General features: G+C 41.6%; 9 protein-coding genes across 15 annotated transcripts; 4 read left to right on the top strand and 5 right to left on the bottom strand.

Annotated features, from left to right (window-relative positions):
• Positions 1–6,205: 6,205 nt before the first annotated feature.
• On the bottom strand, positions 6,206–15,340 carry trim8a (tripartite motif containing 8a). Its single transcript, XM_034100979.2, has 7 exons — positions 14,871–15,340; positions 13,755–14,353; positions 8,722–8,817; positions 7,766–7,999; positions 7,513–7,544; positions 7,181–7,296; positions 6,206–7,059 (listed from the first exon to the last, which is right to left on the bottom strand). Exons 2-7 carry the CDS (start codon positions 14,322–14,324, stop codon positions 6,431–6,433), a joined length of 1,677 nt encoding a protein of 558 aa, XP_033956870.1. The 5' UTR covers positions 14,325–14,353; positions 14,871–15,340; the 3' UTR covers positions 6,206–6,430.
• A 1,463-nt stretch (positions 15,341–16,803) lies between these two features.
• Positions 16,804–27,394, bottom strand: sufu (suppressor of fused homolog (Drosophila)). Of its 3 annotated transcripts, none has more exons than XM_034100921.2 (13): positions 27,107–27,394; positions 24,379–24,555; positions 23,928–24,062; positions 23,520–23,656; positions 21,868–22,010; positions 21,315–21,400; positions 20,758–20,830; positions 20,098–20,254; positions 19,901–20,003; positions 19,474–19,608; positions 18,409–18,547; positions 18,233–18,301; positions 16,804–18,139 (listed from the first exon to the last, which is right to left on the bottom strand). In XM_034100921.2, the coding sequence occupies exons 2-13, from the start codon at positions 24,525–24,527 to the stop codon at positions 18,050–18,052; spliced, it is 1,416 nt and encodes a 471-aa protein (XP_033956812.1). In that variant the 5' UTR covers positions 24,528–24,555; positions 27,107–27,394; the 3' UTR covers positions 16,804–18,049. The 3 variants fall into 3 exon arrangements, with proteins under 3 accessions (XP_033956812.1, XP_033956811.1, XP_071061767.1); XM_034100920.2 differs by having other exon boundaries at positions 27,295–27,376; XM_071205666.1 differs by lacking the exon at positions 27,107–27,394 and adding an exon at positions 24,660–24,916.
• A 1,397-nt stretch (positions 27,395–28,791) lies between these two features.
• mettl18 (methyltransferase 18, RPL3 N3-histidine) lies at positions 28,792–32,298 on the bottom strand. Its single transcript, XM_034100466.1, has 2 exons — positions 31,950–32,298; positions 28,792–29,942 (listed from the first exon to the last, which is right to left on the bottom strand). Exons 1-2 carry the CDS (start codon positions 32,052–32,054, stop codon positions 28,971–28,973), a joined length of 1,077 nt encoding a protein of 358 aa, XP_033956357.1. The 5' UTR covers positions 32,055–32,298; the 3' UTR covers positions 28,792–28,970.
• Positions 32,299–32,424: 126 nt separating this feature from the next.
• zdhhc16a (zinc finger DHHC-type palmitoyltransferase 16a) lies at positions 32,425–39,081 on the top strand. 2 transcript variants are annotated; one of them, XM_034100463.2, is made up of 11 exons: positions 32,425–32,562; positions 33,623–33,880; positions 33,982–34,176; positions 34,274–34,362; positions 34,589–34,617; positions 34,704–34,837; positions 36,443–36,526; positions 36,624–36,709; positions 36,925–37,048; positions 37,175–37,245; positions 37,333–39,081. In XM_034100463.2, the coding sequence occupies exons 2-11, from the start codon at positions 33,647–33,649 to the stop codon at positions 37,433–37,435; spliced, it is 1,149 nt and encodes a 382-aa protein (XP_033956354.1). In that variant the 5' UTR covers positions 32,425–32,562; positions 33,623–33,646; the 3' UTR covers positions 37,436–39,081. The 2 variants fall into 2 exon arrangements, with proteins under 2 accessions (XP_033956354.1, XP_071061829.1); XM_071205728.1 differs by lacking the exon at positions 32,425–32,562 and adding an exon at positions 32,931–33,163.
• A 72-nt stretch (positions 39,082–39,153) lies between these two features.
• ubtd1a (ubiquitin domain containing 1a) lies at positions 39,154–49,710 on the top strand. Of its 3 annotated transcripts, none has more exons than XM_034100467.2 (5): positions 39,154–39,698; positions 40,135–40,221; positions 47,998–48,225; positions 48,717–48,902; positions 49,078–49,710. In XM_034100467.2, exons 1-5 carry the CDS (start codon positions 39,671–39,673, stop codon positions 49,290–49,292), a joined length of 744 nt encoding a protein of 247 aa, XP_033956358.1. In that variant the 5' UTR covers positions 39,154–39,670; the 3' UTR covers positions 49,293–49,710. The 3 variants fall into 3 exon arrangements, with proteins under 3 accessions (XP_033956358.1, XP_071061830.1, XP_033956359.1); XM_071205729.1 differs by lacking the exon at positions 39,154–39,698 and adding an exon at positions 39,942–40,017; XM_034100468.2 differs by lacking the exons at positions 39,154–39,698; positions 40,135–40,221 and adding an exon at positions 44,286–44,862.
• A 1,385-nt stretch (positions 49,711–51,095) lies between these two features.
• On the top strand, positions 51,096–64,076 carry rrp12 (ribosomal RNA processing 12 homolog). Its single transcript, XM_034100108.2, has 34 exons — positions 51,096–51,312; positions 52,141–52,364; positions 52,600–52,683; positions 52,802–52,878; positions 52,986–53,091; positions 53,181–53,297; positions 53,409–53,547; positions 53,657–53,784; positions 53,875–53,973; positions 54,053–54,144; positions 54,250–54,361; positions 54,476–54,576; positions 54,663–54,777; positions 54,857–54,999; positions 58,139–58,260; positions 58,341–58,405; positions 58,491–58,653; positions 58,754–58,908; positions 60,081–60,148; positions 60,252–60,345; positions 60,442–60,600; positions 60,712–60,792; positions 60,882–60,987; positions 61,089–61,196; positions 61,289–61,446; positions 61,533–61,624; positions 62,224–62,379; positions 62,480–62,652; positions 62,741–62,851; positions 62,937–62,983; positions 63,091–63,169; positions 63,297–63,364; positions 63,458–63,540; positions 63,633–64,076. Exons 1-34 carry the CDS (start codon positions 51,174–51,176, stop codon positions 63,733–63,735), a joined length of 3,867 nt encoding a protein of 1,288 aa, XP_033955999.1. The 5' UTR covers positions 51,096–51,173; the 3' UTR covers positions 63,736–64,076.
• Positions 64,077–64,901: 825 nt separating this feature from the next.
• On the bottom strand, positions 64,902–94,608 carry antxr1d (ANTXR cell adhesion molecule 1d). 2 transcript variants are annotated; one of them, XM_034100110.1, is made up of 18 exons: positions 94,543–94,608; positions 85,679–85,750; positions 85,524–85,595; positions 85,159–85,240; positions 84,047–84,077; positions 83,889–83,962; positions 83,492–83,560; positions 83,317–83,397; positions 83,144–83,204; positions 78,792–78,890; positions 78,584–78,653; positions 71,881–71,959; positions 71,513–71,608; positions 71,111–71,149; positions 70,879–70,977; positions 70,645–70,809; positions 70,463–70,543; positions 64,902–66,047 (listed from the first exon to the last, which is right to left on the bottom strand). In XM_034100110.1, exons 1-18 carry the CDS (start codon positions 94,581–94,583, stop codon positions 65,772–65,774), a joined length of 1,587 nt encoding a protein of 528 aa, XP_033956001.1. In that variant the 5' UTR covers positions 94,584–94,608; the 3' UTR covers positions 64,902–65,771. The 2 variants fall into 2 exon arrangements, with proteins under 2 accessions (XP_033956001.1, XP_033956000.1); XM_034100109.1 differs by lacking the exon at positions 94,543–94,608 and adding an exon at positions 89,688–90,017.
• Positions 91,941–95,243, top strand: znf488 (zinc finger protein 488). Its single transcript, XM_034100111.2, has 4 exons — positions 91,941–92,062; positions 92,811–93,024; positions 93,388–93,616; positions 93,820–95,243. The coding sequence occupies exons 1-4, from the start codon at positions 92,052–92,054 to the stop codon at positions 94,884–94,886; spliced, it is 1,521 nt and encodes a 506-aa protein (XP_033956002.1). The 5' UTR covers positions 91,941–92,051; the 3' UTR covers positions 94,887–95,243.
• A 1,982-nt stretch (positions 95,244–97,225) lies between these two features.
• On the bottom strand, positions 97,226–102,419 carry gdf10a (growth differentiation factor 10a). Its single transcript, XM_034100163.1, has 3 exons — positions 101,903–102,419; positions 99,457–100,598; positions 97,226–99,346 (listed from the first exon to the last, which is right to left on the bottom strand). The coding sequence occupies exons 1-3, from the start codon at positions 102,156–102,158 to the stop codon at positions 99,155–99,157; spliced, it is 1,590 nt and encodes a 529-aa protein (XP_033956054.1). The 5' UTR covers positions 102,159–102,419; the 3' UTR covers positions 97,226–99,154.
• Between the last annotated feature and the right edge of the window lie 245 nt (positions 102,420–102,664).

Genomic DNA, 102,664 nt, shown 5'->3' with positions numbered 1-102,664 from the left:
TGAGTATACTCCAGTTGAAAAATGTCTTGGCTTTACTTGACTCTGTAGTAAAGAATTGTTAAGGTAACTGTCAACTGTAAATGGCCAATAAACCAGTCCATTCAACAGTTTGGCCCATCTGTCAGCTGCGGTTATCTCTTAATTTCTGGGTAAACCGAAAGACGGCTGCAGTCACCATAAAGATAAGACTGGAGGAGATACAGGGAGAGAGGTGGGAAAAATAAGAAAATGGAGAAGTACTTCAACCTAGCCAGCCATTCCCAGCTGATAGAGGACAACGCATTTTGCTAGTTCACCAGAGCCTCTGTCCACCTTCATCACTGGGATAGCTGCATAACCCAACTCAATCATCTTCCGGGAACATAGGCCTACATTCAAATCCTCTTTAAAACTACCAGCCAGTATGAAGGAACCATTCAGATAATTATAATACAGTAAATAAAATGCAAAGGTGAAATTCTTCCATTCAAAACCTTAATTAAATTAGGTATGTAGGCTATATTCAGAAACGTTTACTTAAATGCAATTTATATACTATTTATATACTATCTGTCTCTGCTCCCATAGTATACATTTATATTTCTGTTGCTGGAGTTTTTTGGTCTTTTATAGAACATTTTAATTTATACAGAATTAGTATTGTGTAATATTTGTGATATTTGTCTTTTCTACTGTAGATTTGTTTATATTTGCTGTTTATTTATTTTGTATTTTGTTATGTTTATACTTTATTCCACCTTTTAAATATTTCAATGTCTGAAAACACTGATGCTGTAAAACAAGAATTTCCCAATTTAGGATCAATAGAGTATCAATCTATCTAAATGAATCATTTTGGAGAAAATTGTTCCCTGTCTGTTTTTTACTGTTATCTATGATGATTTTGATACATTACTGCAGCATTAATGTGTATGCTGCATTGTAATGCTGCAGATGTTTACGGTTGTGCTTTATTTAACTTTCCATACTGTTGGGTTATTATATCAACAGCAATGCTTCATATTCTATAAGATCTTTATATCTTTATATGTACACATGTAATAAGAGAACTGTGTATCTCTAAAAAGGCAAGGGTTTTTAATAGTTAATTTACCTGGGGAAGTTGTAATTGTATCCACAAATAAAGGTATAAAGTGAGTTGCATAAAAGGAAAATAATGAGTAAATGCATGAAATCCCAGCTCTCGTGTCTCTCCATGATGATGGACAGCATCACTGTGGGACAGAGGAGGGAGAGATTGAGGGAGAGGCAGTTAAACAAGCCGCACCACTGAGCACCAGATGTCCGTAAGCCAAGTTTTATCCCGACAACTGCCAGGTGCTGCCATGGTAACATGAGAAATGACCACCTGTGCGATGCCCTCGATGGAATCGTTCTGTTAACAAGGGAAAATGGGGTTGAGAGGGAGGCAAAAAAACAAGGGGACAGGGATGGTGTTTTAAGATGATTTAGCATTTTTACTCAGCTGGCTCTTACCCCTGATTGCCCCAGCGCTCTCTCTCTCTGGGAGGGGAGGGTAATGATTGGAAGCTGACGGATAGCAAATCAATGTGTAACAATCCTCTAACTAGTTAATGTCACCTTGACTTGGAGCAGGTGCTGCGGCTTCTTATGTTCTGACTCATAAACCACATCCACCTCGGTGTACGTTGAATCAGAGCCTTTTCACCACTTTTATTGGATATAGGGGTTTTATGGTCCAGCGTCTGTGTGGTGCATTGAGTCCTTAACCTTCGCTGTAGAGGTCAAAGCCTCCAGAGCAGGGCCTGTGTCTGCAGCCTAAGCAACAACGATCTGGCAGTAAACACGGTGATGCATGTTCAAATAAATGTCAATGAAATGAGGAATCACTCATTTTGATGACATTGTTTTTTGCCCAATAAGAATGTTTTGTCTATTCTTTGGGTAATATGTTCTGTCACATAATGTTCCTGTTAAACCAAAATAAATGAATTTCATGCTACCTCTTATTTGACTGTCATTTTGACAGTGAGGACATGACATTTTTACAGATAAATGACCATAACATTTCACACTTTTCCAAACATCTTGTAAAATATAATACATGTCTGTGGATCCACCATATCATGAACATTTCCTGTAATGTTTACCACTTCACTTTTGATTACAGACAAATAAAACATATATCTGGCCTCATTCATTTCAGTACACCAAGAGAGGGCTTAAAAGCATATCAGCATAGTCCATTGATTGATAATTTGAATGAAAATGACTAATTATTGGAAAGAACACACACACACACACACACACACACACACACACACACACACACACACACACACACACACACACACACACACACACACACACACACACACACACACACACTCATAAACACCATATCACAATTCAAAACGCTTCCTGGTCATTCGGACTGAAACCATCCAGATATGAGCCGTGGTTGTCCTCACCTCTGAGCATCAGTGTCAAAGCAGGTTCACCGTTAAGGCAAGGGAAACGAGTTGAATTATATGTACATAATCATCTCTAAAATCGAAATAATGTAGACTATTGTGCCCTTTACTGTGGGAAACATTAGCATTAGTCAAAGGCTAAATCTGCCTTAGTGAGATTTTGTTGTTCTCTTACATGATTTGAAAAGCTTTTGAAAAGATCCAGTGGTTTTAAATGAAAAAAAGGGCAGATGTTTTATCAAGGGATACAAAAGCAACAGAATAATCTAATTTAAAAAAGAGCTGTGACCTTACTTCGTAGTCACTGGGTCACACAAATTGGAAAACATTGAGCTGAATGTTGTTTATAATAATACTCAAAGATAGAAAAACCAACCCTCAAATCCAATAGGTCATAAATAATTTGTACTAGCCTACAGACTTTTCAAGAAAACATTTCCCTCTAAAATGTGTTGAAATCAAAGTATAAAAGTAATAGTACTGATATATGGAAAAACATACACTCAGACTATAATATCATTTACTTCTAAGAGTTGTACTTGAGTACACATATTTGTATACGTTTCCACCGCTGACACCTGCATGTGTCACTCCTGTGTGGTCCATAGTTACTATGGCAACAGCTGAAGCACGCCACTGTACTCATTAACTGCATACAGCATGTCCTCTACAGAGGGACTCTGCGAGGTTGGTACAGTTCACCTGCACACACACCCTTCACGTCTTTTGTTTATTTGACAAAATTCTTAATTTTCCACAGGCTAACATAGTCCTGCAGATCAATAAGCATTGGCCACGGATCTTTGTCTTTGATGTTTTCGCACTGTGTGTGTGTGTGTGTGTGTGTGTGTGTGTGTGTGTGTGTGTGTGTGTGTGTGTGTGTGTGTGTGTGTGTGTGTGTGTGTGTGTGTGTGTGTGTGTGTGTGTGTGTGTGTGTGTGTGTGTGTGTGTGTGTGTGTGTGTGTGTGTGTGTGTGTGTGTGTACACTTCTATCCTTGATTGGAGTTATGGCACTGATTTCAAAGGCTTTATCAGATGCACGTTAGCATTTTTGAATGGTTGATTAATAGCCGCTCTGTATGCATTATGCTGTATACGTCCGTGTTCCTGTCTGTGTAACCGTTTGTGTCCACACTAAAAGCACTAATGGCCACTCATTCCACATACTATAATATTTTTACTTCTCACATTCACCAAACACTGACAGGACAGTTATGCAAGCTGCCAGCTGTTCAAATGTATTGGGACTATGTCAATAATAGTCATCTAAAGCCAAGAGTTACAGAGGAGAGCTGCACCCTCCATGTCAGTGATGCTCAGTACATTCCAGGAGTTTTTGGGAGGAAATGTTTTCATACATCTCATTTCTCTGTGTGATTTGACAACTTTCTTTATTTTTAAATGATTACTTTCACCTCTACCATTTCTTAGGAACTACTTAGGTGTTTTTATGGGGGAAGACTTAACAGATGTGGGTATAATTTCCACTTATCCATCATCCACTGCCTCCAGCCAAAGTGGTTGTATAGCTGTGATGTGAATGTTTCCAAGTGTACATCTAAGGATGCCAAAGACTGTTGAACATTTCATCTAATGTAAATGTGTTCTGAGAGACATAATAAATTACACTGGGCCAGAAAATGTGTTTGAAATGAACAGATAGGTAGGTTGAGTGGCCTCTGTTATCCCAATAGCACATCTAAACACTGAGTAAAGTACACAAACAACAGCTGCACAACAGCTGACAGTTCCCTATGCATTGAACACACACACACGCGCACACACGCTCGCGCACACACACGCTACAGACTCACGTCCTCTGGCAGGCAGAGGCGTGTTGTACTCATACACATACAGCTCCAACACACCTGCCACAACAGAGCACAGCTGTCAAGTGCATCACACTTTACCCTATATGTAGCCTCCCTTCTGCACATATATGAGGAACCACAGTATCTGTGCTGATGGTCCCGTGACACCTCAGCACACAATGCTCGTACAACAGGATACGACTCGCACCAACGCTGCCTATAGAGCGGCACAAACCAAACACTCACAAAGCTAAATGCCTTTTTCAAGCTAGTGCTACCTCAAATGATGATAAATGACTTTAGGACTGTATAAAGATCTGTTGAGGGCATTCAAATTAATGCTAAAGATGTTTAGTATTCCAAATCAAAATAAGACTAAACTCAGCTGTCTTTGTCATTGAAATCCCTTACTTTGATGTTTTTACAGTTTAAAAAACAGATATTAACACGTAGCTATGAATGAAAATATCTCTATGTATTAAATGAGATATCTGTATGTTTTATTAATAACACACACAGAAGGAACGATGCTCAAGGGGAATGCTAATAGTCTTCCACACACACGCACACACACAATAAATGTCAGATTCACGGCACACTGTAACTAAACCTCAGCTCCTCCTACTCCTCTCTACCTCATGTTTTCACTGCCAGAGGGGGCCGGGCTCTTTAGAAAAGGGTATCAGCAATTTTACTATTCACGCTCTTGAATTTGAATGAAGAAAAACAGTCTGGACAAGAGAAAAAGGAGAACGAAACAGGCGGGCAGAACATTTTATAACCCATAAATAAGTGATGTGCCTCACTTGCTCTGTTCCCCCCTCTCTAATCATTCCTCCCTTTCTCCTCTCCTCCCTATAAGCCCTCCACCCCGCCCCTCAGCTCGCTCCCTCTATCACACCGTCTAGCTGAGGGGGAGGGGAATGATGAAAAGAGTATGAGTGACAGATAAGTAGATGACTATGCTGTCCCAACCCTCATTAAAACTCTGCGCCTATATCTTCCGCCGCTCAAACCCTCCTCCTCCTCCGTGCCGAGCCCCGGCAGATGATACCCTGGGAGAGGAAGAGAGTGAGGTGAGGGGAGTGAGGTGCTGCTGCTGCTCATCAGTTATTCCTGTTCTCTGACCTAACTTGACAATGAGCTCCAATAATGAGACAAAGGGATGAGACAGAGATTTTGCCAGAGACCAGGATGTTGACAAGGAAGTGAACTGTCCTAAATTGGCAGATAATGGGCCCTCTGTGGTCTGGTCTGTAACAAATCATCGCCCCAACCTCCTGCACCACGTTGCTCTGACTACAGAATATCCTAAACATGTGGTCATCCACCTCAACATTTACAAGAACCTATGAATAGACTGTGTGTAAAATGTAGGGTGGGATGCACTGTAATAATAGCTTTCCTTTCTTTTACAGGAAGCTCTGACTTTTCAACTGTAACCCACCGAGTAAAACTGTGCAACCTCTTAGCTTAAACAGATCGCACAACGTGCTGCTCAGTACAAACAGACCTCTGTGCCCCACTTTGAAGTTTAGAATATAAATATGGATAAAAGCCCACAGGATTACATTAAAATGTGTAAACCAATGCTTAAAATACAACAAAATGTCAATTTATATGCTTGTTTATTCAACATTTTCCACTTATTTTGGTTTATTCATAATCTTGTATAAAAAATGTATGAAAAACCTGACAAGCATTTGGAGTCCAGTGTTTCTAAAGCCACATGGACTTTGGAGTGCATGGAGAGGCTCCATGCTTGCTTTTAGCCGCAAACAGGAAATAATCAAGAGCTAGGAACTTGCAAGTACAATAAGAGCGTGTTAACAGTCTTTTTAGGCACTGAAGTCTCTGAAGTCCCATGTCAGGACTCATGATGAAGGATATGTTGTTTCTTTTGTTCACTGCCTGAATGGATTTAAGACTACATTATTCACATAAGCACTTCCAGTCAAATTGAAATAAATAAAAACCACAAACCGTTTTAATAAGAGCATTATTATGATTCAGGAAGTAAACAGGAGTACTAACGTTAACAGGGCATGGTTTCCCGAAAACGGGGTCAAGTAAAAGTCCAAATAACATTATCATGAACGTATGTTGGAGACACAAACTGATAACATATCTCTGATCCTAAAGGAAAAGGAACAAAGAACAAAAATAAACGCTGATTGTGGTTTATTACTTGGTCCCGTAATGCTTGTTTGAAGACTGGCCGTACAGCCCGTAGAAGTCAGGGTGCCTGGCTGTCATGGGGAAATGCTGCAGAGGCTGGCTTGAAGATAGCGGGGCGTGGGGGGGGAACTCCTGAGAGGTCATGGAGGGGAAGGAGTCCGAGGCTGGGTACGGGGGCCGGGCACGAGGGGCCGGGGCCCGGGAGCAGCAGCAGTTGTTCAGACTGCACATCAGTACTTTCCTCCCTTCGTACATGGCTTGTTGCGAGGCACCTCCACTGGGGAAATGAGAGGAGGGGAAAATGGTCCCTGAGTGGTGGCTAGAGCTGGACCCCAGACCCACCATGTGATGGGCGGCAGCGTCAAGCAGGCGGCTGTGGCCGGGACCACCGTGAGGATGCTGGGAGAGACCCTCAGAGGAATACAGGGCATGATGGCTCTGATCAGACAGGAAGGGCTTTTTGCTGCTGTAGAGCAAGGGTGGAGGTTCCTGGGAGGCGGAGTTTGGTGTGTTACTGTCCAGAAAAGCCATGCCATATTTCCTCTTCTGTGGTCCTGAACTAGTCCCCATGTGGGGGCCAGCGGGGGTGCTGTGAGACGGCAACATCTCAAGAAGGGGCGTGTCGTTGAACGGCTCTGAGAATGGAAAGTGAGGCAGAAAGTGTTAACAGTTAAATATGAACATACAACATCTTGGAGATCGTTGTTGAACATCGTAAACATATATTTTTATTTACACATCGTTATAGTAACTTACCTTCCAGCATTTTTCGCATGTTCTTTTCTCTTGTTGAAAGTTCTGATATCAGATGTTGAGAGTTGAGCTGGCCCACTCTGAGTGCAGGCAGAGAACCACTTAGGTGTGAGTTTGACCTAAACATAAAAGAGACACACATATAGTATTGTGTCAAGTACACACTTGCTTGAGATGCATTGTGCACCGTGACACTTTTTCATTAGACTGGATTACTGGAAGCATACTTCTGTATTGTATGTATGCTTCTGAGGTAACGTATACTCTTACACATGACAAACACTAAACAATCACATACCGGTAAAATGAAATAGAGTAGAAGAAGAAATCCTTACCTGTCCATTAGCAGCTGGTATGGTTTTGTGTTCTAAAAAAATCAATTAAGATGCACAAGTTAGTCAGACCCACAATCTAACAGCTTATGAAGAAATACATAGACAATAGACCTACTGACAATGTGAACAACATGTATCTTAATTTGTAATAAATGAGCTATGTGTGTGACAATACTATTACGTTCTTGAAAATCCACCATATATTCTGTTTTTGTTGTGTTTGCGTGGCTGAAAAGACATGAATGCCCTGTACCTTCATGAAGTTAATGCCCTCTGCCCTTTTGAAGAACGTTTGCACTGAGCTCAGGAGTTTTTCTGCTTCCTGGCGCCTTTCGTTGAGCTGCAAAACCTGCTGGGAGTTTTTCCTAACATACGCGGTGTAGGTGCTCTCCAGTAACTGCATGGTTTCACTCTGGTTGGCCTCGAGCAGCGCATGCATCCTCTGATACTGGGCTCTCGCTCGCTCCTTCAGTTCAGACACCGCATCCTGTGGAGGAAAGTTGATTTACAAACACATTCACTTGTACCAAACACACGCCACCTCTTTCATATGACAATATTAATTTACTAGCAATGGAGAGTATGACTGTGGAAATCACAGTAATGTCTTTAATGGCTGAGTAGTAGCTTTTGTTGTGCCTGTGAAATGTCATCACTTTTGACTTGACCATTCTGTCTTTAATCTATTTTGCAAGTTGCCTGAAGGTAGAATATAACATTCGTAAAGTGCTAAATGTAACAAACCCATTTACCCTTTATACCAATAACAGTATTGCTGCAGTATCTTAGCATTAGCATCTAAGCTAAGTTAGCACTAATTTAGAGTTGAGTCCCGGCATTTAAAATAAATGCTTCAAAAAACAGTAGTGAATCGATATGTTCAGTAACTATAAGTTAAAGTTGAATTTTCTGACTTCATTATGTGGAATCAGTGCTTTTAGAAGGTGAACATTTACGTGCAAAAAGCATTTCCACCTCAATGCACCAGCCATTAAAGCCTAGAAATAAATTACATTTTCTTTTCGTTTTACAACAGTGAACAAAGGTACATTGTCATCATTTCATTACAGCAGCGTGTGGAAGAAATTATAGCACAGGAACCCCCATGGTGATAAAGAGCCAAGGGACAAGTAATGATACTGTTCAGAATGGTGTCTCAGAAAGTACATGAAATATATATACATAGATTATATATAATAAGTATTGTACCTTCACCAGAGTCTTGTCTGACTCCAGCTTGGTGAGCTGCTCATCGATGTTCTGAACACGCCCGTCCAGCCTGCCCTGCTGCCTCATTAGCATGGCCTGTGGAGAGAGGACATACAATGGATGGATTACAGAGATACAACTACACATATGAACTCTTCTTGAAACTTGAATCCTGGCTGCTATTCATGAGTCACTAAAACGCCACATTTCTGATCAGACGGAGGAAACGGCAGCTGCCAGGAGCAACCACATGCATTTATCGATAAGAGCACACCAGCAAACACAATGGCACAAATCCATCTCTGATAGCTTTTAAGTTGATCACAGGCCGTGCTACATCAAGGACAGTCCATTGTTGGAGCCGACTTCCTCTGAGGGCTCGATGAGAGTGCAAAAAGAGCCGGTAAACATAATCCTTCTCCATTTACTGCAGGAGAGGGAAATCAATCTACAGTCACCGGCTGACAGCTAACTAGGAACAGTACGCTTTTTAATGAACTGTTTCTGCATCGGGAAAGGCACCATGCCCAAATAAGAGGAAACCCGCTGTCATGGCAACAAAGCCTTGTGTATGTATTTATATGTGGAAGCTAATGTGTATGTGAGGGAGCAGGAGGGAACAGAAAGCGGGGGCGTCTCACTACCCCTCTGCTTTCTAATTTTGCCACATGCATTGCTCCCATTGTTTGCATTGGCCTCTGTGTCAGTGACAGATTGTCATGTCTGTGTGCATAATGCCCGGCTCCGCTCTCTCCCTCCGCTCGAGTGTGCATGGGAGAATGGGAACGGGATGAAAAGTGCTTTTGGGCTCTGCTTGCACATGCCAAGAACGGACAGAAAGAAAGCGAGAAAGACGTACAAAAAGGAGAGTGAACCCAACAGAGGGAAAGTTTGAATTAAAAAAATCAAGATAGGGAGAAGGAGGACATTCCTGCGGTCTCTAGTGAGCATGTTTCAGGGAAGCTACGTTGTGGTATCACAGCAACAGGCCTCTTCAGCTGCTTATAACACTCGTGGAGTCTTATGTTCAACAACTGGCTGGCAAACTATACCAGAGTGAACCCTTCAAACAGTCCGCTTTCAAAAACAAAACCGAAAAAACTCTCTAAAGGACATAAGGCAATACATACACCCTGATTAGCTTGTTTGCATGTCCTCTAAAACCGTCCTTTGTAGTGAAGAAGTGCTCAAATGTTCACTTGGGAAAATATTTCTGTTTCCTCTGCTTCACATGGTCACAATCTAAGATAACTTGGATTATGAAATGGACTTTGGACTATTGACAAAGGACGCAGTAACATGAGAAATACCACATAAAAAACACTAGTCTATATGCTCATTCTGCTCCAAGCACAGTTTTGGTCTCCGCCAACTCCTAGCTGGCTTTTTAGCAGATAAACTAACTTGTAAAATGTTAGCTAGTAACTAGATGCGTCAGTCTGCTTTGCTGAGCAGGAAGTGTACACAGGTTTATTAAAGCTGTTTGCCTAGATCTTTTCCTAGCAGCTAGCTGCGGCTGGAAATGTTGCTGATGAGAGCAGTGAGGGTGAAACCAAGTTGATATACAGCCATATAACCAAAATAATGAATTGAAAGACACTAAAAAACCCTGTGGAGCTGAAGAGTTAGGCGATTCCTCTGTTGTTCGTTTAATATATTGTTCATGCAGAAGTATTGATCAGTGCAGCTTTAAGTGCTTAGAAGAAAACATTGAATTTCCAATAATATGACCATCGCCGCATCCCTAATGCAGTTCAGACAGTCAGCATTTAAGGGGGTCTCGCTAGAATAATCTAAAGTTCTTTTTATTTTATGGTGTAATACCGGGGCCTTTATAGAGAGCACAAGAGACTGGGACTAACCAGAGCTGTTGAAGCAAGCCCACCATCATAAAATTATAAATTAGATAGTTGGTGCGGCAACAAGACGGTTGTTATTTAGCCCTAAGGTAACTGTATGCCGTGAGATTTTATCTACATGAATAGCATTCTTTGTAATTCATGTTCGGAGAAATAAAAGCCCATAAGGCGTTCGATATCCCTGTAACATCAGCAAAGCTCCGCACATTGGACACTATTCTTTTACATTCCTTGTTTTTGAAGCCTATACATCCTATGGATAATATGACTCCTCACTGCACTGGAGAGCAGTTGCAGAGTGCTAACAACTGAATACCCCCTCTTCGTTCACCCCTCCCTTTACAAGGCCACAGTGACGAGACGCCGAGTGCAAAACCGTGGTAACGCCGTGGTACCTTCCAGGACCTTCCCCTCGCTCAGAGGACTCCTCACCATGCGCGGCTGGCGTAACCAAAGTTTTACAAGCGTGCCCGATAACAGTAAGGTTGTTTTTTTTTTTACTATCAACAATAACTTTGTTTATTGTCCAACAACACAAGCACTGGATTCAGGTGGACAATTGGTATATTATTTTTGTATTTAACCAATGAAATAGAAGCAGAAGATTGCAGAAGTGAAGAGTGTGAATGATGATTGAGGCAAAACCAGTTCAAATACATTCATTCATCAGGCCTTCAAAAGACATAAGAAGACGCCCAAAGAGCTTCTGTTGCAGGTAACGTTAACTTCTTTGTGCACCTAAAGAGGTGGAGACCTTCTCACATGAGACTGGCAGCATTCATGTTGGAAAGTGTGTGTGTGTGTGTGTGTTCCTTAATCATGTTTGACATACACATCACACACCTCTACTTCATACACTTATGATTATCTTCTTTAAACAACCCTGACTTTGTCGTGCGAACCCGCTCTGCTACCTACTTACTTGGCTGTGTTTCTTGTTTCATCCAGTTTTTCATGTACTGTTTTCACAATACTTTTTAGTCAGCACCCTTGCAATACTAACAACTGTCTGAACAAAACAGTGCATACAACTCAGTGATATCTTATGGGAGGAAACAGGATAGAACACTTTGCTGTGTGATCGCTATGGTGCATGACTTCTTTTTGGGCCTGGATGTTTCTGCTCAACAACAAAGTCTTCCTCATTTTGTCATGTTTCCTTCAATTCCCTTTTTTGTCTTGTGTGCTTGAAACAGCATAAGAGGATAGGAGGGAACTGTCTGGTTGCGGATCTCTCTGTAGCAGCGTGAAAGCCTACCTTTATCAAGATTACATCCACCAATGATCACTTTCCCCACTGTCCTATTTAGGCATCCAGACACCCGCGGGTTGCCAGGAAGCTCATGTTTAAATGAGGAGCCTCAGGCTCAATGAACAGAGAGCCTCTTTCACAATCAACTGACAACTATTCCCCACGTCTGATGTCAATGGACTGCCCTCAGCATTCTGGGGACCTGACTCACTCCAGCCCAAAGACAAGAATCTGCAAACGGCAGAGCCTCCATGAGCCACGGTTTCCTGCCTGAGAAAACCAAGGTGAGGCTGTGTGGGAGGGCTCCTCCTCCGCCGGTCCCAGGGACGACATAACTATTATATTACTCTGCCTTTCTCGTCATGAAATTACCAGCAAGCATGTGAAAGGTTACTGCAAGTGCCTCCTTTGAGAGCCAAAGACAACCAAAGATTTGATCATAGCTACATTGGTTTTTCCCTTTTTGTTTATCCCAAAAGTAACAGGAGGGCTGCCAGGGGAATTTCAAATCCTTTTACAGAAATAGACCACAGTTCTGTGAAGGAGAACGACCTCTTAGTAAGAAATGAAGAGAAGCCGCTCTGGCCTAAATTACTTTAAGAAATGAACCAGCATACAGGAAGCCTAACTTTATCAGTATGAGAGTGCACTTTGTGTCTGTAGGCCCAAGCATGGGCAGTGTTAATGTGAAAAGAGCCAGGAGCTCGGACTCCTGGATAACTCCACGTATCTGCGAACATACAGTTGTGAAAAAACAGAAAAGATGGGTGGGTGTGTGCATGTGTGTGTAGAGAGCAGCTGTGGAAAGGGCTGAACAGACATCTTTTGTCCCAATAATAGCTCTGAACCAGAGCAACAGTTTCTACCAAAGATTTCAACCATTTGTGATCCCCACACTGGAAAGAAATGTGCCTGTGACTTTCCCAACTGGAATAATAAGATCACCAAACGTGTCAACAAGACACGGCAGATGCTAAAAGTAAATCTGATTCTCACTTCCGCCCCTTCACTGATAGGGAAGAACAGGGAAGAAATGTGTATAAAGCAGCGTGGGTGGCTGTTTTTTTACACCTTGCCACTTACATTAGACTTGTGAGAGGAGAGTGGACTGAACAAATGTACAGAACTCAGGCTAAATATAACACTGGTTTATGCCAGACACACTCCTCTATGCATCCTGAGATCAACCCTGCCAAGGCAGTCCTTTGTTTACCTGCTTTCAGTTAGATGAACACACTGCAGAATGTATTCTCCTCACAGCTTTTCTACCTTTGTCTCATTTAAAAAGTTCCAACTCCTGGTGGCAAACGGTTGAAATTCAAAGTTGTATACTTTCTTGCTTGTGAACATTTTCACATATCACCACAATTCCTTCTCAAAATGAGTATATCAGTTGATTTAGATCAGCCTCTAAAGCCTTGCCAGTGTGCATTTCCTCCTGAACAAATCCTGAAACTGATCAGGGTAGCTTCCATCAACAAACTGTGGATCCACCCCCAGTGCACAGGGGTCATCATTTCCGGTGGATGCAGATTGCATCACAGCACTTACCCGAGGGCACAGGGCGGCTAATGTGAAGGCGTGGCGACGGTGTGGAATGGGTGTTTTGATCAAGGTTAAAAGCAGTGTGGGTTGTAGGCCTGCATGTGTGTGAATGTGTTTGCTATCATCTACTCTGAAGGGGGGGTTTTCACCTGTCCAGTCCTCTCACATCAGAGGAGACCAGAGGAAGTAGAAAATAAGACAATCTGAATGCCTCCTTGATATTTACAGGAGAATCCATGGAGGAAATCAAATAATCTGAATACTTCCTTGATATTTACAGGAGAATCCATGGAGGAAATCAAATATTTTGACAGTCACCTGCCAGTCAGCTGATGGTTTCAAGTGATTGGGTGAGTAGGAGAGAATTTGTGGGTTACCTGCATTTGTATGCGTTGCGTATCCACATCGCAGACTGTGTGTCTTTGGTTAGTGCAGTGGGAGATGCAGCAGAACGGACACAGAGCCACCTGCTCCTCCTCACAGTGGAGCAGCCTGTACTCCTCATGACTGGGACAGGTCCAAGCGCTCAGCTCCTCAGCGTCCACTAACAGGTGTCCAGGGGCCGCACAGGGCTGCTGAAGGTGAGTCTGGATATGAGTTTGGCAGCAGGGCTCCTTGCAGCGCAGACAGACCTTCCTCACAGGCAGCGGGGGGCCTCGTCTGCAGAGGACACAGTGCAGCACGGCAGGGACTTTCTCAGTGTTCAACGCATTAAACGTCTTCACTATGTTGGCCAGCTTAAAGTTCTTCTCCAGTGTGGGTTTCTGCTCGTAGTCATGGTTGCATTCGGGGCAGCGGACCGCAGAATTTTCCTTGGCCCAGGCCTCAGAGATGCAACTCTTGCAGAAGTTGTGCTTGCATGGGAGCTGGATGGGTTCTTCAAAAACATTCAGGCAGATGGGACAGAGAAGCTCCTCTTCGAAGCAGTTTTTCCAACTTTCATCCATGGCTTCAGCTGGATCCAAACTGATGTTGGCTAAAAATAGAAAAACTGAGAATTATTTTTTAATATTATCGATTATCTTTTGAAATATATAGGAATACCCTTGTGAGAACTAAGCGTACCAATGTCTTATTTATTCTTGATTAACATAGTATCCAAAATGGCACAAGGTAAATAAATTATTTTGAGGTAAATGCGTATTAAGAGTAGATCAGTGTCAAATGTCCAATTAAAGTGCAACCACCGTGAGACTTCGACAAAACATGCCAAACTATTATCACTATAAAAGTATTCACATAACATACAATGACAATATAACATTTGGTTTGTGAATTTTCGCTGGGGAATTCACGACAGGACGTTGCAAGCTGTGGCGTTTTAAAGCAAGTGACAACTTGCTACGGAATAACGCTGTAAAAGGGACTAATAGAATGTCACACTGGGCTACACTGAAAATATATTTCTACGCGAACACAGTGTTTATTCTGATATAAAACAGTATCTAATGAAACATATAAGACGTATTCTGTAAGAAGAAAAGGAACATTACCAACTATGTATTTTCCATGTCGTTAGAGGACTCCGGTGCACCTATAATGCCGAGCTTCGCATCCAGCAGCCCGCGGTGAGATCCGGCTCCGGCGGGGGGATTACGGCCGTGTGTCCGACGAACTGCTCCACACACCCCGGATTTTATTCGATCCCCGGCTGTTATTCCGATGGTTTCCCTTTCCCGTCAACTCTGAGTAATATTCTATGGTAAGTGTAGGCAGACGGTGACTCGTCGGCAGGGAGCTCAGTGCTTCCACACCGACTGCCCTCCTCCGATAACGTGACCCGTCACAGAGCCGATACAAGGCGGGGAGGAGCCGAGTGGAGGAAGGGAACAGCCACAGCAAACTCTACCGGAGAGACTGCTCATGGCCGGGAGACATTTGTGTGACCTGTCCCTCCTTTGCTCAACCCGTTTCTAAAATATACTGAAGTCGATGCTGGCAAGAACGCTGGCACGGACAGAGGCTCTCAGGGGCCCATAACAGGGAACAAGTGATGTGCATTAGGGGAATATTTAAACAAATAAAGGTTGAATGATGGTTAACGTCTTTGTTTTGAGTAGAATTATAAATTTGGTATATTTGGTTGTGTAAACAAAGTCTTAAATGGCTAATATATTTTTGTTAATAGTTAAAGGTGGGGTAGGTAAGTTTCAGAAACCGGCTCGAGATACACTTTTTGTTATATTCCATGGAATGCTCTTAACATCCCGATAGCAATGAATATCTTAAGTGCTTTGACAAAAAATCCATAAAACAATGTCATCTGTAGAAGCCGTAATACTGTAAAAAGTGCAACCAATCCGTTTAGCCGGGCCGGCTGAACGGATTGGATGCACTTTTTACAGTATTACGGCCTCCTGCCTGTCAGCCTTCCATCGGGGCACACATTTATCTCGTGCCCTCATTGGTCATGTGCGCGTTCGTGTGTGTTGGAGGAGGGGCTCTATAAGGAAGTGGCAGATTTTCTCCGGTTGTGTATTTTCAAATTCTAGCTATCTCGAGCCGGTTTCTCAAATGTACCTACCCCACCTTTAAATAATGCTTATAGATGGATTGTATATTGGGTTGCCAGGTTTTTAATGTTAACTGTTTGGGTTAACACCAGCCAAAGGGATTGTGACCAAACTTGCTCGTGTTATTGACTTTTAACTAGAAAGCAAAAGTAAATTTGTTTCAACATTACTAACGCTCAAGTAGGCCTACTTCTTAATTATTTTTAATGCGTCTCATTTTTTACAAGACAATACATAGGCTACATGATCATGTTTGTTTTTATTCAATAAATAATCACCATCATGAATTTGACAGTGGAAATTCAAGTTGTACTTTTAATGTAATTAAGAGTTAATTATAAAAAGCATAATTTTAAGCCGAATAGCTTTGAATGAAAACTGTTCCACGGCTGGTTCCCCCTGAAAGGTCTCACCTAAGCCCTAGATGTTATGAAAAGGCACCTGGCCTTCTTTCATTTGGCTAAAGTGGGCCCCTGGCAGAGTGAGTTGAGTATCCAGGCTACTCAACTCACTCTGTCAAAAAAAAATCAACTAAACATTTAATAATACAGCAGCTATCATATCTCAGTAGTACAATCATTTCCTTACATTTTTACTAATGTTTTAATAATTTAAGACTTGATCTCTATAGGCCTATGGCTATTGGTTTTACAATTTAAGAAGAAAAATGTATCAAATCATTTGGAATTTAACTTGCACACAACTATGAATAAACACAAACCATTGCAGAAAAAAAAACCTTAAAGTTGCTGTCTGTAGAGGGGCCGAATGTCAACCATCATCAGGACGTTGTGTGGTAGCATCAGTGTGTGAATGGGCAGATGAAAGTCAAATTGTCAAACATGTGAATACATGCATTTACCATTTACACACACACACACACAATCTTTAAATGAAATGCGCTCCTCTGTAATTCTGCATTAGTGTTCCAGCTTTATTTGTGTAAATACCTACACACTTTAATTCACTTGGGATTACAATCAGGCAGTTCAGTCATAGGACAGTAATTACAAAATACCATATCAAAGATGTCTAAACTTTACATTTATCACTCTGAATAAAAAAGGAAACAAAAATAAGATGCCATGGCATGTTGTATAATAGTACAGTTTTTCAGTAAAAGTAGTCCTTTCTCTGTTTTAGTGTTCAAATGGAATGCAATGACCCTCAGAAAGACTGAACGCAGCAGTCTTGATTAAAATGACTAGTGTTTAACAAATCTAGGACTGTAGGCAGCATTAAAGGTCAACAGAGAATATGTAGTCATTTTCAACACGAGGCACTGAGGAATTTTACTCCAACTACATTTTAAGCAGGTCCTACTGACAACAAAATATGTATGTGGCTACTGGCGACAACACTTGAGAAGCCAGTGACAATGGATTCCTGATATTCGAACATTTACAACAAACTTGATGTATTTGATTTTTTTTAAAAGCATCATGTGTGAGAGAAAAAGAGATCCCCTGTGCCAGGGAAGTCACACGCAGTGAATTTTAGTTAATCATAGTTCAGTCCATCATGTCATTATTACAAAATCATGACACATTTGACACAGACGGTATTGGCAGCAGACTGCCAACAGGTAAAACTTTGGTATGTCCACAAACACACAAGAGAAAAATGTCCAGCATTTGTAAATACTATACACATGAGCTCAATTGAAAGAAACACTGGTAAGAATGTTCAACATGTGCATTTTCCTTCCTTTCTAAAGGCAAGTGGAATAAATAGAACTGTAACAGTCATCTCCGGAGACACCATTTCTGGTGATCACAGGATGCGGTATCAACTGTATTTGTGACTTTTATTTTGGACCTCAGATGTGGCAGGCCTTACTGGAGGAATGACAACTTCCTGTTTTGCCCTACAGCTAGTGTGTCACATATAATGATTGTTAACCATCTGGACCGGCTGGTTTGACATTCTCAAAAGTATTCAAGCCTAAGAGAAATGCTGTGAACTGTAGGGCCAGTCTGAGAATGGAGGAAGTCAAAAGAGTTTAGACCTTCCCTCAGATCATTTTCAGTCTCTGGCCGTCCACAGGGGAACAACATTTCTGAAAGCTCAGGGTTGCTGCATGGTCGGCGGTCTCCTGCTCAAAATGGACACTCTGGAAGTGTGTGTCTGCTGGTGTTTCTAGAGAGGAAGTGTCCGTCTCATTGCAGTGGATTATCAAACACAGACTCTGGTAGGACAGAGATCTTCAGCTTCTTTTCTGGCCAATTGTACTCCTTTGGTAACTTTGTCTACACAAACAGAAAGAATATAAAGGGTTAAACAGGCCGTTTAATAAAACCAAACAGAAAATAAAAGTAAAATGCAGGGTATCGTTCACTTGCCTCCTCACGAGTGTTCAGTTCATGTAAATCCCCCAGCATCTGCTCCACAAACTCTTCAGTCAACAATATCTGTACAGGGAGAACAAAAGGTAAAATACATTAATTAAATATGAACTCACCACAAGGAATCCTTGAGTTTATGTGCGAGTGCAAGTGTGGTGTGTGTGCGTGTGTACCTGAAGCCAGGGGCCATGAGCGGCATAAGGATGCTCCTCTGTAGCAAAAGCTCCTTCAACTCCAGTAGACACAAATGTGATGGCTGTGTCTCCGTTGATGCTTTTGTAAGTGAAGTGTCTCCCATGGAGCAACCGGCCCCTGTAACAGAATACATTAAAAGCTTTAGAGAATACAAATGTAACGATAGGTCCCTGAGTGTTTTCCTTTATTTCAGCCATACACTACTTTTCTTTAAATGTGACGGTATCAAACTTCACTGGTAGAAACATGTACAGACATCCTAACTAATCTTGTCCCATGTCAGTATCAAACACATGGGTCCTTTTCACCGTGTTTTCGCTCCCTACATATCTCTCCCTGTCTCACACAAAAGTCTCTGTTTAACATCGGTATTGTTCTTTCCTCAGACAGAGATAACAGTAGGAAGGTTTGTCTGCTGTCTGTGTCGAAAAACAGTGCTCTGCAAAATATATTAGCCACTGGTGTGTACACATTAAAAAACGTAAATGAAAGTTGGCTGACATGGTGAAAATATATTGATTATGTGATACTAATGTACAATAAAAAGGCAACTTAACTATCGAATTTATGATCACTGAAATTAAAGTTTTAATCCAGCAAATCATGACCTTTGTTCTTATCAAATTTCTGCAATTTGACACACTTATTGTTGGGTAAGTGAGCAGAAAAGATAGTTATTATCTTCGTCATGAAGTTAATTTACAGTAATAATCTTCGCTAACGTCTCTAGTTAGCCAAGGGTCAGGAAAGACACATGTCTCAATATATTTATGTTCACTTCACTAGCTAGCTTTTATTGGAGACACTAAAGTGCCATCAAAGTGAAAGTAGGATGATGAGTTTCAAGCTGACTTGCAGAAAGCCCCTTTCTAACATCAGAGAAACTAGTGTCACCATAAATGTTCTGTGTTGTTGAATGCCACACCCATACAACAAGAATGGAAAGCCTATTTTTCATCAATCCCTCTTGGGGACATTCCGAGAGGATACATATAATGCGTTGGATGGAGAGAGAGAGAGAGAGAGAGAGAGAGATGCAGTACCGCAGGCAGAGCGGCAGCAGCGTGCCTGACTCCTGATTGAATTTCAGATGGACGCTCTCCAACTGTCGTGTTCGGACCAACTCATGAGGAACAATGGCTGCTGAGCTCTCGCTCTCCAAACTGTCCTTCCGACTCCTAAGAAACAAATAGGAAAGACAGCGAGACAAAAAAGGGGAAACATTAGTGAGGAAGTGTATCATGGTTCAATCCTCAATGAGAGAATGGCTCTGACAGCTTGTGTAAAGGAAATGGCAGCTCTTTGGTAATTGTCTGCAAAGGGAAATGGACAGACAGATATTTCACAACTCCTTTCATGGAGCGGTAACTTCCTCCGAAAAATAGCTACAAATTAGGGTATGCATATGTTGGCAGGAGTTGTCTTGAAGTCATGTCAGTGTGTGTTTGGGTGCGTGGGAGGATCACTCACTGAGGTCTGTCGTGGCTCGGTCTCTGGCTGCTGATAGGCGGTAGTGCTGCCTTGGTGTTAAACTCCAGGCCTTTTCTCAGGGTCTCCCTGATCTGCTCCGTGTCTGTCAACACACACAAAGAGCATGCCACCTGAACCCCTGTGCCAGATTGGTTGAGCATTCGTGGATCTGCTCAGTCCTAATTAGAGCATCTTACCTTTTTCTGAGAGCCTACGGGGCTGGGATCCGATGCAGATGGAGCGGCTGTCCTCCTCGTCCTCTGGCGGTCGGCTCAGATCGTCCCACACACACTTGGCGCTGACCCCACTCAGGTTAGAGCCCTCCGTTTCAATACCCTGATCCACCCTCTCCTGCTTGGATAAGCAAGATAGTACGCAATCATCAACACTAGCTCAAATAACACTCACCATTTTCACTTCAGACACTGTATAACATTTACTTGGCCAACAGGGGGCACTAAATACTGTCAAAGGAGAAAAATAATGTGAAAGTTATGTTAAAATAAAACTTCATTTTCTATTAAAGGGATGCCTTTAAAATGCTTTGTAGATGTCAGGGTCACTTTGAAGATGTTGGAGTCGCTTTGCCTCTTTGATTTCCAGGATCTTTGACAGTTAGCACTGTAATCTACAAAAGACTTGCTTTATCTATTTATATTACAGGGAAAATCAGTTTGATCAGATCCTTCTCATCTGAACTCCTGACCATCTTTCCCATAAACAATGTGCACCATAACAGCAGAGGGCAATGGTTTCACACTATAAGTTATTCATTTATAGCTTTTAGCAAGGAACATAAGATTGCCGTTTATCTTACACAATAATTCGGGGAGTGGCAGAGCTTAATAAAGCCTTACTTGTAGGTGTGGGTCAATGTCAAAAATGGTCTCCCCTCTCCTCATGTCTGTGATTAGCCAGGGGCCGCCAGCTCTGTACACAGCACAACCATCAACATTAGTCTCACACAGCATTAATCATTAATAAATGTTTAACACAGAGTTAATCAATGAACAAGTAGCTATGTGCTTCAATGGCTGATCACAATGCATTTCTAAAACTGGAAACTATACATTGTACTTGGATCTGGAGTGGCATGAACTTTATTCGTTTACAATAAATAATAATCTTTATCTCATTTATACTATACAACTAAAATAGTTGTAGTCTACATTGTTTCAAGGTTAAAGTTAAAAAATAAACTAAAGACTTGTGCCAGGTCAAGTTGTATTTACTGCAAATCTTTGTCACATATGATATTTTCTAAGACTGACATTAATATGAACCTGCGTTGCTCTGACTTCTGAACGATCACTTATGAACAAGGTAGCAACAAAATAGAAGCTTACCTAATAAACCAGAGCCCAATATGTGAAGTATCACTTACAAATCCTAAACATGACTTTGTTGTACTCACAGTCTGACTCCTCTCATCAGCTCCAGGATGCCTTGGCCGTTCCACTGCTGGGCCGCCTGTAGCTCCTCCGTACAAACACCCACAATCTGTAGGAGACAGGAGGCAACTCTCTGAGTACTGCTTACTACTGTGGCTGTACTACTGTACTCCCATACATTACAACAATAACCAAATCTGTAGGTTGTACAAATGTCATTGACAAATTATTCCTAGATAGGGTACTGTGGCTGTTTGAGCATCTCTATTGTTGTTTGGTTCCACTATTATGTAATATTAACTAAATGTCACAATGAGTTAAGTCTCCTTCATAATAATATATTAATTTAACAATTCAGCTGATATGACAACTTCACACAAAGAAGACCGACACTACAACAAGTTGAAGGCCCCTGCTGCTACACATATAATGAATTGACTAATTTCCATAAACCTACTTAAAGAACAAGATTAGTTTACACACATTTTTGGGTAAAAGATCTATAACTTTACTGGAACAAAACAGAATTTTATTATGGATACTTAAATTACGTGAATATCACATGTTTGAACTGACCTGGAGAAAGCTCACTGTGCCAAACGGAGTCAGAACGGGTTGCATCTGTGGATCCTCTGTCAGCAACATGTGCTGGATACGAGATTCACTGTTGTCTAGTGGACTGTGCCACGATATATGGTCGCCACTACAAAATGTGTTTTCTGTAGAAGAGAGGAGAATTATTTAAGTATGGCAAAACATGATTTAAATAGTTTTAAGATACACACTATTTCACAAGTCGTAGAAGTCCAACTTTCTTTCTTATCGTTAACTGGTGGTACAAAATCGCTGAAGACAAGTTGTTGCAGTAACAATGGCAGAGAGAGAATTCTAGAACCAAATGGGGCACAAAAAGAATAAACTACATTTCCATCTGCTTGGGAGGTAACCAGCACCCTGTCTAGATTCGCTGCAGGAGAAAAGCAAGGGGGAAGATGGCCAGGAATCAGCATTCAGTTAGCTCAGGAGAGCAGCCCACCCACGCGCAAATTGACCCCAGCTGGATAGCAGAGAAGGGCTGGGTGGAGAGGCGAGGGGAGCCTGGAGCCTTCTTCTCTTTCACAACCTTTAAACCCCCTTCCCCTCTCAACCAAACTTGTTTGTGTACATTATAATACACGACTTAGGGATTTAAAGAACTTGGCAGCACAGACTATACACAAAGAGTATACATTTACACACTACAACAGCAGTCTTTGCCATTGGCGAAAACAATCCTATTAAAATGGTGAAGGGAGAGAAAGGGGAAATTAGACTTCCTGTCAATACCCTGAGCTCCAGCAAACACAAATAATGTGCGCTAAACCTAAGCCGGCTGCCAGCAGCACACTCCTCTATTCTCGCGTGTTTGAATGTACAAGCGGCCTTTACAAAGAACACGTTCTTCGCATTCAGACGTGAGAAGGAAGCATGCCAACTGTAGCTGTAGAGAGTTGTTCTATCATATCCTGCGTAGATGAATCATTTACCAAACTATTAACAAAGGGTGACTAAAGATACAACTAAAACTTCACCTCTTTGTCACACAGCACTATCCAGGTAAAGGGTGAAAATGCAGGACTGGAACTAACCATGTTTTTATTATCTCTTAATAAATTAATTTATCTCCGCCTAGACAATGACATTTCCAGCGCCCAATTAACGTGTCAAATCAAGTTTGATTTCACTAATAGCTTTTAAATAAACTAAGAACATCATTTCATATTTTTAAAAGCCAGATATCATAATAATAATAATAATAATAATAATAATACAGAATCTGATGAGTATTTCATGAATTAAATCAAAATGGTTGCCTTTGATTTTGTCGTCAATCATTAATGCTGCAAAAATATTCATAATAAAAAAATTGTAAGAGATCACTTGTTATAATAGAGCATAGCATAGAGCATACATTAAATGGCTTGCCTTTAGGTGTTTAAAATGTGACACTTAATAGTAAGGCTGTAGTTTTTGCATATTTGCTTGGAAATAATCAACAGCAAAAGGTCAAAACTGCCTCTGATTTCTAAGTATTTGTCCATCTAAACAATTATCAAAGGAGGAAAACATTGTGTGATTATGTATGTAAAAACCCAAATTGTATACATGGGGTCAAAAATGTGCCCGTGAAAACAGTAATCAATGTTCTACACTGTGTTTTTCACCCCCCCTAACCTCTGTGCTCTTACCTGACTGGAATACATAGCGAGCCAACCCCTGCATGAGTTCAGCCGGCCAGGTTGGTGGTGCCGTCTCTCCCGTCTCTCTTTTGAGTCTAAAAGTGAGCTCAAAACCAAACCCACTGGGTCCGTCTGTCCCTGTGAATCTAACACACACAATAAGAAACTGGGTAAACAAAACAGCAGGAGCATCCCTTTCATTTCATGCATGAGGGTTGGGGAGATCACAATGCATGACTTAGTCAGTAGTTGGTATATTATTTAAGGGCTTCTGACAAGCAAATATTTGGCTTACTTTGATATACAAATGTCCCAGAGTGCTCACAATGTAAAATGAAACGGATCAAAATACATGTGTTAAAGTTACCCCAACTCCCATGTGCAACAGGAAGTAAAGTATTTACATTAGGTACTTACTCGTGAACCCGATTATCCCCGTACAGGTCACTCAGTCCAAAGCTGACATAGTGCCAATGCTCCTGGATGTCCTGAGCCGGAGAGCCCGCACTGCGATACATACTGATGTAGTCTAACGGGTCAGGACCACCTAACCTGTGGGGAAAAGTGTGATTGTTATTGTCACTGGACTGTCTTTTGCACACCTATGTAAAGACAAAAGGAGACAATTACTTGTGCAAAAGTAGTCAGTTACAGCTAGCTTAAGTTGTTTTTATTCAAGCTACTATAGGTGAATCATTTAACTCTCCAAAAACAAAGTAGCAGTTTACGGTACGGTTCCTGTGCATAGTTAGCTGAACGTTTAGCTTAGCAGCTAGGGTAACTACTGGCTAAATGTCCAGACATCACCACTAAAGTTGTCCCACAAACTTAGTGCATCCAGATTTGTCAGAACAGCAACAAAACCTACCAATATTTTACAATGGCGGTCACTTGAAGCGGGTTGGCCTGCTCGGGGTAAAGTCTCCGGCATTCCCCGTAGATAGCCTGCAGTCCAGGGGGAAACATCGGCACCAGTCCGTGGGCTGGAGCCCCACTGGTAGGCCGTACCTCATCCATGCCACGGCCTCGAACAAAACTGTGTTTTCTATACAAAACAACGAATGTGCAGTTATATTCTGCTATCTACGCCTAGTTCAACATAAACAACACCGCCCTAAATAATAAAGGCTTCACAAAACTAATGTTTACCGACGGAATAAAAGGATTTTTAGCCCCAACCGCTGAGCACACAGCAGGGAAACAGCCTGTTGCTCATCCTCTACACAAACCACCACCCCATTGGCTGTATGGTCATGACGTAGTTGATTGACAGCTACTTATAGCGAATACAAATGGGTTTTAAGGTTTGTGTGGATTTGTTGCTAATTTTGATTGGCTGATACACTATCAATCAAACAGTAGGCAGATGTGATTTTAGGGTTGGGCTTTAAAGTTTTTCAGTGGCCAAATGGGTATTTAAAGTGTTTGAAGACGTATTGATATTCTTTATTTATGTAAAATTATATATCTATACTTTATAACATACTTGAGAAAAGAGCAAAGAGGTTTTTTATCTCCAACACAAGTATTACATCTATTAAAATACAATTGTAAAAATATACTTGTAGACGTTTCTCATTTTCATTTTTGGCAGTATAACTATGTGTGACCTAAGTCAGTGTTACCTACATCAGTCTTAAAAGTCCTCACAACATCATCCTGTTTTGTATCTTATACGTCTAAAGTTGCATCTGGTAATTATCTAAGATTCCCATTATATTTTAATGGAAAAGTATGTTGACTGTTTATCTTATTGTTTATAGCTAATATTGCTGATTGCCATCACCATGGCTGCTTTAATGGAACTAGAGCTGAGATAAGCCCTGAAAAAACATGTGTGGCTTTGAAGTGACAAGGTCTGCTGAAAAAAACTGTCCTTAAATGCTCTATTGCTTGGTTTCGTCTTATTTAAATGTTGCAGGATTTAAAATTGAAACAAAACATTAATAAATAACAGAAGAGAGTCAATAAATTACAGAGGAAAATCATTTGACTTTAATTTACTTTATTAACAATAACATGATTGATAAACTGTGATCAGTAATTTACAAATGTGTTTGTTTTTATTTCTGGTGACGTATGCAATTAGAAAGGTAACAATGAATACAATCATACATACAAAAGTGATGCGTATTAAACCCAATACACACTGACTGTGTATTGTGTAATAACTTTAAACCACACATGAATGCTTTCTGATGATCATGATTTCTGCTCAAGGGTGCTGTGCAGTAAGGCTGAAAACTAGTACCATTCCAAAAGAACTAAGCCCATAGATGACACCTGAACACACCACCATCTATGGAATTCAGTTCTCATAGTACAGCACTTAAAAGGTTGGTCCTCAGGAGCCTCGAAAGATCTTTGAACACTTAATTATCTGTCATAACTCATGGTTCTTCATCAATACTCTTTTCAAGTACTGCCCGTTTTTTTATAAAATAAACCAAAAATATTCTTGTACATAATTAATAAAACCTCTGTGATTAACAATAGAAGTGGGCTTAAGATACATGCTATACAAGATGTGAAGTAGAACGTAGACGTTGAGTCACCTTCCCTTTTTCTCAAGAAAAGCAGTGATGATGGATGATAATGTCAGACCTGCTGTTTTCATTGGAATATTAAGCAAGAGGCAACTAATGTTGATCTTAAACAGTGATGAATCATAGTTGGCATTTTCATTAGTATTGCAATACATTTTAAACAGACACATTTTAACAAAATTGCATCAGATTATGTAAGGAAATAAAAACAAAGTGGAATACAAATCTCAACAATGTTGTTATAATTGAATGGATCGAATGCTGTGGTTGTAGAGTTTCAGGGTCTTTTGAGGAAATCCAACCATTTTAACCTAAGTATTCCTGTAAATGCTCTTCAGCCACTGAAATGAAAGTATGTCCACTAGGCTGATGCAAGCAATGAATCATATCACTGTAATAGTGCTCTGTTGAAACGAGAAATTAATCATCATTTTATGGCCGTACACTCCCAGGAAAAAAGAACTTTGGGACAATGGGATTACTGATATTCAGTTGTTCAATGTATCTTTGACCCCTCCAAAGTGAGTTTGATATTAACTATTGAGAATCTCTTCCTTCATCTTCAAAAACACCTCATTCAAGGCCAATTACGAGTCAATATTGACAGTGACAGTACCGTGAGATAATTCTACAATGTTATCTCAGTCACTGTGGTTTATTCAGTATGAGTGTACATTCTTTTAAGGTAGGCTACATGTAATACAGTGCAGTGAACTTTCTGAGGAAGGCCACACCTGTAAATGTTCAGGAAACTGCTATCTTTCCGGATAGTTGGACTGGGTAACCACCGGTTCTACAGCTTATTACTATAATATAATTCCTGTACGAGAGACTTAATTCAATCCTTAAAGCCTGCACTAGTTTAAACAGCTGCCAGCGCCCAAAATGTGGAAGTTGGTAAGTACTCTTTTCTACCAAATAAGACAGTTATAGTTTAAACATGTTGAAAAGTAGACTGTAAGCATTTCTGATATTCTTTAGATAAAATGTCCCTAGTATTATTTTTTTAGATTGACCATCATTTGACCAATTTTCTGCCTATATACTTACCCAAGTAAATCACTGAAACTTTTCTCTTCAATCTGGGGTGTATAAGAAAATACATCTCCTCATGAAGCCTTCCAGGACTGTGCTCTTGCAGGGTCGAGCTTTAAAAGATCTTCAGCAGTCCCATGTCAAAAAGAAGATGTGGAATCAGCAACACGTGTCTAAAAATGGAATGAACATAACCATCCCACCTGCTTGTAGGCCTACTGCTCACTCTCCCATGGCGTCCAAGTCCCCTGGAAGGATTCAGCATACTGTCTGGCATTCAGAGCAAAGCACTTTAAATACCACCATCATTCACATCACCCATCAGTCTCCCTCCCCTCTTATCTGTTTTTCATACGCTCCCTCTGTTCAGTAAGCCTAACAGTCACTTCCCAGTAAGAAGGAAACAGTGGGAGTGGTGAGCAGCACGCCCCCTCACAATGAATCAACACATAATAGTTTCTGAGGAAAACCATCTGAGTGGCCCTGCCCCCTGTTCCCATAAAGTAAGCAGGGGAAAGGCTGTGTCTACTCGAGGAACCAGGAATTCCCCCACAGGCCGTGAACAGCTGTCGAAATGAGAGTCGATGACGAAGCGGACTCACTGGAGGTTTGCTGGCCGGGCATATGCGAACAGAAACCATGATGGGTGTTTTGTATGTGTGTAAGAATGAAATAGTCTTTATAACACTACAGTGTACATAATAAGTAAGTGGAAATTCTATCCACGCACTGTGGTTGTTGAAATGATGTGTCATGTTTAAGCTGTTGTTTCCTAGAAGAAAAAAAACATGTTTGCTAAATATTATTTGTCAAAAGGGCAGTGTGGACTTGCGTCATAGCCTTGTTTATGCTGAGATCCATTTATTTGTGTAGCTGGAATCATTCATTCAGGTGAGTTCTAAAAGGTCTTCAATAACACAGCCTTCCTAAAATAACTTTGTTTGTTCTCTGGTCACAGTCGACATGACAGGGATGTGATACTGATTGTGTTCAATCAGCTGATAGCAATATTCACAGTTTGGTTTATCATTTACCCTGTAAAAACCTTCTGGCTTCCTCATCTTCTTTGATGAGTCACATCAGATACGAGAAACAAGTTTGAATTTCAGGCATGCTTCCTCAGAAAAAAAGCCCTGCCAAAAGTAATTCAACTGATTTCCTTGATCTGGACAAAAAGGGGAATCCACATGGTGTTGGGAAAATTACAACATAGTTCCCTTCCTGTACTTACATGAATCTGTAAATATATCCTGTGTATACATACTCATTGTAATGTGTCATGTCTTTCGGCTTAACAATTGAGCACACCCAAATTACGTGGTGACATTAACCGAAGGTAAAAAATAGACAGCAGCAAGAGGAGCTGTTACTTGAATTAGAGGTACAGAGACCCCATAGAGTCCCACCATTGATGTGCAGTGACTCTAGAATCCACTTTCAAACTACATCCTTGGGCCGGTGGGATAAGTTGCAATTGACATTTTGCGCCAGACTTCAGAAACAAGCCTGGCTTTCATGCTGCTGTTTGAACGCTGGGGAAATCACTCGCAAAAGGTCACTGAGCCCATTTCCTTTCTTTCCTCTTCATGCATCTAAAGACCTGTAATAGCCCCTTTCAACTGCACTTCACTTTCTGGCAGACATATTCAAATGTCTATATAGGAAGTGAAAGATAGGTAAACCAAAGAGTAAAAAGGGAATGAGATAGCAGATTTTATTACAGCTTTACATTGTTTTACCATGGTTTCTCTAACATACAACTTCCCATCTTGAAATAAAGGACTTCCCGTTTCTTTTGTGTACATTAAACAGTGCAGTATTCTCCTTTAACAGTTATTACATTAATAAAGCTGAATTTAAATCCTGAAGGCTGCTTTGCTTATTTAAGTGCCCTTTGCTTTTTGAAACGTAGGACTACTACATGTCTCTGAAGTCCTTCTTCTCCATCCCACAGGTGATCCAAAGAGAAAATGCCCCTCTGCTCCACAAATGTCTCAAACAGGTGCAGTCCACCGCCAACACCAAAGTAATGGGATTTGGTGGCGACGTATACCAGTCCATCTGGTGCCAGCAGCTTGTGGAGGGTCTTGTGTAGCGATGGGTAGTATGCAGTGTTGTAGATAGTCTCTGAGGTGAATATAAGGTCGTATTTGGGTTGTGGATTCTCCTGTTCAACCAAAGCAAGAAACGTGCACCAGTCACCGGAGAAAAAACGACACTTGGCTAGTAATGGTTGCTGGGATAGGTCTGTGGCTTTTTTCTTAAGTGGTGGGTTGCCATCTTTTTCATCTTCTTTGTCTTTCCCCTCCTTTTTGCAACCATCTTCCTCCTTCATTTTGCCCTTGCCCCTCCCATCTTTGTCATCGTCACTGTCTACTTCATTCTCCTCCTGGCAGTTTATTATCACATTTGGCACTGTAAGCTGCTCAATAACTGTACTGTTATAATCTTGGAAGTGGACCTGTCTGGCTCCTCTCTGCAGAGCCAATATCCCCAACAGCCCCGCACCGCAGCCCAAATCCAAAACCGCCTTCCCCCCGAAGGTCTCTCCGTCTTTCTCAATCAGCTCCAGAAGGTCGTAAGTGCACTCCCACACCTTCAGCCCTCCCTCGTACACGCCAGATATAAGATCAGACCTCTGCTCCGCGGTACGAGAGAGGATTCTCTCGTCGTCCTCTCTCTCTGAAGCAGTTTTTTCAAAAACAGTCTCATTGAGGAAGTGAAGAGGAGGGAGTGTTCCTATGGTAACTGATTCAGTGACAGCATCCCTAAGGATGAACTGTGGGTCAGACAGTGGAAGGTGCTCTTTGGCCTCTTTCAATGGCACGGCAGGTTTGATATCATCCTCCGTCTGAAAATACAAAGCAGTTTGCATGGGCAGGAAATAAATGTCTACAGCACACGTTATGTGGTTCAAGTTAAAAATATCATTTGGCAGTACGTACAGATATATAATTCCGCAATACAATGAGGCTGTGTGGGCTGGAGGAAGAAACTCAGAGGACAGGAATGTCCGGATTAAGATGACCATGATCCTCACAGAGATGTCCATTGAATTGTATTGCTCATAAATTGTTGATGTGTGTAAATGAAGTAACAACATGAACACTAGTTTTTTGAAAACAGTATTCTAAAACTAAATAAATTAAATATTAAAACAGTCATTTAACATACAGCAATTTCTCACTTACAATTCCTAAGAACCAATATTAGTAGTGGTGATGTTGAAACACTGCTTTTTGAGGCTTTGATAACTACTTTGAAAATAAGTCTAATCAACTCCAAGTTTCATTCAACTTGTCTTATGTGACATCTGCTGGTGAAATTAAGGTTGTCAGGCCAAATGTAGGAACTTGAATTTAAACAAATATAAAAGAGTGCCGTTTGATTAGATGATAATTGGTTTACAAGGATAGTACAGGCAATGTACCTTATTTATTTGAATTCTACATGTATATAAGTAACTTAAATATCTATATTTTATAAAAAATATGCTCCACTAATTAAGACTGATTGACTGGCTAATGATTTAGAGAATATTATGTGTGCAGTGGTCGGTCTAAATGTTAATGCAGTCCCATTCACCAGAGCACAACAGTTTCGATTTTTATTTTCCTCTGAACTTTGATTTTAGACACTACACTAACAACTCAGTAGTGACTCGGGTACTGATCATACAATCAGTATGAATGAGTTTTTATTGTCAGTCCTCTGCCCTGTGACCTCAAGGCTCGTGGCAAAGAGCATGTCAACCTACGCTCTCTAGTGGATGCACACCTAACACCATTTACATTTTCATTGTTGTCAAGTTGGAATCATACAGTTGAAATGACTTGATAAGTGAATATGCATGAATGACTTGGCTGATTTGGTCAATTTAGGAGAGGTTTAGGGGGTTATTGAGCTATCTCACATACTCAAAAAACAACTCTATGTAGGGGCGTGTGGCGCAGTGGATAGAGCATTGGTGTTCGGATCAAGGGAGCACAGGTTCAAACCCCACTGCATGTCGTTGTGTTCCTGGGCAATACACTTTACCCCAAATTGCTCCTGTGGGGATTGCCCACAGTATTGAGTATGTAAGTCGCTTTGGATAAAAGCGTCTAACAAGTGACATGTAATGTAATGTAGATAATCCAAAATGTCCAACCTTTCCTACCTACCTTATGCATATAGTTTGTGTCTGTTTGTGATATTTTCCTGTATCTATAATAATAAAAGAAAGGACGATCATCATATCTTCATAGTTGGATAAATCCCAAAATCAATACCATTTCATCCTTGGATTTAGTCTGACCCCTTATTTACAAAAACAATGATATAAGAATAAACTGAATTATTCATTATAATGTGTAAACACCACCTTAAGGAATGTAACATAAGAAACTGTAGAACTCTTCTAAATGTAAAATAAACATGTGCAACAGGCAATGAGCTAAACAAAACTGTAAGTAGACCTAGATTTTTTGTAGAATAAACTTTCACGAGCAATTATGAATGTCTAGTTTTGCTGTTTGCTTTGGTGCTGTTCTTGACCTTTTGTACCCCTTTAATCGTTGGAATTTCTATAGATGTGATTGTGAATGCAATGTGGATGTTGTACTGTAATACATGTGTAATTAAAATAGAAGAGAAGGGTCTATAAGCCTAGTACGAGGGTCCTGATTTCCCACAGTCCCAAGCGTTTACAAACGTATTCACGCCACTGCATGCACACATCATGGCGCGTATTGTATATTTCTTTAAATATTGACCAAATCCTTGCCATCGGGTCAGTTTGCTGAAGTCCATAAACCACTACCTGACAACTTTGAGTACTTAATCTCAAACACATTGTTTGTGAGGTAATGTTACTCACAGATTTAGCTGCAGTCTCTATTTTTTCTTTTTGCACTTTATATCCATCGTCTCCGTCCGGGTTGGTTGTTAGTGCTGGAAGGTCAAAGTTAAAGCAAAAGGACATTATGACAGTCAACACAGCACAGCTAGCTGTAGTTTAGAGGCTGGAAAGTTGGTATCCCCGCTCACTGCTGCTGGCTCCACATGGCAAGCAAGAGTATCTAAGCAGACAGCTGCGTGTAAGAACTACATATCCCAGAAGTCTGCCAATCAAAGTAACCGAAAACGTGTAACATTTCTGTTGTTATAGTGGATAAATGGTTTCAAGTTAGGTTTGTTCGGGTTTAGAGGCATATGGTTGTACGAAATGCAAAAACAGAACTATACATTGTTGAAGAAACTCTCCATATCTGAATGTCATTTCCTGACTCAGACTACCGTGCTGCCTTTCGATGTTATTCTTGCGCAGGCGCAGTTGCTCTGGATCAGGATTGAGATTTGTTAACTGTCACAGAAGGTACCTGGTCCTGCTCTTCTTAGCTAATATGTGCCAATAATACAATTGTTGCTTCCCTTTTGGAAAATGTCGACGGGTGGGACGGTTTCGGCAGGATTTTTGCCATCATAGAACAGTGAGTATTCTCTCTAAAAATATGCAATGTTATTAAATCTCAAAACGCAGCACACAGCGTCGGGCACGCAAAGGAAAACATTGAGACATCCAGACAAAAGGGATTTGGGAGGCTTAGGTTCGTGTTGACAGCTATGTTTATTATGGACACATCATATGTTATCGCTTTCCAGTGACGATAGTTTAGCTAGTAATCTTGCAATGGCATTATAATAAACATTGGCGCATAGCATTTCCTGATGGTGTGAAGCTGAATTTTTGCTGCTGAGTAAAGTCAACTGCACTTCAGCCCACTGCCCCTGTCACCCCACCTCAGGTGACTGCTGCACCTTCTCCACCAAACCCAGACTCCACCCCGGCTGGAATGCAGCAAAGCAACTAGGCTTTTCGCATTTTTAGCCGCCAGCCCTTTTCATTGTTTCTTTTATGGTTACCTCTATATTTCTATTTTATTCACAAGCGAATGCTCTGGCTTGTTCCTCCAGCAGCTTGACCGTTAATTTGATGAGTTTAAAGTGTCAGGGGTCAAAGACAGATGTGCTGAGTGTTGAAAACAACTTAAGTAAAGAAGGAAAGTTCTCTGGTCGAAGGTTCAGGCATTGGTAAGTTGGATACATTGAGGTGAAACTACTTCAATAATCTATTAACGTTTTGTGTTAATCACTTGTCAAACTTTTATTAGGATTTTTAAAGTTATATTACAGGTAATATCATGGTATGGTATTGTTTATCAAACAAATAAAAAAACTGTCACCTTGGCTCTAAGACATTGCAAGAGATAATTTTCACTTTTTACATAGTATAGATATAAGACCAAACCATTAAATGGATAACACGAGAAAATATAAAGCAGTTAATGCAATAGTAAATGCAACATTTCGTTCTTTATCTCCTTTAGTTATCTCCTTTAGTTTAGTTAGTTTTCCTTTCCATTTAGTTATTTCTTGATATATTATGCAATCAGTGTAACAATTTATTGAAATACATTTTATCATATTTGACTCATTTGAACTAAATCTGTTTATTTGATTGTTTATTTGTTTTCTTTATTTTATTTGCAGGTGCGTGCATATTGCAGATGCAGAATGCGGTGGTGTCCCAGCTCATCGTTCTACCTGCTGCGGTGTGTGCGGTTACGGACCTGTACCAAGAGAAGAAGAAACACACTGCCACTGTGGATTAGGGAAATATGGGCTTACATCAGACTGCTGGTGCAGTCATTTTACTTTAACTCCCTCACAGACTCAGATGTGGTTTTCGACTCAGTCTTTGAGCCAGTGTTTTGGACTGTGGATTATATTACACGCTGGTTTGGCACGGTGAGTGTGTGTTTGTCTGTGTGCTTTCATTAGTTTTGAGGAGTTTTGAAGTTTTTCTCTGAAGAAAGTTTCTGTGGGTGTCCCCTGTCTTTGTCCTACAGGTGTTTGTATTTCTCGTGGTGGTTCTGACCAGCTCCATCTTGGTGATAGCCTACCTGTTCGTCCTGCCTATGGTCTTCCGCACATACTCCACAGCATGGATTACCTGGCACGTTTGCTATGGACATTGGAACCTGGTCATGATTGTTTTTAATTACTACAAAGCCACCATGACTCACCCTGGGCACCCTCCCACAGTAAGATATTCACTTTTCTACATAACCACATGTAGCTCTACTAATCTGTGCTTGATGCTTAAATTAGTTATGCAACAACATGTCTTCTTTCAATTAGGTAAAAAATGACCGTCCATTTGTGTCAGTCTGCAAAAAATGCATCATTCCCAAACCAGCAAGAACCCATCACTGTGGTATCTGTAACCGGTGAGTCAATGTCTTTGTATTTCTCTTCTAGTATTTCCTTAATTAATGCATGGTTTGTATATCTCATTTGGATCATGTTTCTTTACCACCATAGCTGTATTAAGATATTTTCACATATTTAGCGATTTTGATAATATTTCAATAAATTGTTTATTGCCTCATGTTAAGCAAGGAAAACTATTGTCTATATACGTTTCAGACTGAATATCTTCTTATTCCTTTGCAGATGCATTCTGCGTATGGACCATCATTGTCGTATCCTTTGTGCTAACATTATCTCAAATGGTTTTTGTTATTTGATAACAAATAAATTGTGGTTTTCCTTAATGTCACCATGTCAGCCTGGTTGAATAACTGTGTGGGCCATTTAAACCACCGTTACTTCTTCAACTTCTGCCTCTTCATGACCATGGGCTGTGTTTTTTGTAGCATCAGTGGCAGAAACCTCTTCCTGGATGCATACAATGCTATTGAGGTAAGATGCCCACACTCACATTGTTGGCCTGATCAGGGTTTTGCCCTGGCAATCATTGTTAGCTACTCGGCAGTGACGTGCGGTGAGGTTCATGGCTGGTGAGGCACTGACTCTTTCAGAGTCAGATTTACAAATATTATATTTTGACCTTAAAGGTGGGGTAGGTAAGTTTGAGAAACCGGCTCGAGATCGCTAGAATTTGAAAATACACAACCGGAGAAAATCTGCCACTTCCTCACAGAGCCCCTCCTCCAACACACGAACGCGCACATGACCAATGAGGGCACGAGATAAGTTTGTGCCCCGATGGAAGGCTGACAGGCAGGTAGGCCATCCAGTTACTTTAGCCGGGCCGGCTAAACGGATTGGTTGTACTTTTTACAGTATTACGGCTTCTACAGATGACATTTTTTTTATGGATTTTTTGTCAAAGCACTTAAGATATTCATTGCTATCGGGATGTTAAGAGCATTCCATGGAATATAACAACAAGTGTATCTCGAGCCGGTTTCTGAAACTTACCTACCCCACCTTTAATTGAAATATTCGGTTATTTTCAAAAGCTTTTTTAGTCTGATGCTTCGATTCATTTTAAACAGACTGTTCAACAAAAGGATACCCAAAATCTAAATATTGGATTGTTCTTTCTTAGTAAGATCCCATGTTCATTACAATTGTGGTCTTACCTTGACTTGAAGATTAAGTCCATGCTATCCTTCTGGACAACAATCTCCATTACATTTTTGTGAAAGTCCTCCTTATCTCCCTCTAGTTTCAAAACAAAAGTCTAGTTTGTTGTTTGCGTCTACCGTCTCTACGAAGAATAACAGTAGCAACAAGAATATGTGGGCTCACGTGCACCCCCTTCAGTGCGGCAGAGGTTATGGCTGCCTCTCCAGGTACTTTTTTCATTGCCATTGTATGATGAGACCAGCGGGCCTAAATATCATATACGTGAAATAAGTTATTTAGAGACTATGGATGGCGAGGATAACTGTAATAAAGGGATCTACAAACATTACATTGGTGACATACAGTGAGATGGTAACAGGCATGCGCTTAGGGCCCGCTTTCCAGCCAGTTTCTGTGGGGTGACGCATTCTGAGGTGAGGCAGAGGCAGAGCTCATCTGTGCCTCACCTCACCCCCCACAGTAACTGGCTTGAGCGCGCTCACAAAATAAGTGCCCGCGCTACATTAGTGCCCGCGCTCCAGCCAGTTACTGTGGGCTTACGTGAGGCAGAGCTCGTCCCTGCCTCACTCCCATGTAGTTGTAGCGGAGCTCGGCCAATTTGCTGATTTTGACTATAAAAAGCGATTGGAATCATACAGAAATCACACTTACAACACAGATCAGTGGAGACATTTTATTATTATTACTATTTAGTTTTTCTTTAGTTGTTTTTCCGTTACATTGGAGTATGACAGGTGAGGCTCTGCTCCCCTGCCTCCCCTGACTGCACGTCGCTGCTACTCGGTATAGGTCTGGTACTTTTCCAACATGCCTGGTGCCTGGTTTCTATGCGGGGCTTTACTGTTCCTTACTGACACTGCCTTGTTTATGTCTTTAACACTTTGGGTTTGTGTATGTGGGCTGTTCCATTAGCGCTTTAAACATACGGATGTGGAAAAGCCGGGGGTACCAGTGACAGGGATGGGAGTTCTCATAGGGCTCCTCCCACCTGGCCAGGTAGAGTCTCAAAGTGCACATTGAACAATTATAAATAAACTTATGTATTATTATTTTTGAAATGATCTAATATGTCCCATTTTGCATTTTTCTCAAGACCAACTATCAGACAGCTGCACCTCCGTACACCTTTAAGGATAAGATGATTAATAAGAGCATCATCTATATGTGGGTGCTGACCAGGTAAAATATGCATTTCATTTTGCCACTTGCCATACAAAGGACAATGCTATCTAGTACACAAGTTCATAATACTAACAACTTCAAATCAAGCACTGTGTATGCAGTTCACACTGAAATAAATACAGTGTAAACAGTCAGTAGTTTATATTGTGACGTGGAAGTTGTCGAGTATTATCTTGGCAGAGGATCAAATTAAACGTTTCTTCTTATTTTAGCACTGTTGCCGTGGCACTGGGAGCTCTGACCTGTTGGCATGCAGTCCTCATATCCAGAGGAGAGACCAGCATCGAAAGACACCTTAATCACAGAGAAAAAGAACGGATGGAAAAACGAGGACGGGTCAGTATGTTAGATATCTTCTATATGAAAAACATTTAATTTGGGTAATCTTTTTTACATGATAGTCAAAAGTAAATTATTTGTCTTGTAAATGTTCTCTTTCTTTTTTCTAAACTGCTCTGCCAGGTTTACAAAAACCCTTTTGACTATGGAAGGCTAAATAACTGGAAAGTGTTCTTTGGCGTGCAGAAAAGAAGGTGCGAGATAATGAATCTCATGCTGCATCAATCATCAACGTTACGTTGCACTGCTTGTAAGCTGTTCTGCTTTATCTTTGTCTGCAGTCACTGGCTCACACGTGTTCTCCTTCCCTCTGGACACACCCCACCTGGGGATGGTCTGACATGGGAGGCCTTCCCAGTCAAAAAGGACGTAATACCTGTATGACAGACTCTAATCAGGAATCCATGGAGTCTATTTTCAGCAGTTTTTGCTGTGTACAACCCACTCTGGTTCTCTGGCTGGTTGGCTTAAAGGATCCTTGCAGTGTGGCTTCACACGATGAAGAAATTGGATAATGTTAACCTCCAATACCTCAAAACGTACAGTGGTATTGCTCATGGTTGGACGGTGTACATTTTTCTACAAGTAAAAGGGCAAGGTATCATGGATGGGTTATTCTCTACTGGGTTTTAAAAACGGGTCTTTCTTGACTCTAAGTGTTGTAAATACTGCAGAACCCAGAAAATGTATTATTTATCTGTATTTTGTACCTGTTTAGTTAATAAATCTTTATAAAGTGCTTTACTTAAACAATGTGTCACATTGAATATTCAGATATTACTTAAGATGGACATTGCATTTTATAACACATACATAAATTGCATGTAAAAAATAACTGGTAAATTACGGTAACATGTTTATTTAGCTAAAGAGCAAACAAGCTACAGCTCAGGAGTTATGTCACACTGTTGCTTACGCAGACAGACCCAGAAACATGCTGCTGGTAGAGAGGGATTTTTGAGATGCAGATTTGTTGTGCAGATTCATATGAATGTTAGATCAGAAAACAAGCAGTAAGGATGCACACAGATGAAACCAAAAGAATAGAGGAGACGTGAAAATGTTCCCCTCCTAATTGAGCAACATCTGGCTGGCATTAAAATGATTCCAAGGAAATATATTTTATATAATATTTATGCATTTGATAATAAAGCAATCAAGCAAATGAATTGTGAGCGTGTCAGCTACAGGGTGGTGCAGCAAATAGAGATGGCAGATAAAGGGAGAAAAGATTAAGGGAGGGTAACAGATTTGAGCCGGTTTGCAACCCTCTTCACGCTGCCACCACTCATCACATCCCCCACTCTGTCTGAAACAGACTTCACACACACACACACACGCACGCACACACAGCTGTCAGTATTCACTCCTCCAGCAGATGTCAGTGTTCATCATGTCAAGGTTGGACAAAGAGTGTAGAGTGTGTTTCCAGGATAAAGATAATTGACAGTAATAAAAAAAACATGTTTTTAGACGTTTTCTATAGTAAGGAAACATTAGCTTTTGTTTGTGATGATTAAACGGAATACTGTTCATTTATTTTGAACTGTACCTGCATGGAGTTACATGGTTGTGATTGCATGGACACTCAGTGTGACATGCTATTATGAATGCTTCGTATGGATTTATAATAGCCATCCCAAGGTTTGGCTAAGCATAATTGATATGGTGCAAAAACATCCATCAAATTCTTTATTATCATATGTACAAAATATACATTGCAGTCACAGGCTCCCCAACAGTGCAACATGCAATTAAGACATAGAAAGAAATATAGAATTCAAGTATTGTAACTAAACAGTTCAATTGACACGATGGTACCATTAAAGTTGCAGGAATATGTAAACTATTTGTAAGATAGACTAAGCTAACAGAATGTAGAATTAAAGACTGTACAGTCAGTAGTGCATTTTGTAATAGTATACACTGTTCTGGACTGTATACAGATATGTGCTGTGAACATAAGAAATTATTGCATATTCCTGATTTTATTTAATAAAAAAAAGGCAAAAGTGTATTCTGTCTGTAAATAAAAGTAGCTTAACATTGACAATCATACCAGGATAAATACTCCCACCTTGCATTTCAGAATAAAAGCCCTGACAATAGGTTTGTTTACAAACATGTATTGCTCAAAAACTCCTAACATTTAATTTAAAAAAATGTATTACCACCAAATGTATCGTAGTCACAGTTTTTATTTTTTCAAAACATTTTTTCCAATTATCTTCCTTTGTTATTCTGAAGGGGTAATCTCCCAGTTTCCGCTTTTATTTTGATGAGCTCGAAACTCAGAGCTAAAGAAGGATAACATAATTCGTTTAAACTGCGCATGCGTGTTGACTGAAGGATTTATTCTAGATCAGTGCCAACGGATTGTGCGGGTGATCTGCATTCATTTTTCCGGGGATAAAACGGAAATTGATGGCTGGTTTCGTTGTTTTTTATTGTTCAGGAAGCTGTTGATATTGTCCTGAGGCTCTGAAGGGCCTGACTGGTCCCCAGCCCGTCAGCTGCCTCAGTCTGCTGTCAAACTGCTGCATCCCCTGCTGATCGTCGCGTCAGGCTGATAACTTCACTTGGAAGCAAGTTTGGAGGTGGCAAGCAAACTGCAGACGAATGCATAATTTAGCAGACTGGATTTCCGGTAGGCAACATTATTCACATATTTATTAAAAAAATAACTGACATAGCAAAACGCATGGGTTTACGCAGCCTACAAAATAACTCCCATCGCAATAGCCTACATGCTAAATTACAAACAGTGTAAATCAATTCTAATAGAAGCCTACATAACACTATGTGAATGGAAATTGAGGGCAACAGCGACATTAGGTTCAGGCCGGTTCAGGCTCGTGCTCCCAGCTGGCAGTACACGTGACGTAAACATCGCAGGTTGTCTGACCTCGTAACAGGAACAAGGAGTGCTGAGCTGTCATTATTCCCCGATGAATGATGCTCTATAGGCACTTAATTCTAAATTATTATTATTATGAACTGCTTTTTATCGCCCTTAATCACATGTTCAAAGCATTTACAGGAAATGTTGATACTATGATATTTGTTCTTGCTGTTTATTGTAGGGACGGTGATGGGGGGCTGTGTGGGCAGGAGTAGGATGGATGGACAAGGGAGTGCCCGAAGCTCGACAAGAAGCAAAAAACGTGGAGGTAAGAAGCTGGAACACATTGGACTCCAGCCTGCCAGTTTCATAAACAGGCCTAACTTCATATTTGTGTGAATGCATAAGAAACACAAAGTTATTTTAGTAGATGATATTATTAAACCAGAAGCTGTGAATAAGAGTGTTGTTTCAAGTGAGATAAAAGGTTGTGATAATGTGAGTTTAAAATATTCTTATAAAGGACCAGCATGGTTAAATTAAATTAGATTATTTGTTTATTTAGGGGCATTGCTTCTTTGATGATGTATTGAAATGCAAGTTACACAGAATACTTTTTTGATACACCAGACACATAATAATATCAGTCACCTTGTCAGAAACAGCCAAATGCTGCAATTTTTATGAGAAGATGTATCATTAACAATTCATGTATTTGTGATAAAATGCAGGTTGGGGGTTGGATTCCCAACTACACCCATGTTGCATTGACGTCTTCATCAGTCTGAGAGCTTACTGTCTCAGGTGTTAAATGTTTCAGGCCTCATGGCGTAGTTATGTGTCTAGTCTGCCCTCTGCGCTGAAACGACAGTGTTTTATATAAACACTGGTCAATCCATTCCTTGTGGAAAAAACGTCTGTGCACTCAGCTGGATTGTTATGCATTATGTATGGAGCAACAGCAGCAGTGGCCTGCACACAGAGTTTTCAAAGTTTGACCTACTTAGTGTATGCTTTGCTTTATGACGACCTGCGGAAAAATATATTTACATGCCCTCTCAGATCATGTTCAAAGACTTATATATGTGTGAGATGCAACCACATAGGCTTCAGTAATGAACTGCCTGGCTTTTTGATAATGAAGATAAACCATCACATGTTGAGCCCACGACAGTATGCTAGGTTCACCTTCAGACTTTAACAGACTGACAGGGTTTATTGTTTTTTTAATAGGTTTAGCATGTTGCTTTGGGTATTTCTATCCTCTAAATAGAGCTGATAGGATTAGGCCTGTTGTATAAAGAAGCTACCTTCTGGCTATGACACTCAACTTTCCCTCTTTCCATGAACTGATCCTGGGATATTTTGAGGTTGCATGTTGTTGGGAGGGATATAAGTGAAAGGTAGTGTGGTCATTATGTAATTGGGCAGTTGTATCAACAGAAAGCGGAGCTCTTATTTAGAATTTGCTCATTGTGGCAAAGCAGGTTTTTGTTTCTTCAGTTGATCTGCAGTCAGCTGATAAGGTTGGCGTCTTTAAGGCATTAATGCAGACTTTTACCTGACTCACATCCAGGGCCGGACTGGGACAATAAGTCAGGCCGGGAATTATACACCCAGCCAAGCCACTACCAGTTTTTTGTGCCATTTTGCTGGATTTATTTGTCAATTTTTACAGCGTTGCTGCCCGTAGTGATAGCGCTCTAAATCTACTACCCAAAAATAAACTTATGGACATGGGTTACTATTTAAAAAAATGTGCAAATCTATTTAGGAACCTATGTGAACATATTTTAAGTGGGGGTGGACCTCAAATCCTATAGGGGGGTCCGGGGGCATGCTCCCCTGGTAAGATGTGTTTTTAAATGTTGGACTTAAATGCATCAATCTGGTGCATTTTGAGGGGGAAATAAAGAGACTACACCCATATGAAACATAACTGTATACATTTAAAAAATCATAAAATCATAAGAACATGGCCATATCCAATATGAAAAAACATTGAAACTTGTTTATTTATTTGTTTTTGGTTCATTTTGAACCAGCTTCTCCTGTCTCCCCCTGCTCCTCTTTGAGGCAGCAGCAAAGACTAGTTTTAGCTCTCAAGAAGTTAATAGTGTATCTTACCTTTTTTCACCTAGGTAACGTTTTTTTTTTTTTATTATTCATGCGTATTTTACTAATCACTCCCCCCTCAAATGGAAATATGTGTTTACATAAATGGTGACCAAACCGTTTGAGACCCACAGAGAACTTAGACTAAGTTAACTATCTAAACACTCAGAGTCCTTTACCTCACCTGAGCTGTAGTTATCTCTCAGTCTGACAGGAGAGGACTCTCCTCCACCTTGTTGTTGAAAAAGCTCCTTATATCCGTTAGCGCAGCTAGCTAGCACCAGATGCTAACAACAACAACAATACACGTAACCGGTGCGCGCGCTTTATCTCACTCGCTCGCGCCACACATAACACACACCCTCCCGAGCTTGAATGACACACAGAGACCAATCGAGTATGAGCTGTATGAAAGTGGCCATGTCGGCAGGCCACATCATGTAGACAGCCAGTCACCTTCTGTGAGGCAGAGTCAGACCCACATTTGCGCAGCGTTGCGTTCACAATACATAGGCTACGTATATACAACAAAATAATCCTCAGACCAGCAGGCCACTTAACAGGCCAGGCCATCGGGAAACCTCCCGGTCCTCCCGATGGCTAGTCCAGGGCTGCAGTCGGATAGTTTAAAAATCAGCTCCTAAGTTCTAACCCTATCGTCTATTCCTTGACCTCTGAGTGAAACGTCACGGGGTTAAGGGATAATGGATAGGAGAATTCAAAAGGACTTAGGAGAAGAGACTGCGGTACTTTAGAGAATCCGAATGCACTTTCACTATCCGACGTGTTTATGATGCGCCAGCGGACGTCATTGTGTGCGTCTGCTGCTGTGGGGAAACTATGGAAACCACAGTTTTCTATACAGCGGACTACAACATGGATGTTTAATAAGAACGAGGGACTGCTGTGAACTCATCTAGAGACTCTGCACCGTGCTCTGATGCTGCTGCTTTGCTTTATGAACGTGGACAACAGAGACACAGATTCTTCAGGACCAAAGTTGGAATTGAAATAAAAAAGGAAAGTGAAACTTATGCTCGTCACCCTCTCCCTCCGGTCCACATTAATACAAATTATCCCAATACGTATGATTGTATGAACTAAAGATCTTAAAATCAATACAGATGTATTTATTATAAACATTAGTGGTCCTTAACATCTATCACTGTGTATATCACCATTCAAACATCTTTTAAAAGTTGAACAAACCCCACACAGCTCAGTAAAGACTGAAATGTTGACTTTATTTGATAACTTCAGTGAAAACTAACGTTCATATTTCTCTTTTTGATTATAATACTGATGAACGTTCAAAACAAAGCACTTTGGCAACTTACCACCTATGTTTTAAAATGCTTAATAAGCACCGTAACTTTCATGATATCATTTCTCCGTCATAATCGGTTGTTTCCGTGAACGGCCGACTGTTGAGTGACGGCAAATGCTGCGGCTGCAAGGCATTGTGGGGCAGCATTTTCGCTTCTCCTGTCGGTTAGGGAGGTCCAGTGGTTCCTAAGCTAAAGGAGGTTATAAAGGAAGTTTGAAACCTCCTTTCCTATCATTCTCATCATTCTAGGCTGAAGTCGAATAGTCCATTTAGCTTAGGAACCTTCCTAAAGGAGTGAAATGACCCGGAAGTCCCTCAGTGGCAGCCATGATAAGTGCTGTTCGAATTCTCTAGAATGATGAGAATGATAGGAAAGGAGGTTTCAAACTTCCTTTATAACCTCCTTTAGCTTAGGAACCACTGGACCTCCCTAACCGACAGGAGAAGCGAAAATGCTGCCCCACAATGCCTTGCAGCCGCAGCATTTGCCGTCACTCAACAGTCGGCCGTTCACGGAAACAACCGATTATGACCGAGAAATGATATCATGAAAGTTACGGTGCGTATTAAGCATTTTAAAACGTAGGTGGTAAGTTGCCAAAGTGCTTTGTTTTGAACGTTCATCAGTATTATAATCAAAAAGAGAAATATGAACGTTAGTTTTCACTGAAGTTATCAAATAAAGTCAACATTTCAGTCTTTACTGAGCTGTGTGGGGTTTGTTCAACTTTTAAAAGATGTTTGAATGGTGATATACACAGTGATAGATGTTAAGGACTAACGTTTATAATAAATACATTGTATTGATTTTAAGATCTTTAGTTCATACAATCATACGTAGGCCTATTGGGATCATGTGTATTAATGTGGACCGGAGGGAGAGGGGGACGAGCAGAAGTTTCACTTTCCTTTTGTATTTCAATTCCAACTTTGGTCATGAAGAATATGTTTCTCTGTTGTCCCCGTTCATAAAGCAAAGCAGCAGCATCAGAGCACGGTGCAGAGTCTCTAGATGAGTTCACAGTAGTCCCTCGTTCTTATTAAACATCCATGTTGTAGTCCGCTGTATAGAAAACTGTGGTTTCCCCACAGCAGCAGACGCACACAATGACGTCCGCTGGCGCATCATAAACACGTCGGATAGTGAAAGTGCATTCGGATTTTCTAAAGTACCGCAGTCTCTTCTCCTAAGTCCTTTTGAATTCTCCTATCCACTATCCCTTAACCCCGTGACGTTTCACTCAGAGGTCAAGGAATAGACGATAGGGTTAGAATTTAGGAGCTGATTTTTAAACTATCCGACTGCAGCCCTCGAGAATTCGAACGGCACTTATCATGGCTGCCACTGAGGGACTTCCGGGTCATTTCACTCCTTTAGGAAGGTTCCTAAGCTAAATGGACTATTCGACTTCAGCCCGGGCCTGCTCACATCAAAGCTCAGAGTAAGATCAGCCATGGGAGTACCAAACTCCAGGGAATACAACTACTATCACGGTCCAAACACACCCTTTAGGATTATGCTGAAAAGTAAGTATCGACCTTTGTGTGGCCTGAAAGAAATGCCATCATGTTTTCATGTTAGCGCTGTGTTTGAAGATTCAATTTATTGTCATTACGTAGTATAGGTACTAGGGATGCACGATAATTATCGGTCCGATATTAGGAATTATGACGTCATCCCGATAAACCCGATACCAGTATTAATAGCCCCGATAATATACAATATATTTTTTGGGTAAAAAAAAAGAAAAAATACTGCGGTGTGGGTGGATTGGGATGAGGGGCGCTTGTTTTTCACTCGGCTCCTCCCGTTTTGCCAGTACTGTGGTATTAGTGGTTTAGGAAGAGGGGAGTTCTTCACAAATCCAGCGCTCCCTAATACTTCGAACCTGATGAGTGTGCTGACTTTTCGTACAATGTCCCACTGTCTGTCTTCCTGCATAAAGTCAAGTGCTCGGCGCAGTTGTGGCGAAATGTCGCTCCTCTGTTTTCATTTAAACAGCTCCTTATATCCGTTAGCGCAGCTAGCTAGCACCAGATGCTAACAACAACAATGCACGTAAGGTCTCTCTCTCGCTCGCTTGGGCCACACATACACACACCCTCCCGGTCCTCCAGATGGCCAGTCGGTGCCTGCCAGTGAGCGTGGAAGTGTGGTCTGCCACAAGCGGGCGGCAGGAGCGGGGCTGTCAGCATCCGCTTGTAGATGGTATTTTAAACTCGATGCGCTCTGAAACTACGGGGCGGCCAAGGTAAAAAAAATACACATGCGTTAATCGCGTTAAAATAATTAGTGGCGTAACATTTTTTTTATTATCGGTATCGGTCTTGAGAAGCAGGAAGTTATCGGTATCGGTTTCAAAAAACCAATATCGTGCATCCCTAATAGGTACTATGTAACAAAACGGTTTCTCTGAATTTGACCCATCCTAGTGTTAGGAGCAGTGGGCTGCCATTATATACGGCGCCCGGGGAGCAGTGTAGGGAATGGTGCCTTGCTCAGGGACACCTCGGTAGCACTTGTTCTTTCCGGGACTTGAACTGGTGACCTTCCAGTTGCCAAGCCAAGTCTCTATGGACTTTGCCACCAGTGTTTACACTGTACTTTTGCCATCATTTCTCCCAGAATGTTTTGTGTACTGTATGTTGAGGTCAAGATTGTACTGTACTGTCGATTCTTTTGTTTTTGCATTGATGTTTTTAGGGTAACAGGCAATGTTTGCAGTTGATGAAAAAAGAACATAAGGCAAAACAAATAAATAAAAAAAAAAGAGAAAGCGGTCATTACAATCTAATTGATAAACTCCAAATTGCTGCCTCTGACTGAAATACATGCTTTCACAAGAGGTACGCGGATGGCTTTGGGAAATGTGAGAATTTGTTTCACCTCGGGTTGCAGTGCTGATGTTTAGGAGAACACTTTGAAACTAGTCAATCAAAAGAAAACTTATTTAACCAACTATTTGGATTATCAATCCTTTGTTAAAGTACTATGTCTTGGTGTTTTATATTGAAATTGTAATTATTGCCGTTGGGTTTTTGACATTTAAAACCTCACCATGGCCTTTTTAAACTGGGATAAACATTTTTCACCTTTTTTCGACACATTTTTACTTGTTAAGGTTAAAAATATACCGACACATACATTTATTATAAAAATAATTCTACCTTTCATCACAACTTACAATATGAATATTATAACTAGTATTATTAGTAGTTATTAAAAAAGTTAACCAATGCCTGTTTTGGTATATTTTAGTTTAGTTTGTATATTTCCATCCGTCACAAATGTTTAAACTCGAAAGAAAACACACCCAGCTTAAATTCCAGGTAGCTAGGCTTACAGCTGTCAAAGCTTTCTGTCACTGTACCTAACAGTCATGTTTACTTACTTCCTTGCAAGGAGGGTGGCAAAACATTCTTCAAATAATGCAGGTTGTCATCCCTAATTACACATCCCTCTCATATGTCTTGTTTCGTGTGTGATGTGCTATGGGGTCATGACTTAAAAATATCCCAATAATAACCCTCTGAGCTAAAAGACTGTAGACCAAAACCCATGTTAATGCAATTATGTAATATTAATAACATGGGATCAGATGGATATAGAGTATAATCTCTACAGCAGTTTTCTTGTAATTATAGCTTTAAACTGAGAAAAAAGGTAATCTCTAAAGGTCATGGGGTCCCTTTTACCTTCATATGGTGGCCTGCATTGTTAATGACAGAAAATCATTTAAATCGGTGCATATTAGATGATGGGAATGGCCCCTCATGTCTAACTTAATTGACAAATGAAGACTTGTATTCTTGTTATGCAACATTTTGCATTAGAACATATATTTGGCCTACTGTCGTTTGCAGAAGTTATGAAATCATGATTGATTTGTAGAAGCTTTGTTTTTATCCGTGTGCTTGTTGTTTACGTCTTAGGTTTGAGTCTTTTTGCGTGCTTTCATTGGCCAGAGAGTGCTCATCTCTCCAACCAATGCCTTATGGGATGGGTACAGATAAATCCTGTTATGTAGAACCTGATTACTGCCTATAATCCACTGACGTGTGCTTGTCAATGTGAGTGCATGGCAGTGCACATGCACATTTTCGTTACCAGCCACTGCAGTAATCCACAACACTATAAATAATCCCTTTTTTCTTTGAATTAAATTGACTTTCTTGGTATGCTGGTACACTGGATGTAATGTATGCCAGCATGGACCAAACACTAAAGATCTGTCAATGAAGGATTCTTAGGAAGAGCTTTTTTGTCCTTATCTGACCTCAATGGTATGAAGATGACCAATAGTACATAACACACTAAAGTTATAGAACATTCAAAACATGTATCGATCATTTATCTTATTATATATTGAGAAATGTTTGTTCTTCTCATAATGACTAGTGTTTCTTTTTCAGTAATGATGCTCTTTAGATAGAGATAGATCATGTGAAATGTTTTTTGGTGATTTACATTTGTGCCGGAAGATATAGCTCATTTTAGTATTAAAAAAAAATTCAAACAATCTTCTTTACACTCACTCTTGCCTGAGGTGATGGTAAAGAGATCAGACATCCTGGCACCTTTTACAAACTAAAGTGTCCAGCAGAGCATGGCCTTGGTGATATTGGGGTGCTATCTCAAATCAGTCCTGTATTTTCTTTCAGGACGCAATGAGCCCCTTAAGAAGGAGCGTCCAAAGTGGAAGTGTGAGTACCCGATGACAGAGGGCCAGCTGAGGAGTAAGAGGGATGAGTTTTGGGACACGGCTCCTGCCTTTGATGGACGGAAAGAGATCTGGGACGCACTCAGAGCAGCAGCCCTGGCTGCAGAGGGCAATGACCTGGAGCTAGCACAGGCTATAGTAGATGGAGCCTGCATCACTCTGCCACACGGTATGAAACCACTCACACATACACACATGGCCTTTCAGATGTAGAAACGTTCTTTATCCAGCTATCAATTGTAATAAGCCGTACATGTCCTGGAACCTCCAGCGTGGATGCATAAACTTACTGTAATAATTCTCAAAATGTGAAATCCCATGCACCAGTTGTTCAGAGATTACTGCTGTAATAGTTACATAATGGTCCCAGTGCTGCGTGACCACTCTGCATGGATTGGTGCACAAAAAGCCATGGCTGAGAGTTAAATGGGAAAAAAACATTTATCTGCTAACACTCAAGAGTGTTTCTGCTTTTATGCTTTTAGTTCAAGGACATTTGTATTATTTATGTAGAAGTGATGTAAGTAAATATAATGTCAATGTCATCGCAACATACGCCATGTGCATTATTGAAGTAGAAAAGGGTATCAGTCTAAAATTAGTTGATGTTACTTGTAGAAATATTTTGGTGGTTTATGTTGTCCATTTATCCTTCAACAGGCTCTCTTACAGAAAGTTACGATGAACTAGGAAACCGCTACCAGCTCCCAGGCTACACCTTAGCCCCACCTGCCAACCTCATCTCTGAAACGTCCAGTGAGTGCCAGGTATCTGACTCCTCACAAAAACAAGCTCAACCCGCTCCTTGCAGAGAAGAGTTCCAGCTGCGGGTGCGATTGTCATCAGGTAAGACACCCTGAGTATGACCTATAATTAAAGATATATTATGACCTTTAAATATACAGAACTACATGCTATGCCGCTTGCATGCATGTGACATTTCATCACATCTTAGGCTAGAGACTGATTTATAATTCATAGCTTTGATGTCAACCCTGTTTATACCTTGTGGTATCCTTAGGACAGGATGTGCGTCTGACAGCCAGCTTGGCCGACTCCATCGCTGAGCTCAAGAAACAATTGGAAGTAGAGGAAGATATCGCCGTGACCCGCCAGAGGTGGTTCTTCTCTGGGAAGCTCCTGATTGACAAGACTCGCCTTCAAGACGCCAAGATCCAGAAGGACTTTGTGGTCCAAGTGATCGTCAATATGGACCCTCCAGCCATAGCTAACTGAGGACTCGGAGTGATTCAGTGGGCTACAATGAAAAGCAATTAATAAAGGAAGTGCCAGAGAGGGGGGCAGGAGTAGGAGTAGCGATTTGAATAATTTTCCGTTTGGCACTGCTGTGGAATTTTGTGTACATTTTTATACAAGAAATTATTGCTTTTATATTGCTCCTTTTTGTATTTTTTTTCCTTTTTCCAAATGAAGTAAGAATATTGAAAAGCGCTGAAACACTTTAGATTAAAAGTAGTGTCCTAGGATGCTCTGTCTGTCTCACTGTCTGTCTCTCTGTTCGTGTGGACATCAACTCAGTTCTATTGTTTACATGGTCCCCCCCTCTTGTCAGGTGTGTTTGTAATTTTGCTTAAAGTGGACCTATAATGCTATATGTGAATAATATTTTGTAGGGCCATACCTATATAAAACATGTCTGTGAAGTTTTTTTTTCAAAATACAAAACAGATCACGCATTTTAGCCATGCCTCATTTCGCTCTATTCCAGCCCTGTTTTTGCAAGGGCTGATTCTGTGGCAAATTAGCTGCAGCTGACCACGCCCCCTGCAAAGGATGGGGGCGAGACGCTTGCCACGGCAACCTCTCATTCCCCTGATAGTTGGAGAGTTGCCCACATAGGCGGAGCTCCCCGTTTCTGACGTCAGAACAATTTCAAATCTGTATCAGTCTGTATCAGATCCATTGCAGCCCCGTTTTTAGAGATTTGGGTATGGAGGAAAAGAGAGAGGGTTGTGTTTCCTGACACTTGGTGAGTTCCCTGACACACCGGGGACACATTCATGAATAAAATACGTATAAAAGTGCATTTTGCATGATAGGTCCCCTTTAAACTGAATACTGTTCAACTGGGGCCAGGGTCCACATGAGGGAAATACAATCCCCTTCTTCTTTTCTATATTTAAAGATTTCTGTCATGCCATTTGAGAAGTAGAGTAAGGGTGGCAGAACATTTTGGACAAACCGAAACATGTAAATATCAGTTTCCATATGTGCTGTTTGGTCATGTTACAATGTGCACACTTTATTTTCATACACAACTATATTTTTATTAAAGACACCGAATGTATGAAGGCACCTTTCTAAAAGGTAATACGAGGTTTGTTTTTTATTTCATCCCTCCAAACTAAATACGTTTTATGTAAAATAGGATGCTCACTGTACTTGAATAACTTATCAATAAATATTGTGAATTTAAAATCACTCTCTGCTTTCATGATTATTAAGGCATCACAAGTTGTAACTTATCCTAGAGCATTGGTTCCCAACTACACATGTAGATTTGGGGCATCACATAAATATTTTCCTTTTTCTATGCATGCTGGTTACTAACATCTGTAAATCCTTCAAATAACAATATAAGAAGAAAATCTGGTCAAACTGTGCAAATCATGATCACAACAAGGCCATACATTTTGATGTGAAGAAGTGTAGAAATTGATCTGTGTATGGGGTCACACGTTAAATTCACAAATTGTATATGTGGAAAGATAAACATAAGTCTTACTCTTATAGCGTTTTTGTGTTGGTGTCAATCGCTTTATTTGAATGACAAGGACATTATACAAAACGTGATGTGATGGGGAAAAGCAACAAAAAAGTCAGTCAGAGGAAGAGCAAAAAATAGGAAGACAAGAGACATTAAAAAAGGACTGAGATATGGATGTAAAAATATGGTGGCCTTTTTGTTTATTATAAATAATACATTTGACTTGAAACTGTTTATTATTGTGTGTGCTGTTTATGTAATGTATAACTGAACGGCGCCATCTATTGGCTAAACAACTGCATGTCCAGGCCAGACACGTGACGTCACTTGGTAAGCGACGGCGTCAGCTGCAGACAGTTGGGGTAACGTGATTATTTTCAACCCCGAAAATGGTCAAATCAGGGAAACTTCGATCTGGGACGGGGACTAAACTAAAACGATGGAAGAAGGGACACAGCAGCGACTCAAACCCGGAGACGAGTCGCTTCCGACAGGCTGCAAAAAGCCGCTTCTTCAGCCGACCCTCCGGTAAGCCTCCCGTTAACATTACACGTGGGTCCGTAGCTACTGCTAACTTTAGCTCGCGTCAGCCATTTAACTTGCAGCTAGCTTTACATAAAATGCCATTAAGTGTTCATCAACCTCAAAATAGTTGGCAATTGAGAACCTAAAATCTAAATATCTTTCTGTCTTTTTCCTTTGACTATTTTGTAATAACACAGTTAAGTGTTTGGTTATTCATGGTAACAACTGCTGTGTGTTTGAGAGACACACACATGGTTAACTGTCGATAGACAGATAACTATTAATATGTCTGATGTCATACAGGCAGCACCTACAAAATGACAGTATTGACAATAAAAGTGAAGATACTTTGTTAATAATTGGCCAGTGACGTACAGTTTTACCATGGGTTACTTTTTTGTATTTCTGCATTTATTTACGGTATACAACAACTATATATTTGTGTAGAAATTATAACATTTTATTATACATAATGCCTAGATTCCTTGGTACAAACATTTTTTACCATCATATTTAATACCAATTTTTACAATTAGCTGTTAATGACTGCCAGAAGTAAAAAAACAAGGTTTAAAGTACACTTTCTGTAAGTTTAGCTTCCACTGTGATTTAGGGGTTTATTGCCATCAGTCTAATCCTCAGCCAAATAATGCATGATTCTTTGAATCAATGTTATTTACAAACCTTAAAATGTCTTGTTAAATATCGCTGTATGTTTATCATCATTCATCCTCATTGTCCTAAAATGTGGGGGCAAAATATATAAAAGCGTTGTGTATGTGGAAGTTGGCTTAATGTAATGGTGTGTCTCTCCATCTTTTTACCCCACAGGAAGGAATGACCTAACAGTTGATGCTCTGAAGCTGCACAATGATCTGCAGGCTGGTCCGCTGGAGATTGGTAGCCGTAAGGATGCCCGCATGGAAGAGGAGCCAGACGAGGCGTTTTCAGATAGGACGTCAGGAACCTTCCTCAGCGGCCTGTCCGACTGCTCCAACCTGACCTTCAGGAAGGTGCAGCGCTACTGGGAGTCCAATTCAGCTGCTCACAAAGAGGTAGGTACTCCACTGATGGTACATTCACACACAACTCCATCAACAAATATCTTTATTAGGGTAACTTGTAATGAAAACTTGTTGTTTTGGTGCAGTGAAAAAGCCTTTTTCCATTAGGAGGAAAGGCTAAAACATTGAGGGTAGCTTTGAAAATGTATTGATGACATTTGTAAGAGTTGATTTAACGGTACAAACACAATATTTTCAAGTGTATACTTACATATTTTCTTTACAGATCTGTGCGGTACTGGCAGCTGTTACAGAGGTGATCCGTAGTCAAGGAGGAAAGGAGACTGAAACAGAGTACTTTGCTGCTTTGGTGAGTGCTGCTTTAAAAGGAACATTTACAAAGACATAACCACTAACTGTATGTGTTGAAGATTACAATAAACCTTGGTGTTGTATCTGAAAATGCAGCGTGTTTGTGCTTATGGTAGATGACCACTCTTGAGGTCGTGGATACGACAGAGTCTCAGGCCGCTGTGGCGTATCTCCTCAACCTCGTCATGAAACGGTAAAACTTTAACAACTTTTCTTGCCAAAACAAAACTCCCATTCACGTCAAGGCTAATGAGTTATGACTTGAAATGATTTTCATCCGATTGGTGTTTCGTTCTTCAGGGTTCCGGCTCCAGTGCTCATGTCTAAGTTCTCTGACACCACCAAGGCTCTGATGGACGTCATGTCCAAACAGGCAACGTCTGAGTCTGCCTCTGCGCTCAGATGGGTGAGTACATTTCTTTCTATTTATTTTTTTATATTGTTCGATGATGAAAACTGCAGCATAGATTGAGTTTGTCATTACTGCATTTCTAGATCCTGTCATGCCTGGCCACTTTGCTGAGGAAGCAGGATATATCTGTTTGGACTTACCCGTCTACTCTTCAGGCTTACCACGGACTGCTCAGCTTCACAGTGCACAGCAAGCCTAAGGTCTGTCTCACAAGCCTGCTACTAAACACCTCATAAGTATTGAAAAGTGAATAAGAAGCTACAAATGTACAATTATTTTACATTTCATTTTCTGTCAATTGTGGCTCCCAGGTCCGTAAAGCTGCACAGCAAGGAGTCTGCTCCATTCTCAGAGGTAGCGACTTCCTCTTTAGAGATAATGCCCCGACCCATCACCCTGCAGCAGGAACCACAGCCAAGTTCTGCATGAAAGAAATGGAACAGGCAGGAGGTAAGACAAACATAATTTGTTTTCTTATTGTGGGATATTAAATAGTTTAAAATATTCTTTTGAAATTGTCCTGTATATTGTAGTTTAAGTATGTTTCTTACCCCTCCAGGCAGCAAAGAGGACACCACCACTCTTCATGTGCTGGGTCTTCTGAAGGAGTTGATGGGGACGTTTCCTCTGGGAGCGGTCAAGTCCTGTTGTGAGACTCTGCTGCGAGTGATGACACTCAGCCATGTGGTGAGAGCTCAAAAACATGCATAGGTTGTTGTTCTTATCATGGATACAACAATGTAGTGTCTAACATGGCTGCTATTCTTCTGTCCATAGCTGGTGACAGCGAGTGCCATGCAGTCCTTTCATAGGCTATTCAGCGGGAAGCCGAATGCTGCAACCCTCTCACCAGAACTCAACGCACAGATCATCACGGTGAGAGAATAAAACAAACATGGAAAATGAATAACACAAAATGTGGTTTGAAAGCTAATATGCCATTTCCCATCGTCAGGCTCTGTACGACTACCTGCCCAGTGAGAACGACCTACAGCCGCTGCTGGCCTGGCTCGCTGTCATGGAGAAAGCACATGTTCACTTGGCAGGGTAATAGTGTTTTCTCATATTAGTAGCATCACGTTTTTGTTGTAATTGTGTGTTTTCCAGTCAGATTTAGAAAGGTAGATCAACAGTTTGTGTGTCTTTGTGTAGTTTGCAGAGCTCTTTGAGTTTGGGTCACCTCCCTCGCCTCTTCTCTGCTGCCATGTCCTGCCTGCTGTCGCCTCATACACAGGTGGCTTCTGCAGCAACCAATACACTGAAGGTAAAGACATCATCCATCTACATTGAGTAACTCAAGTTGACAAATCAGTTGTTTCTTTTCCTTTATTTAACAGTGTATGCAGGGGCCATATTTTACACATTTTATCTGTTTCAGACTTTGCTGACTGAATGTGTAGCCCCTCACATGGAGGAAATGGGCATGATCACTGCCACAGCCTCTGCAGGGAACCCCTCCTATGTCTGCAAAATGTTTCGGTAAGCACTCTGGTCTCAATCTTTCCACTTCTCTATTCAGAGACTTCATGTGAATGTTTACCATGATAATTGTATCTGTTTTTCAGCATCGTAGAGGAAGGCTTGTCCTATCGCTACCATGCCTCCTGGCCATTTGTGCTGCAGATCCTGGGTTGCTTCTATCGGTCTACAGGGAAACGTGCTCACCCCATCATGACCAAGGTAAAGCCACTTACATTTGTACATTACTGTGAGTTAGAGATAGAACTTTGCCTGAATGTTTGTGTTATGTGCCGGACAGTCCCTGCAGTCTCTAGCAGACCTGCGCTCCACTCCTCATTTCCCCTTCATCGGAGAGTTGGACCTGGCTGTAGGAGGCGCTGTAGTGAGCATGGGGCCTGAAGTGGTGCTGGGCGCTGTTCCTCTCAACATCACCGGCTTTGAGTAAGTGTGATTAATGATTTCTTTCTTTTATTTTTTCCAATGTTTTTTTTTTATTATTGAAGAACAGGCACAATCATACAGGGTCACAATTGAGACGATGATCTTCATCCATTTTTAGAACAAACCAACAAGAAAAGTCTTAACATATATATATATATCGGTTTTTTTATAAACATATGACAAATGTGTGAGGGTGATGACGTCAGAGCATCGTCTTATGTGCCGGGCTTAGCCCCGGACAGCCCCAGCTCAATTTAACCCCTGGGTATGTGTGAGGGAGCTCCTATATGGCATTACCCCGCTGAAGCTCACCAAAGTTTAATATATTTCATAGTTCAAAGTTTTGTCAATTGTTTTGTTTATTGGACAAATAGTGGTTTCTGAGGAGTTTTACTGGAATGAAAGAGCACAGAGTACAGAAGCAACAAAGCAGCATACTGCATTAAACCTTACCTTCACAGGTTGAAGTTCATGTGGAGAGGAGGCTTCAGGAGTCTGTCTGCACTCTGTTTAGCTGTGCTATCTTACAATCAATATAGTAAATGTGAGGTAAAGTGTCGCCAATGTAACCGGTTAAAACTCGAAGTTGCGATGAGGTCTTAAAATGTATGGAAAGGGTCTTAAAAAAGGTCTTAAAAGGTATTACATTTGACTTCAGGATTCCTGCATATACCCTGCATTAGAATTGACTATTCTTGTCTGTCACATACTCTTCTTGTCTGTCACATAAGTGGGGCAACTAAAGAGTATTGCGTACTCTGACGTCGCCATTTTGTGTGCTTCGCGGATGTGCTCGGCTCCTCTCGACTGCTGCTCGGTCAGCTTCCGGATGAGAAGGCATTCGTTCGACCAACTTACAGTAACATTACAAACATTTTTAACAGGGGCCATAATAGTGTAAATAATGTTTGTTTTGGCAGTTATAACTGAATGTAATGTTTTCTACTTTTTTACATCTGGGAAGGCATTTGCCTTCATCAGATGGAAAGTGTCTTGACCAATAACTGAAGTATTTCTTATAGCTATGCAGGGCATGCAAACAAGAACAAACAAACAAGTGAAATGAAGAATAAAATTGAAATTGTACAATATAATATTGTGGTGGTTCATCTTATAATTCAGTCTAGAGAATGCTTCCATTACAGTTTAGGAACTGGGGCAGTTACTATAGTAACGCAGTGTAGGCGGAGCCGTGACGTCATCTTCAATGAGAGCCCCAGAAAAACAACACAGCCGTTAGCACGCAGAGCTCACAGCTCCTCATATCTGTTCAGAAACTAGACAAAAGTTAAACAAGTACAAACCACAGAGTGCCTGTGTCATGGCGAATACAGTCGCTGGTTTAATTATGTCTGTATAGGCCGTTGTTGTGAGTGTGGACGGTCGGAGCATATATAACGTTAGCTTAGCCAAACTCCATTTAGAAAACACGCATTTTAAAAGGGTTTTTCGCCTGCCGTCTGTCTGCAGACTTGTCAAAGCATTAATTCATGGTTTTTACTAACCGGTATCAGTATGTTGTTACTTCGGCATCATTTTGAAACGTGTATTACAATTAAATCACGGTCAAATATGTTCATCTTGTTGTAGTTGTAGCCCCCTTGCCAGCGATTCTCTCTCTAGTTTAGCATACTCAGCCCGACTCAGCCTGGTTGTTCCTGGCCCTAGAACCACGATTTAGTCGGGCCAGAAAAAAGGTGAAAAAGTAGTCCCGGGCCAAAACTAGGCCAAGTAGAAACGCAACCAAAAACGGGCCCCGCACGGCTTGGCACTCTTAAAGCGATCTACCCGCTGCAGTGGAAACGCGCCATAAAGGCCCTGACACACCAACCCGATTTTGGGAGTCAGAGGCCGTCAGAGGCCGTCAGAGGCTGTCGGGCATTCGCGGCGCCGTAGTCAGGTTGGTGTGTCCCGCACCGTCGACCGTGACACGCCTTATTTGGACTGCCAGACCCGATGCATGGCCGATTCAACATGTTGAATCGGCAATGCATCGGGTCTGGCAGTCGGACCAAATAATCACTCTGATTGGCTGTTCAGCTAGCAAATCAGTGCAATGAGAAGCGAAGCGGAAGTGAGGGACATAAACAAACGATTTAAGAAGGCACACACAGACTGCTATTCATTTTCATCTCATCATGGCGATCTGGAATGATGCAAATGAAGACCTGCTCATCACCTTGATCCAGGAGAGGCCAGCTCTGTATGATATTACGGAGAAAAGATACTCTTCTTCTTCTCTGTCTTCCGGTTGTTGCCTCTTTTGAATGACGAATACACACTACCGCCACCTGCTGGTAAGGAGAGTTATTGCCACTCATGCACTGAAGTCGGTGCGGTGTGTTCCCGTGCGACACATGGCCAAAACGCAGGAGAACACGGCCAGGCAACAGCCGACTTCAGCGTCGGCTAGTCCTCTGGTGACTGCTTGGTGTGTCAGGGCCTTAAGACCTGCAAACATCAAAATGTTCTAGGGGGAGGCCCCCCAAACCCTTCCTGCGTCATTTCGTCCGCGCGCATTTTTCAGAGCAATCTCTATTGAGCTCAGGGCCATCTGCTATCAGGTCAGGAGTGTTTGGAGGTTGTTGAAATAATCTATCAAGCACTGCCATTTCTTATAAAAACTGTCTACAGAGCCTCTAAGAGTATATTTTACCTTCTCAAGTTTCAGAAGGAATACCAGGCCTTTAAGCCAAATGGAGTAAGACGGGGGCTTAGGGGATTTCCAATCTAATACAATTCTACAACGAGCTAACGGAGATGTATGGGAGGCGTGTGGATTAGTGCGCTGGTGTTCGGATCAGGGGGTCATAGGTTCAAACCCCACTGCAGTCAGCATGTCGTTGTATCCCTGGGCAAGACACTTCACCCCAAATTGCTCCTGTGGGGATTGCCCACAGTATTGAGTATGTAAGTCGCTTTGGATAAAAGCGTCTAACAAGTAACATGTAATGTAATGTATACGCCACCACATCACCTTGTTTGGCAGTCAAAGTGAAAATGTTTTCTGGAACCCCAAACAATATAATGTAAGGGCAGGGCTTCAACTCAAGATTAATGCATTTCTTTAAAGGAAACATTGTGGGGCAATGTTCCTGTCATTATTGTGGTTCAACGGACTGTTGCTTTTTGTCACCAGGGATGACTTGGAGTTCCCACGCAGTTGGCTGATCCCGGTCATACGGGATCACGTGAAGAACACTCACCTCGCTTTCTTCTCTTCTTATTTCCTCCCTCTGGCTTCCACACTCAAGCAGAGAGGTAAACACGTGTGTGAGGCTCAACTTTAGGCTAGAGGGAACATGATGGCTAGGTATTAACTTGATAACTTTGTTTTATAGCTGATGAATTGGAGCAACCAGGACATAAACTTGAGGCCAAAGTCTACGGGACATTACAGACGCAGGTAGCTCTACACGGACATAACCTTGATGGATTCACAGTCAAAAGTTTTATTTTTTTTAAGTCCATGTCTGTATGCTGTCTTTCAGATTTGGACCATGCTTCCTGGTTTCTGTACATGTCCTGTAGACCTGCTGGTTTCGTTCAAAGGCTTAGCCCGCACACTCGGTACGATTATTAACGAGCGACCGGACCTGAGGCTCACAGTGTGCCAGGCTCTACGCACTGTCGTCAACAAGAGCTGCTCCACCGGTAGGAAGACACTCGTGTTTCCAGATAGAGACAACGCATACAGGTGACTTTCTCTTGAATCAAATCATTCCAAAATCCTTTGTGTACTTTATTTCTGTAGAGGAAGAAAAGGCTGAAGTGGGCCGCTTCTCCAAGAACTTCCTGCCAATCCTTTTCAACGTGTATGGCCAGCAGCCGGCAGCTGGAGAGTCCTCCACCTACAGGATGGCCGTACTAGACACCATCAAGATCTATCTAACTGTCACTGAAACACAGGTCAGTTCACTTTGTTCACATGTGGTGCAGTGACAACGCACTTGATGTTTGTTAACTTAATTTATGTTTAACTATGAACTTACTAAACACAGCATTCCGAAAAAACATTGCTAGTTTTCTTTCATAAAGAACTGATGATTTGTATTGTCTGTCTTTACTGTGTAGGGCTGCAACAAACGACTAATTTGATAATCGATTAATCGACTTCGGACTATTACGCCTTGCACAATTTCTCAAACACTCTTATTTAGCCATCAATGTTTAGATTTAGCTTGAGGTTGTTTTAGGCATGTGGAAACTAACAATGAAGACAATAAAGATGAATACTTGATTCAAAAATACATATATTATTAAATTAACTAAACACATTTTGAACAAAATTAACATTGCTTTTTATTTAAATTAAATACATAATATTTCACATCAAAAGAAACAACAATGTTTTAACAAATCGTATTAAATAATGTGAAGACAGAACTGTAAACAGGATAGCTGAGATTTTAACAAAATAAATAACTCAGTTTCCTCTAATCATTAACCCATGTTTGTATAATGTAGTTAACTCGGTGTGTTGCTGCTAGCATACATAACACCTGATGTGGAAAAGTTACTCGTGGACGGGGCTACAGAGCTACTAGAAAGACGGTCGAACCCGGTGCATTCCTCCGTCTGGATGTGGAGCACTTTTGCTAAATGTTTAGACAAATTGCTCGTGTTACCGCTGTTACATGCTAAACTCTTATTGGACTTTTGGCAACGAGCATTGTCCACATCGAGATAGGTAAAGTTTAACCACACCTCGGAGCGCGTTCTCTCCGCAGTGTGTTGCATGCATGTAGCAGCTGCGTGTGTGTAAACTGCCCCGCCCCCTCGCACACAGACGGGAGAGAAAGATCTCTCTTCTGGATTGGAAAGATCGAAAATACATCATTTTTTATGTATGCAAAAAGACATATCTTTTTTAAATGTCTCCAATGCCGATAAAAAGACCAATAACGTTGGAGCTTAACCGCGCATAAAACACACGTGATGACGTCACCAACGAATCAACGACTGAATTGGTTGGCAACTAATTTGGTAATCGATTAAGTCGATTAGTTGTTGCACCCCTATTACTGTGATGGGCCATATTTATTGTGCTAGGGTATCACTAATCAAACGCTCATCCTCAGCTGGTCGGCACGTTCCTGCAAAAAGCCACAGACAAACTGAGCAGCTCGGACACCACAGAGTTCACACGGTAGGACATAAATACAGATATATTGCTGTAGAATTATGTTTGCCTCAGTTTATTATGTAATTGAATTATGAGTACAACTTTCTATTGAACCTCTCTCTCTCAGGCTGTCAATGATGGACCTTGTGGTGGCCATGGCTCCCGCTGTAGATGTGGCCACCATGACTAAAACCTTTGAGCTGATTAGGCCATATTTGGAGGTAAGGGTATACAGAGTGTGCTTAATCGCTTTCCAGTTTTTAATTAAAGCTAAATTGATTAATTTCTTTGTGTCTTTTGTTACGTTTGTTTTCTAGTCCAAAGAGGCAGGCATGCAGAAGAAGGCATACCGTGTGCTGGAGGAGATGTGTGGAGGAGAGAGAGAGGAGTGCAGATCCTTTGTCGTTGCCAATCTGGACACACTCAAAGTGGTCCTGCTCGACACTCTGAAGAAGGCCTCATCGCCGGCCAAAAGGGTGAGCCTGCTGTGTAGAGAGAAGTCAAATCAAACCAACTCTAGGTGTGATTGATTTTTTAAAAATGTTTTATTGTACTTTCTAATTGTATCTTTTATTTGTGTTGCTCAGCCACGACTCAAGTGTCTGATCCACATTGTGAAGGGGCTCACTGAAGAACACAAAGACTTTATCCCAGCCCTTCTGCCAGAGGTAAAAACACTAATGAAAACAAACACATTGATACTGATGTTATCTGACGTACTGTTATTTATGAATGGAATGTGTTTGCTCTCCGTCAGGTGATTATATGCACCAAGGAGGTGTCTGCTGGAGCGCGTAAGAATGCCTACACTCTGCTGGTGGAAATAGGAAAAGCATTTGTCCGCTTCTGTGGGAACACAAAAGGTAACACATCTGTCTTCCTTCAGTTTTGTATACGTGGACGCAAGTTACTCACAAAGACAATTTTGTTTAAAATACTAATGGAGTATGTGGCTCTTATCCAGATGCCTTGGAGGAGTATTTGATGCTGGTGTACGCAGGACTCACAGGCTCCGTCACCATGATCACCTGCACAGTGTTGGCTCTAACTCGACTGATGTTTGAATACAAAGGTAGGTCTGCAGATTTTCACTCATTTCCTGTTGGTGTTTTTGAATGCTGTGATTTGTGACCTGCATTCAGTCTGCTTTTCTTTCTTCCCCAGACGCTATAGACACGAACACCAGGGAGCAGCTGCTGCACAACATCTGTCTGCTGCTCACCTCTCGTACCAGGGAGATAGTCAAAGCCGCCTTAGGCTTCATCAAGGTCATCCTCTTCATCATGGACCCCAAGACGCTCGCATCCCATGCCTCTGTCATGGTAGGCATTGTCCCTGTTGATACTCATTTCTACTGTAAGGGACAGTTGCGCCCTGATTTAATACAGATGTCACTCTCTGTGTTCAGATGGAGGGAGTTGGGAACATCAAAGACGATGTGAGGAGGCACTTCAGAACCAAACTGAAGAACATCTTCACCAAGTTCATCAGGAAGTTTGGGTAAGTGCTTGTTTATCAGCCCCAGCTGGGCCCTTTCAATTGACTGAAGAAGAGGAGATGGTCTGTAATAATGCACGTCAAAAAATGTCCAATTCATCTTATATTTTCCTTTTGGTTTTTCCTCCATTGTTTAGAATGTCTGGTTTGCTAATTCCTACAGTTTAGTTGGCCCTCTTACAGCAGTGCCATTCATTACCATTACTTAAACAAAAAAAGAAGGGAAATGGTTGTATTTGTCCTTTTTTATAATGTGTTGTTTTTGATTGGGAACTGATGTTTGATCATCTGAGATGCATCTTTGTTTCTTTTTAGCTTTTAAAAATGTTTCTTTGTCTGCTAGCATCGTTGTTTGTTTTTTAAACACGACTGATTTAAAGCCATGGCCAGTCAAATGTTTAAGATGCAAGCATATTAATAATATGCACATATTCATAAAAGGGCATATCTTTTTTTTAATAATGGCACCAGTTATAACACGGTTGTCTTTACGGCACCAGACGTCTCCTCTGGGAAACACAACTACATCACTTCTTTGTGACACAGTATGATGTACTGTACGGATTGTTCTGCATGTGTCTGATTCTGGGCTGTTTCTCCAGTTTCGAGCTAGTGAAGAGCATGCTGCCTGTAGAACACCACAAGGTGCTTGCAAACATCCGCAAGGCTGAAGCTCGCACCAAGAGGCAGAAGCAGGTGGCGGAGCAGAACGATGATTCTGAGAGCGAACATGAGAACCCTAAAACAAAGAGCCAAAGGTACACTGCCGTTTTCCCAAACAAAGCCCTGGATAACCTCGTACATTTTCCCCTTTCCTCAAAAAAATAAATAAACAACCTTTTGCCCTCCACTCTCTAGTATTGAGGACATCCTTGCAGAGTCGGACAGTGATATGTCAGAAGATGAAGGAAAGGCTCGTAAAGCTCAGAAGAAAGGAGGCAAACCGCAGAAAGCACGGGCCTGGCTCAAAGAAGGAGAGGAAGATGACCCGCTTAACTTCCTGGATCCTACGGTTTCCCAGAGAGTGCTAGGTAACATACGGTGTTTGCATTTTGACTTTTCGAAGAAAGAAATATCCTGTCATGGTATTTCTTTTAACATGTTTTTGTATTATTTTAGCCACCAACCCAAAACTGAAAAAGAGTGCCAAGGTTGAGCATGGTTTCAAGGTGACATCAGACGGACGGCTGATCATCAGAGAGGATGAAGAGGACGATGGAAAGGATGACGGTAAGAGGAGTTCTTTAATTAATCTCATCATCTTGTACATTGCTTTTTGTCAGAGCAAATGACAATGATCAATCCATGTCTACAGATGAGGGAGAGATGAAGGATATCTTAGAAGAGGCTGGAGTCAAAAGTGTGAGTACTTTTGTATATATGTGACACAGACATGTTGTAGTGCTGTTGTTACTGTAGAGAAATTTGTACTGCCGTTTTAACCTTTTTTTGTTTTTAATCACCTTCAGAAAAAGATACAGAAAAGGAAGTTCAGAGATGACAACATGGACGAGGACATGGACATTGCGCCACAGCTTAAATACAAAGGTAGGACTGGTGCCGAACATCCTCAGAGATAAAACTGCTTAAGCATTAAGGGGGTTGCATTAAGCCTAGGTGCTGGATTGGCAGCATGTCATGAGACTAAGCAGCACATCTTTCTTCTTCTTCTCAGCTGGGGGTTCAGGTATCCACAGACCCCTGAGAGGAAGTGAAGACACTGGGGCAGAGTACAAGTCAAAGGTGAGTACGACAGCTTTCAGAAATGCACTGCAGGAGTTTCTGGTTTAGAAATGATCATTCTGAATGGCTCTTCTTTTCTTCTACATCTCTCAGAAAGGAAAAGGAGACGTAAAGAAAACAGGGAAGCATGACCCTTACGCTTACATCCCTCTGAAGAAGTCCCAGCTCAATCGCAGGTACCTAAATTCACTCATCTACATTCTCATAAGGAATTAATTTGTATAAAAATATCCGATGCTTACATATTTTATTCTTTGTGTATCCACAGGAAGCGTGCCAAACTACAGGGCCAGTTCAAGGGCATGGTGAGAGGAGCCCAGAAGGGGGCGACGTCTGGAAAGAAAATGCAGAAGAACAAGAGGAAAGCCTGAAGAGCATCCTTTTATTACTCAATGGACTTTTAATGTGTTGGGTGTGATGGTGTGTTCATAAACATACTAAAATGCAGATTTACACCATTATGTGCGTGTCTGTCGGTGTGCCATTCAGACAGACTCATTGAAGGTGAATTAGTTTGTTTTTAAACTGTTCCTTCTCTCAAAGCTCACAAAATGCTCTGACGTCCTTTAGCTTTAAGGGCTTTTGGCTTAAAATTACTCAACTGTAATCTGTTTTATGCATCAGTTATACTCCCTATTTCCTTAAAAATACATGTATTTATGTGAAAACATTAATATGGAGATAGACAATAAGACTGGTTTGTGAAGTTTAATATCTGTCTTGTGTTATTTTGTCACTTGAGGGCGCAGCAAAAGACTGTTAATGAATACATTTTAAGGTGATTTAAAATACAGGAAAAAAAATGTTATACTGAGAAGATGAGACAATATTTCCCTTTTTTATTTCTCCATATTATAAACCCAGTTATCTCCAGCCCATTCAGTGCAGCCCCTTAAAGACGGAGAGAGAAGCTGTAGGTTGTTGTGCAGGGTCAGTGAACATACCATTAGCCTCGTGTGTGCCCCAGATGGATTGCAGCAAAAATGATTCATAGCAACCTCCTAATCGCACTCTTTTGTGTCTGAGCTCAGTGTGTCAGTCGGCGTCTTGGAGGAGAGAAGCAGATTTCCACGACTCAGTCAGGACACTCAGAGCGGTGAAGTGTGTATTAAAGGGGCTTCAGAAAGTATTTCGGTAGACTTTTGATTGTCTTACTACACAGTAACCATTAATGACAAGATGAGAACCTGTTTTTAGAAATTTGGTATGAATAAGAATTATGTCAGTGCAGTGATGTTACAGAAATGACCTTCAATAAACCTAAAAGCAATGAAAAATATTAGTATTTAGTTTCAATTTTGAGGCCTAACAATATAAATGTCATTGATTGTTTATTAGTGCTTGAGTAATAGGTTTAATTTAATAATGTGCTTACATTACATCACCAAATATTGCATCTTGCAATATCCAATTAACTAATGAACATGTCATGTTTTTCACTTGCTGCGATCTGAACTGATTTACAGTATGACTGCAAACTCCTATTGAAATGGTACCACATTTTTGAAAAACGTAAATAAATCACTTCTAGACAGCATTTAAAAAAACATTGTTTAATGGAGACAAACACAAAAGGTTGTTATTTAAGAAATAATGCAAAAGATAATTTTAGTCACTTAATGCAGTACAATAAACATTTCCTGTGTACTCTTTGCTAGTAAGGCCACAAATACATCTGATGCCAAGCCAGAATGCTTCCTAATATCCATCTTAACATTCCCCTAACTCAGATGAAGAAAGCCAGAAACCGACCTGACACTAACTAGAAAACAGATGCAGACAGGGCTTGTGTTATAATAAATAAAATATGGAGTAACTGTCCTGCAGTTGCAATAGTATCACTGAACCGTTACCCTAAAATGTCCCCAAAATGCAAAAAATTGTGTTTAAAAAGATGAATTAGTCAGATTATTTTTTTAAAGAAAGTGTAAAGTAAAAAAAAACAAAGCCAACATAAATGAAATTCCAATAATCTTTCTCTACATGCTGTATTTTCCTCCACCTACTCATTAGACATTATTCTCTACCAACCCTAAGTAAACTATTTACCCTTATTAACACTAAAATAACTTTCAGCAACACTTAAGTTTCCAAAAATGTTTGCACATCCTCTAACCATCACATTTAATACTGTACACACAGGCTTAATCAAGTAACTACATGCTTGTTGTTTATATAATGTTTGCATTTTTGTTTTACAAAAGTTTTCTTTATGAAACTCAGTAGATTTTGATATTGAGATAAATACATTTCTGCTGTCCAGCAACAAAGCACAGAGCTCCAAATCAGAGGGTCTGGCTTTTTAAGATTGAATGTCTGCTGTCTTCAGGATGAAAGACTGACATGGGTGTTTTATGGAATTAATTGATGTATCACTTTGTTTAGTAGGAGGCCCCCGTGTTCATCATCAGATCCTGGGTGGGGGTCGAGATGGTGGGGGTGCACGGGCTGGGGGTGGACCTGGAGGGGGTTGGTGAGAAGGGGGGGGTGCGCGGGAGGGTGGCGTGGTGCGGGGCCCTCTCGACGGAGGCTTGGTACGAGGGACAGAGTTGGACACAAGAGGTCGCTCTTCGGCGGGCTGAGGAGGAGGAGGAGGGGAGGGGGAGTGATGAGTGCGAGGAGGGGGCCGGTTGCTCGGGGTGGACTCCCCATCTTTGACTCGCTGGAAATTAATACAGCGACCCTGGAAAACACACAGACGGACATCTTTTCAATGCAGAGTACAGATTTAAATGCAGTGCATCTCAATGAGCTTGTTAGATCCAAAGGCCATCAGGGTGTGTGTGTGTGTGTGTGAGAGTCTTTGCCAAGCTCTTATGACAGAGGCGTGTGTGTTCCTGTCTGTGGATGGCACACAGAGCTGCTTCTGTCCTCTGTCCACACCTGCACCACAATAGCTGTGATGCTAGCATAGACACTGACAACGTTATCTCACACACACACACACACACACACACACACACACACACACACACACACACACACACACACACACACACACACACACACACACACACACACACACACACACATACACACATGCTTTTGCAGTCTGCAGCTTTACCCATTTTCCCTCCTCTTCTGCAGGAGCCTCTGCTGTGACTTGGCCTCTCTTGATGCAGAACAGAAAGTGGTTTATGTCTCCTATGTGGTTGACTTGTTGGGATGTAAAGAGGGGATTTCAATATCCCCACAATAGTTAACAGAGGCCCCTTGGTGTTTTACATAATTTACAAGTCAGGGAGAATGGAACGCGTCTCTTATTGTTCTCATTGATGGTTTCCCTTGCGCGCGCACACACACACACACACACACACACACACACACACACACACACACACACACACACACACACACACACACACACACACACACACACACACACACACACACACACACACACACACACACACACACACACACACACACACACACACACACACACACACACACACACACACACACACGTCTTGCTCAGTCAGTGTGTGTGAAGGATGTAGAGTAGGTCCCGGTGTCACAGACCCTTGGTGGTCTGATTATAACACCTTATTAAACAGAGAGGCCCTAAAGTCACACAGGGGCCAATAAGAGGACCGCAGCATCAGTAGCTTTGAGGGGGCCTTTGTGCTTGTGTGTGAGTGTGTATGAGGGCTGTGTAATTGATTGGGGTCCGCCCGGTTGGGGGGGGGGTGACTGCTTCAGTCTTGTCGCCCCGCCGTGGTGAAAAGGCCAGTTTGTGAGCAGCAGAGCAGCAGCACTACACCAGTGAGAGCATATGGACACGATGAGAACACAAGCTCATGAATATGAGTGTGTGTGTGTGTGTGTGTGTGTGTGTGTGTGTGTGTGTGTGTGTGTGTGTGTGTGTGTGTGTGTGTGTGTGTGTGACTGTAAGCATGCCTCCACCAGAACATATGGCCTGAATGAAACCTCAGCCTCGTCATGAATAATGGAAAGAGAGGCAGGGAAAGGTTAGGGGGCTGGCTGCAAGAGAGCACCAAAAACACAACATTGTTGATGCTTTAGAATATTTGCAAAGAGAAGATTTGTTGCACTTCTCGATCGATAGATGAGGGGTCAGCAATGTGCCACTTGCGATGGTCAATCTCCCCTTGTACCCCTTTGGCTGTGATATCTGTCACTTTTCCCTGTTGGTGATTGTTTACTTCAAACCCTTGAGTTCTTTTCTAGGAGAAAAACAAAACCCATAAAACACCTCCAGCATCTTTCTTCAAAAACACTCCTCTGTCTAGCCTCCGTTTCTCCTTCTGAGCCCCAAGAGTTTGCCCTACCCTCCCAAACACACATGCACCCGCACACACAGCGGCACACTGACACACACACACAAAGCAGATACTTTGCGGCCGTTTACAGGGAACTGATGCGAGCACACATTTGACAACATTATAGTAAAGAAAATGTGAGGAAAACCAGGGTGGAGACGCACATCTGACCTGACAGCTCTGCCTGTCACTTCACATGACAATTCAGAAATCCTCTCACATAAGGAAAATGCTCCATGTGTGAGTTAAAACACTTCACAGGCTACATATGCTGCTCTGAAGCTTGGAATAAGGTGGGGGTATCCAAATATATTTAAGTGATCTGTTTCTGTTTCTTTGGCCATACCAACAGCGGTGAATACCATTTGTGGTGCTTAATCTATTAGACAAATTATATTTACACAATTAAACCGTTGATTGTTTTATCCGCCATTCCTTGATCAGTAGTTACCACACTTTTTTTATCTGATATAACTCCCTGACTCTCTCTCGTCTAGTTGGAAAACAATTACTGTGCAGTCATCCAACTGGTTGATACTCAATGCCAGATATAATAAAGTGAACTGTTTTCTGTGGAATAACTCTATGGAAGAAATATTCCCTATAAATATGTTGACAGCATTGTCTTTCCTTACGACTGAACGTCTTACTTGAAACAAGTGGTGCTGATTATTAATTGTTGAGACAATTAAACAATCTCTGTCAACTAATCAAAACTATAAAATAAGGTTAAATCTCCATTACAAGGGAGTAAGTGGATCATGAGTTTATGATGATTTGTCAACAAATTTGACACCACAAACATAAATTCCATTCACCTTGATTGAATTTGACACACAGCCTTAGTTAAACATGAACTGTCTGCATGCTCAGATAGTAGAGGCAAATGAGGAAATCTGTTTGTTTTTGTATTTTGAATTAAGTGATTCTCTAAGTGAAGTGATGGGTATTAGGGGAGGTTCTGCTGAGCTCGTTTGTGGCCCCTGTGTGTGAGGAGGACGCAGGGATGGTGGCGCCCCTGTGTTCGGCTCTGTGCTGTGCCAAGGGGCCATCAGAGCCATCAGAGCCATCAGCTCTGAGGACAAAAGAAGGGAATCTCTTCTGTCACAATATGGCTCATGGCCTTTCAACTCCCCATCTGTTTGTGTGACGCTCACTCCTCTGGAGAGCTGATGCAGAGCTGACACACACACACACACACACACACACACACACACACACACACACACACACACACACACACACACACACACACACACACACACACACACACACACACACACACACACACACACACACACACACACACACACACACACACACACACACACACACACACACACACACACACACACACACACACACACACACACACTAGAGAGCGATCAGATGCAAACTGGAGTGTGGCAGAAACTGGCAGCCCCGCTGATGGCCGTTTGCAGATGCAGTGATGTAGGAGTAATGTGGGGAGAAAGCAAGACAAGCTCCTCCTGAGCTGATGGACAACAATCTGCGTGGAGAGGTCTGATCCGCGCTAGTTATCGCTGTGCTTTTTGCCACCTTGTCGGACTCTTTGTATTCCTGCTCTGCTGTGTGTCATTCAGCTGCAGCATCTCGCTTTCATAGAGATGTTCGATACTACTGTGGGGACTTCAGATCTGAGCCTGGCTTTTGTCAAAGAGAAATCCTTAAATCATTTGTCGTCTTTCATGTCTGATATGGCTATTATCACCAGTTCTGAACAACTATCGGCTTTGCAACAAAAGTGCATCTTTTACCCCGCTCGGAGAAGTGTCATTTTTATTTTCCTCAGTTAATGACTCGTGAAGGGAATTGTGGGGGTCATTGTTGAAACACAGCCCGTCAGAAAGTGTCTGACAAAGACTCTGGAAACTCCTGCTCTGACAGAGATTAATTGTTCTGCGTAGAAAAAAAAAATCTAAGATGGAAAGAGAGGATCAAACCATTGAAGATGACCAGTTTTATAGACTCTAGATACAGTAGACACACACTCAATGCTACTGTTACATCGTTTGGATGAATCATGCCTTTCAAAGAGCAAATCAATACATTAAACAGCTATTTGGCCTCTGCTATGAGACGCGACAATGCAACCATTCACAGCGGAGCAGCTGTTTCACCATGACAACCAGTATAATCATGAAAACATGTCGGTGGGGTATGGGATGCCTTACACAGGGTCAAGGTTAGATAAGAGGAGCCGCTCTGCTCTCTGGTCCTGTCACACACAGTGATGTCATCATTTAGGACTTTTCAGAAGCAGCAGCAATGTAGCATTTTGATATTTTAAGCTAAAATAATACAAAGTTTGACACGTTTTTATTATTATCACTTGAAAGTCAAGAGTGATGTGTTATTTGGAAACAAAATAAAACCCAGTCAATTCTCATAGGCCAGTACAGAAGAGTACAGTGCTCCTTGTGCGTGAACAATGGCAGCTTTGTCTAAGAGAGCGATATCAGTGGCTCATTGACTCACTGTGTGTGTGTCAGTGTGTGTGTGGAGTATCCGCACTGAGCTGCTGTGTTGAAGATAGTGCATGTTGCTCAATGACACATGTTGTCTTTATGCAATGTGACAGACATGTAATGCGGATGCTCAATGGTCCACAAGATGGAAAACCCCACTTAAATCTGTACCAACCGGTTCATATTTAGGTGGTTGTTACCCACAGGGCAATCCGCAAAATGACACATAATTACCAAATTGGTTTTTAGTCATCATGCCTGTTTTTGGCACATTAGATTTTTCTTGTAGTGTTTCAGGTCAAAATGCAGTTGAGTGTGAGGCTCACCTCGTCTCCAGACTGTGGTCTCATCAGAGATACTTGGTTGTAACCTCTCCTGAACAGAGACCACACAGCATCTAGCTTTCCCTGAGAGGATCAAGAAAGAGGAAATAGGGTCATAGATTAATAATAAAAAACAAAACCTAAAAATACATGGTAATTGTAAAGATAATGCTTAACAGACTAACCTTAATGGGCGAGTACCACTTCCTCGGCTCTTGCGGTCCACGTCGTGCTTTTCGTGGTTTGGGCTCATACGGTTCAAATTCCTGATCTGGCATCTTTATAACTGCATTTTTAGGTTTGTCCAACTTTGCCCCTTCCTCAGTCGAGCCCTTCTCCCCCCATCGCACCTAAGAAAGACTCATTAGAAGGTATATCTTTTTGAGTGTATGTGTGTTTGTCTGTGTGAGAATACATACCTCCATGCGTTTGATGCCGCCCACTCCTCTTCCTCCATAGTAGGATGCATCCACTGTGGGCCACCTCTTTTTGGGCATCCCATCTTCATCGTCTGACTCCTGAGAGCGAGACGCAATTACATGAAACATCACCTTATCTCCCAAACATACTAATATTGATATTAACAACATCACTACCCTATCAATAATGTCACTAATAAGTGGTTATAATGAGTGAAAAAACAAGTCTTACTGGCTCTGGAGGAGGAGGTGGTGGAGGTTCTTTGATCACCTGAAGGGAAAGGAAGAAATGCCATGAGGGAGCCAGATATATAATCAACAGTGGTGGGTAGAGTAAACAAAAACGGTTAAAACACTCTTTAATTTATTATATCAACTGTCCTCAACAGTTAATAATAAATGTGAAGTGCAATTTTTATTTGCATTAAAGTGCCATATTAAGAAACAGTAAACCAAAAAAATACATGTTACTATCTATTAAAAAACAAAACACTTTCACTGTCATTACTGAATCCTGAGAGGAGAGGCTTGGATGCAGTCTGCAGTGTAAGCGTGTGTGTTCCCTTTCTACCCACCACTGGTAATTAAACAATGTTTTAAGTTTGCATACTGATATGTCTGAAGTTCTACTTACCAGAGTGCAGCAGAGAGGCCAGAACCACCACATCATCAGCAGCGCCAACAACAGGAACACCGCCGACAAGGACACCAGCACGATGGTGCCGTCAAACTGCACATAGAACAGAGTGACGGGAATTAGATTAAACTGGATTTACAGATGATGGACGAGAAAATGGTGAAAATTAAAAGCCAAAGTACTCACAGCCTCCTCTGATGACAGACACAACAGAGGAGAGCTCAGAGAGGAAGGAGAGAAGAAGAAGACTAAAGAACGAAGAGAAAATATAAGGGTGAAAGTTTTTCAAATAAGGCTGCATGCCAGAGGGAAATATCGTGTGTTTTTTTGTGATAGAAGTGAATCTGCACACAGGATGTACTCACACATTCAGTGGTAGTGATGTGGACAGAGCTGGTGATGTAGGAGAGGCCCTCATTCATGCTCACCTGCAGGTAGATCACCCTGGGAAAAAACAACAGCTTTTGACTGGTTGTATCATCGTACAAGTTGCCCGGGGTGTCAAACACATTCCTCCATCTACTGTGTCCATACTTGCAGCCTTTAAAGCAAAAATCCGCATGCTGACATAGACACAAAACCAGAGTCTTTAAAAAGGTCAGGGAATTCTCCACCCTCAGAAGGAATCTTCTGTTTGGATCAGACTCAGAACTCTAATGGGGAAACCACAGACAGCTAAATTACTTGTTATTCTCCAGAATCCCGGCTGATATCTGCAGGTAATTGCAGGAAGACAAGCAGGGCATAGACAGGACACAGGAGCAAAAGTTCAGTCTTAGTTGGGCGGAGAGTGAGGTAGATGGAAGCAAAGACTATACGGGATTGAGGTATGAGCGGAATATGAAGTTTAGTAATTCAGGTGAAGGGTTTAAATACAAAGATTATCACCATGAAACTTCCCGAGTAGATTATTTACATAAGGACAATATTTTTTGTATTACAACTTTTCTTAAATTTTATGTTTAAACATCCAAATAAGGTGTTTTTTATCCAACTCACTTTCTGCGATTTAAAGAAATCTATATCTCCAACTACATACCCAAATATACAAAGTGTAGTAAATGAATATCCAAATATGTTTTTAGATGTTGTCTTTTCACTAGTCACTAAGAGAAATCATGTGGTTGAAGCAAAAATAGCCAGAACGCCTGTAGTGAAGAAAAACAAGACAAGAGGGTGGATACGCAGGCAGCTGGATTGTTGTTCTAGGTTTGGGAAATAATTGAGAAAGGCTTCTTGTGCCGTTCTTATGGTTTTTAGGGGGGATAGACAAGGGGGGCATTGAGCTCTGGGTTTAGATTTGAGGAGGGGGGAGGTCACTGCAGGGGTGGGGAGGGAGAGCAGAGGGGAGGAAACAGAGTGGGGGATGGTAGGAGGAGGGCCTTTCCTGTTCTACATCCCTTCAGCACTGTCTCTCCCTTCTGAGACCCCTTCTTCCCTTCCTCAATCACTGACTCTGTTTTCGCCTCCTCACCCCTCCTGTATCCTCTCCATACCACTGTAGCTCGTCTCATAACTCATGTTGACACTGACTTCAGAGGGGGAAATTGGCGGTGCAGGTGCCACTCATCTTTTCTTCTACTTCTCCCCCCCCTTTCCCATTATATGGCCAGGCCTCCTTTCAGGCAGGCAGGGGACGCGGTGCTATCAGCTCCTCTCTGACAGATACATCTCAGCCCCTATCAATCATTAAACTGTTCACTATATATGTCTTTGCCCCTGTGTGTGTGTGTGTGTGTGTGTGTGTGTGTGTGTGTGTGTGTGTGTGTGTGTGTGTGTGTGTGTGTGTGTGTGTGTGTGTGTGTGTGTGTGTGTGTGTGTGTGTGTGTGTGTGTGTGTGTGTGTGTGTGTGTGTGGGTGGTGTGTGTGTGTGTGTAGGCGTGTAGGCGGGGGAGCTGCATCCGGAAGGTTCCCAGTCAACATACATTTGTGTGACAGCAACGTCAATGACTTCATTATATGCGACAAGGCTTGGGTGGAGCAGGAGGTGAGTGAGGGTCTCTTTGGGGTTTTGGTAAGAGGTGATGCTGGGAGCTGGAGTTCCTCCGACTTCATGCAAAGACTTCACAACCCCAAAACAGGAAGCAGTTCACCTATAATGTGATCTGACATTTCCGGGCAACAGCTTATGATTATTTTAGATCAAGTTTGTTCAATTACAATGGAAAATGTTGCTTTCTAATGTAAGAGTAGGCAATCTCTACACGTTTTTATCAACTTTGGTACTTAAAACAGATAAAGTAATTATCGTAGGTGACTTTAATACTCATGTTGACGATGATAAAAATAGCCTTACTGTTGCATTTAACTCTATATTAGATTCTGTTGGTTTCTGTCAGAGTGTAAATAAACCAATCCACTGCTATAATCACACTCTCCACCTTGTTCTGACTTATGGTATTGAAATTGAGCAACTATTAGTCGAACCGCATAATCCTGCTTTATCCGACCATTTCTTAGTAACTTTTGAAGTACTGTTACGAGACTACAAAGCATTAGTCAAAAGCTCCTGCAGCAGAAACCTATCTGTTAGTGCTATAGCCAAATTTAAGGAAGAGATTCCACCAATACTTAACTCGATAGTATGTCTGCATGTAGGGGAGGAAACTTATACAAAATGTACACCACCCCAAATTGATCATGTTGTTGATAGTGCTATAGATGCGCTGCGAATAAAATTAGACTCTGTTGCTCCTTTGAAAAAGAAGAAAATAAAACAACATAGATTAGCTCCATGGCATAATGCCGAAACCCGCAAAATAAAGCAAAAGTTGAGACAACTTGAAAGGATATGGCGTTCCACTAAACTTGAAGAATCTCGTTTAATTTGGCATATTACTCTCAATGAATATAAGAAAGCACTGCGTAAAGCGAGAGCAGCCTACTACTCTTCATTAATAGATGAGAATAAGAATAATGCAAGATTTCTTTTCAGCACTGTAGCCAGGCTGACAGAGAGCCATAGCTCGATTGAGCCTTCTATTCCCATAGCACTCAGTAGTAATGATTTTATGTGCTTTTTTAACGATAAAATTGTTACTCTTAGAAACAAAATGAATGACCTCTTGCCTTTGACCAGTATAGTGTTATCAACAGCTCCCGGAAACGTAAGTTCTAATATTACACTAGATAGTAAACTAGAATGCTTTTCAGCCATAAACCTTGAACAATTAAATTCAATGATTCTCTCTTCTAAACCATCAACGTGTATGTTAGACCCAATTCCAACTAAGCTGTTGAAGGAAGTTTTTCCATTAATTAGCACTTCTTTATTAAATATTATGAATATGTCTTTATTATCAGGCTATGTTCCACAATCATTCAAAGTAGCAGTGATAAAACCGCCTCTTAAAAAGCACAACCTCGATCCAGAGGTTTTAGCCAACTATAGACCTATTTCTAATCTTCCGTTCCTCTAAAAAATTCTTGAGAAAGCGGTCGCAAAACAGTTGTGTGATTACTTAAAAAACAATGATTTATTTGAAGATTTTCAGTCTGGCTTTAGAACACATCATAGCACAGAGACGGCTCTAGTTAAAGTCACAAATTACATTCTAATAGCCTCTGACAAGGGACTTGTCTCTATTCTTGTTTTGCTCGGTCTCAGTGCTGCATTTGATACTATCGACCATGATATCCTATTGCAAAGACTAGAGCACTTAGTTGGCATACAGGGAACTGCTTTAGGCTGGTTTAAGTCCTATCTATCTGAACGCTCTCAGTTTGTACGTGTCAACGATGAATCGCAAACCAAAGTTAGCCATGGAGTGCCACAGGGCTCAGTGCTCGGACCTATTTTGTTCACATTATATATGCTTCCGTTAGGCAATATTATAAGGAATCATTCTGTACATTTTCATTGTTATGCGGATGATACTCAACTATATTTATCAATCAAGCCTGATGAAATGAATCCTCTAAATAAAATTCAAGACTGCCTCAAGGACTTAAAAAGGTGGATGACCTTAAACTTTTTGATGTTAAACATGACCAAAACTGAAGTTCTTGTACTTGGCCCGAAGAATCTACGAAACAAATTATCTAAAGATATACTAACTATGGATGGCATTAATTTGGCCTCCAGTGAGACTGTAAGGAATCTTGGTGTTATATTTGATCAGGATGTATCCTTTAACGCCCACATAAAATCAATTTCAAGGACCGCCTACTTCCATCTACGTAACATCAGGCATATCTTGCCTCAAAACGATGCAGAGAAACTAGTCCATGCATTTGTTACTTCTAGGCTGGATTATTGTAACTCTTTATTATCAGGGAGTACCAAGAAGTCAGTCAAGTCGCTTCAGCTGATTCAAAATGCTGCGGCTCGTGTACTAACCAGAGATAGGAAAAGGGACCACATTACTCCTGTTCTGGCTGCCTTACACTGGCTCCCTATAGAACACAGGATAGAATTTAAAATTCTTCTTCTCGCCTACAAAGCCCTTAATGGGCAGGCGCCATCTTACCTTAAATAACTCATTATACCCTACTGTCCTACTAGAGCATTGCATTCCAATAATGCAGGGTTGTTGGTTGTTCCTAGAGTCTCTAAAAGTACAATGGGAGCCAGAGCCTTTTCTTATCAAGCTCCACATTTGTGGAATCAGCTTCCAGTTTGTGTTCGGGCGTCAGACACCATATCCGTTTTTAAGAGTGCGCTTAAGACCTTCCTTTTTGATAAAGCTTATAGTTAGGGCTGATTAGATTCAGCCCCTAGTTTTGCTGATATAGGCTTAGTTTGTCGGGGGACATCTTACTTCTTCCTTCTCTCTGTCTATACCTGTGTACTCTCATGTTCCGATTAACCCAGCTTCCCCAAATTTCTTTCTTTTTGGTGTCTATATACGCTGGGATCCGGAGTCATGGATGATCCTGCGGTCCTGTGTCCTGCATCGCGAGCCCTGGATCTTGAGTCGTGGCTGTGGTCCTGGATCATAAGTCCTGGATGGATATCCTCGTGGATTCATCTTCCTGTTATACACACATGCATTTCCAAACATTTGGACTACCTATGTTGCAAATGTATTATCTTTTCAATTTATACACGGCATCTATTGCACGTCTGTCCGTCCTGGGAGAGGGATCCCTCCTCTGTTGTCTCCCTGAGGTTTCTCCCATTTTTCCCTTTAAACTGTGAGTTTTCTCCGAAGGTTTTTCCTTGTACGATGTGAGGGTCTAAGGACAGAGGGTGTCGTATTGTCATACTGATATTCTGTACAAACTGTGAAGTCCACTGAGACAAATGTAACATTTGAGATATTGGGCTATATAAATAAACATTGATTGATTGATTGATTAGTTCCTTTCCTGATGTGTAGCACATTTCTAGGTACACACATCTAATTCGTTCCCCCTGTGTTTTATTAATGCCTTTCATTTACTACTAGTCACTTCATGATTCTGCCTCAGACAGATGCTGTGATGACTGGCTTCAGTAGTTAAGCTTTAAAGTGCATATTTTGCCTCAAAATTCAACTTATGAAAACACACTGTGTTTAATTCTGGGTAATTCTATTCACTGAGGAAGGCCATGAGACAATGATGAAGGCCTAAGACAAATCATGCAAATGGACCTTGTGCTCAAACCTAATTGTTTCTTTCTTTACATTGACAGATGTAAAAATAGTTAAAATATAAAATCTGATGATCTTGGGTGATGAGAAAGAGAATTTGGTTTAGCAGACTAAAACAGCGCTGTGTTGGCATACAGCAGTACACAAAGGGACTTGTTTATTATATCAAACACCAGTCCAGCCTGTACAGTGGCCCTCTCTCACTCACCTCACTTCACATTTCCATATCTATCTGTCAGTGTTGCACTGCAGCCCAGAACTCATGATCCGGCTGTTGGCCTCCTCTGGGCCCTTCAGCCATTCATAGCCGACTTCCTCTTTAGTGGCACTTAGGATGATAAGGCAGTGCTGACTCTGCTCTAATGGTTTTACATGGAAGGACGCCTCCTTCAGGCACCATTGCAGTGAGTAATGATGATTTTTGCTCCTCTCTCAGGAGGAGCAGCACCCCCTGCAAGAAAACCCTACCAGCTACAACTATTGTTGGATTGTAAATGAGGCAAATTGACTTTTTCCTTGAAGGAAAATCTCAGGAGTTAGCAATAACATTAACGCTCATAGCTACTTTGAGCACAGAGCCATCGTTACTGGCATTCATTTCACCGGTGCTTTTTCCACAAAGTAAAAACGTCTGCAGTAGAAACGGTCAATTGTTGCTGACTGTTTCTGATGCACTTATATCCTCTGATAGTTTCCCTTCCATTTCCATGCCACATCTGTGATAACATGCAGGTAAAAATAATACTGTATGTGATTCTTAAATATGGCTGCTGCCACAGTGTGAAAACATGTAGTTTCTTCCCCATCTCTGAACAGTACTTCCCCTTCGAAGCAGTACTTTTCACAAGCAGACAAGACAAACTCAAATCACGCTACAAATCTGAGTGACAGCAACAAGACAGATGATGACTGGGAGGTGTCTGAGGCCGCGGGCCGGAGTGTATAATTATGTACGGGACTGAAGGCATCGGGGCCGGGGAGGCTGCTGGGCCTCGGTCCATCGCTACCCCACAAGAAACTTCTGCTCTGAAAGACCAGGAGCCAAGCTGGAAGCCCTCAGAGGAAACTTTACACTGCCCTGCCGACTCCACTCACACTTTTGCTCTCCCAAAGTGTCAGACAGAGATTGGGATACATCACACAACACCCAAACACACACACACACAGTTGAGAAGGTCCTCTCCAGCAGGCTCTCATTAAGTCGTGTTCCTGGGCTCTACTCCTGTTGTCCCCTTGTGATTGGTGTCTGGCTTCGTTAGCTGTGACAAACACTGATTGATCACAGACACTCAATGACTTTGGCCCTAATTTGTTCAAGGACAGCATTCTTCTGTGTCCATACAAAACTTGGGTGCAGCTGGCAAATATCTGGGCTCAGAGCGTTACAGCTGAATGCGGAGAGCTTAGCAACTGGACTGATGGCTGATTATGAGTGTGGGGGGGGGGGGGGGGGTGAAAAGGCAGGGGCAGCCAAAAGACATGTGCAGCTTACCTCCCAACCTCATCCACGACAGGAGCAGGACAGAGCAGGAAGGTATCCTCTATGTCAGCTGGTCTCTCATCTGCACAGGGGGAGACAGGCACACTTTATATAGGAGAACATCTGCAGCCTAAACCTGGTTCTCACATTTTTCTTAAATGCACAAATCAAACCAGATGATGCATTAAAATGTAAGCTTGTGTACGGTTGCGTAACTTACCCACACTGTGTGTATCATTCAGTTTGAAGCTGCAGAGCACCTGGTCAGTGTTTCTGGCGTGGAGGAAGCCATTTCCTCTCACCACCACCTGGAAACGCTCTGAGGGACACCAAGAAAAGGTAAGCACCATTATTAGCAATATCCACATTTACACATAACCATAGTAAAACACATATTTTCAGCTGTATGTAAGAGAAGTTAAAGATACAAATCAGTTTCCTATTTTAGTTCAGTTAAGTAGAACAATATTGCTAGCAGGCATCTCCTTTCCCCAATGTGCTCAACTTCGGCAGGCGATACTTGTGCATGCCTCATTTCCGCTTGTTTATATTTGTGTGCTTGTGCGTGTATGTGTGGAAAGGCCATAATAAGCTCCAATGGTGCTAATGCTAAAAGTGCTGCAATTCACAAATGTGTGCCATGCAGTTGCCAGAAGGTGTGTGTGCATATGTGTGTGTGTTGTTGACCTTTAGCTTCCCCCAGGCACTGTTAAAGCGCACTGACAGTGGCTTGCCAGCATATGCTGGAGTGTCTATGTGGCTGCTACCCAGCATATGTTAGAGAGCGGGGAAAAAACACTTGCTTAAAAACATGCCTGCAGGGCCCAGAACAGCACAGCACTGTCAAAGTAGGTCTGACCTTACCTATGGCACCATTAACACATGTCTGTATGCATATGTATGCAATGTAGTGTACATACTGTATGCGTATAGTGCCTTTGTGTTTTTCAGAGGAATGTGTAAGCATGTGCATGTCTTCATTATGCGTTTGAACGTGCACATGTTGGTATTTGTGTGTGTGTGTGTGTGTGTGTGTGTGTGTGTGTGTGTGTGTGTGTGTGTGTGTGTGTGTGTGTGTGTGTGTGTGTGTGTGTGTGTGTGTGTGTGTGTGTGTGTGTGTGGTCTCTGGCTGTGCACTCAGCTTTCCTCTAGCATTATACTGGCTAATAGAATTGAGGGTTTGCCACACCTTTAACATTTAAAGCTCAAGCGTGAAGATCACTGGATAAAAACGTCATGTTGGTGTATATGTGACAGTATTTTCCTAAAGGTCACACTCACTGCTATGAAAAGTCATAAGTACAGACACACAAACTAGAGGTAGCGTTGAGTGGAGAAAATAAAATCACTTTACCGGTCATCTCTACATATTTACAGATGCTGTAAAAATGTTTAAGAGTGCAGATTGGCTATTGGATGAAATCCAGGAAGAAAAGTTTTGATGTGCACGACAGATGGAAATACAGCTCACAAAAGACTGGGATAAGTTGTATGTACTACATATACAATATGGTTATCAGATAATACATATTACTCAACTGAATGCATTAGTTTGTGCAGAAAGTGTAGTTATCCAAACTCAGAAAGATAAAACCTTCAATAAAAGTGTGTGCTTATTTACAGTTGTTCAATGACTTGCAATGTGTCAATACTGCTCATGTCATTTATTTAGCTAGACTCAGATAAGTATACACACAGGAACACACTAAGACCACCCAACTAACTACATTGCCCATGCCCACAGACAGCCAAATATATTTACTGTTAACCATGTTCCATGTCTCCTCCCTCCTCCTGCCCTACTTCTTCTAGAAAACACAACCACAACACTCATTAATTACAACAATAAAAATACATTATAATAAGTTTGATTGTATTTATTTCACATTAACTTATGGTTTATGTGGTTTGCAGCCACAACAATGTCCCACTTAATTGGAGGGTTTAACACAAATTATTATTATTGCTCAGTGCAGTGGCTGCTTCAGCTGTCACACTCCCCCCCTTTCACGCAATGTTACCATCAAAAAGCATAAGCTGCACTGAGACAGGGCGGATGTCCACACCAGTGGTCTTTTTTTCAGCTAATTTTAAATGTAATCTTAGTTATTATCACATTAAGTGAACGAAATTCAGTTTTCTGGACTAAAATCTTAGGCAATTTAGTCTCACCATAAGCAAAGAAAAAAGCAACTATGTTAGTACACTTTCAGCCAATGTTGAAATATTACACATTTTTAAATCATGAGCTTATATTTAACATTTAAGTCAATGTAGTCTAGCTAAAATGTCCCCTTGTTTCTTTAACCCAAGCCCGTTGTTATGTTTACTTTAAGTGTTGGAGAAATAAACAAATTTTACTCCAATGACAACTGTCTTATTGCAGACTGATAATGGTCCCACTATTTTAGAAAGTAAAATTTGATATATAAAATGGCTTTATTCACCAGGAACAGTGTGGTACATTGCACTTTGTTGACATGTAACAGTTTAACATCTACGATTAAATACTTATTTATCCTGAGTCATTGTGTGTTGTCATTGATGGGCACACAATGAAAATGTCTCAATCTGAACATCTTCTACACACACCCTGACACACCGAGGCTTGATGGGCTAAAAGGTCAGTGCTGTCAGACACATGGTGGGCAGGGACTGGTGGTGCGCTGCTGACATGTACAACACATGCTCTGCCCTCTCCTCTGTGGCCACATGTTCATTTACATCTACACCTGAGCGTCTGACAAGAATTACATTTGTATGAATGTGTGTCTGTGTGCAACTACGCACACGTTCATGCATGTGTGTTTCGTGTGCGTGGAGAATATGGGCTACGGCTTGTCCGAACGGCGGCTCTTCAATCACATTAGTGCGACGGGACAGTGAAGGGCAGGGAGGGGCGAAGGAGGGCAGAACAACAGGGAGGAAAGGGTCAGACGTTAATGAAAGCAGCAATCTCTGCTGTCATGTTAGATCTAAGGCCCAACTCTCAGTGTGTGTGTGTGTGTGTGTGTGTGTGTGTGTGTGTGTGTGTGTGTGTGTGTGTGTGTGTGTGTGTGTGTGTGTGTGTGTGTGTGTGTGTGTGTGTGTGTGTGTGTGTGTGTGTGTGTGTGTGTGTGTGTGAGTTGGGGGGGGGAGAATTATTGCTGTCATGTCTGATAGTGGGGCCCAACGTTCACTGTCCGGTCTGATGGCCTGTTTGCAGGCAGCTCGGTCTGGTCACTTCAAATCAATGTGAGGGACATGTATGTATGTGTGTGTGTGTGTGTGTGTGTGTGTGTGTGTGTGTGTGTGTGTGTGTGTGTGTGTGTGTGTGTGTGTGTGTGTGTGTGTGTGTGTGAGCTGACTAAAGAACATCTTAACGTGTGTGTGCGTTTGTGTAAAGCATGTCTGTTGTGTGAATATGCGAGGAGACGGAGAGAGAGACTGTCACAATACCTATGCAATACGTCAGTATGTAAGTACATGTAAATGCATCACTGTGGATGGATGAGGGAAGAAGGTTACATTCAAACCTCTTGGGAAATAATAGCAAACTCCTGCTAAATTGTGCTTGACAATAAGATTATATCACATTCTACTGCAAGAACAAGCTTTGAGCGAGGGACACAAGTTATTTTCTTTACAGAAACGTAAAGCACAAGATATAAGCATTGGAAGTCTAAAATAAGAGCTGTAAAATATTCAAACACATCATGTCACAACAAAGAGTTTGCCTTTTGCCAAGCACTATAAGCATCAGCACATTAACATCGTTGTCCTTCATTAATTAGTCCAGAATCAGGCCTTGGTTTAAGTGGGTCTTTGGTTTCTTAGTTCACTGACCATTAGACTGTTCATCAATCGAATAATAAATGAGGCTGTTGGAGGATATTTGGGCACATGTTGAGTGACACACTGAGGCTCTGGCAAAAGGCCAGTAATTATCACATGGGGGCAACTCTAATATACCTTCCTCATTTTTGTCCTTTCAAGGCAATATTTTCATTGCTCGAAAATCATTTCTCCTCCTATCTTCTCCCAATACTTTCCCTTCTTCATATCCCCTCTAATGGATGCTAATCTCCTTTGGTTGTCCTGATAGCACTGCCGCAAATGCACTCTCTTAAGTGAGTCCTAATAAGGCCATGTCAGAGCTCATTCATCCTGCTGGCTACACATAACAGCTCTCTCTCCCCGTCCCTCTCACTTCCTGAAAATGCAGTCCAGACGCATGAGAGCTGGACATGAAAGAAGAGTTAAGAAGCAGGACAGGGTTGAAACCGCCTTTTACATATACAATGTGGCAAACTAGGCCAGAGAAGCAGCCATGCTTAAAGATTCACGGCTAATTCCTCTGACCAACACCCCCCCCCCCCTCCTCTTTTTTGCACACACGCTGTGCTGAAGCGGCTATGCTAATTTCCCCCGGCCGTGAATGACAATACGCTCTCTGTCACTCCGCGGACACAAGCGTCCATGCGATAACTCAACCTCATGTTCCTCTCCAGAGGATGACTGTCACCTGACACAAAGACACACCGTGACCACCTTCTGTCTTGATAAGGAGGGAAAGCCCCCTGCCGCTCTTACCTCCTGCGCACACACTGGACGGCTCGGCCGCTAGAATCTCAATGCAGGACTTCTTAATGATCTGAGAGATAAGACAAAAAGAACAAACAAGTCACAAGACCATTTACTCACATAGATGTGTATGTCTCTGGATGTCAAAGAGTCTGTATGCTTGTGGTTATTATGTGTCATACCGAGTCAATAATTCCCCTCAGGGCTTGGAAGCCTCCCGTTACAGGAAACACATGTTCCACAGTGTCTGCAATAGTGGCAAGCTAGAAGAACATACAGACACAGAAAGAACAATTATTTTAAGTAATTTGTTTTTTCATGTATTTGCTAAATGTACTATCCTTCTGTGGATGCTACCTGAGTCTTGTTGAATTCTTTGACCCCTACACAGTAAACAATGGCTCCCATTGACCTGGCCCTCTGTGCCTGCAAACAAAGGACAAATAAACATAAAAAAGTGATTTTGAAGAGATTCTGGATTTTTTTTGGGGGGGACTTTCTCAGTCCCCACAGTAGTAAATTACACTATTGTATGTACAATTTACAATTACAAATAAGCACTGAATTCATAAATGATGTCCAAAAATGTGTTTGGGATTTCACATTGTTATGGACCTTTGATCACCAAATAAAAATTGGTGCCAGTAAACACAAAGTTGCCACCTTCAGTCACAAGAGCCTCAAGTGTGGAAACATTAGTTTTAAAGTCCCAACAAGTGACTTTAATCTAAAATATTTAAATAACACATCTTACCTCTCGCTGAGCTGTATCAAACTGCCAGTCATTTAGTTCTCCATCGGTCAGAGCGATAATCACGCTGGCTGTCCCTGCAAGACACAACATATTCATGTTCTCTGAAACAATGCACTTAATGTAATCTAATGCAAAAAGCATAATTATACAAGGCTTACCTTGCTTCTCTTGATGAATCTGTGCATTAGCCTGCAATTGCAAAGAAGGCGTTTGTTAAGTGAGTTCAGTTAAATTGACTAAGATAGAAATTAAATGAAGAAATACTTTATTTTTACATCGCATTAACCATTATCCTACACCGGATTGGTCTTTGCTTTAGGTTTTTAAACATGGCTCTCATCTGAACATTTTCATTTCATTTAATCATTTATTTGGCAGGGACAATGCACAGTGACGAACACTTAAAACATTAAAAATGTGTCAAGTGTAACAGTGCCAGATTTAGCTTTGAGCTAATTTCCATCCGCAGTCCCTCACATAAAACATTTAAGAAAATTACATTTTACAAACATAGCAAAAACAAAATACATGATATGCAAAAAGTGCAAAAGAGCAAGAGCAGCATATACACGTATTTACCACATGGCAGTACAATATAGCAGCTACGACATATAAAGTGCAAGAGAAGATAAAAGAGCTACTAAAAGTGCAAGAGGAGATACCCCTGTATTAAAGTGCATTTAGCGGTGATTGCACGTCTGTTTGTTTCTCAACCATTCTTTGAGTTGAACTTTAAAACTATTGAGAGTCGGACAATCACGTATCTCAGTTGGGAGGCTATTCCAGAAACAGCTGCCTTTAATGGAGAGTACATTTTCTCCAAAAGTGGTCCATACGGTGGACCTCACAGTCTCCAGTTTCTGACCTAGTGCAGCGTCCAGTGTGTTTTTTGCGGATGAATTCCCCTAAGGGAGGGGGGGCCAGTCCATGTAAACATTTATAAATAAAACACATACTTTTAAAAGACATGTTAAATCTTGAACCACCAAAACATGTTTCTGAAGGACCAAACAAATTAAACTTGACCCAGGTAGAAGTGTGGAATTATACTTAATTTGAATGCCTCACTCAACATACAGTTTCACAAAGCTCAGCATTTTCAAGAGGCAGCAAGTCATGATGCTGATGATCTGAGCCACTCCTCATACTAATCAAATTGGCCCCAGTACCAGCTGCCAGGCTCTATTAATCCTCAGTGGATATTTTTTAGAACAAAACCTTATAGTGAAAGCTGGTGGAGCACATGTTGGGTTCTCAGTCTCATTCTTACCATCTCCAAGCCTAAGTTCATAAATGTGTCTCCTCCAGGGACAACTCTACTCAGATCTTGTAAGCCTCCATTGATGGCCTCCCTGTAGAGAAAACCGACAAAATATATCGTAAGGAATCAGCTTTTAGCAAAAGACATTAACAAAGATGTATTATACAGTTAGGAGGAGAAAGGTAGTAGTAATACTGGATGAATTTGTGTGCAAGTACATTTTTATTTGCGAGAAAATATGTTGAGAAAATAGAGAAGTTTGGAAAACCCAAGATAAACACAACAAGAGAGGGCATGTTCAATTCTGGGGAAGTGTAGTGCAGGGAGGGAAAAACCCAGACACGGTCCAGGTGTTATTCAGATGCGGGCCTTACCTGTCCTCCGTCAGTTTTAGGATGATTTTTCCGTGTGAGGAGAAGACGATGAAGGACATTCGCAGCATGGGGCTGCAAACACACAGTGGTTTTAAATTAACACAAGCAAAAACAGAAAACATCCGGATTCTTTAAATTACCAATACTGCCTGTACCTGATGAACTTCTTCGCCAGCTGCTCCACAAAAGAGTAAATCTCTATCCAGTGATGCTTCACACTTCCAGATCTGTAAAACAAGAACATGAATGTATCAGGGATAATGGGATGTTGCCTGGGATGACTCATTATTAACCACATCAAATAAAATGTTATTGAACTGAACGCAGGATAAAGATTTGTGGCCAAACTTTTGAATAGGTTGCAATTAAATCTGGGACAGACATTCACGTTCCCATCATTTTGATCTGTTATACCTTCGATGATCCCTAAACTTAGGTCAACATTTTGAATTGATAAAATAGTTGGTTTATATCCAAAACATCCAAACAAACAACAACCCCATCACTGCAGCTGTCCTTTTGTGGCACACTAAAACATAATGTTAGCAATGTCAAGTATTTTAGCATGCTAACCTTAGCATTTAGTTCCCAGAGCCACAATAGACTGCTGCTAACACTTAAGAAAAGGTCACATAAAACCTCATCTATACCTTATCAAACTTGTTAAGCCACCCTTTATCTTCACAACAGAGGCGAAACCCATAAGTAAAAAGTAAAATTTGCTCATCACTATTCATTTGTAAAATGTATAATAAGGCCATCACTTCACTTAAGTTTAGATTGGAAGGGATTTAACGTCCTTCAACTGTTTTATCTGCATTCGAGGACTTTGCTCTCCGTCACATTCCATTAGTTCGGACAGTAACCTGTGAGCGGTGAGAGCTGCTGGTTAGCCGCTACATGCTGCTGTGTATACGACAGTGTCCTTAATGAAGCCCAGTCCCAGGGGGCTGCTAATGGGGGCTAATTGCTGCTGGGCCAGAGGGTTGAGGTTAGACAGGGACAGATGTAGCAGTCCGCCTCTAGCAGGGACCATGTAGCAAGCAGCTGGGCTGTGGGTCCGTGTGTTGGGTATCTGTGTTTATGTGACTGTGCATGTGTGTGTGTGTGTGTGTGTGTGTGTGTGTGTGTGTGTGTGTGTGTGTGTGTGTGTGTGTGTGTGTGTGTGTGTGTGTGTGAGGGGGGACAGATGGTCCTAGCGAGCACAGCCAGTCTGACAACAGGTTGGCAGTCCGCAGAGTGAAAAGGCTGCGACATGAACAACAGGAGTAAAACCCAGCAGGGGGTAAATGTGAGTGTGAGTGTCAGACTGTATATGACGAGGGTCTATTGAAGGACGCAACATCAAACACAGTGTGTGTGTGTGTGTGTGTGTGTGTGTGTGTGTGTGTGTGTGTGTGTGTGTGTGTGTGTGTGTGTGTGTGTGTGTGTGTGTGTGTGTGTGTGTGTGTGTAACAGGGTCATAAACAGAGAGAGAGTCTGAGCTGCTTAGTCTCAGGATGGTTCTTTTGTCGCTTCCTGCTCCACTTATCCTTTTCCCTACAAGGGAGGGCAGGATAAAAGCCTTGATCCGGGCAGAGTCTCCTGGGGGAATAGCTCTCCCTCTTTAAAAAAAAAAAATCCTTTATCTTAAGAGTCACTGAGTTTAGCAATACACAGACACAACAAAAGCTCAGTTTCCATCCAGTGAAAGCATGTTCTTATGTTAGAAAGTGATTTTTCATTGGTTAAATCAGAAAATCTGAATAATTATTTGAATAACTTTTCACTTATAAAAACAATCCCTCCTAATTGTATGTGTGAAACTATTACTTCTAAATAATACACTATCAAACTAATTCAGCAAATAGTCGGCTCTTTTCTTCCTGCATTCCTGAGTTTGAATAATTTAAGGAAAGATCTCATTTTGTCTAAAAAAGAAATCAGTCAAAAGAAATCTCTGTTCAAAACGTATCCATAAAAAACACCTATAATTATTTTTGTGGGAAACCAGATAGGGAGGAAAAGTGCAGCCTGGTACTTAGTGTGGATCAGACATGGATTGTAGGAATGTTTTCTAATATTTATTATGTTTCTGGTGGAGCACACACATTCTCTACCCAGCATGCCTCTTAGCCTTCTGGACAGTAAAGCCGAAGCAAAACATGTGGGTGAGACAAACAGTGAATATGTGAAGATCAGTGTAGACACGTAAAAACATCTCTTATACAAGATATTGCTCTGTTCTCCACCATTAGATTAGGTCACTGTGTGGCATTTAGGATCTGGAAAACAGCAAAAAAAGCGGTGCCAACTTGGCGAGAAAGAGCATAATCTTCCTGAAGGCTTGCTGAAGCATGTCAAACAAACAGCAGCGTACCAGAGGCTTGGCCATGCGTGACATGCCACACTCCCCAGGCTCCACTGAAACTTTCAGAAACAAAGGGTAAAGACTGAAGAGCCAATGACATGATGTTTGCCCTGGACATACGAAAGAACATCAATGTGTTGAAACCAAGGTAAAATGTCACTCAACGAGTCCTGCTATGCATCATAGGGTACCCAAGGACTGTACATTCAAAACATCTAACACACAGATTATCAGCTTCACTGTAAATCAATGCTCTCAGTCTCATTTTGTGATTATAAACTGTTATTCTTTTAAAGAGAAAGGACAACAAATTCAACCTTGTATTTTTTCCTTGCCACTCTATCTATCTCTCTCTCTGTTCACTTACAGCATGTTATGACATGTCTGATGGTTTTGTGTCCACAAGCTTATTCTCACCTTGCAACTCAAGCCAAGATAGGACAAAAATGTCAATGATAACGTCTGAGCAGCTATAAACGGCAGCACAGTCTGCAGAGAGCTCACACGCAGACAATTACTGGAATGGTCATGCTTACACAGCCCAAAAACATGCCATTATGAGAGGTCAGTATGTTTGAAGGTGCTGTGAGGTGGCTGGACATGCATCCCTCTTGCCTTACACAGTCATAAGTGTCTATTGAGCTCTAGGCTCTAAAAGTGTATATAAATGGCCTCAAAGATATTCAAAGACTGACATTAGGTTAGTCTGAGTCAGAATAAATAGTATATGCAGGCTCAGGGGCGTATTAGTGGCCTATAGGTCCACAAGGTGTTAGGTAATTGCTAGGTCTCTTATTCTGATCAAGCCGTGGACCTTTGACATCCTCTCAGGCTTCATTTATTCTCATCCTATACTGACTAATATTAAAAAAAACTAGCCCAAGTAATACTTTATTTTATTTCAGATATTCTGCAGCCTATTTCTGCAGGTTTAGGTGGTTGAATTGTCTATTGTCACCCTGGAAAATTAAAAAGCCATTTAAAAAGAAAAGGCAAGGATTTTTGCTGTTTGCAATCCAAACATTGTTATTACAACTGACTATGGCTTCATAAAGTAATAATAAATAATGTTATAATCAGTGACAATAATGCTTTACAACTTATGCCTTAGAAATTGGTGCCAGTATGTCATGTTGGTGTTTTTGTTCCATTAAAAACGACAACCTAAGTAGATCTGAATAAATCTAACTCTCTGCAGGAGACAATAAAGAATGGGCTCAGCTTCTGGTCACTACATTTCCTTAACAGGATACAATCGGCCCACAGTGAAGGGATAGAAGAATAGTGTTAGGATCACAGGCTGCTCTGCTGTGGGGCCGCCGCTGCTGCAGCTGTGTCCGCAGGCGTCATCAGCCTGAAACCCTATCCATCCTGCTCGCCCTGCCCACATCCCGTGGGTAAAAGCTAGATCTGTTTTCCTCTCCACTTTGAACCGGACGAAAATAAATGAAAAAAAAGCATTCCCCTATGAGAGAAATGTTCTCCCAACTTGAAGTACAATGCTATAGGCTGCATGCGAAAATACACTAAAACATAAAAACACTGAGGGTAAAATAGTTTTGGACGAGCTCTCCGTGATCCATGAAACACCAAACCGCTATACTTTATAAACAGATTGTGTGACACAAAAGCAAATTGATAAAAACGTAACTTCCCAGCTCACACTTGTAGATTACTTTTCACGAGTAGCATACCGTTACAACAACAGACTGAATCTGACGGGTGCGCTCCGCGTTTCCAAACCACTGGGCGGTTGCATGGCAATGTGCAGCGATGGGAAAGTAACAAAGCCATAAATATTATCGGACACTCACTTGTCCAGGACAAAATAGAGGTCGAAGGCGCCCTGACAGGACCTCTCATCCTCCTCCTCCTCCTGTTGCTCTCCCTGCAGCTCTCCTTTCACCGAGACACAGAGGAAGAAAATTCCCAGCAAAGCCCAGGCGAGGAACATGCGAGTCTGTGTCCTCGCCATCTTTCCCGGTTACTGTTGACTGGTCCGACACTGTGACAACTAAAGAGCTTCACATTTCTTATCATCTGTTTCTGAATCGACTGTGTGTCTGTAACCCGGTATTTTTCTCGGTGGTCCGTCCTGTTGGGTTGGCATGCATTCAGCCCACAGGAGTGCTGTTCAGTTTAAGCCGGCCTCTCTTTCAGCTCAGAAAAAAAAAAATCACTGAAGCAGGGCAGGATGGAGGAGAGGAGCGACACCCGAGGAGAAATACAAAACTCCACTTTAACAGAGATTTGTTTTGGGCAGATCTACTCACTGGTGGGATTAGCCAAAAATACATTTGAGAATGAGACAAACAAAACAAAAACAACCATTCCTAAAAAAACTGCCCTGTTTTTTTGTTTTGTTCACGAGCAATCAGAGGACCAAAACCATCAAATAACATTCAATACATTTGTGTTCACGTCCTTTAATGCAGAAATGACTGAATTTTGCTTTGGCTTATAATTCCAGGTTGTTTTAATTGTAAAAAAAATGCTGGTTAAAATGTGTGATATTTAAAGGTGGGGTACATTTCAGAAACCGGCTCGAGATACACTTTTTGTTATATTCCATGGAATGCTCTTAACATCCCGATAGCAATGAATATCTTAAGTGCTTTGACAACAAATCCATAAAAAAAATTCATCTGTAGAAGCTGTAATACTGTAAAAAGTAGACCGGCTAAACGGATTGGATGGCCTACCTGCCTGTCAGCCTGCCATCGGGGCACAAACTTATCTCGTGCCCTCATTGGTCATGTGCGCGTTCGTGTGTGTTGGAGGAGGGGCTCTATAAGGAAGTGGCAGATTTTCTCCGGTTGTGTATTTTCAAATTCTAGCGATCTCGAGCCGGTTTCTCAAATGTACCTACCCCACCTTTAATACCTTTAGTTTTGAATAATCCATAATTATTTTTGTTCTTTCAGCATTGAAATGCATCTTCCTATGAAAAACAGAGGAACTGAAAAGACAATTTAATTATGGGGCCATAATGCAAATGGGAGCATGGCAGGATGTGCTGTGAAAGGTTAACAGTGTTTTCCAAAGCCCATCATCAAATTTCACAACAAAATGTAATGTGAAGAAATGTTTTCAGACATTAATATGATATATTTTGTATAATAGCCTCTAAAGTGTAAATGTAGGCTACTGTAACCGGACCCGAGGAGTCCACACGAAAGCTTTTATGTGTTGCCACTTTCTCATGACAGAAAGTTGGCTCGTTTACCACCAGGACATTTACCCAAACCAAAGCTTTGATGCAGAATAATCCATTAAATGCTCATTAGACAGAAACATTTAGTTAATGAATTATGCATTTGCCCAGTGGCAAACCCAGACCACCGATCATGTCAAATAGTTGCCAGTTTTACAATTTCCAATTGCCCACATTAGCCAGGACAACTTCTACCGTGTCTAACTAGTCTGTAGCTTGACATAATTTGTTTCCAGTGAAGTGAAAAACAAACCTCTTTGAATCCCACATAGCGTGATTAACTATAGTCTGAATATCTGTTGTGCAAAGTACAATTAGAGGAGTGACTGACATTTAAACCATAAGCACAATAGGATGTCAGAATAGCTTGAGGTTTATATTTTAATAATTTCCATCTGACTAACTGCAGGCTGGCAAAGGCTTGTCTTGATGTGGTCCTTTAAGCTCAGGGTTTATGACATTTGGGGCGTAGACATTTGTATTTTAAAAACCTAGGGAACATTATATTTTCAACGTTTTACACTGAAGGTAAACATGTCACTCTGCCTAATTGGTGTGCACACATATCCAAATCAGCCAGCTCCATGCATGCTATATCTGATACAAAACAAATTGATAAAATCATTGAATTTCCAGAGCCAATACATCTCTTCTTCACTGAAAGGACCGTAAATCAGACAAGGCCAGGGAAAATTAGACAATGTCTAAATTCAAGGCGTGTGCGCGCGTGCGTGTGCGCGCGTGCGTGTGCGCGCGTGCGTGAGCGCGCACGTGTTTACATCAATGCGCCACGCTTCAGTGCGCTTTCTGGAGGGAATAAGTGGGAGTGGGAGAGGAGAGGGACGACAGTACGGAGGAAGATTCAGTCGGATAAGTAACTCGCCACCAAGAAACGAGAGGACATCGTTACCAAGGTCCACTGCACCTGCTGCCTCTTGCTGACACGGCACCAACATCATCCTCAATGTCCAGCGGGTAAGTCCGCATTCAACACAATGAATCCACTTATGTTATCATCTCAGGGATATGCGATCTTTCTCTCAAGTGTCATTCATTTATAACCACACTGGCATTTTCAGATTGGCACCAGTTCATTCTGTCATGACGATGCACTGTCAACGATTTGAACCTCTCAACAATATTGACCAGAGAGGGATTAACTCAATAGTCACATAATCTCTGTGCATTAATGTTGTTGATACATCAGGAAAACGAACATTTAACTTATCTTGCGCACAGAGGAGGCAGTTGGGCACTACGGCAGATGGGTAGACAAAAGGAGAAACCGAGTGAAAAACTGAGACAAAGGACGTTAGAACTCATTTTGCATCAACACTGGCTGCGCCTGCTTCACAGTTGGGACCCTTCATTTGAGCAGAACAAAAAATTGATACAATATCTCAATCTTTTTTTTCTCCAAATGTACATGCAAGACCATCCAGCTTGGTTAGAGCATCTGAATCCAACTCGTCTTGGCATGTCAGCCCACTGCCACCTATATTTAAATATCCCAAATATCCAGTTTTCTCAATATTTTGTTAAACTTAAACACACAATTAAACATGTGTGTTGTTATTAAAGTTATAGTCGATTTGTATTAAAGTCTTAGTGGTTAACCTTGGTTTTAAAATAATAACTCAAACATTTTAAGGATATAATGTGTATCTGATCTTAAACGTATTATATTGTGTTTTTGATTAATATATTTTGTATTTCATTACAGTTTAATGATGGATCACTCTTTCCGCTCCATCTGGACCGGTGAGAGTAAATTCCTGCAGCATCCAGCGGATCTCTACACCACTGTGGTCGTTACGCGCAGCATCCCTGCAGGCACGTGCTTTGGTCCATGTGTGCTCCAAAACACTTTCTACGACACGATCGCCTTCATAGCGCAGAAATCCTGCGACAAGAGAGCTAAATCCTATATGTTCAGGGTGAGTTGTGATCAGACTTGTATTGTCTCTTTGAAAATATGTGCTTAATTTATGGTGAATTAATTACACTTGCACCGGATTTGTTTGTTCCTTATTTTAATTTGGACTGAATTTATTTCATGCAGCCATACCTTATATTTTATGGGACTACATTTCAACGCATTACATCTGCAATTTGTGTTTGCCATGAAGCGTTTGTCTTTGGGTATTATATGCAAAGGGGACAAAAACACGTCAATTGCTGCCAAAAACTGTGAGGTGAACAATATACTTCAAAGTTATATTAAGGAATGTCATGCTTGTAATAAAGATAGAAATTTAAATGTGGGGGTTCGAGTAACATATCGATGTTTCTGTCAACAGTTGGACCCTGAGGCCATGCGTAATTCCGCGCTGGTGCTGTCCTGGCTGCGGCTCGTGCAGGCTGCGCGCAATGGCCAGGAGCAGAACACCGAGGCCTTTCTGAAGGCTGGTCAGCTGTATGTGCGGACCATCCGGGACATCCGGCCCGAAGAAGAGCTGCTTGTGTGGTACGACCAGGAGCTGTCTCACCTGCTGGGCTTCACTGACATGTCCCGAGGATCGAGTGAAGGTGAGGCAGAGCTTTGTGAGGCGAATAAGAGGTCAAGATACTCGGATTGACCTGTGATGTAATTATAAAACCACTCTACGCATCGTGTTCATTCTCTAATTACCATGTTTGATTAATGTAAGGATGTCATTGCTAACTAAATGGTAAATAATATGAATATATCGGTATATTGAACACATTGTGTGTTTTTGTCTTTCTTTCAGAGTTGAAATGTGCAAGATGTAACCAGGTCTTCAATAACGAGTTTCCGTTCCTGGCTCATTGCCGATTCCTGTGCACTCAAGTCAAGACAGACACATGGAGCCGCGAGAGTTACGAGCAAAAGCATGTGGAAATTAGGAAACAACGCCGAGTAACAGATTTCCACAACATCGCCAGAGATTTGGAACACAAAAAATCCTCTAGCAGAAACGAGGATGCAGAGATTTTTCCCAAGAGAAGGAAATACGAGGAAACACTTTATCCCAAAGGGAGGAAAACGGTTCTTTTGGAAAAGACAAATATTTCAAACGATGACAATATAACACCACTGATTAAGGGATACGATCAGGCAGCAGGAGACGAATCTTCCTCTGCTGGGAAGCTGAAGGCTGATAAGATTAAACCAGATCATTTGGGATGTAAGAATGGTGCCTTTACGCATGTCAGATATATGGACGCACGGACTGAGGCAGGGGAGAGCTCTGGTTTGAACTCAAGCAGCAGTAGTGCATTTTCTCTGGTCCTGTCCAACAATCAGGGACATCAGAGAAGCGCTTTCTGTAAACCGAGTAAAATAAATTCCCCTATTGACCCCCAGGTGCATCTCAGCAGCGCCTCAACAGCTCCCTCTAGCCACGTAGAGGAAATGACAGATGCATTCAACTCCAGAAATGTTTTGGGATACAACAATCTGATGGCAGCTAACATCCTGAGCACTGACTTACAGACTGTTCACTCCCCGGTGGCTGTAAACAACGCGTTCCATTACGCACCGGAGCACTGGTCTAGGAACATTGGCGTGCAGCTGCAGACCGCATCTTCTCTCACGGTCCTTCCACCGACTTTCACCTCATTCGGCGTGTCGGTGCAAAACTGGTGCGCAAAATGTAACCTCTCATTCCGCATGACCTCTGACCTCGTGTTCCATATGCGCTCTCACCACAAGAAGGAGTTCGCAGCGGAGTCCCACGTGAGGAGGAGCAGGGAGGAGAAACTCACCTGCCCAATCTGCCATGAGTACTTCCGAGAACGGCACCACCTGTCCAGACACATGACTTCTCATAACTGAGGCAAGAAGGGACACTGACACTTTAATTTATTCTATTAGCAATGCGTATTTAACAGGTTTAGACTCCAGATTCACGGTGAGACTTTGGTGTATAAGAGTGAATGTAGGTAGCTGTAAAAAATATAGCAAAACCAACACGTGGCCACCACAGCCTGTCCACTAGATGACGATAGAGGTACGTGTACGCTGATCTCACTGCAGTTTCTTGTATGTCCTTTAGCTCTGCTGTGTGTTAGGTTGATGATTATTTTGTGCCTTATGGAACTCTGGAGGGAAGAAAAACTGAAAGATCTCGAGGACAGCTCATGATTGTCACAAATCCTCTTATTTATCAGCATTTCTCTGCTCTGATTTGTACAAGAGATGTGGATTGAGTGTGTTTGCACATTTGTTTTGAAATCTAAAATGATGAAAATGAAAAAAAACGTGTCGAGTACTTTGTTCCACCAACATGTTGGGGGTCACTTTGTGTCTGCTCCAACAGGTGGCGACAGGAGACCTACTTTTCTCTATCTCCCTGTAGATTAGTACATTTAAAGAATATCTATCAGATGTGTTTACAATGTGGTTGAAGTGTCCTGAAGGATACCCATGTCATTCATAGAAAGAAAGATTAGTGTATGAACCAATTTTAGGGAATTCACATATTTTGTTCTTGCTCTGCTCTCATGCACAACTTGACAAGACTGTCATTCAAAATGCAATACCTGCATGCCATTTTAGATGTTTCACCAACATCAGTGCAAAGAATACATGGCTGTTTTCCAGGCTTATCGTTCATCTATAGACCTGGATGGAATCCACGTAAGCCTTTGAATTTCTTATTTTATGTTTCTCCACCCACAGCGAGTGGCCTCGGCCCCATTCAGTACAGGCTGCAGACAGATGGACATAAATAGCCGTCTCTGTTGCAGGTAAATGAGGCGGCAAGAAGGCATGAAGTTCATGGGAATGTCAAGCCTCAGACCTTTTCAGTCACTCTGTAATGGGATGTAAACCTTCCAACACTGCTGTTATCTACTTTATTTGAGAATAATTTATAGAGTTTATCCTCCAGTTTGTTCAAGCCACAAAACATGTTGCTGTTTTTTTCTTTCTTAGAATGGTACTTACTCAAAACATGAAAGCAACACCCTGCAAAAATGTGTAATTCGAGACAAAATACACCAAAACATGCTATAGTCTTAGACCAAATGATTTGCTTCCAGAATGAAAATGAATTTCTTGGCTTAGTAAAAGTTCTGAATGTTTTCTGGAAACTAAAAGCATTTATTTGTTTCACTTTCTAAAGGAAAAAACTGATATTCAAATGAAATACCCAGCAGCCCACATGATTAAATGGGTGATTAAGAAGCACAGTGTCACTCTATTAAAGTTATGTCTGTACAGCACTATTCGTTTTCTGAGCTCAGAAACCATGTGAGGAAAGAGCCATTTCAGCCCTGACACAGAAAATCCTTTGTTGTCTAATAATGGCGGAATAGCTCTGCTTTAACTGAACAGTCATCAAGTGGAAACACAAATATTGTTCTTGGTTCCCCCACTTGCCTCGTTTGGTTTTGGCTTTTGGGCATATTGGGCTCTGAATGTGAGCCTAGACTACTGTGGTTTTCTCGGCTGGATTGACCATTGTGAGCACTCTCCTGTGACTGTGATTGTGGTTGACATGAGGTTCACTTTATAAAAGCAGACTGTGGCTCTGGACCGTAAGAGGGATCAGTCTGGAAATCAGGAAAAAAATCTATACTATATGCCGATTATAAATGGGCCAGCCTATTCTAAAACATTTATTAATGCAAACATGATTTATAATAAGCCTCATCATCATCATCATCATCATCATCATCATCATCATCATCATCATCATCATCATCCCATTACAGAGTGACTGAAAAGGTGTTTTTATGTCTTCTCGTGGAACCTACTGCTGCAGGTCTCCCTTGAAAAAGAGATCATTGATCTCAATGGGATTTTACCTGGATAAATAAAGGTTTTGAATTGAATTAGCTAAAAGGTCTACAGCTGAACATTTCCACTAGTTCGAAATGGAGAAAACTGAATTGTGTATTTAGACATTCGACATATGTATCTCCCCTTATCAGTAACATGAACTGACATGAAAAAACACAATTTTTACCAAGATAATAGGATAATATAACATTTTTATTTTATACTTATTGGTTTACTATATAAAGTATTCACCTTGTATTAAAGTTGTCATGTTGTTTTTGGTAGAACATTAAATAAAACATCTTTAAGTCCAACTGAAAAAAGGTCCCTAAAGTGATCTAAACTAATTATAAATGGTTGTTAATTAACTTTTTTCTTTATCATGGAAACCCACCAAATCATAGATGTCTGCCATGCTGCTTGGTGATTATTTAGTTAATCCAAATGTTGAATCATTGCCATATTTGTAGTGATCTGTTTTCAGAACAATAACGGGGTGTTCTGGTGTCACAAAAGCCACAATAAAAAGCCTCTGATTCTTCGCTGTAAGAACGTAAAAGCCAACAACATACAAATAGGATGATTACTTTTTATGGTCTAATGGACAAAGCAGTACAGACATGAGGGATGGCACAATTTGTTAGGAGATGATGACAGGGGTCTCAATTTTAAGCCAACACATTTATAGCATTATTCTCAACTGCAATAAACAGTTTAAAGGTTTTAATCTTTTGTTCCATTCCCTCAAAGCGTCCCCCTTAATGTCTCTGTCTTTGAGATGAAATTACAGTCCAGTCTTGAACTTCAGAGCATTCTGTTGCTGCAGCAGATGTGGTACTCCGTGCCAAGTTTTTCCGCCTCACGGCAGAACAACCGCAGCGTAATGAGTTAATAATCAAAAGGCTTCCTCTGTCATTTCCCTGTCAGTTTGACACCCTGTTTAGGCACCACGTGGGCCACCTTCATCCTCTTATGAAGAAAAGTGACAAGCAGTTGAGTAAAGTGGTTGAGATCATCTGTCTGTAACCATCTGTTCTTAAAAAGGCTTTTGAGATAAACATCCTGCACTTGGAATATTCAGCTTTTCAATGGAGGGGTAGAAAAGGGGAAGTGCCCCTGGTTTTGAAGTTCAAGTGGCTGACGTCCTAATAGGTGCGTGCCTGCCTCCTCCATCAACCATTAATCCACGGCAGCTGCATCGGGTACGTTATTTGCCGGACGACAGACGCCTGAGCCTTTGGCGTGGGGTAACAATGGGTTCAAGGGGCTTTGCAGGAACGTTCCTGTTTTTGTACAAAGTTATTTTGAACAGTGGTGCCCTTATTAGGTTTGTTTTGACAAAAAAGTCCCTCCCCCCTAAGAATCAAACATTATACACAGTAATGACCAAAAATAACACAAAGTGTATGAAACAACAATATTCCAGCAAGAGATTAAATTACATTTTATTCTAATGTATAGAAGGCTACCTTTTCATAATTTAAAAAATACACATGTACAAAACACCATATCCTCTAAAAATATAGTAATACATAACCTAGGAACCATGACAAATTATTCTTAACCAAGTTTCACATTCAAAATAGAAAAATATTTCTGGTTTCATTATAACATTCTTGAAGTGTTATGAGGGGGTTGGTGGGTGTAAATGAATTCCAGATGCCCTCTAAGATCCATTGGATATTTCCTTTCTAAGATATGCCGAGCAAGAATGTACCATAACCCTACATTTTTGCCAACAGATTAACATTGCATGTATGTACAATGTGGCATATGATCAGTTGAAAATAAACGCTGGACGCAGTACTTACAAAAATAAGGAAGATCTTATATAATTACTGTCTTTTGTATGTGACGGTGTAAGCTGCCTGATGATACATTAATAAAGTATTTTATTTATAGCCCTTGTGTCCAAAGAAAACATGAACACAAACTCACTGTGAGCTGTTTGAAAAGCAAGTACATTCTGAGATAAAAGGAAAATGCTCATGTCCATGAAATCCTCAGTATTATGTCAAACATAGAATCAACTCAATGGGCGTCTGTGGAGCCCTGACTTTACATGTGTGACTTTGTTCCTCTCGCTAAGGCAGACGCCAGACAATATGTCTCTTCAAGTCTGCTGCCGCAGGACAGAGGAGATGGAAGTGATTTCTCTACAGCCTTATGTTCCTTGGGGAAAAACCACGGCCAAAGTGACTTTGTTTCTCAAGAAACCACTTAACAACAGAGGTATGATTCTGTCTCCATGCATCCTGTTTTCTGTTTCTCTCCACATCCACCCTGTTTTGTCCTCTGCCCCTATTGACCTCCCCTTCCTATCTGCAGGAGCAGGACTGGACGGACATATTTGGGTAAACCTTTAGCACTGGGTTCCTGGATTCATCCTGGTAGAGCACAGCCAGTGGACTCATCTTCTCTGGGACACAGCAGGGCTCAGGAACTCCGGGGATGATCCCCACCGCACGCACTATGCTCTGGATGGTGGCATGGTTAGACGGCCTCGCCACCTGGAAGAAAAAAACAGAAGAAGAAAAGAGAATAGCTTTAGTTTCTTAATTTAAGTTGGTAATGCTATTTTGGAAACAAATGAGAGTGACTTAAATGTCTGTGATCCTACCTTGGACATCGGGAAGCCACATGTTCCAGCGCAGTAGTAGGCATCAAAGGCTTTGGGTTCTATGACCCACTCGCTCCAGCCAATGTCTGCAAAATCCACCCTGAGGTTCCTCCTGGAGCAGCCTCTTTGCTGGGTGTCTCCCCACTGCCTCCTCCGGGCCTTACGCATCGTTTGTTCATCAAAACTCAGAACAGGTGACTCAGAGTGAGTGCTTCCTTTGTGCTTTTTTCCATCCTTTCCTTCATGTCTCCGCTCATGCTTCCGCCCATCACTGATAGTAGGATTGCGACTGTCTTTGAGTTTTCTCTCGGTTGAGTCATCAGGTTTGAGCTCCTGCTGGGGTTTTTCTTCTTCTTTCAGAACCTGAGGTTCTTCATTGACATGAAGCCCTTTACCTTGCTCCACTCTTTCTCCCTCCTGGCTCTTTCTCTTCTTTTCTTGATTTCCTAATTTAGGTTTGAGTGCCAGGTACCAAGTGCTCTCCCAGAGGTCATCCTTTCTGTACCCATCAGGTCTAAAGTCAACCTGAGGCAGCTCATTGTTCAGTATGGGGTCAAAGATCGCAGTTGCTTCCCTTCTCTCGCGTCCTTTTGGCTCTGGTGAAGAGTTAGGTCCATTAGAAGTGAGTGAAGGCTCTCCTCCCTCACCAAACGGGTCATACCTCTGAAGGCTTGCAGCCACGCTGTTGGGCTCTGCCAAGGCTTGGTCATTAGCATACAGCAGCAGGTAGGGCAGGCTGCCACCAGACAGCGCCCCCTCTGGTTTTCTCTGGTGCTGTTGCCCCAACTCCACTGACACCAGGAGATGACCCTTGTCCCGTGCCTCCTTTATGACCTGGGTCACATCTTTCATCTGCCACACCCCTCTCCTGTGGGGGTGGAAGGTCACATTGCCTAGAAGTGACCCCATTGACCCAGATCTGACCTCTGACCCAGAGGAGACAGAGCGAAGTAACAGGCTGATGGACGGAGAAGGGTGGATGGCTGATGAACGACAGGATGGGCTTTTGAAGCGTTTACAGAACCAGGGTTTTTGATGAGGGAGCCGATCGAGGAGGAAGTGGAATGTGGCAGAGAGGATGACCTCTGAGTCCTGGAGGGTTGTAAGATTTAGTCGGTACACCGTCCTGCGGTCAGAGGAGTCTGCAAAGACAATCAATCAGTCAGTGGCAGGTAGACAAACGAATCAAAACTTTTATCCAAAGAATGACATTTGTAAAATCTAAATTTACTCTTAAAGATATCCCACTGGTAAACAGTAACCAGGAGGGAACTTTATTTGATAACTATCTGAACTGTTATTAAAGAAAGATACATTTAATTAAATAATAAATTACTAAGGACAAAACCATTTGGTATCAAACTGCACTTAAAGCACTCTTGCTCAGGTTTAAAAGTTAAACACCTTTCCTTGTTCTGTGTTACATGACTGCTGTGTGGCTGTTAAACGGTTGCACGCTTTGGTAGGATTTCCGAAGGTGCCCTTAAGAGGAACCAGGCTCTGGGGATCTGGCTGGCAGGGGTGGAGGAGGGTGAGCAGAGAGCTAAATATTCATGATGAACATTAACTTCAACAGCAGAGTTATTGTTCATTGTATAAGAGTTCAGCGGAAGTATGGACTGACTCAAGAGATATACATTACCTCGGAATCAGCCTGCATATGGAAACGCTTACCTCAGTTTCTCTTAAAGCTCACCCTTAAGCCCAATACAGCCAATACTCTCTGCCCAGACACCAAGACATAATCAACTGTTTTAACAGATCTTACATTGTTGTGAAAACTCTCTTACATCTCTCCTTGTATTACACCCAGCCTCTGCAGTAAAAATACACACGTGTTATCATATGCCATCTGAGAACCATGAGGGATATAAATGGCTATGAGTTGTGTTTATAAAAACAGCATCAGACAGAGAGGACCGACTGTGCTCTAAGCCCCTTGACTCCAGGACGTGGAGTCACACATGTCCTGTAGCCACAACAGGAACATGGGGAAGCCACGACAATGAACCTCTGCAGCGCGTAACTGCCACTGAGGTTTCACTGTGTGAAGCCGGGCATTGCTGGCAGCGAATCGCATGCATTCTGGCTCTTATTGCGCGTCTGTCTGCGGTAATTGATCAGACTCCACAGCAGAAGGGGGCACAGCTGCTGCCACAAACAGTGTGCACACAGCATCCCAAAATCATTTAAATGCATTCTCAGACTGTTCCAAAACAATACCTATTTAGAGCGTCTACAAAAACAATCTGAGCGGTTGCACTTTTAATAACCATCCGTGGAGAGGATCAGGGGAGCTTTATGACTATTTATTTTTCCTTTTGCGTCGGATTACTGGTGCACTAAGGGCTTAAATGTGTTTTCTTAAATGTTTCATAATTAAATCAAAAATAGAATTTGAGCAATTTCGCTTGTTTAATGCAGGTAAATCTATTTCTTAACACACCTTGGCTTGCTCTGAAACTCCTGACAGTATTTCCCTCTTTGAGTCGGTTTTCCCTGTTGTATTTCTCGTACAGTTTGGACATGTGGTGGGAGACCATGTCCTGATCCGGGTCATCTGAGAACATGTCCAACGAGGGCTGGAGGAAGCTACTGTCCTGTGTGCGCTCTCTCATTATCTTAACTGACGCAGCACCATGCAGGAAACAGTTTAACATCAACACGAACAGGTGCGAGAATTTCCTTCTCAGAGCTGCCATTGAAGTGCTGAAATGAATACAAAATCCAGGTGCAGAACAATGTCCAAGATGATCAAAGGTGGACTTTAACACGCAAAAACAATCCAGGAAAAAAGGCTGTGCGTAAATGTTCCAGCTCTTCTCGGCACTTTTCCGCTTCGTGCTCGGTGAGCTGTCTCACTCCTCCTTGTCAGGCTGTGAGAGACGTGGATGCTGAATGGGTTATTCCGGGCAACAGTTGGAGCTGCTACTTTTACGCTTGCGTTTGTGTTTGTGTGACCACCAGAGGCTTGAGGGGGTTATACTCCAGCGGTGAGAGGTGCTGACGTATTCTCCTGTCAGCCAACTAGGTCTCTGCAGCGCGCACAGCCAGAAGTGGAGGTCATGATGCTGCCCCCCCTCCCCTCTCTGATGATGATGATGATGTCTTCCTTATGTTGTTTTGCATAGTTTGAGTAATAACATTGATCCAGTGGCTTTGGCACAGTGTCTCAGAACAGTACTCATTGTGTGACAAAGCCACTGTT

This window comes from Pseudochaenichthys georgianus, chromosome 15 (genome assembly GCF_902827115.2).
Source record: "Pseudochaenichthys georgianus chromosome 15, fPseGeo1.2, whole genome shotgun sequence".
NCBI classification, from domain to species: Eukaryota; Metazoa; Chordata; class Actinopteri; order Perciformes; family Channichthyidae; genus Pseudochaenichthys; species Pseudochaenichthys georgianus.
The sequence above is the reverse complement of the archived record's forward strand: the minus strand, read 5'-3'. Positions and strand labels throughout refer to the sequence as shown.

What these genes read in the sequence shown, in the direction of transcription:
- trim8a (XM_034100979.2), bottom strand. Translation starts at nt 14,324, where the DNA reads ATGGATGAAAGTTGGAAAAACTGCTTCGAAGAGGAGCTTCTCTGTCCC. An exon ending in CGCAACGCATACAAATGCAG is followed by an intron (nt 8,818 to 13,754) that starts GTAACCCACAAA and finishes CTCTCTCCACAG; the next exon opens with GCCATGCTAATGAGGCAGCA. An exon ending in TACCAGCTGCTAATGGACAG is followed by an intron (nt 7,297 to 7,512) that starts GTAAGGATTTCT and finishes TTTTATGTTTAG; the next exon opens with GTCAAACTCACACCTAAGTG.
- sufu (XM_034100920.2), bottom strand. Translation starts at nt 27,368, where the DNA reads ATGCCAGACAGTATGCTGAATCCTTCCAGGGGACTTGGACGCCATGGG. An exon ending in CCGTAGGCTCTCAGAAAAAG is followed by an intron (nt 20,004 to 20,097) that starts GTAAGATGCTCT and finishes GTGTGTTGACAG; the next exon opens with ACACGGAGCAGATCAGGGAG. An exon ending in CTGCTGCCGCTCTGCCTGCG is followed by an intron (nt 18,548 to 19,473) that starts GTACTGCATCTC and finishes ATTCTGTTACAG; the next exon opens with GGGCCGGTTGCTCCATGGGA.
- mettl18 (XM_034100466.1), bottom strand. Translation starts at nt 32,054, where the DNA reads ATGTCCTTTTGCTTTAACTTTGACCTTCCAGCACTAACAACCAACCCG. An exon ending in TAGAGACTGCAGCTAAATCT is followed by an intron (nt 29,943 to 31,949) that starts GTGAGTAACATT and finishes TTGTATTTTCAG; the next exon opens with ACGGAGGATGATATCAAACC.
- zdhhc16a (XM_034100463.2), top strand. Translation starts at nt 33,647, where the DNA reads ATGCGGTGGTGTCCCAGCTCATCGTTCTACCTGCTGCGGTGTGTGCGG. An exon ending in TTACACGCTGGTTTGGCACG is followed by an intron (nt 33,881 to 33,981) that starts GTGAGTGTGTGT and finishes TTTGTCCTACAG; the next exon opens with GTGTTTGTATTTCTCGTGGT. An exon ending in GCGTATGGACCATCATTGTC is followed by an intron (nt 34,618 to 34,703) that starts GTATCCTTTGTG and finishes TCACCATGTCAG; the next exon opens with CCTGGTTGAATAACTGTGTG.
- ubtd1a (XM_034100467.2), top strand. Translation starts at nt 39,671, where the DNA reads ATGCATAATTTAGCAGACTGGATTTCCG. An exon ending in AAGAAGCAAAAAACGTGGAG is followed by an intron (nt 40,222 to 47,997) that starts GTAAGAAGCTGG and finishes ATTTTCTTTCAG; the next exon opens with GACGCAATGAGCCCCTTAAG. An exon ending in GCGGGTGCGATTGTCATCAG is followed by an intron (nt 48,903 to 49,077) that starts GTAAGACACCCT and finishes TGGTATCCTTAG; the next exon opens with GACAGGATGTGCGTCTGACA.
- rrp12 (XM_034100108.2), top strand. Translation starts at nt 51,174, where the DNA reads ATGGTCAAATCAGGGAAACTTCGATCTGGGACGGGGACTAAACTAAAA. An exon ending in CAGCAACCAATACACTGAAG is followed by an intron (nt 54,362 to 54,475) that starts GTAAAGACATCA and finishes TATCTGTTTCAG; the next exon opens with ACTTTGCTGACTGAATGTGT. An exon ending in ACTGATGTTTGAATACAAAG is followed by an intron (nt 61,197 to 61,288) that starts GTAGGTCTGCAG and finishes TTTCTTCCCCAG; the next exon opens with ACGCTATAGACACGAACACC.
- antxr1d (XM_034100109.1), bottom strand. Translation starts at nt 89,848, where the DNA reads ATGGCGAGGACACAGACTCGCATGTTCCTCGCCTGGGCTTTGCTGGGA. An exon ending in AAGAATTCAACAAGACTCAG is followed by an intron (nt 83,398 to 83,491) that starts GTAGCATCCACA and finishes ATGTTCTTCTAG; the next exon opens with CTTGCCACTATTGCAGACAC. An exon ending in GCGGCATCAAACGCATGGAG is followed by an intron (nt 70,810 to 70,878) that starts GTATGTATTCTC and finishes AGTCTTTCTTAG; the next exon opens with GTGCGATGGGGGGAGAAGGG.
- znf488 (XM_034100111.2), top strand. An exon ending in CTAAATCCTATATGTTCAGG is followed by an intron (nt 93,025 to 93,387) that starts GTGAGTTGTGAT and finishes TTCTGTCAACAG; the next exon opens with TTGGACCCTGAGGCCATGCG. An exon ending in GTCCCGAGGATCGAGTGAAG is followed by an intron (nt 93,617 to 93,819) that starts GTGAGGCAGAGC and finishes TCTTTCTTTCAG; the next exon opens with AGTTGAAATGTGCAAGATGT.
- gdf10a (XM_034100163.1), bottom strand. Translation starts at nt 102,158, where the DNA reads ATGGCAGCTCTGAGAAGGAAATTCTCGCACCTGTTCGTGTTGATGTTA. An exon ending in GAGTTTCAGAGCAAGCCAAG is followed by an intron (nt 100,599 to 101,902) that starts GTGTGTTAAGAA and finishes TTGTCTTTGCAG; the next exon opens with ACTCCTCTGACCGCAGGACG. An exon ending in GTGGCTTCCCGATGTCCAAG is followed by an intron (nt 99,347 to 99,456) that starts GTAGGATCACAG and finishes TTTTTCTTCCAG; the next exon opens with GTGGCGAGGCCGTCTAACCA.